At 41.8% G+C, this 144,179-nt stretch overlaps 4 protein-coding genes across 4 annotated transcripts; all 4 read right to left on the reverse strand.

Annotated features, from left to right (window-relative positions):
* Positions 1–6,037: 6,037 nt before the first annotated feature.
* Positions 6,038–70,320, reverse strand: LOC110502631 (mucin-2-like). Its single transcript, XM_036961005.1, has 46 exons — positions 70,251–70,320; positions 70,064–70,126; positions 69,736–69,938; positions 69,252–69,319; positions 68,585–68,699; positions 66,111–66,195; positions 65,792–65,895; positions 65,409–65,631; positions 64,941–65,066; positions 56,604–56,721; positions 56,180–56,318; positions 52,458–52,565; positions 52,141–52,210; positions 48,986–49,123; positions 48,556–48,720; positions 47,201–47,295; positions 46,813–46,939; positions 40,646–40,749; positions 40,223–40,374; positions 40,031–40,080; positions 39,839–39,939; positions 38,489–38,640; positions 38,256–38,394; positions 37,994–38,101; positions 33,420–33,599; positions 33,042–33,281; positions 26,899–27,055; positions 26,612–26,740; positions 25,587–25,737; positions 25,235–25,278; positions 22,391–24,469; positions 21,961–22,286; positions 21,616–21,787; positions 20,678–20,922; positions 19,878–20,061; positions 19,017–19,227; positions 18,503–18,681; positions 18,162–18,231; positions 17,534–17,676; positions 17,413–17,444; positions 12,229–12,397; positions 11,607–11,647; positions 11,166–11,294; positions 10,893–10,932; positions 6,699–6,819; positions 6,038–6,502 (listed from the first exon to the last, which is right to left on the reverse strand). The coding sequence occupies exons 1-46, from the start codon at positions 70,318–70,320 to the stop codon at positions 6,322–6,324; spliced, it is 8,046 nt and encodes a 2,681-aa protein (XP_036816900.1). The 3' UTR covers positions 6,038–6,321.
* A 15,669-nt stretch (positions 70,321–85,989) lies between these two features.
* Positions 85,990–86,708, reverse strand: LOC110502635 (intestinal mucin-like protein). Its single transcript, XM_036934551.1, has 2 exons — positions 86,557–86,708; positions 85,990–86,358 (listed from the first exon to the last, which is right to left on the reverse strand). The coding sequence occupies exons 1-2, from the start codon at positions 86,706–86,708 to the stop codon at positions 86,178–86,180; spliced, it is 333 nt and encodes a 110-aa protein (XP_036790446.1). The 3' UTR covers positions 85,990–86,177.
* Positions 86,709–92,467: 5,759 nt separating this feature from the next.
* On the reverse strand, positions 92,468–94,911 carry LOC110501204 (intestinal mucin-like protein). The gene is made up of 5 exons (XM_036961193.1): positions 94,756–94,911; positions 94,415–94,484; positions 93,289–93,431; positions 93,168–93,199; positions 92,468–92,736 (listed from the first exon to the last, which is right to left on the reverse strand). Exons 1-5 carry the CDS (start codon positions 94,859–94,861, stop codon positions 92,560–92,562), a joined length of 528 nt encoding a protein of 175 aa, XP_036817088.1. The 5' UTR covers positions 94,862–94,911; the 3' UTR covers positions 92,468–92,559.
* A 3,858-nt stretch (positions 94,912–98,769) lies between these two features.
* On the reverse strand, positions 98,770–136,976 carry LOC110502639 (mucin-5B-like). Its single transcript, XM_036934559.1, has 33 exons — positions 136,841–136,976; positions 136,654–136,716; positions 136,324–136,526; positions 135,842–135,909; positions 135,125–135,239; positions 124,652–124,736; positions 124,345–124,448; positions 123,081–123,300; positions 122,617–122,742; positions 120,708–120,825; positions 120,479–120,617; positions 117,978–118,085; positions 117,661–117,730; positions 117,260–117,397; positions 116,818–116,982; positions 115,788–115,882; positions 115,406–115,532; positions 114,728–114,831; positions 114,272–114,423; positions 114,043–114,092; positions 113,835–113,935; positions 113,128–113,279; positions 112,892–113,030; positions 112,627–112,734; positions 108,056–108,235; positions 107,684–107,923; positions 104,207–104,363; positions 103,920–104,048; positions 103,526–103,676; positions 102,447–102,490; positions 101,785–102,144; positions 100,432–101,118; positions 98,770–98,918 (listed from the first exon to the last, which is right to left on the reverse strand). Exons 1-33 carry the CDS (start codon positions 136,908–136,910, stop codon positions 98,770–98,772), a joined length of 4,917 nt encoding a protein of 1,638 aa, XP_036790454.1. The 5' UTR covers positions 136,911–136,976.
* Positions 136,977–144,179: the final 7,203 nt, after the last annotated feature.

The raw sequence follows: 144,179 nt of genomic DNA on the forward strand, positions 1-144,179 counted from the left end.
GTGAGGAACATATAGTTGAAATAACAAGAGCAACAGTGACCGAAGGGAGTAGCACCACGGTCATTAAGAATGATCCTGCACCTGAACAGGAAGAACCTGTGACAACTAGAACAACGACAACAACAACAATGGTGGCAGCTGCTGTGAAGGGTTCTTTACTGACTTTTGGAACTTTTTGACAAACTCTAAATGATATACCTCAAGACAAAAACATTGTAAAAGTGACAGATATCTCAGAATCAGAACCACTCAAGGACACCACACGAAAAGAAGTAGTGAAGAACGAGTTGTACGAATGGGCTAAGTATACAGCAAACAAACATAGGATGGACAATTGTATTTTGTGTAGAAAATCACCTTTGTCTGATCTTTTGACAGTACCTGAACTTGCATCATTTGAAGAATGTGTTAAATGTAAAATGTTCAATGTATTCAGAGAAAATACTATATTCCTTTGTGTAACATAGAATGCAGTTTGGCACTAGGTAACACTAAAGGCAGACGTGAATTAAATAAAAATATGTTGGGAGAACATGAATGTGCAACATAAGAACTGAATTGAATGATTCTCATGATGGTAGGTTTACTATTGTAAAAAAAAAAAAATATATATATAAAAAAAATGTTTCTACAGCTATGGAGATAATGGGATGGATGTGGGAAACACTATAGTTAATTGGAGATAATGGGATGGATGTGGGAAACACTATAGTTAATTGGAGATAATGGGATGGATGTGGGAAACACTATAGTTAATTGGAGATAATGGGATGGATGTGGGAAACACTATAGTTAATTGGAGATAATGGGATGGATGTGGGAAACACTATAGTTAATTGGAGATAATGGGATGGATGTGGGAAACACTATAGTTAATTGGAGATAATGGGATGGATGTGGGAAACACTATAGTTAATTGGAGATAATGGGATGGATGTGGGAAACACTATAGTTAATTGGAGATAATGGGATGGATGTGGGAAACACTATAGTTAATTGGAGATAATGGGATGGATGTGGGAAACACTATAGTTAATTGGAGATAATGGGATGGATGTGGGAAACACTATAGTTAATTGGAGATAATGGGATGGATGTGGGAAACACTATAGTTAATTGGAGATAATGGGATGGATGTGGGAAACACTATAGTTAATTGGAGATAATGGGATGGATGTGGGAAACACTATAGTTAATTGGAGATAATGGGATGGATGTGGGAAACACTATAGTTAATTGGAGATAATGGGATGGATGTGGGAAACACTATAGTTAATTGGAGATAATGGGATGGATGTGGGAAACACTATAGTTAATTGGAGATAATGGGATGGATGTGGGAAACACTATAGTTAATTGGAGATAATGGGATGGATGTGGGAAACACTATAGTTAATTGAATATACTATTTGGGAGTTAGAAACTGCAGGAGTTAGTAAATTTGATAAAGTTTGATTGTGAAACACAAAGGAAAATGTGGTAATATAACTCGGGTAACATTATATTATTATATTTATTATATTATTATTGAAATGTTAAAGAATCAGGATTAAGGAATAGTAGTTTCTGGATGCGTGGGCATACTACATGCTCATTGCTTCTTCACAATACAATGATTGATTATAAGTGTTTTATTTTTTACAGACTAGATATTTTACTTCTATGTTATTGTTTGGAGATGTTTGGTCTAGTTGGGTTGTGTAAGTGTTTTATGTTTCAAATTCCTATCTGTGTTTATGTATTGGAGATGTTTGGTCCAGGTGATTTGTAAGCTTTATTTTTGTTTTTGTCAACTGTTGGTATTGGCCTCCACCCTATATGTCCTTATGGTGTAGTTTTTGGGGCTAATTAGCACAGAGGAGGGATTTGTGGGAGCAAGCGGTACATATAGGGACAAACATAATACTGTTGTCACGCCCTGACCATAGTTTACTTTGTATTTTCTATGTTTTGATTGGTCAGGGTGTGATCTGAGTGGGCATTCTATGTTACATGTCTAGTTTGTCTAGTTCTATGTTCGGCCTGATATGGTTCTCAATCAGAGGCAGGTGTTCGTCATTGTCTCTGATTGGGAACCATATTTAGGTAGCCTGGGTTTCACTGTGTGTTTGTGGGTGATTGTTCCTGTCTATGTGTTTTTCACCAGATAGGCTGTTTAGGTTTTCGTTACGTTCATTCACGTTCTTTATTTTGTAGTGTTTGCATTGATTCGTGTTTTACGTTTGTTCATTAAAACATGGATCGCAATCTACACGCTGCATTTTGGTCCGACTCTCCTTCACATAAAGAAAACCGTTACAGAATCACCCACCACCAACGGACCAAGCAGCGTGTCAACAGGCAGCAACAGCAGCGTAAAGAGGAATGGACATGGGAGGACGTTTTAGATGGCAAGGGCTGTTACACTTGGGAGGAGATACTGGCTGGAAGAGATCGCCTCCCATGGGAACAGGTGGAGGCACTTAGGAGAGCAGAGGCAGCCGGAGAGAGGAGCCGGAGATATGAGGGAACACGGCTGGCAAGGAAGCCCGAGAGGCAGCCCCAAAAATTTCTTGGGGGGGGGCTAACAGGGAGTATGGCTACGCCAGGTAGGAGACCTGGGCAGACTCCCTGTGCTTACCGGGGGGCTAGAGAGACCGGACAGACACCGTGTTATGCAGTGGTGCGCACGGTGTCTCCAGTGCGGGTGCATAGCCCGGTGCGGTATATTCCAGCTCCGCGTGTCTGCCGGGCTAGATTGAGCGTCGAGCCTAATGCCATGAAGCCGGCTCTACGCAGCTGGTCCCCAGTGCGTCTCCTTGGGCCGGCTTACATGGCACCAGCCTTGCGCTCGGTGTCTCCGGTTCGCCTGCATAGCCCAGTGCGGGCTATTCCACCTCGCCGCACTGGCAGGGCGACCGTGAGCATTCAACCAGGTAAGGTTGGGCAGGCTCGGTGCTCAAGAGCTCCAGTGCGCCTGCACGGTCCGGTTTTTCCAGTACCACCTCCACACCCCAGCCCTCCGGTAGCAGCTCCCCGCACCAGGCTTCCTGTGCGTGTCCTCGGCCCAGTACCACCAGTGCCAGCACCACGCATCAGGCCTACAGTGCGCCTCGCCTGTCCAGCGCTGTCGGAGCCCTCCTCCTCTCCAGCGTTGTCGGAGTCTCCCGCCTGTTTAGCGCTGTTAGAGCCTTCCTTCTCTACAGCGCTGCCGGAGTCTCCCGCCTGTTCAGAACTGCCAGTTTGCAAAGAGCTGCCAGTTAGCATAGAGCTGCCAGTTAGCATAGAGCTGCCAGTTAGCATAGAGCTGCCAGTTAGCATAGAGCTGCCAGTCTGCAAGGAGCTGCCAGTCTGCAAGGAGCTGCCAGTCTGCAAGGAGCTGCCAGTCTGCATGGAGCTGCCAGTCTGCATAGAGCTGCCAGTCTGCAAGGAGCTGCCAGTCTGCAAGGAGCCGCCAGAGCTGCCTGTCTGCAGGATGCCGCCAAAGCTGCCAGTCTGCAAGGAGCCGCCAGAGCTGCCAGTCTGCAAGGAGCCGCCAGGGCCGCCAGTCAGTATGGAGCAGCCAGGGCCGCCAGTCAGCATGGAGCAGCCAGGGCCGCCAGTCAGCATGGAGCAGCCAGGGCCGCCAGTCAGCATGGAGCAGCCAGGGCCGCCAGTCAGCATGGAGCAGCCAGTCAGCATGGAGCAGCCAGAGCAGCCAGTCAGCATGGAGCAGCCAGAGCTGCCAGTCAGCATGGAGCAGCCAGTCAGCATGGAGCAGCCAGGGCCGCCAGTCAGCATGGAGCAGCCAGGGCCGCCAGTCAGCATGGAGCAGCCAGGGCCGCCAGTCAGCATGGAGCAGCCAGGGCCGCCAGTCAGCATGGAGCAGCCAGTCAGCATGGAGCAGCCAGTCAGCATGGAGCAGCCAGAGCAGCCAGTCAGCATGGAGCAGCCAGAGCTGCCAGTCAGCATGGAGCAGCCAGTCAGCATGGAGCAGCCAGAGCTGCCAGTCAGCATGGAGCAGCTAGTCAGCATGGAGCAGCCAGAGCTGCCAGTCATCATGGAGCAGCCAGTCAGCATGGAGCAGCCAGAGCTGCCAGTCGACCAGACTCTCCCAGATCTGCCAGTCGACCAGACTCTTCCAGATCTGCCAGTCGACCAGACTCTTCCAGATCTGCCAGTCGTCCAGACTCTTCCAGATCTGCCAGTCGTCCAGACTCTTCCAGATCTGCCAGTCGTCCAGACTCTTCCAGATCTGCCAGTCGTCCAGACTCTTCCAGATCTGCCAGTCGACCAGACTCTTCCAGATCTGCCAGTCGACCAGACTCTTCCAGATCTGCCAGTCGACCAGACTCTTCCAGATCTGCCAGTCGACCAGACTCTTCCAGATCTGCCAGTCGACCAGACTCTTCCAGATCTGCCAGTCGACCAGACTCTTCCAGATCTGCCAGTCGACCAGACTCTTCCAGATCTGCCAGTCGTCCAGATTCTCCCAGATCTGCCAGTCGTCCAGATTCTCCCAGATCTGCCAGTCGTCCAGATTCTCCCAGATCTGCCAGTCGTCCAGATTCTCCCAGATCTGCCAGTCGTCCAGATTCTCCCAGATCTGCCAGTCGTTCAGATTCTCCCAGATCCGCCAGTCGACCAGATTCTCCCAGATCCGCCAGTCGACCAGATTCTCCCAGATCCGCCAGTCGACCAGATTCTCCCAGATCCGCCAGTCGACCAGATTCTTCCAGATCTGCTAGTCGACCAGGATCTGCTGAAACCGCCAGTCAGCCAGGTTCTGGTAGTTTCTACTACCTGCCTGGGCTTCCTCTCAGTGCTGAGCTTCTTCTCAGTGCTGAGCTTCTTCTCAGTGCTGAGCTTCTTCTCAGTGCTGAGCTTCCTCTCAGTGCTGAGCTACCCATCTGTCCCGAGTTACCTCTGTCCCGAGCTGTCCCTCTGTCCCATGTTATCATTGTGGTGGGTAACCTATTTAGGGACGTTTAGGAGGGGGATTAAAACTGTCATGGAGTGGGGTCCACGTCCAGCGCCAGAGCCGCCACCGCGGACAGATGCCCACCCAGACCCTCCCCTATAGGTTCAGGTTTTGCGGCCGGAGTCCGCACCTTGGAGGGGGGGTACTGTCACGCCCTGACCATAGTTTACTTTGTATTTTCTATGTTTTGATTGGTCAGGGTGTGATCTGAGTGGGCATTCTATGTTACATGTCTAGTTTGTCTAGTTCTATGTTCGGCCTGATATGGTTCTCAATCAGAGGCAGGTGTTCGTCATTGTCTCTGATTGGGAACCATATTTAGGTAGCCTGGGTTTCACTGTGTGTTTGTGGGTGATTGTTCCTGTCTATGTGTTTTTCACCAGATAGGCTGTTTAGGTTTTCGTTACGTTCATTCACGTTCTTTATTTTGTAGTGTTTGCATTGATTCGTGTTTTACGTTTGTTCATTAAAACATGGATCGCAATCTACACGCTGCATTTTGGTCCGACTCTCCTTCACATAAAGAAAACCGTTACAACTGTAGAGCAAAGGGGTACATTAGACCACAGGCGGAAGAGGACACACTTAGAGTGCATTTGCCATTCTGGTAAAAACAGGAAACCAAGAAATAACAGACGTAATGGCCAAAGCCATAAAATGCATAAATGTTTAGGGTAAAATGCATTGTCTATTGTATAGGACAGGAAACCAAAGCAAGGCCATGAGTGCATAGGACAGCTGGACATACCAAGGTCAGAGGGACTCACAAAGGAGGGTGTCAGCCAAATGACCAACAGATGGACTATGGACATAGTACTTATATCATTCATAGGACACGAAAGAGTCCTGCCACCATTATAATCTAATCATAATCTAATCAAGAGCGGATATAGGCGTTTTTAGGCATGAACAAGCAGGACGCCTGAACTGAAAGATAATGGTGGCAGATGTCCTGAGGGAAGTAATTTCATTAAAATATGAAATGGACTCATAGGCTGTGTGTATAAATACAGAGCCAATGCTCTGGGAAAGTGTGTGTTCCGCGTACCATCTAGGCTTCTGATATGTTTGTATTAAAAGCCTATATTGAATTCACAAGTTCTTGTAAGTGTTATAGTTTGTAACGATTCTCCCCGACACTAGTCACACAATGACGCACTTGACAATATGAAATAAAACAAGAAAGATAATGACTTCATGCTTCTTCATCAGTTTAATATGTTTGCATAATGTCTATGATAGTGTAGAGAGAAAGAACATACAGTTCATGAAAGTAGCCTATATGATAATGAGACAGACCCTATTGGTTCCCTTTAGATAAAAATATTGAATATTCCATGCAGGTAAATAAGAACATTTTAAAAGACTTAATTCGTCAAGGCCTAATCTAAGTGGTTGTTCTTGTCACACTCAGAGTCATGGCAGCCACACTTATCAATGTAAATGTAGGACTGCATGATCTTCTTCCCATCAGGGCAGACCATCTCCACCTTCCTCTCACTGGTAGACATCTCTTGACAGCAGGAGCAGGAGTGCATCAGGGTGTTTTTCTCTGCAGAGTATCTAGCAAACAGGACACACAAACAACACTGTTAGAAACAGTACCACATTTATTCTGCCATAGGTCAACTTCCATTGAATTCTCACCCTTCAATTCAATTCCCCACTTACAAATTTCTGCAAGACCCAAATGCATGTTGCGTTTGTTTCTGTGTGCTTTTTCGGCGTGTGTGTGTTCTTATTTAGAATTTGTATTCACATAGAAGACGTTCCACAGGATCCCCCGCAGGCTGACATTTCCACCGGCACAGAGGACCTGCAGTTATTCACCTCTAGGTAGGTGGTGGTGTTCTTCACATCACAGTGACTGATTAAAGTGCCTGTGGAGGTAGACAGAGTTAAGGAGGACATTTAAAAGTGGTGAGTTTCCCCCTTACTATAACTTAACATTGATTTATTGAGTCATAAGTGGTTATGTTCATAAGAGGTTATGTTCAGAAGAGGTCAGGTTCATAAGAGGTTATGTTCATAATAGGTTATGTTCATAAGAGGTCATGTACATAAGAGGTCAGGTTCATAAGAGGTTATGTTCATAAGTGGTCAGGTTCATAAGAGGTCATGTTCATAAGAGGTCATGTTCATAAGAGGTCAGTTTCATAAGAGGTCAGGTTCATAAGAGGTCAAGTTCATAAGAGGTCAGGTTCATAAGAAGTTATGTTCATAAGAGGTTAAGATATGGAATGACCTTGGTCGTTACCCCCTTGACTTGTTTTCTTTTTTCATTCAACTTTTTCACTCCGGAAGCTTTATCTGGACATGGTTCGTCAGGACTTCCAACAGCCGAAGATAAGTAGTAACATTAACACGATGCCTTCTAATTGCAGTCGCTGTGCTCATAATGTACAGGAGAACGATCGCCTGGTGAGGATGTGCTGCAAGTTTGTGACACCAGTAAGTACAGATAGTGACGTAAGTATAAATCCCCTCGCACGGTCCCCGCAGCCAGGCTTTCTCATGGCTTCTGGAGGCAATTGCTGTAGGAATGCTCAACTGGTGTCGCTCCATCAGCCGACAGAAACTTTCAACCGGTTTTCCCCATTAACCTCTAGCGTCGAGCAATCCCGTATCCGGGAGCGTAATTATAGCCTCAAGCTCATTACCATAACGCAACGTTAACTATTCATGAAAATCGCAAATGAAATTAAATAAATATATTGGCTCACAAGCTTAGCCTTTTGTTAACAACCCTGTCATCCCAGATTTTCAAAATACGCTTTTCAATCATAGCTACACAAGCGTTTGTGTAAGAGTATTGATAGCTAGCATAGCATTAAGCCTAGCATTCAGCAGGCAACATTTTCACAAAAACAAGAAAAGCATTAAAAAAAAATAATTTACCTTTGAAGAACTTCGGATGTTTTCAATGAGGAGACTCTCAGTTTTTCCAAAAAGATTACTTGTGTAGGAGAAATCGCTCCGTTTTGTTCATCACGTTTGGCTAAGAAAAAAATCCAAAAATGCAGTCTCTACAACGCCAAACTTTTTACCAAATGAACTCCATAATATCGACAGAAACATGGCAAACTTTGTTTAGAATCAATCCTCAAGGTGTTTTTCACATATCTATTCGATGATCAATCATTCGTGGCAGCTGTGTTTCTCCTCGAAGCAAACGAAAAATACACGCAGCTGGAGATTACGCAATAATTGCAACGGAGGACACCAAGCGGCCACCTGGTAGATGTAGTCTCTTAAGGTCAATCTTCCAATGATTTGCCTACAAATACTGCTATAATAATGCTGTCGACACCTTGGGGAAACGGCAGAAAGTCTAAGCTCATTCGTGACCCATACACAGCCATATAAGGAGACATTGGAACACAGCGCATTCAAAATCTGGGGCATTTCCTGTATGAAATTTCATCTTGGTTTCGCCTGTAGCATTAGTTCTGTGGCACTCACAGACAATATCTTTGCAGTTTTGGAAACGTCAGAGTGTTTTCTTTCCAAAGCTGTCAATTATATGCATAGTCGAGCATCTTTTCATCACAAAATATCTTGTTTAAAACGGGAACGTTTTTTTATCTATAAATTAAAAGAGCGCCCCCTATATCCAATACGTTTTTTAAGCAAGGGGTCGGAGTCTGAGGCCGAGCATCTCTGGTCTCTACTCCTCCCGTTACGGGGTCTGAGACACCGAAGCCTCACACCAATATCTCTGACAAATTGAAAACCCTAGTCATTACAGACTCCATTATTAGACTTAAAACGAATCATCCAGCGATCATGCACTGTTTACCAGGGGCAGGGCTACCAACGTGAAGGCTAATCTGAAGATGGTGCTGGCTAAAGCTAAAACTGGCGAGTGTAGAGAATATAGAGATATTGTTATCCACCTCGGCACCAACGATGTTAGGATGAAACAGTCAGAGGTCACCAAGCGCAACATAGCTTCAGCGTGTAAATCAGCTAGAAAGATGTGTCGGCATCGAGTAATTGTCTCTGGCCCTCTCCGAGTTAGGGGGAGTGATGAGCTCTACAGCAGTCTCACAACTCAATCGCTGGTTGAAAACTGTTTTCTGCCCCTCCCAAAATATATAATTTGTAGATAATTGGCCCTCTTTCTGGGACTCACTCACAAACAGGACCAGGCCTGGCCTGCTGAGGAGTGACAGACTCCATCCTAGCTGGAGGGGTGCTCTCATCTTATCTTCCAACATAGACAGGGCTCTAACTCCTCTAGCTCCACAATGGAATAGGGTGTAGGCCAGGCAGCAGGCTGTTAGCCAGCCTGCCAGCATAGTGGAGTCTGCCACTAGCACAGTCAGTGTAGTCAGCTCAGCTATCGTGTCTGTGCCTCAATCTAGGACCGTGTCTGTGCCTCAATCTAGGTTGAGCAAAACTAAACATGGCGGTGTTCGCCTTAGCAATCTCATTAGACTAAAGACCTCTTCCATTCAAGACAGCAGCATACCACCCTGCATACCACTCCTGGCTTGCTTCTGAAGCTAAGCAGGGTTGGTCCTGGATGGGAGACCAGATGTTGCTGGAAGTGGTGTTGGAGGGCCAGTAGGAGGCACTCTTTCCTCTGGTTTAAAACTAATATAGTGATTGGGGACACAGTTAACCCTGGTGTCCTGGCTAAATTCCCAATCTGGCCCACAAATCATCATGGTCAAATAATAATCCCCAGTTTACAATTGGCTCATTCATCCCCCTCCTCTCCCCTGTAACTATTCCCCAGGTTGTTGATGCAAATGAGAACGTGTTCTCAGTCAATTTACCTGGTACAATAACGGATAAATAATTCCTGCAATTATTAAAAGAGATTGTGATAGCGCACATCTCAAAATAGGGCTACTTAATGTCAGATCCTTCACTTCAAAGGCAGTTCCAGTCAATGAACTTATCACTGATCATAACCTTGATGTGATTGGCCTGACTGAAACATGGCTTAAGCCTGATGAATTTACTGTGTTAAATGAGGCCTTTCCTTCTGGTTACACTAATGACCATATCCCACGCAAAGACTGAGGTGTTGCTAACATTTACGATAGCAAATTTCGATTTACAAAAAATTTAAATTATGTTTTCGTCTTTTGAGCTTCTAGTCATGAAATCTATGCAGCCTACTCAATCACTTTTATAGCTACTGTTTACAGACCTCCTTGGCCATATACAGCGTTCCTCACTAAGTTCCCTGAATTCCTATCGAACCTTGTAGTCATAGCAGATAATATTCAAATGTTTGGTGATTTTAATATTCAGATGGAAAAGTCCACAGACCCACTACAAAAAGGCTTTCGGAGCCCTATGACCATGCCTCAGGACTACCTGACATGATGACTCCTTGCTGTCCCCAGTCCACCTGGCCGTGCTGCTGCTCCAGTTTCAACTGTTCTGCCTGTGGCTATGGAACCCTGACCTGTTCACCGGACGTGCTACCTGTCCCCGACCTGCTGTTTTCAACTCTCTAGAGACAGCAGGAGTGGTAAAGATACTCTTCATGATTGGCTATGAAAAGCCAACTGACATTTACTCCTGAGGTGCTGACTTGTTGCACCCTCGACAACTACTGTGATTATTATTATTTGACCATGCTGGTCATTTATGAACATTATAATCTCCACCCGGCACAGCCAGAAGAGGACTGGCCAACCCTCATAGCCTGGTTCCTCTCTAGGTTTCTTCCTAGGTTTTGGCCTTTCTAGGCAATTTTTGCTTGCTGTTTGGGGTTTTAGGCTGGGTTTCTGTACAGCACTTTGAGATATCAGCTGATGTAAGAAGGGCTATATAAATTCATTTGATTTGATTTGATAAGAGGTTATGTTCATAAGAGGTCAGGTTCATAAGAGGTCATGTTTGACTAGTAGATCTGATGTTTAAACAATAAATACAACTTTGCACAAATCATTAAGATTTAGAAATGAATCATTATATTGTTTTAACTTACAGGTTGTGCAACATCCATTTGCATCAGTTTTCTCAGTTCCCTGTCAAAAAGAATAGTGTACAGCTCAATTTGGATATGACTAGTTACAGTCTAATGAGCTAGAGAACACAGTATAGATGTGATATTGGAAAACTATGATCATCTATGAATATGTTACTCGGGTGTAAATTCAATATAACCTACAAGTTACTATCAAATGAAGCAAGCAGTATATTTAGGTATAGTTACTTTACTTCAAACAAACACATTCAACCAGTTTCCTCATCTACTTACTGGGACACAGTCCTCTGGACGGAACACTGGGCATTTCAATTTGGATTCCACAACGATGAACTGGCTGTTTGTCTTCGTGCATTCATACTTCACACAGTGGTCACTAGGGGGCGACCAAAACTTCCCAAGCTGTCAAGTAGCAAAAAAATAAATGTTGGTAATTTAATACTGTACGTTATAAAAACTTCAATATATAAGCGTTGATAAATAATTTATAAACCTTTTAGAAATATGTACATCATTATTTGAAAATGTAAACAAACATTACAATTCTTAAGCATTTACACCTTTAACATTTATGATCATTTATGAACATTTGTAAGCATTTATATGTTCTCATTAGGACATCAATATTTAGGTTTATTTTATGCAAAATTTACAAATGATTTATTATAATACTGCTCTATTCTGCCAGAGTGTCAAAGAAGTGTCACTTCTCACCATGTATTCAGTATTGTTGTGGACACAAACAGGTTTGGCCACTGAAAGAACACACAATAAAAGGGTCAGACAATGGTTGAGGCATAACAGTTGTTGAACGCTTAAGTTAGTCACAGTTCCTGCACCATGTTACCATCATGAAACCTGCACCATGTTCATGACAATATTTACATTCATCCTGGGTTTAATAATTACCTCCAGGTTGAAGTTAAAGTCTAAGTACATGATATGTTTGAGTGAGCACTGTGCCTTTCGACGTTCTTGGAATAGAAATATGAAGTCACTGTTTTATCACTTTACACAGTTTTTAAATTATGGTGCATGATGGTTCAATGATAGGGTCCAGTGACAGGGTCCAGTGACAGGGTCCACTGACAGGGTCCACTGACAGGGTCCAGTGACGTGGTACAAAGGCTTCATAAACACTACAGAAATGTGTTACAAATAATCTATAACCATGTCAAATTAGACAAACCTGTGCTTTATGAAGTAGCTAGAATGAAGACCTGTTTGGTGCTAACATTACACTCCTTGTCATATGCCAAACATTTAGCACAAACAGACTTGTACCCAGGTTACCTGGTAGCACGTTAAGGTGCCTCTCTACCCTGTCTCTACTCACCACATGTATTTATCTGACAGCAGTCCACCGTCTCGTTGACCAACACCTCACCGTACTTCTTACAGGTAACAATTTCTTGGGCCGGACATTTCACTGGTTCACACTGGACACTCAGTGTGTCAGCATTACACGTGCACTTCTGGCAGTTACTGTTCCAAGTCTCACCAAACTGTGTTGGGACAAAACAAACACTGTTAACAGAGACTTCAAATTTGTTAAGACGAGGACTGGCCACGCCTCAGAACCTGGTTCCTCTCTTGGTTTATTCCTAGGTTTCTGCCTTCTAGGGAGTTTTTCCTAGCCACTGTCTTTCTGCCTCTGCATTGCTTGCTCTTTGAGGTTTTAGGTTGGGTATGTGTAAAGGCTTTGTTGCTGCTGCTGATGAAAAAAAGGGCTTTATCAAATATATTTGATTGATTGATAATAGCAATAGGGCTCCAGCCTCTTCAGGGCTGGACAATTTACAAGCCCCAATGGATTATTATTAAAATAATGGGGGTTCTATACAGAAACTTTTTGTGGGCCATAATTTATTTGATTTATTTCACCTTTATTTAACCAGGTAGGCTAGTTGAGAACAAGTTCTCATTTGTAACTGTGACTTAGCCAAGATAAAGTGTAGCAATTCGACATGCGAATGTGCAGGTAGAGATACTGAGGTGCAAAGGAGCAAAATTAATAAATAAATACCAGTATGGGGATGAGGTAGGTAGATAGATGGACTGTTTACAGATGGGCTATGTACAGGTGCAGTGATCTGTAAAATGCTCTAACAGCTGATACTTAAAGCTAGTGAGGGCGATGTGAGTCTCCAGCTTCAGAGATTTTTGCAATTCGTTCCAGTCATGGGCAGCAGAGAACTGGAAGGAAAGACGACCAAAGAAGGAATTGGCTTTGGGGGTGACCAGTGAGATATACCTGCTGGAGTGCGTGCTACGGGTGGGTGCTGCTATGGTGACCAGTGAGCTGAGATAAGGCGGGTGACATGGGTGATTTATGTGTCTTGTTTTGTCTAGGGGTTTTGTAGTCTATGGGGTTGTGTTCAGTTGAGTGTTCTAGGTAAGTCTATGGTTGCCTGGAGTGGTTCTCAATCAGAGGCAGGTGTTTATCGTTGTCTCTGATTGGGAACCATATTTAGGCAGCCATATTCTTTAGGTATCTTGTGGGTGATTGTTCCTGTCTCTGTGTTTTGCACCAGTTAGGATTGTGTCGGTTTTTCCATGTTTTCTTATTTTGTATAGTGTTCACGTTTTCATCTTTCATTAAAGATGTTTATAAATAACCACGCTGCGTTTTGGTCCGCCTCTCCTTCCCAGGAAGAAAACCGTTACAGGTTTGGAGACAAGTATTAAGCGAGGGCCAACCAATGAGAGCGAGCAGGTCTCAATGGTGGGTAGTGTATGGGGATTTTGGTGACAAAACGGATGGAACTGTGATAGACTGCATCCAGTTTGTTGAGTAGAGTGTTAGAGGCTATTTTATAGATCATAGACATCACCGGAGTCGAGGATCGGTAGGATGGTCAGTTTTACGAGGGTATGTTTGGCAGCATGAGTGAAGGATGCTTTGCTGCGATATAGGAAGCCGATTCTAGATTTAATTTTGGATTGGAGATGCTTAATGTGAGTCTGGAAGGAGAGTTTACAGTCTAACCAGACACCCAGGTATTTGTAGTTGTCCACGTATTCTAAGTCAGAGCCGTCCAGAGTAGTGAATCTGGACGGGCGGGCAGGTGCGGGCAGTGATCGATTGAATAGCATGCATTTAGTTTCATTTGTGTTTAAGAGCAGTTGGAGGCCAAGGAAGGAGAGTTGTATGGCATTGAAGCTCGTCTGGAGGTTAGTTAACACAGTGTCCAAGGAGGGGCCAGAAGTATGCAGAATGGTGTCGTCTGTGTAGAGGTGGATCAGAGAATCACCAGCAGCAAGAGCAACATCATTGATGTATACAGAAAAGAGAGTCTGCCCGAGAATTGAAGCCTGTGGCACACCCATAGAGACTGTCAGAGGTCCGGACAGCAGACCCTCCGATTTGACACACTGAACTCTATCAGAGAAGTAGTTGGTAAACAAGGCTGTCGAGTCTGCCAATAAGAATGTTGTGATTGACAGAGTCGAAAGCCTTGGCCAGGTCAATGAATACGGCTGCACAGTAATGTCTCTTATCGATGGCGGTTATGATGTCGTTTAGAACCTTGAGCGTGGCTGAGGTGCACCCATGACCAGCTCTGAAACCAGATTGCATGGCGGAGAAGGTATGGTGGGATTCGAAATGGTCGGTGATCTGTTTGTTAACTTGGCTTTCGAAGACCTTAGAAAGACAGGGTAGGATAGATATAGATCTGTAGCAGTTTGGGTCTAGAGTGTCACCCCCTTTGAAGACGGGGATGACCGCGGCAGCTTTCCAATCTTTGGGAATCTCAGAAAGAGAGGTTGAACAGGCTTGTAATAGGGGTTGCAACAATTTCGGCAGATAATTTTAGAAAGAGAGGGTCCAGATTGTCTAGCCCGGCTGATTTGTAGGGGTCCAGATTTTGCAGCTCTTTCAGAACATCAGCTATCTGGATTTGGGTAAAGGAGAAATGGTGAGGGCATTGGCGGGTTGGTGTGGAGGGTGCCGGGCAGTTGACCGGGGTAGGGGTAGCCATGTGGAAAGCATGGCCAGCCGTAGAGAAATTCTTATTGAAGTTCTCAATTATAGTGGATTTATCAGTGGTGACAGTGTTTCCTATCTTCAGTGCAGTGGGCAGCTGGGAGGAGGTGTTCTTATTCTCCATGGACTTTACAGTGTCCCAGAACTTTTTTGAGTTAGTACTACAGGATGCAAATTTCTGTTTGAAAAAGCTTCCCTTAGCTTTTCTAACTGCTTGTGTATATTTGTTCCTAACTTCCCTGAGAAGTTGCATATCACGAGGGCTATTTGATGCTCATGCAGAACACCACAGGATGTTTTTGTGCTGGTCAAGGGCAGACAGGTCTGGAGTGAACCAAGGACTATATCTATTCCTAGTTCTACATTTTTTGAGAGGGACATGCTTATTTAAGATGGTGAGGAAGGCACTTTTAAAGAATAGCCAGGCATCATCTACTGACGGGATGAGGTCAATGTCATTCCAGGATACCCCGGCCAGGTCGATTACAAAGGCGGAGCCCTCCTCCTCTCCAGCGCTGTCGGAGTCTCCCGCCTGTTTAGCGCTGTTAGAGCCTTCCTTCCCTACAGCGCTGCCGGAGTCTCCCGCCTGTTCAGAACTGCCAGTTAGCATAGAGCTGCCAGTTAGCATAGAGCTGCCAGTTAGCATGGAGCTGCCAGTTAGCATGGAGCTGCCAGTCTGCAAGGAGCTGCCAGTCTGCAAGGAGCCGCCAGAGCTGCCTGTCTGCAGGATGCCGCCAAAACTGCCAGTCTGCAAGGAGCCGCCAGAGCTGCCAGTCTGCAAGGAGCCGCCAGAGCTGCCAGTCTGCAAGGAGCAGCCAGGGCCGCCAGTTAGCATGGAGCAGCCAGGGCCGCCAGTCAGCATGGAGCAGCCAGGGCCGCCAGTCAGCATGGAGCAGCCAGGGCCGCCAGTCAGCATGGAGCAGCCAGGGCCGCCAGTCAGCATGGAGCAGCCAGGGCCGCCAGTCAGCATGGAGCAGCCAGAGCAGCATGGAGCAGCCAGAGCTGCCTTTCATCATGGAGCAGCCAGTCAGCATGGAGCAGCCAGAGCTGCCAGTCGACCAGACTCTCCCAGATCTGTCAGTCGACCAGACTCTCCCAGATCTACCAGTCGACCAGACTCTCCCAGATCTGCCAGTCGACCAGACTCTCCCAGATCTGCCAGTCGACCAGACTCTCCCAGATCTGCCAGTCGACCAGACTCTCCCAGATCTGCCAGTCGACCAGACTCTCCCAGATCTGCCAGTCGACCAGACTCTCCCAGATCTGCCAGTCGACCAGACTCTCCCAGATCTGCCAGTCGACCAGACTCTTCCAGATCTGCCAGTCGACCAGACTCTTCCAGATCTGCCAGTCGACCAGACTCTTCCAGATCTGCCAGTCGACCAGACTCTTCCAGATCTGCCAGTCGACCAGACTCTTCCAGATCTGCCAGTCGACCAGACTCTTCCAGATCTGCCAGTCGACCAGGATCTGGTAGATTCATCAACCTGCCTGAGCTTCCTCTCACTCCTGAGCTTCCTCTCACTCCTGAGCTTCCTCTCACTCCTGAGCTTCCTCTCACTCCTGAGCTTCCCCTCAGTCCCGAGCTGCCCCTCAGTCCCGATCTGCTCCTCAGTCCAGTGGGGTTCTGGGTGAGGACTACTAGGCCATGGTCGGCGGTGAGGGTGGACTATCCAGGGACGCGAGGAGAAGGGACTAAGACATTGATTGAGTGGGGTCCACGTCCCGCGCCGGAGCCGCCACCATGGACAGACGCCCACCCGGACCCTCCCTATTGTTTTGAGGTGCGTTCGGGAGTCCGCACCTTAGGGGGGGGGGGTTCTGTCACACCCTGGTCAAAGTATTTTGTGTTTATCTTTATTTATTTGGTCAGGCCAGGGTGTGGCATGGGTTTTTGTATGTGGTGTGTATGTATGGGGATTGTAGCTAGTGGGGTGTTCTGGCTAAGTCTATGGCTGTCTGAAGTGGTTCTCAATCAGAGGCAGGTGTTTATCGTTGTCTCTGATTGGGAACCATATTTAGGCAGCCATATTCTTTGAGTTTGTCGTGGGTGATTGTCCTTAGTGTCATGATGTCATTGTTCTTTGTTAGGTTACACAAGTATAGGCTGTTTCGGTTTTCGTTAAGTTTATTGTTTTGGTAGTGTTTGTGTTTAGTGTGTTACTTCATTAAACATGGATTGCAATAGACACGCCGCATTTTGGTCCGACTCTCCTTCTCACCAAGAAAACCGTTACAGTAGGTTCATTGATAATTTGTGTGAGATTGATGGCATCAAGCTTAGTTTGTACGATGGCCGGGGTGTTAAGCATGTCCCAGTTTAGGTGACCTTTGTAGCACGAGCTCAGAAGATAGATGGGGGGGGCAATCAATTCACAAATGGTATTGAGGGCACAGCTGGGGGCAGAGGGAGGTCTTGTTTCTGGAAAGGTAAATGGTTAGAAGTAGGAGCTCAAATTGAGCTTAATGTGAAGTGAGCTGTTGAACCATTTCTTCTGACAGATTAATTGTGGTATACATCCACATTATTACCTGTTTGGGTTTTCCATCAGGTCCTGTGCATCCTTGAAGGGAAAATAAGATCTTACGTCATACATGCTGGTACTTTGAGACACAATGAAACAATGTATTTCTCAAACTGACACATCCTTACCACAGTCATGAACACAGGTGTCAGAGAATGTGTTGAACAAGATGGTACCCTCAGGGCAGAAACAGCCCTCCATGAATGAGTCACATACAATGTCACGGGTCATTTGTGCTCCCTGACATGAATGCACATATTTTTCATTGTATCTATGATAAGAAAAATCTATTAATTACAGACTAGAAACTTTGGCATAGACTGGAAACCTTTAAGAATGCATGTCCATTAGGTAGTGGTGTAAAATAATGAGATGGGAATGAGATGCGATGGGAATGAGACGAGATGGGAATGATATGGGAATGAGATGAGATGAGATGAGAATGAGATGAGATGAGATGGGAATGAGAAGGGAATGAAATGGGAATGAGATGAGATGGGAATGACATGAGCTGGGAATGAGATGGGAATGAGATGGGGATGAGATGGGAATGAAATGGGAATGAGATGGGAATGAGATGAGAATGAGATGAGATGGGAATGAGATGAGATGGGAATGAGTTGAGATGGGAATGAGTTGAGATGGGAATGAGATGAGAATGAGATGAGATGGGAATGTGTTGAGATGGGAATGAGATGAGATGGGAATGAGTTGAGATGAGATGAGAATGAGATGAGATGGGAATGAGATGGATACCTTGAATTGCATGTTGGCTGGATAGTAGAGCCACATGCCTTATAAACTTTGGTCTTAGGGCATGTCAGTTCTGTAACATGGTCCAGATGGAATGAAAGACAAAACAGTAAGTACACAATTTGTAAATGCAGGTTGTCAAAAAACAAATAATTAATGTAAATCATAAAGTTATTAGAATTATTTAAAACCGTGTTAACATCTATCCTGCATCTGAAATTGGATCCTATTCCCTACTTAGATCACTACTTATGGCCGGAGCCTGGTCAAAAGCAGTGCACTATGTAGAGAATAGGATCCCATTGGGGACACAGTTCTTATTGAATATGAAAGTCCTGCCCTACCACATGTTCCATTAGTTGATTTCCTCCAGTCGATACAGACTCCAGCTGCTGCACACCTCACGGCGTAGGCTTCCAGGCTGGAGCAGCCGACTGAGATATTTGGCATGTGGCAGACATCAAACTTACAGGCCTCGAAGAAGGGTTGTTGTGGGATAACGTCATGGCATTGCTTAAAGACCCTTCCAAAATAAAGAACCCATTTAAGTTATTATATCGGCCTAACCCAAAAGGGGCATTTAATATGTCACAACAGATTTCTTACAAATATTGATTACTCTATGCCTTACACGCTAAATTATTTGTGAAGCATCTAGTTCTTATGAATATGACATATTTTATACGGCATAAACAGTCTGTAAGATACTTTTGGTTCTAAGTTATGGAACAACAACCCATGCTTTTACCGGAGAGTTTACAGACTTGTATGTATACAGTGTCATAGCAACCTCAATCAATTCCCTTGTCTTTGTAATATAGCTGTCTCTTTGTGTTATTACAACGTTACATGTCTTACGGGCTAAGTATGATGTCACAGATTGATGTCTTTCCTGGCGGGCAGGTTGGAGGCGTAGGGGTAGGTGTGGTAGGTGGGTTAGGGGGTTGCCATTCACAGTAGGGTTTTTTAACATCAGGAATCTTCCATTCATGAGCCATCCCAGGACATGATGGGTCAATCTGTCCATTTGGTAATCTGCAATCGTTTTTCCTGATATTGTCACAGGTACCTTTATAAAGGTACAACAAATATGGGAATGAGAAAAAACAAGTTATTTTATGTCAGAAACAGCTGCTCATAACTTTAAGGCTACCTACAGTATCTTTTAATTGGTTTTTCTATCATTGTAACTGTACAGTGAACTTTAATGCCATGGAAATGCAATAACACGCAACAAAATAACATTAAATCATTGCAACAAATGTTCAGTTTACTCACAGAGTACTTACTACAAGCTGTTCATCTGAATCATACTTGAAGTGTTTTTGGTCTACATAATGGATGCATCCCAAATGGGACCCTATTCTCCCTGGTTAAAAGGAGTGCACTACAATAGGACCCTATTCCTCCTGGTTAAAAGGAGTGCACTACAATGGGACCCTATTCCCCCTGGTTAAAAGGAGTGCACTACAATGGGACCCTATTCCTCCTGGTTAAAAGGAGTGCACTACAATGGGACCCTATTCCCCCTGGTTAAAATGAGTGCAAAACAATGGGACTCTATTCCTCCTAGTTAAAAGGAGTGCACTACATTGGGATCCTATCCCCCCTGGTTAAAAGGAGTGCACTACAATGGGACCCTATTCCCCCTGGTTAAAAGGAATGCACTACATTGGGAACAGTGTTCCATTTGGGATGCAGTAAAGCCTACATACTTACCACACTGCCCCTCTGTGTTGTTGTAGAATAGGGAGTTTGGCAGGGTTACACTGAACATAAGGGATTTAAACATCACTGTTGCTTTAATGGCAGGGATCTTCAACAGTAACTCCACCCCAGTGCTGGTGATCATGAGGTCTTCATTAGAAAAGGTTGGGAAGATCTGATTTCCATTGATGTAAACCTTGTGAATGATAAGGGAAAACATTACATTACGAATGAGAGTAGAGAACAGAATAACATTACAATAATGTAGATAAGATATGAACGGTTTCCAGAACTAAATGAAGTCACAAGGAGAGTTGGTAGTCTGTTAATAATTTGTCAATATAATGAAATTCTTTGAAATGTCATGGGAATGTTTCAGATACCTTGATGATGGTTTTGAGTTAATGTGATGGCATCATCAAAGTGGTTAACCAATATGTAACGTTGCTAAATAACTATGTGTAACTACTGTAGTGTAGTAGTGCAAATTACATTTGTTGTAGTCGGCAAGATCAGATATCCCTATTAATCAATACCCCCACATTACAAAAAGTAAATAAGTAAATAATAGATTTCAAAATATGAAGCTAGATTATTTTAAGTCTTAAAGTGGTATGAGAATGTCTATATCAAATAATGTCTGAATCAAAGAATGTCTGTATCAAAGAATGTCTATATCAAATAATGTCTGTTTCAAATAATCTCTGTATGAAAGAATGTCTATATCAAAAAATGTCTGTATCAAATAATGTCTATCTCAAAGTAAACTTTTTTAAGTGTAAAAATGTGAACAATAGCACAGTTATAATTACCATATTTGTTGTCACGTTTAATCTCTTTGGGGTGAGAACGATTTTATAGGACTTGTAATTGACAATCAGAGACTGAGGGCAGGTCGCATGTCCAGACGGATCGCAGTTATAGTTGTCGATGATGACACTGAAGTTCTGTCGAGGAACTATTTCTTTAATCAAAACGTAGGTGCAGTTTTCCTGGAAACTGTAATATTGGCCATCAAATGTGACGTAATGAGGGTCTCCCCATCCGTAGCATATACCTGAGAGATAGAACAGAAGAAGGTAACAAATAGATAGATCACTCATCAATACAAGAGTTTAAAGTCCTACTCCAACATTCCCCCCCACTTCTAAAGCCAAAGTTGCGCCACTGGATCAGACCTCCTTGAAGTTTGCAGTTGTGTCAAAAAAAAAAATGATTTTGTTCAAAACATTTTGTATTTCTTTACTTTATATTTTCTTTAGTATGTGAACTTTACTTTATTTATACTTGGGATATCACTTTCAACAGGAAAAGTTAAAAAATCACTGGAGGACGTCTTTAAAACAAGTAAACTTGGAGTAATACGTATTATTTGTAGATGGAGATAATAAATAATAATAAAAAACGTTAAAAAACGTTAAAAAAAAACCTTTTGAACAAATAGATAGATCACTCATCAATACAAGAGTTTAAAGTCCTACTCCAATATTCCCCCCCACTTCTAAAGCCAAAGTTGCGCCACTGGATCAGACCTCCTTGAAGTTTCCAGCTTTGTAAAAAAAAACAAATATTGTATTTCTTTACCCTTTAGTATGCGTACTTTACTGTATTTATACTTGGGATATCACTTTCAACAGGAAAAGTTAAAAAATCAATGACGGACGTCTTTAAAACAAGTCAATTGGGGGTAATGCGTATTTGTAGAAGGTGAGAAGAGATGATAATTAAAAACATTACGTTTTGAACTTACATTCACATTCGTAGTGATAGCAGCAACCTGATTTGTCATAGACTTTCACTGGTGGGTATCCATTTTCACACACAGGCTTTTCTACAGACTCACAGACCACAAACGTTGTGGTTATTACACCCCTGTGGCAAGTCTGAGTAGTGCAGTTGTCTGTCTTCCAAGTCTCACCATCCTAAAGTTGAAAATGTATGTTTTAGTCCTGAAAGTAAACACACTACGTACTACACAACACGATGAACAACACAACACTATAAACTACACAACACTATGAAGTACACAACACTATGAACTACACAGCACTATGAACTAAGAAACACAATAATTCTGTTTATTTTATTTCATTACCTTTCTTGGTGGAATGACATATTCACAGCCCTTGTAAGGTGTAGTCGGGGACAATGTAGATGTTGTAGTATGGGTAGCTTCTGTTGTTGTTGAGACAGTGCTGACTGTAGTTGAGTCAGTGCTGACTGTAGTTGAGACATTGCTGACTGTAGTTGAGACATTGCTGACTGTAGTTGAGACAGTGCTGACTGTAGCTGAGACAGTGCTGACTGTAGCTGGGGTCGTAGAGAGACATGGTCTGGCTTGTTTCTCAACACCACAACTTGAGTTACAGTAGGAGGTGAAACACCAGCCTGCCCCATCAGTCTCATTATATATCAAGGAACCTAAACATAAACATAATATTAGTAATGAATAGATATTAAATGAAGTGTATGAACGCAACACGTAATCACAATTTATCATTTTAATGAAAGAAGATATCACTTACCAGCAGGGAAATATTGTTTTTCATATGGGCAAAAACATAATGTGGTAGGATTTGTGGTTGGGGTGGTCGTTGGGGTTGTGGTAAAGGTTGTTGTTGGGGTAGTGGTAGGAGTTGTTGTTGGTGTAGTGGTAGGAGTTGTTGTTGGGGTAGAGGTAGCAGTTGTTGTTGGGGTAGAGGTAGCAGTTGTAGTTGGGGTAGAGTTAGGAGTTGATGTTGGTGTAGTGGTAGGAGATGTTGTTGGGGTAGAGGTAGGAGTTGTTGTTGGGGTAGAGGTAGCAGTTGTAGTTGGGGTAGAGTTAGGAGTTGTTGTTGGGGTAGAGGTAGGAGTGGTTGTTGAAGCAGCTGAAGTAGTTGTTAGGGTAGTGGTAGGAGTTGTTGTTGGGGTAGTGGTAGGAGATGTTGTTGGGGAAGTGGTAGTAGTTGTTGTTGGGGTAGTGGTAGGATTTGTTGTTGGGGTAGTGGTAGGAAATGTTATTGGGGTAGAGGTAGGAGTTGTTGTTGAAGTAGCTGTAGTAGTTGTTGGGGTAGTGGTAGGAGTTGTTGTTGGGGTAGTGGTAGGACTAGTTGTTGGGGTAGTGGTAGGAGATGTTGTTGGGGTAGAGGTAGGAGTTGTTGTTGGGGTAGTGGTAGGAATTGTTGTTGGGGTAGAGTTAGGAGTTGTTGTTGGGGTAGAGGTAGGAGTGGTTGTTGAAGCAGCTGAAGTAGTTGTTGGGGTAGAGGTAGGAGTTGTTGTTGAAGCAGCTGAAGTAGTTGTTGGGGTATTGGTAGGAGTTGTTGTTGGGGGAGTGGTAGGATTTGTTGTTGGGGTAGTGGTAGGAGTTGTTGTTGGGGTAGTGGTAAGATTTGTTGTTGGGGTAGTGGTAGGAGTGGTTGTTGAAGTAGCTGTAGTAGTTGTTGGGGTAGTGGTAGGAGTTGTTGTTGGGGTAGTGGTAGGACTAGTTGTTGGGGTAGTGGTAGGAGTTGTAGTTGTGGTAGTTGTTGGGGTAGTTGTAGTCATTGTTGTTGAAGTAGTTGTAGTAGATGTTGGGGTAGTGGTAGGAGCTGTTGTTGGGGTAGTGGTAGGAGTTGTTGTTGGGGTAGTGGTAGGAGTTGTTGTTGGGGTAGTGGAAGGTTTTGTTGTTGGGGTAGTGGTAGGTTTAGTTGTTGAAGTAGTTGTGGTTGTTGTTGGGGTAGTGGTTGGTTTTGATGTTGGGGTAGTGGTAGCAGTTGCTGTTGTAATGGTTGTTGTTGTTCTTGTTGTTGGGGTAGTTGTTGTTGTTGGACTTTCTGTTGTTGTTGTTGGGGTAGTTGATGATGTTGTAATGGTTGTTGTGGGCCTTTCTGAGGTGGTAGTTGTCCCATTGCTACAAACATCAACAACATCAACACAACATCTGACTCTGATCTCGTAGTTGTAGCACATTGGTGGGATGCCTTGATCCTTGTTGCGGCATATCAGTCCAACTGAGGGATTGCATTCAACATTTTGACCTAGTTCGGCCAAAGGAACATAGATGTTGTCTTTGGCTCTGCATTCTACATCCTTAGGTTGGCTACAAATATCAATACCAGATTTCCTTATATTTTCTATGGTTTCAAAATCTCCTCCTTCTGGTCCAACAGAGGGATAGTATTTGCTAATCCAGTCTGACCAATCACAGACAGTGTTGGTCAGGCAGTGTGGAGTAGTAGTGGGTGAAGTGGGTGTTGGTGAAGTAGGGGTTGTTGTGGGGGTAGTGGAAGGGGTTGTTGTCAATGTAATGGTTGTTGTGGGGGTAGTTGTAGGGGTTGTGAAGGTGGTAGGGGTTGTTGTGGGGGTAGCAGTAGGGGTTGTTGTTGGGGTAGTGGTAGGGGTTGTGGTTGTGGTTGGGGTAGTGGCAGGAGTTGAGAAAACAAATGTGGTCGGTGCTTGAGTGGATATCTGTGTTGTAACACTTGGTGTAGTTGTTGGAGTTGGGGTGCTGGGACAGGGGTTCATAATCCGGACAAAAGTTCCGTTCTCTTTGCAGGTGGCAGTAATACAGGTCCCATCACCGTCAGATGTGTGATATATGGTCGCTCCATACGGGTATGTTCTGCCGTCGTAGAAACAATAGCAAGCTGCAATAGGATTATCACAAGGAACACAAGTTAATATCAGGCTAATGTTTCAGTTATTATCATGTAATCATCTTGTCATGTTACCTTCTTGGTAATAATGTAGGCTAATGTTTCAGTTATTATTATGTAATCATCTTGTCATGTTACTTCTTGGTAATAATGTGGGCTGATGTTTCAGTTATTATCATGTAATCATCTTGTCATGTTACCTTCTTGGTAATAATGTAGGCTAATGTTTCAGTTATTATCATGTAATCATCTTGTCATGTTACCTTCTTGGTAATAATGTAGGCTAATGTTTCAGTTATTATCATGTAATCATCTTGTCATGTTACCTTCTTGGTAATAATGTAGGCTTATGTTTCAGTTATTATCATGTAATCATCTTGTCATGTTACTTCTTGGTAATAATGTGGGCTGATGTTTCAGTTATTATCATGTAATCATCTTGTCATGTTACCTTCTTGGTAATAATGTAGGCTAATGTTTCAGTTATTATCATGTAATCATCTTGTCATGTTACCTTCTTGGTAATAATGTAGGCTTATGTTTCAGTTATTATCATGTAATCATCTTGTCATGTTACCTTCTTGGTAATAATGTAGGCTTATGTTTCAGTTATTATCATGTAATCATCTTGTCATGTTACCTTCTTGGTAATAACGTAGGCTTATGTTTCATTTATTATCATGTAATCATCTTGTCATGTTACCTTCTTGGTAATAATGTAGGCTAATGTTTCAGTTAGGTAGTGGTTTTCCTTACCTTGGACATCATAGCTGCATCTGACCTCAGTCGATGAGCAACGACTTGAAAAATAAAGAAGGAGGTTACAGTACCTTTCAAAGTCGAATAAAATATTAAGAGCTATTTGTTATGAAGTACAAAACAATGTTACATGTTATATTCACAATAAGGTATTAACAGGTCAAATCACAATCTTTGAAAATCAAAATCAATTGAATGGTAGGTAAACCTCTTTGTAGGTGGACTATTGACATTGCCTTATCTGACTAGAGATACAGGCTACCTTAAGGCTTATACCAACCGTATTAAACCCTATGTAATGTAAATACAGTATCTATGTATTTATCAAAATGTTGATCTGAAAACATACCATGTCTGACAGTTCTCCTTAGAAGGTATAACCTCTCCATCATTGTAATGAGTTCCATCTCCATCGTAGCAACCACAGTCCTTCTTAGTGACACACTTCATGGTACTTTCTTCCAAATAAGGCTGGGCCGAAGAACATTTTGGATAGCAACCTTTAAGATAAAAACAGTCAATTTAATCCAGGACACCTGCACAGATTAGATCATCCTCATGGTATCTAGTTTTAACACCAAAGCTGTAATGGATATGATATTTCAATATTTGTATTTAGTTTTCAGTATAGATGAACAAGGGAGGGGGAGGCATTACATATTTTATACTGTACTTTTGTAACAACTTTGAACGTACATTTTCCAAATCAAACCGTGTTGGGGATGAATCAGAATTAGTTGGGTAACATAGATAAGATGTTTTATTTTCATTATATGCTTGTGAGTTACTTCTCATCAGAATGTATCTTGTTGTACTATAGTGGTGGCCATTTGTATTTCTCTGTCCTGGGTTCAGTTACTTGGGCTGCAGAGAGGGGAGAGGTCAAGCTTGTCTTCATATGTAAACATATATTTTAAACCATGTGAATGGATGATTGAGGGGGAACCAATTATCTCTTGGCTCCACAATGTCTATGTGCCAGTCACTGTGTCTCTGTGATCTTGTCCAGGAGGGGTGTATTTGATATATGTCAGTGGATGAGGTTTAGTTTTTGGTCCTGAGTGGTACCAAGAGCGAGATAAGAACATAGTTTAGGAGACAAAGCTGAACGATAATTTATAGCCAATGCTGTCTGGCTATGTGTGTCTTTGCTATAAAGGATCTCAGTTGCAATGTGTAAGGACTCTCAGAGAATTCATTTATAGAGACTGAATTGATAGAGACTGAGAGTCACAGGGTTGTGATGGAGCTCATAATAATAAAAGATGGACTTTATGATAACTCTGACTTGTGTGGTGGTTTGCTCTCATGATTTGGTAAATACAGGAAATTTACACTACAACGGCCAAGCTCTTATGAAGGGCTCTTAGTTACCTTCCAGTGCAGGGATCTGACTGGAGCATGTTCCTGAGGGATTCTTGCAGGTCTTCATACAGGGGTATCCACACGGATTATAATGCCACTCACACTCACCAATAGGGTTGTAGAAATCACAGAACAGAGCTGGTGAAATGAAAACATGTCACATTTTAACTGAACCAGGGTCCTAAAAGAGGATTAAACAGTTACACATTCAAATCATAAATTGGTATTCTGTCCCGATAGCAAAACAATCCCACCTATCCATCAGTCAATTGTCCCACTCAAAGCAAATGACTCACGGCAGATATCTGGTGTTCTCCACTTGATACAAGCCCCTGCCTCGTTACAGGCCTGGGCGTAGGCTGCTACAGCTGTACAGAAACACTCGCAGTCTCCCCCAGTGTCACAGGCACACGAGTCCCTCACACAGGCATCATGGAATGGCGTGGGGTCCACCTTTTAGGAAGATGCATTAAGCCATCATTTATTTATTCAATGCATTGCCCAGCTTGTTGAAGAGACTACAGATGAATTATTGACAATGATTATTATTGGGTTGGATGGCTGACTTTATGTTTTTGTTTTCTGTTTAGTACTACTTTTGTTGTCTTTTATGGTGACTGTAACGGTTTTCTTGGTGAGAAGGAGAGTCGGACCAAAATGCAGCGTGTCGATTGCGATTCATGTTTAATGAAAAAACACACTAAACACAAACACTACAAAAACAATAAACGTAACGAAAACCTAAACAGCCTATCTGGTGAAAACACATAGACAGGAACAATCACCCACAAACACACAGTGAAACCCAGGCTACCTAAATATGGTTCCCAATCAGAGACAATGACGAACACCTGCCTCTGACTGAGAACCATATCAGGCTGAACATAGAAATAGACAAACAAGACATGAAACATAGAATGCCCACTCAGATCACACCCTGACCAATCAAAACATAGAAAATACAAAGTAAACTATGGTCAGGGCGTGACAGTACCCCCCCCCCCAAGGTGCGGACTCCGGCCGCAAAACCTGAACCTATAGGGGAGGGTCTGGGTGGGCATCTGTCCGCGGTGGCGGCTCTGGCGCTGGACGTGGACCCCACTCCATGACAGTTTTAATCCCCCTCCTAAACGTCCCTAAATAGGTTACCCACCACAATGATAACATGGGACAGAGGGACAGCTCGGGACAGAGGTAACTCGGGACAGATGGGTAGCTCAGCCCTGAGAGGAAGCTCAGCACTGAGAAGAAGCTCAGCACTGAGAGGAAGCTCAGGCAGGTGGTTGGATCCGGCAGATCCTGGCTGGCTGGCGGTTCTGGAAGATCCTGGCTGACTGGCGGATCCGGAAGATCCTGGCTGACTGGCGGATCCGGAAGATCCTGGCTGACTGGCGGATCCGGAAGATCCTGGTCGACTGGCGGATCCGGAAGAGTCTGGTCGACTGGCGGATCCGGAAGAGTCTGGTCGACTGGCGGATCCGGAAGAGTCTGGTCGACTGGCGGATCTGGAAGAGTCTGGTCGACTGGCGGATCTGGAAGAGTCTGGTCGACTGGCGGATCTGGAAGAGTCTGGTCGACTGGCAGATCTGGAAGAGTCTGGTCGACTGGCAGATCTGGAAGAGTCTGGTCGACTGGCAGATCTGGAAGAGTCTGGTCGACTGGCAGATCTGGAAGAGTCTGGTCGACTGGCAGATCTGGAAGAGTCTGGTCGACTGGCAGATCTGGAAGAGTCTGGTCGACTGGCAGATCTGGAAGAGTCTGGTCGACTGGGTCGACTGGCAGATCTGGGAGAGTCTGGTCGACTGGCAGATCTAGAAGAGTCTGGTCGACTGGCAGATCTAGCTGCTCCATGCTGACTGGCAGCTCTGGCTGCTCCATGCTGACTGGCTGCTCCATGCTGACTGGCTGCTCCATGCTGACTGGCTGCTCCATGCTGACTGGCGGCCCTGGCTGCTCCATGCTGACTGGCGGCCCTGGCTGCTCCATGCTGACTGGCGGCCCTGGCTGCTCCATGCTGACTGGCGGCCCTGGCTGCTCCATGCTGACTGGCGGCCCTGGCTGCTCCATGCAGACTGGCAGCTCTGGCGGCTCCTTGCAGACTGGCAGCTCTGGCGGCTCCTTGCAGACTGGCAGCTCTGGCGGCTCCTTGCAGACTGGCAGCTTTGGCGGCATCCTGCAGACAGGCAGCTCTGGCGGCTCCTTGCAGACTGGCAGCTCCTTGCAGACTGGCAGCTCTATGCAGACTGGCAGCTCCTTACAGACTGGCAGCTCCTTGCAGACTGGCAGCTCCTTGCAAACTGGCAGCTCCTTGCAAACTGGCAGTTCCGAACAGGCGGGAGACTCCGGCAGCGCTGTAGAGAAGGAAGACTCTAACAGCGCTAAACAGGCGGGAGACTCCGACAGCGCTGGAGAGGAGGAGGGCTCCGACAGAGCTGGACAGGCGAGGCGCACTATAGGCCTGATGCGTGGTGCTGGCACTGGTGGTACTGGGCCGAGGACACGCACAGGAAGCCTGGTGCGGGGAGCTGCTACCGGAGGGCTGGGGTGTGGAGGTGGTACTGGAAAAACCGGACCGTGCAGGCGCACTGGAGCTCTTGAGCACCGAGCCTGCCCAACCTTACCTGGTTGAATGCTCACGGTCGCCCTGCCAGTGCGGCGAGGTGGAATAGCCCGCACTGGACTATGCAGGCGAACCGGAGACACCGAGCGCAAGGCTGGTGCCATGTAAGCCGGCCCAAGGAGACGCACTGGGGACCAGCTGCGTAGAGCCGGCTTCATGGCATTAGGCTCGACGCTCAATCTAGCCCGGCCGACACGCGGAGCTGGAATATACCGCACCGGGCTATGCACCCGCACTGGAGACACCGTGCGCACCACTGCATAACACGGTGCCTGTCCGGTCTCTCTAGCCCCCCGGTAAGCACAGGGAGTCTGCCCAGGTCTCCTACCTGGCATAGCCATACTCCCTGTTAGCCCCCCCCCAAGAAATTTTTGGGGCTGCCTCTCAGGCTTCCATCCACGTCGCCGTGCTGCCTTCTCATACCAGCGCCTCTCTGCTTTCACCGCCTCCATTCTACGGTAACCTTCCTCGCACTGCTCCAGCGAATCCCAGGCGGGCTCCGGCACTCTCCCTGGGTCGGCCGCCCACCTGTCGATCTCCTCCCAAGTAGTATACTCCATACTGTACTCCTCCTTGGGCTGTTCCTGTTGTTTCTTCTCCCGCTGCACCTTAGTGCGGCTACACTCCCCTGGTTTAGCCCAGGGTCCTCTCCCGTCGAGGATTTCCTCCCATGTCCAGAAATCCTTATTGCGCTTCTCCTCGCGCTGCTCCTGCCTGTTGACACGCTGCTTGGTCCTTTTGTGGTGGGTGATTCTGTAACGGTTTTCTTGGTGAGAAGGAGAGTTGGACCAAAATGCAGCGTGTCGATTGCGATTCATGTTTAATGAAAAAACACACTAAACACAAACACTACAAAAACAATAAACGTAACGAAAACCTAAACAGCCTATCTGGTGAAAACACATAGACAGGAACAATCACCCACAAACACACAGTGAAACCCAGGCTACCTAAATATGGTTCCCAATCAGAGACAATGACGAACACCTGCCTCTGACTGAGAACCATATCAGGCTGAACATAGAAATAGACAAACAAGACATGAAACATAGAATGCCCACTCAGATCACACCCTGACCAATCAAAACATAGAAAATACAAAGTAAACTATGGTCAGGGCGTGACAGTGACTGTGTGGACATTCACATGATTATTGACAAACCAATTTTATTGGAAAGATTGCAATTTTTCCATCATGCAACTCTGCTTGTCATTGTGTGACCTTATACGAAACCTGTTAGCCCAAGACTTGTGCTACAAAATGAATGTTCGTTATAAATTCCTCCATATGATTGTTATTATGACCCTGAAGCTGTGAGGTAAATGAACTCTTGTTGAAGCCTTAACCATACTCTTGTACTTATGCACTTCCACTTTGGCTGCGTTTACATGGGCAGTTCAATTCAGATCTTTTACCAATTATTTTCATATTTAATACCTATCTGATCTTGTCCTTAATGTGTAAACAGCAAACCAGAAACACATGGAATCTGATCTTTTGAGCTCTGATTTATACCACTTCCATATGTGGATCTCAATCCTGATTCAAACCCAATTCTCCATGCGGTCTCTGCCTGGACGCTCAGATCTGATGTTTTTGCTCTAAAGTGGGTTGTTTCATGCACATGACCTGCCAATACCATGACAACCTGCCATTACCATGACAACCACCCCAAAACCACCCCGACTAGCAGACAGTCAGAAAAAAAGACTGAGTTTACACAGGCAGTTCGATCTTTTACCAATTATTTTCATATTTAATATCTATCTGATCTTACTTTGTGTGGAGAGTCAGAAAAAAAGATTGACTATAAAAAGAAAATCAGATTTAGGTTGTTAGGAATTGTAAATACAGCCTTTAAGACCTAGATTCAATCCGTGTTACAGCGCGACTGAGCCAACAAATGCAGCGTTTACCATGAATGTGGTCTCCACGAACACGGAAATATAGCTTTTTAAAGGTGGATAGCCCGAAAAGGAAATCTAGCCCTTTTAGAGTTGAGCCCTCCCGACTCACAACTCAAGTCCATATTTATATTACAGATGAACTTTTCTACGACCTGTACTGCAGTAACGTGCAGAGAGGTCAGTGGCTGGGTAAGAACGGGTTATTTTCAAAGCCAGATTTACTCACAAATAAACCTTGATGAAGGCCAAGTTCCCCATTCAACAAATAGCTCCAACATCCAGAGCGATTTAGGCTATTAATCCTTAAGCGTTTATTGATGCACCTGTGCGTCGATATAAGTAACATCATAAATCCTTATCACAAGCTGTCAATTTAAGCTAGAGATATCAGGTTTTTTGCACGGACTGCTTCTCAATCCATCACATCCGCCATGTCGGCCTTCTGCATCTGCGGTGAACAGTGGCTGAGTTATAGACCACAAGACGTCCCGAAAATCTGTCTTTTCACAGAAACGTCTGTAGCGCCTGAATGGTTTGGCCTAGAAACTATTATGACCACTCTATAGAAAGGGGAGACCCCTGTGAACAAGATGGTGAAGGTAAGCCACGCAAACAAATGGAAGTATGGAGGTCGTTTTGTGGCAACAGAAATAAGGGGTTAAATATGTACCCCCCCCCCCTCCCCCCAAAAAGTCTTGAGCGTTCTTAAATCTAGACACTTCAAAATCTTATTCCTTATGATTTATTTTGAACAGTTTCTTTTGCCAGTTATGAATGTGTTGCGATGGCCTGTAGAGGTAAGGACCAAATTCAATATTTAATCTTTTTTATTTTTTAATATATATATTATATATATATTTGAAAACTAAAGGGGTCCTTAAATTCAAAAGGAAATATCTAAATAATCAATCGTATGACCATCTTAAAACAATTCCATATGTAACCCCACCCAACGGCTTAGACTTTGAACAGAAAATGTAAAAACCAATGTAGCCAAGATACAAAAGTCATAGCCTTTGTACAGACAGCTTGTTTGAACCTGCCAACTGCATGTATCTGCTGTACTGTCTATTGAATGTATCTGCTGTACTGTCTATTGAATGTATCTGCTGTACTGTCTATTGAATGTATCTGCTGTACTGTCTATTGAATGTATCTGCTGTACTGTCTATTGAATGTATCTGCTGTACTGTCTATTGAATGTATCTGCTGTACTGTCTATTGAATGTATCTGCTGTACTGTCTATTGAATGTATCTGCTGTACTGTCTATTGAATGTATCTGCTGTACTGTCTATTGACTGTATCTGCTGTACTGTCTATTGACTGTATCTGCTGTACTGTCTATTGAATGTATCTGCTGTACTGTCTATTGAATGTATCTGCTGTAGTCTCTATTGAATGTATCTGCTGTACTGTCTATTGAATGTATCTGCTGTACTGTCTATTGACTGTATCTGCTGTACTGTCTATTGAATGTATCTGCTGTACTGTCTATTGACTGTATCTGCTGTACTGTCTATTGAATGTATCTGCTGTAGTCTCTATTGAATGTATCTGCTGTACTGTCTATTGAATGTATCTGCTGTAGTCTCTATTGAATGTATCTGCTGTACTGTCTATTGAATGTATCTGCTGTAGTCTCTATTGAATGTATCTTCTGTAGTCTCTATTGAATGTATCTGCTGTACTGTCTATTGAATGTATCTGCTGTAGTCTCTATTGAATGTATCTGCTGTACTGTCTATTGAATCAATCTGCTGTAGTCTCTATTGAATGTATCTGCTGTCGTCTCTATTGAAGTATTTACTGTATATGTGTGTCTTTTTATCTTCGTTTATATAGACTACGTCGACTTCCTAACAACTTTGGTATTGAATCTACATTGAATAGTATCTGCTGTGTACTGTACCTGTGAGTGGCAGGCTGAGAAAACGTTACTGGTGATGATGCTGCAGCGTTTCAGAGACCAGGACTGCCTGTATGATCTTAAAGTGCATGGGTTTTTTATGACATCAGCGTTGGGGCAACTGGGTGACACTTTCCAGCTGTTCCCAAACTCCAGAGCTTCAACAACCACTTCCTGGTTTCTGGACGTGAAGTCGTTCTTTCCATTACCGTCGTAGTTTCCACACAGACCACACACTTGGCCCTGGAAGGAAATTCAACATTTAGAAATAATAACTTGAAGTAGATAATCAAACATCACATTGTTTTGTAAGCCAATGCAATTGCTAAACAAAGATACAGTGCCATCACTGGTTCAAAATGTCCTATTCTAGTCACTCACCTGGAAGGTAGAGCTGAGTTTGATGAACAGGCTATTCTTCTTGTCCCACATGAGGATCAGGCCATTTTCAGCCTCAACAACAACATAGAGACCGATAGAGTGGACCTGGTATGGCACGTCAACCCCGTTCTCTTGTTTGATCACTTTTACAGATTCATCTGCTAGTATGATCTCATTGCTCTGAAAGACAGAAACAGAAAGTGTTCATTGCTAATGTAATACTAGTAGACAGGTTTACACTGGGGTGGTGCTGGATTTAACACTATCCAGGGTAACACTGTGGTGGTGCTGGGTTTTACAATGTGGTGGTGCTGGGTTTTAAACTACCCAGGGTAACACTGTGGTGGTGCTGGGTTTTACACTGTGGTGGTGCTGGGTTTTACACTATCCAGGGTAACACTGTGGTGGTGCTGGGTTTTACACTGTGGTGGTGCTGGGTTTTACACTGTGGTGGTGCTGGGTTTTACACCATCCAGGGTTACACTGTGGTGGTCCTGGGTTTTACACTGTGGTGGAGCTGGGTTTTACACTGTGGTGGTGCTGGGTTTTACACTGTGGTGGTGCTGGGTTTTACACCATCCAGGTTAACACTGTGGTGGTGCTGGGATTATCCAGTTTGTACACAGATACAGCATGTCGATTTGAAATTCTACTCTCCAAATACATAGCTCTAACCCTAACCCAAATACATAGCTAACACTAACCCTAATACATAGCTAACCCTAACCCTAATACATAGCTAACACTAACCCTAATACATAGCTAACCCTAACCCTAATACATAGCTAACACTAACCCTAATACATAGCTAACCCTAACCCTAATACATAGCTAACACTAACCCTAATACATAGCTAACCCTAAACCCTAACCCAAATACATAGCTAACCCTAACCCAAATACATAGCTAATCCTAACCCTAATACATAGCTAACCCTAACCCTAATACATAGCTAACCCTAACCCTAAAACATAACTAAAACTAACCCTAATACATAGCTAACCCTAAACCGAACATATAGGTAACCCTAACCCTAATACATAGCTAACCCTAACCCTAATACATTGCTAACCCTAACCATAATACATAGCTAACCCTAACCCTAACCCTAACCAAAATACATAGCTAACCCTAACCCAAATACATAGCTAACCCTAACCCTAATACATAGCTAACCCTAACCCAAATACATAGCTAACCCTTACCCTAATACATAGCTAAGCCTAACCCTAATACATAGCTAACCCTAACAATAAACCTAATACATATGTAACTCTAACCCTAATACATAGCTAACCCTAACCCTAACCGAAATACATAGCTAACCCTAACCCTAATACATAGCTAACCCTAACCCAAATACATAGCTAACCCTTACCCTAATACATAGCTAAGCCTAACCCTAATACATAGCTAACCCTAACAATAAACCTAATACATATGTAACCCTAACCCTAATACATAGCTAACCCTAACCCTAACCGAAATACATAGCTAACCCTAACCCTAACCCAAATACATAGCTAACCGTAACCCTAACCCAAATACATAGCTAAACCTAACCCTAAACCTAATACATAGCTACTCCTAACCCTAATACATAGCTAATCCTAAACCTGATAGCTAACCCTAAACAAAATACATAGCTAACAATAAAACTAATATATAGCTAACCCTAACCCTAATACACAGCTAACCCTAACCCTAAATCAAAAACATAGCTAACCCTAACCCAAATTCATAGCTAACCCTAACCCTAATACATATCAAACCCTATCCCAAATACATAGCTAACCCTTACCCTAATACATAGCTAACCCTAACCCTAATACATAGCTAACCCTAACCCTAATACATAGCTAAACCTAACCGTAATACATATTTAACCCTAACCCAAATACATAGCTAACTCTAACCCTAGTACAAAGCTAATCCTAAACCTAATACATAGCTAACCCTAACCCTAAACCTAATATATAGCTAACCCTAAACCTAATACATAGCTAACCCTAACCCAAATAAATAGCTAACCCTAACCCTAATAAATAGCTAAACTTAACCCTAATACATAGCTAACCATAACCCAAATAAATAGCTAACCCTAACCCTAATAAATAGCTAAACTTAACCCTAATACATAGCTAACCCTAACTCATAGCTAACTCCAACCCAAATACATAGCTAACTCCAACCCAAATACATAGCTAACTCCAACCCAAATACATAGCTAACCCTAACTCATAGCTAACCCTAACCCTAATACATAGCTAACCCTAACCCTAATACATAGCTAACTCCAACCCAAATACATAGCTAACCCTAACCCAAATACATAGCTTACCCTAACCCTAATTCATAGCTAACCCTAACCCTAATTCATAGCTAATCCTAACCGAAATAAATAGCTAACCATAATCCAAATACATAGCTAACCCTAAACCCTAACCAAAATACATAGCTAATCCTAACCCAAATAAACAGCTAAACCTAACCCAAATACATAGCTAACCCTAACCCAAATACATAGCTTACCCTAACCCAAATACATAGCTTACCCTAACCCTAATTCATAGCTAACCCTAACCCTAATTCATAGCTAATCCTAACCGAAATAAATAGCTAACCATAATCCAAATACATAGCTAACCCTAAACCCTAACCAAAATACATAGCTAATCCTAACCCAAATAAACAGCTAAACCTAACCCTAATACATAGCTAACCCTAACCAAAATACATGGCTAACCCTAACCCTAATACATAGCTAACCCTAACCCTAACCGAAATACATAGCTAACCCTAACCCTAACCCAAATACATAGCTAAACCTAACCCTAAACCTAATACATAGCTACCCCTAACCCTAATACATAGCTAACCCTAAACCAAATACCTAGATAACCCTAAAACTAATATATAGCTAACCCTAACCCTAATACACAGCTAACCCTAATACATAGCTAACCCCAACCCTAACCCAAAAACATAGCTAACGATAACCCAAATACATAGCTAACCCTAACCCTAATACATATCAAACCCTATCCCAAATACATAGCTAACCCTTACCCTAATACATAGCTAACCCTAACCCTAATACATAGCTAACCCTAACCGTAATACATATTTAACCCTAACCCAAATACATAGCTAACTCTAACCCTAGTACATAGCTAATCCTAAACCTAATACATAGCTAACCCTAACCATAACCCTAATATATAGCTAACCCTAAACCTGATACATAGCTAACCCTAACCCAAATAAATAGCTAACCCTAACCCTAATACATAGCTAAACTTAACCCTAATACATAGCTAACTCCAACCCAAATACATAGCTAACCCTAACCCTAATAAATAGCTAAACTTAACCCTAATACATAGCTAACCCTAACCCTAATACATAGCTAACCCTAACCCTAATAAATAGCTAACTCCAACCCAAATACATAGCTAACCCTAACCCTAATAAATAGCTAACCCTAACCCAAATAAATAGCTAACCCTAACCCTAATACATAGCTAACTCCAACCCAAATACATAGCTAACCCTAACCCTAATAAATAGCTAACCCTAACCCAAATAAATAGCTAACCCTAACCCTAATACATAGCTAAACTTAACCCTAATACATAGCTAACTCCAACCCTAATTCATAGCTAACCCTAACCCTAATTCATAGCTAACCCTAACCCTAACCGAAATAAATAGCTAACTCCAACCCTAATAAAATAGCTAACCCCAACCCAAATACATAGCTAACCCTAACCCTAATACATAGCTAACCCTAACCCTAATTCATAGCTAACCCTAACCCTAATTCATAGCTAACCCTAACCCTAACCGAAATAAATAGCTAACCCTAACCCTAATACATAGCTAACCCTAACACTAACCCTAATACATAGCTAACCCAAACCCCAAATACATAGCTAACCCTAAACCCTAACCCAAATACATAGCTAACCCTAACCCAAATACATAGCTAATCCTAACCCAAATAAACAGCTAACCCTAACCCGAATACATAGCTAACCCTAAACCCTAACCCAAATACATAGCTAACCCTAACCCAAATACATAGCTAATCCTAACCCAAATAAACAGCTAACCCTAACCCGAATACATAGCTAACCCTAACCAAAATACATGGCTAACCCTAACCCTAATACATAGCTAACCCGAACCCTAATACATAGCTAACCCTAACCCTAATACATAGCTAACCTTAACACTAACCCTAATACATAGCTAACTCTAACCCTAATACATAGCTAACACTAACTCTTATACATAGCTAACCCTAATCCTAATACATAGCTAACCCTAACCCTTATACATAGCTAACCCTAACCCAAACACATAGGGGTGATTTTTGTGCTGCTATCAAATCTGCCCGAGAATTAATCTAAGCAGACACTCCGTCAGAGAGCCCTGTCAATCTAGTGTGCTAACAAAACGCATGCAATTACACTCACAGCCACCGGTGTCGACATTGAGTCAAATGTTCAGACTTGTCTATTGTACCTTTAATGCATGTATGAAGCCATTTATGAATAGTAGTTCCTACCCCCAAGAAGAGCTTGATGGCCTTGGAACAGGTGGTGCCGGTGGTTCCACAGGGAATGTTCTCTGTGATCACTCTAAAGGTACCGTTTGGATTGTTGCTGCAGTAGTCCTGCAGGATGTATTCAAATACACCATCAGAAAACCTCATAGTAATTATCATTACTTCAACTTAATCATAATTAGAAAATATGTGCATCATACATAAAGTAGGGGTTTTAATAAAATACAAAGAAAATCATAAATACAAATGATTATTGCCCTACCTGAGTAAGAATGTATTCACAATCTCCATTGAAAGTGAACCTTTCCTCATCAAAAGTGATGAAATGCCCATCTCCATATATGGCACACATCCCATCACACTGCTTATTGGTACACTGCCATTTTCTGCCTTCGCAAGTGCTACAATGATGCAAACATAATCACAAGGGGAGATTATAGAGGGAAGCATTTGACATATCCAAAGAAGAAGAAGAGGGATAGAAGTTGATTTTACCAGGTATTGCAGTCTACTTTGAGCACATGTCCAGGTTGGTAATAGACTCCATTGTGAGAACAGGGACATAGATCTTCCTTGATGCATCCTCCGTTTCCATCAGACAGCAGACCATCAGGACATACACAGCCTGACACACACTCTGCACTGATCTATAACACAATGAATCAGGGAAGGACTGACATGAATTTAAGTTGGACTTTATGTGCCTGAGTGTCCCTCCACCCTCCAGGGTATAAGATGTGGACATTATGTGCCTGTTTGTCCCTCCACCCTCCAGGGTATAAGATGTGGACATTATGTGCCTGAATGTCCCTCCAACCTCCAGGGTATAAGATGTGGACATTATGTGCCTGAATGTCCCTCCACCCTCCAGGGTATAAGATGTGGACATTATGTGCCTGAATGTCCCTCCACCCTCCAGGGTATAAGTTGTGGACATTATTTGTCAAATGGATCAATTGATCAAGTGTTTGAGAAGACACAAGGATGACTTTTAAAGATGATCTCCTTGATGTTCATGGAGATCAGGTTCTCTGTAAACGTTACAGTCTGCTCAAACAGAAACCCTTTTAAAAAGTCAATCTCATCGGAGGATATCGTTTGGGATCCTGGGCCTAGCTATGTCCAAGGTAAATAAATAATTTGATCAATCTGACACTGTGGCAACATAACATCGCTGACAACGCTGGTCCGACCAAACGGATTCCACAATTCAAGAATGCTTCGAACTGTGGACTGGGATATGTTCCGCATGGCGGCGAACAACATCATTGACGAATACGCTGATTCGGTATGCGAGTTTATTAACAAGTGCATCGGTGAAGTTGTACCCACAGCGTCTATTGAAACATTCCCCAACCAGAAATCGTGGATTGATGGCAGCATTCACGCAAAACTGAACCGTGAACAACTGCTTTTAACCAGGGCAAGGTGACCGGAAACATGACCGAATACAAACAGTGTAGCTATTCCCTCCGCAAGGCAATCAAACAAGCTAAGCATCAGTATAGAGACAAAGTGGAGTCGCAATTCAACGGCTCAAACACGAGAGGAATGTGACAGGATCTACAGTCAGTCTACAAAAGAAAAACCAGCCCCATCACGATGCCTTGCTCAAAGACAGACTAAACTACTTTATTGCTCGTTTTGAGGACCATACAGTGCCACTGACACATCCCGCTACCAAAACCTGCGGGCTCTCCTTTACTGCATGTGAGTAAAACATTTAAACGTATTAACCCTCGCAAGGCATGTTTTTATTAACGTGTTGTAAGGCATGTTTTTAGTAACGTGTTGTAAGGCATGTTTTATTAACATGTTGTAAGGCATGTCCCATTGTAGACTTACACAGTGACTGTCTAGTGTTTGACAGCTCTTCTGGCACTCTGAGCCCTTGGCTCCGGGCCCTGCACTAGAACAGTTGAAGAAACCCATTGGTTCTTCACAGGCTGTAGGGAACAAAAGTAGGCTTTATAGGTTAGTAGGGATTAAACTACAGTCTTGGATGTGAAGTGATTTGCTGTATTTCAGAGTGCTCACATAAATGGTGTGGTTCTCCAGTACAGCTTAATTTCCCTTGTCTGCAAGAGCTGGGTGGTTAAGAGGGGTATAAGAGGAGGGGGTTAAGCATGGTTTAGCATGTCTCTTGAGGTAAAACAAGACTTCAGAAGAAGACAGAGAAGACCATCAGATTTTCAGAGATTTTCTTTCACATGCCAACCAAGTCCTCACCAAGTAGCCCCATAGATCCTGGTGACCGCTCCAGGGGGTACTACTGTGCCTCCATTGTAGCAGGAGCAGTGTGAGGCAGGGACACACTCTCCCTGGTCGTTCAGGTAGGTTCCCTCGGCACAGCCACAGCCGTCCACAGACACATGGTCTAACTGTTCAATTCAATTAAAAATGTTTTATCCATGAGGGGAAATTACTTTGGGCATGTCTGCAACAACAACAACATCTACAACAACAAGAAGATACACAACAACATGACAACAACAACAACAAAGACAACAACAACATACACAACTACTACAACACAGCAACAACAAGACAACAACAACATACACAACAACAAGACATTAATAAAATGAATAATAATAATAAGAATATTAAATAAATAACATGAATAGAAATGAGATGTCCATGTAAATGTACCTGGCAGGTAAAGTCTGTCTGGCTCAGTGAACGACAGGTGCGGTCACAGCTGGTCATGGTGTAGTCATAGACCATCGTGTTAGGGCAGCTAGTGGAGTACTTCCCTGTGGAAAACAGTATGGTGATTCAACATTTAATCATATATTTTGGGGTATTTTGTTTTTAAATAAGATGGTAAATACGCCATCTTGATCCAAGATGAAGACATTTTTTGTTCGTGTCTCGTGTACTTTTGTATTTTTCGTATTTTTTGTATGTATATTTCAACTTTATTTTCAATCTCTTTTCGATTTTTAATTAGATTATACCTTCCGGTACCCTGCCTCACCCAATGTGACATGGTATCGCTATTATTAAAAAATATATATTATAATTTTAGAACACATTCAAGAACCTCCAGAAGCTAACCAGCTAATTAGCTAGAAGCTATTTATACTAGAAGCTATATATACTTTATGCCTCAAGCTTTATGCCTCACTGTATGTCTCTCTCAAATGTCAACATGCCTTGTATACTGTTGTTCAGGTTAGTCATCATTGTTTTAGTTTACAATGGAGACCCTAGTTTCACTCTTCATACCTCTGACACGCCTTTGTACCACCTGCCACACATGCGGTGACCTCACCCATTACAACCAGCATGTCCAGAGATACAACCTCTCTTATCATCACCCAGTGCCTGGGCTTACCTCCGCTGTACCTGCACCCCACCATACCCCTGTCTGCGCATTATGCCCTGAATATATTCTACCATGCCCAGAAATCTGCCCCTTTTATTCTTTGTCCCCAAAGCTCTAGGCGACCAGTTTTGATAGCCTTTAGCCACACCCTCATACTACTCCTCCTCTGGTCCGCGGGTGATGTGGAGGTAAACCCAGGCCCTGCATGTCCCCAGGCACCCTCATTCGTTGACTTCTGTGATCGAAAAAGCCTTTGTTTTATGCATGTCAACATCAGAAGCTTCCTCCCTAAGTTTGTTTTACGCACTGCTTTAGCACACTCCTTCAACCCTGATGTCCTTGCCGTGTCTGAATCCTGGATTAGGAAGGCCATCAAAAATTCGGAGATTTCCATAACTATAACATTTTCCGTCAAGATAGAACTGCCAAAGGGGGAGGAGTTGCAGTCTACTGCAGAGATAGCCTGCAAAGTAATGTCATACTTTCCAGGTCCATACCCAAACAGTTCGAACTACTAATTTTAAAAATGACTCTCTCCAGAAATAAGTCTCTCACTGTTGCCGCCTGCTACCGACCCCCCTCAGCTCCCAGCTGTGCCCTGGACACCATTTGTGAATTGATCGCCCCCCATCTAGCATCAGAGTTTTTTCTGTTAGCTGACCTAAACTGGGATATGCTTAACCTCTTGAAACTAGGGGGCACTATTTTGTCAGGACAAGATGCTAGAATATGCATATAAGCTGAGGATAGAAAACACTCTAACGTTTCCAAAACTGTAAAAATATTGTCTGTGAGTATAAAATAACTGATATTGCAGGCAAAAGCCTGAGAAAAATCCAATCAGGAAGGGATTCTTATTTAGAAACCTCTGCGTTCCTATGCGTCCCTATTGAGCAGTGAATGGGATATCAACCAGATTTCTTTTTCTATGGCTTCCCTAATGTGTCTAGTGTCACAAGACATAGTTTCAGGCTTTTATTTTGAAAAATGAGCGTGAACGACAACATTGCGTCAGTGGTCAGCTGGTGGCTCTCAGAGTGATTTGTGCCTCTCACTCCTACTGGGAAGCCAACTGTCCCGGTTGATATATTATCGAATAGATATTTGAAAAACACCTTGAGAATTGATTATAAAAAACGTTTGCCATGTTTCTATCGATATTATGGATCAAATTTGGAATATTTTTCGGCGTTGTCATGACCGCAGTTTCCGGTGGATTTCTCAACCAAACATGAAGAATAAAAGGAGGTATTTCGGCTATAAAAATTATCTTTATGGGACAAAATGAACATTTGCTGTCTAACTGGGAGTCTCTTGAGTGAGAACATCCGAAGCTCATCAAAGGTAAACGATTTAATTTGATTGCTTTTCTGATTTTCGTGACCAAGTTAACTACTGCTAGCTGGACATAATGCTATGCTAGGCTATCGATAAACTTACACAAATTCTTGTTTTGCTTTGGCTGTAAAGCATAATTTCAAAATCTGAGATGACAGGGTGATTAACAAAAGGCTAAGCTGTGTTTCACTATATTTCACTTGTGATTTCATGAATATGAATATTTTCTAGTAATGTTTTTTGTCCGTTGCGTTATGCTCACTGTTGCCGCCTACTACCGACCCCCCTCAGCTCTCAGCTGTGCCCTGGACACCATTTGTGAATTGATCGCCTCCCAACTAGCTTCAGAATTTGTTCTGTTAGGTGACATAAACTGGGATATGCTTAACACCCCGGCAGTCCTACAATCTAAGCTAGATGCCCTCAATCTCACACAAATCATCAAGGAACCCACCAGGCACAACTCTAAATCTGTAAACAAGGGCACCCTCATAGACGTTATCCTGACCAACTGGCCCTCCAAATACACCTCCGCTGACTTCAATTAGGATCTCAGCGATCACTGCCTCATTGAATGTATCCGCTACGGGTCCGCAGTCAAACGACCACCCCTCATCACTGTCAAACGCTCCCTAAAACACTTCTGCGAGCAGGCCTTTCTAATCGACCTCGCCCGGGTATCCTGGAAGGATATTGACCTCATCCCGTCAGTTGAGGATGCCTGGTCATTCTTTAAAAGTAACTTCCTCACCATCTTAGATAAGCATGCTCCGTTCAAAAAATGCAGAACTAAGAACAGATACAGCCCTTGGTTCACTCCAGACCTGACTGCCCTCGACCAGCACAAAAACATCCTGTGGCAGACTGCAATAGCATCGAATAGTCCCCGCAATATGCAACTGTTCAGGGAAGTCAGGAACCAATACACGTAGTCAGTCAAGAAAGTAAAGGCCAGCTTTTTCAAGCAGAAATTTGCATTCTGTAGCTCTAACTCCAAAAAGTTCTGGGACACTGTAAAGTCCATGGAGAACAAGAGCACCTCCTCCCAGCTGCCCACTGCACTGAGGCTAGGTAACACGGTCACCACTGATAATCCATGATAATCGAAAACTTCAACAAGCATTTCTCAACAGCTGGCCATGCCTTCCTCCTGGCTACTCCAACCTCGGCCAACAGCTCCGCCCCCCTCGCAGCTACGCTCCCAAGCCTCCCCAGTTTCTCCTTTACCCAAATCCAGATAGCAGATGTTCTGATAAAGCTGCAAAACCTGGACCCGTACAAATCAGCTGGTCTTGACAATCTGGACCCTCTATTTCTGAAACTATCCACCGCCATTGTCGCAACCCCTATTACCAGCCTGTTCAACCTCTCTTTCATATCGTCTGAGATCCCCAAAATGTTACAGATCTATACCCATCCTGCCCTGCCTATCTAAGGTATTCGAAAGTCAAGTAAAAAAACAGATCACTGATCATCTCAAATCCCACCGTACCTTCTCCGCTGTGCAATCTGGTTTCCGTGCCGGTCATGGATGCACCTCAGCCACACTCAAGGTACTAAACGATATCATAACAGCCATTGATAAAAGACAATACTGTGCAGCCATCTTCATCGACCTGGCCAAGACTTTCGACTCTGTCAATCACCATATTCTTATCGGCAGACTCAGTAGCCTCGGTTTTTCTAATGACTGCCTTGCCTGGTTCACCAACTACTTTGCAGACAGAGTTCAGTGTGTCAAATCGGAGGGCATGTTGTCCGGTCCTCTGGCAGTCTCTATGGGGGTGCCACAGGGTTAAATTCTCGGGCCGACTCTTTTCTTTGTATATATCAATGATGTTGCTCTTGCTGCGGGCGATTCCCTGATCCACCTCTACGCAGACGACACCATTCTGTATACTTCTGGCCCTTCCTTGGACACTGTGCTATCTAACCTCCAAACGAGCTTCAATGCCATACAACACTCCTTCCCTGGCATCCAACTGCTCTTAAATGCTAGTAAAACCAAATGCATGCTTTTCAACCGTTCGCTGCCTGCACCTGCACGCCCGACCAGCATCACCACTCTGGATGGTTACGACCTAGAATATGTGGACATCTATAAGTACCTAGGTGTCTGGCTAGACTGTAAACTCTCCTTCCAGACTCATATCAAACATCTCCAATCTAAAATCAAATCTAGAGTCGGCTTTCTAATCCGCAACAAAGCCTCCTTCTCTCACGCTGCCAAACTTACCCTAGTAAATCTGACTATCCTACCGATCATCGACTTCGGCGATGTCATCTACAAAATAGCTTCCAATACTCTACTCAGCAAACTGGATGCAGTTTATCACAGTGCCATCCGTTTTGTTACTAAAGCACCTTATACCACCCACCACTGAGACCTGTATGCTCTTGTTGGCTGGCCCTCGCAACATATTCGTCGCTAGACCCACCTGCTCCAGGTCATCTACAAGTCCATGCTAGTTAAAGCTCCGCCTTATCTCAGTTCACTGGTCACGTTGGCAATACCCACCCGTAGCACGCGCTCCAGCAGGTGTATCTCACTGATCATCCCTAAAGTCAACACCTCATTTGGCCGCCTTTCCTTCCAGTTCTCTGCTGCCTGTGACTGGAACGAATTGCAAAAATTGCTGAAGTTGGAGACTTTTATCTCCCTCACCAACTTTAAACATCTGCTATCTGAGCAGCTAACCGATCGCTGCAGCTGTACATAGTCAGCTGTACATAATCGGTAAATAGCCCACCCAATTTACCTACCTCATCCCCACACTGTTTTTATTTATTTACTTTTCTGCTCTTTTGCACACCAGTATCTCTACCTGCACATGACCATCTGATCATCTGATCACTCCAGTGTTAAGCTAAATTGTAATTATTCGCCTACCTCCTCATGCTTTTGCACACAATGTATATAGACTATTTTTTTCTACTGTGTTATTGACTTGTTTATTGTTTACTCCATGTGTAACTCTGTGTTGTTGTCTGTTCACACTGCTTTGCTTTATCTTGGTCAGGTCGCAGTTGTAAATGAGAACTTGTTCTCAACTAGCCTACCTGGTTAAATAAAGGTGAAATAAAACATTTAAAAAAGGAGGGTGAACCCTAGACACCGTGGGTTAATAGGAGGGTGAACCCTAGACACCGTGGGTTAATAGGAGGGTGAACCCTAGACACCGTAGGTTAATAGGAGGGTGAACCCTAGACACCGTGGGTTAATAGGAGGGTGAACCCTGGACACTGTGGGTTAATAGGAGGGTGAACCCTAGACACTGTGGGTAAATAGGAGGGTGAACCCTAGACACCGTGGGTTAATAGGAGGGTGAACCCTAGACACCGTAGGTTAATAGGAGGGTGAACCCTGGACACTGTGGGTTAATAGGAGGGTGAACCCTAGACACCGTGGGTTAATAGGAGGGTGAACCCTAGACACCGTAGGTTAATAGGAGGGTGAACCCTAGACACCGTAGGTTAATAGGAGGGTGAACCCTAGACACCGTAGGTTAATAGGAGGGTGAACCCTAGACACCGTGGGTTAATAGGAGGGTGAACCCTAGACACCGTAGGTTAATAGGAGGGTGAACCCTAGACACCGTGGGTTAATAGGAGGGTGAACCCTGGACACTGTGGGTTAATAGGAGGGTGAACCCTGGACACTGTGGGTTAATAGGAGGGTGAACCCTGGACACCGTGGGTTAATAGGAGGGTGAACCCTGGACACTGTGGGTTAATAGGAGGGTGAACCCTGGACACCGTGGGTTAATAGGAGGGTAAACACTGAATACCGTGGGTTAATAGGAGGGGAAACTCTGGACACCGTGGGTTAATAGGAGGGTAAACCCTGAACACTGTGGGTTAATAGGAGGGTAAACCCTGGACACCGTGGGTTAATAGGAGGATGAACCCTGGACACCGTGGGTTAATAGGAGGGTAAACCCTGGACACCGTGGGTTAATAGGAGGGTAAACCCTGGACACCGTGGGTTAATGGGAGGGTAAACCCTGGACACTGTGGGTTAATAGGAGGGTAAACCCTGGACACTGTGGGTTAATAGGAGGGTGAACCCTGGACACCGTGGGTAAATAGGAGGGGAACCCTTCATTAATTAATGAATAAATACATTCAGTATCTCTGATGTTTATCTTACCACAGGTGGTGTTTCTCCATCCACTGAGCAGGACGTCTACAGCAGCACATGCATGGACGTAGGAGGAGACCGCAGCACACATGCACTCCTCACTCCTCTCACAGTTACAACTGTCATATAGGCAGATCTTCAGGGAGAGAAGAAGAAACAGTAGAAGAAGAAGAAGTTATGAGATGTGATAATGAAAAAAACTACTGTTTTCTGAAATCACACACGAGCACAGGACAATAGTACTACAAAAATCTGATTAGATGTTTTGAGATAAATTAAATTAAAATTAGATCATTTTTATATTGAACTTCTTAAATTATTGTTTAAATATAAATATATTCTTAGAGCTTTGGGATAACTCTGTAATTAAAGAGCATTTTAACATCACCATACTTACTTCCTTGTAGTAATTTGGGTTGATCTCAGTGTGGCATTGGGAAAATATTCCTTCACGATCTGACAGCATCGAGCACCAGTACTTGGCATATCTCTCTGTAAAACATATGAGATATTAGCAACATGTAACAAAGTACAAATAGTTTTTATCTAGGCTTTACTGTGCATCTCAGTAGACATATGTAAATGTAATCTCCAAAAAGTATTCCAAGGCTCTGATAAAGGCTCTCTACGCCGAAACATAATGAAAGAGTTTAAATGGTTAGTTGGAAAATAAACTCAGATCTCACAGAGTGATCCTTTTTCTACTAATAGTAAGGAATAGTTTTGGTATTATCAAGTCCCTCAGTCGAACACTTGATTCCCTTTTTGTTCAAGCTGGCCTGAAGCGTGTTTGGGTATTGTTTCATTAGACATTGGTTCCCAAACCTTTTTGTCCCACGACCCCATTTAGAAAATACTCGCGACGGCAACCATGTGATTTTTTACATTTTTATTAACAGTTAGTGTTAACCTTTTTATTTGGGGCAGTCAATTGAAAAACATGAACAGTGCTTTCAAGACAAATGGAAAATACAATGTCAAATCATGACGTCAGTGATCTTCAGGTTGGAAGTTGGAGCTCTAGAAAGAAGCCAGAGGATCTCGCCATAGTATCTCTGTGCATTCAAATTGCCATTGATTAAATGCAAGAGTGTTCATTGTCAGTAGCTTATGCATGCCCATACCATAACCCCACCATCATAAATGTTGTCTGCGGTTGTGAGGCCTGATGGATACACTGCCAAATTCTTTAAAATGATGTTGAAGGTGGCTTATGGTAGAGAAATTAAAATTCAATTCTCTGGCAACAGCTCTGGTGGACTTTCCTGCAGTCAGTATGCCAGTTGCACGCTCCCTCAAAACTTGAGACATCTGTTGTGTTTTTTTGTGACATAACCTCACATTTTAGAGTGGCCTTTTTTTTTACCCTAGCAGATGGTGCACCTGTGTAATTGTCATGCTGTTCAATCAGCTTCTTGATCTGCCACACATGTCAGATGGATGAATTATCTTGGCAAAGGAGAAATGCTCACTAACAGGGATGTAAATAAATTTACACAACATTTGAGAGAAATAAGCTTTTTGTGCATCAGGAAAATGTCAGGGATATTTTATTTCAGCTCATGAAACATGGGACCAACACTTTCCATGTTGCGTTTATATTTTGTTCAGTGTATATATTTTTTTGTATTTTGGAAATTCTCCCGAGACCCCATTTTCATATAAAGTGACCCCACATGGGGTCGTGACCCCTAGTTTGAGAACCGCTGCATTAGACATATGTTAGTGTTTTTAAAGAGGTCGAAGGAGTACCGTTCTCTACACTCAGACTGCATGGCATCTCAAAGTTCTGTGCCGCATCAGGACAGCTTGCTTTGGTCTTCCACGTGTCGGCAAACGTCACAGCGGTTCCTTCCACGAGTCCATTGATGGTTCTGAAGTCGTCAGCTTGGACACCGTTAAAGTCTCCGCAAAGACCTGGATAAGAAGTACAAAACATTATAACAGGTGGTTTGAACTAACATTTACTGAAGATGTATCATTAGTTTATTAATAATTGTTTCAGGTGAGGTTTGACCAAACCCCTCAAACAAGCGGTATAGTGGCACACGTTACATTAACAGTAGTTTCATAACCGATCATCATTTATAATAACAATGCATGAGATTTATATAGTGCTTCTCAACAACCCAAAAACGCTTATCTTTCCACAAAGACTTTAAATGAGCAGAGAGAAACATACCCTGGGTTTTTTCTTTGTGTGAACTGCTAGCTACGATGTAGACCTGCATTATAGGTGTTAGCTGGACCTCTAGACGGAGCCCATAAGAGGTATGCACAATGATGTAGAACGTAGAGGGCTGAAAGATCCTTACATCAGCTGTGGAAAATATACACAAGTTCTAGTTACAATCTGGTTTACCATGAACTTTTAGCTCCCACTTCCCTATTGTGGGATGCTTATGGTGTTACATGCTGCTAGACAAGGAAAGAAAGACGAAAGAAAGAGACAACTTCTGGTACAGAATGTACTGCATGGGAAGGGTTTCAAACATACGTTTATACTGATCAATGACTACAAAAAATAGACAGATGTCACATCTGTCAGCGATTGGGTGCAGAGTTATAGCGGAGTCAGGCGCAGGACACAGGTATTGAGTAACATAACTGAGTTTACTTAAAACCTCTTAAAACCTGTTGAGGATATGGCTGACTTATGCCCCCTTTGGAGGAATTGGGTACCCCTAGTAAACTGAATAAAAAATCTGTCAAAAATTGCTAATATATGCATATAATAATTATTATTGGATAGAAAACACTCTAAAGCTTCTAAAACCGTTGGAATTATGTCTGTAAGTATAGCAGAACTCACAGGGCAGGCATTCTTCCAAACTAGTTTTTGTGGTCATGAAAGTTGGAGCAACTTTGACGTCATCGCCCCCACCCTTCCCAACCAGTTATGAATCTGGGAAGACTTTCTATGTCTTCCACTAGATGTCCTCATTCAGTAGAGCTTTTAATCGTTCAAATCCCGCAAGAATTGGCCCTATGGGAGTGAAATTAGTGTGTGCCATGAGAAAATATGTTGTGCGTTGGGGCGCGAATTGGTCCCGGTCATTCCTTTGTTCCAGCACTCCTGGGAAGAGCTAACGATGACCGGTTGAATTGAAATTTGTTTTGTGTGTTTAAAACATCATAAAGCTTGCTTCTGCACTTAGTTTGACCTGTTTAGTCGACATGTAATATGTAATTTTGAAGTTTTGATGCGCAACTTTTCCGGACCAGAGGACATTTTGGGTGCATTTCAGCTGATGTTATTAGCAGTAGCTAATACAAAGACGCAAGACTTGAAACCAAACAATGTATTGGGTAAGTATGAACCTTTCCAGAACATTCTGAACGAAGACAATCGAAGGTAAGGGAATATTTATGCTGAAATCTGTGTTTCTGTTGACTCCAACATTACGGAGAAATGTAGCTTATATCTGAGCGCCGTCTCAGAATATTGAATAGTGTGCGATTTCTGTAACGTTAAAAATAAATGTAACAAAGCGATTGCATAAAGAAGCAGTGTATCTTTCTAACTATATGTAGAACATGTATATTTAGTCAAAGTTTATGATGTCTATTTACGTTATCTTGTCGCGCTACCTAGATTTCCTGCGGACATTTTTGAGTATTTTCTGAACATGAATTCAATGTAAATGGACATTTATGGATATAAATGGCATATTATTGAAAAAAAAATGTACTGTGTAACATGTCCTATTACTGTCATCTGATGAAGATTTTCAAAAGGTTAGTGAATGATTTATTTTATAATCCTGCGTTTGTTGATTGCATGTTTTGGCTATTCAAATGAGCTGTGTCTGGTGGTGGTTTGACATATATATGTGCTATGTTTTTGCCGTAAAACATTTTAGAAATCTGACTTGCTGGCTAGATGAACAAGGTGTTTATCTTTCATTTGAGCTATTGGACTTGTTAATGTGTGGAGGTTAAATATTTCTAAGAATATTTTTGCGTTCCATGCGCCACCGTTCCAGCTGAACGTGGGAGGGTAGGTTCCCAACTGGGAACCAGTATCTCTAACAGGTTTTAAGGCCACCCCCTACTTTTTCGAACATTCTGTTAAAAATCGCGCAACATTTCAGCGTCCTGCTACTCATGCCAGGAATATAGTATATGCATATGATTAGTATGTGTGGATAGAAAACACTCTCACGTTTCTAAAACTGGTTAAATCACGGCTGTGACTTTAACAGAGCGTGTGTTTCATCGAAAAGCGCAAGAAAAACTGATGCATGTATTGTTTAAGGGACACCAAATTAAATGGTGCTGAGATTGCAAGTCCTACAGCTTCCACACGATGTCGCCAGTCTTGTCAATTGCCTGGGCTTTGTTTCTTGGTCAAACGAGTGAGAGGGAGCTCATTCCTTCCGGTCTCCGACAGGATGTTTTGGAGGAGAAATTTCCGACCATGATTTCAAGACGTGGAGCTATTGAATACACATCGCCCCGTGATCAATTTGATAGATTATTAACGTTTACTAATACCTAAAGTTGGATTACAAAAGTATTTCGAAGTGTTTTGTGAAAGTTTATCGTCAACTTTTTTAATTTTAAAAAATGATGCTGCATTTTGAAACAATGTTTTTTTCTGAATTACACAGTTTCCATAGATGGCTATTTTGGGTATATATGGACCGATTTAATCGAAAAAAAGACCCAATAGTGATGTTTATGGGGCATATAGGAGTGCCAAGAAAGAAGCTCGTCAAAGGTAATGAATGTTTTATATTTTATTTCTGCTATTTGTGTAGCGCCGGCTAGGCTAATTATTTTGTTTACGTCGCCTTCAGGCATTTTGGGGTGTTGCATGCTATCAGATAATAGCTTCTCATGCTTTCGCCAAAAAGCATTTTAAAACTGACTTGTTGGCTAGATTCACAACGAGTGTAGCTTTAATTCAATACCCTGCATGTGTGTTTTAATGAACGTTTGAGTTTTAACGAGTGCTATTAGCATTTAGCGTAGAGCATGTGCATTTCCAGGTGGCTAGATGAGACGTCTGCGTGTCGGGTGCGCTTAACTGGTTAAAAAGGAACATACAAAAAACACTAGCACAAAACACAACCACTAACGACATAAACAATCACGGACAGAACAGGAATGTATGCCAGAGGGTTAAATAAGGAACGTGATATGTAATAGAAACCAGGTGTGTGTGATACAGACAAAACAAAACGAAACTGAAACATGGATCGATGGTGACTAGAAAGCCGGTGACATCGACCGCCGAACACCACCCGAACAAGGAGAAGGGCCGACTTCGGCGGAAGTCGTGACAACATCTCTGTATCCCTTTTCTCAAGCAGCCATCAATCAGTCACTCACCCATGAAAAGCGGCATCTGAGAAAACATCTTGTTGACAAAGACCCTTCCACTGGCCTCGATGACGATCATCTGCAAGTGACAAATTACAACTTGAGTTAAAGCGACTCCCTTGGTGATAAGGAGTGTGGAACAGGGTTGGAGTCAATTCCAGTCAATTCAGAAAGAAAACCTAATTCCAATTCCAAATGTTCCTCACTGAAAAAAAATGAAGAGCATTGGAATTGGAATTCAGTGGACTGCCTGATTTGACTGGAAATGAAATGTAATTTACTCCAACCCTGAAGTGGTGATACGAGTCACTGACTGGCTAACTTACCGTGGACTCTGGAGTCACCAGGGTTACAGATCTTAGGCAGGTCTCAATGTCCGTCTTCCCACATTTCACTATGTCACCCAGGACTGTGAAAGCAGTCTCGTTGGTTTGCTGCGGACAATTGGTATAAGGTATGACAGTAAAGTAAAGGTATGACAGTAAAGTTAAGGTATGACAGTAAAGTTAAGGTATGACAGTAAAGTTAAGGTATGACAGTAAAGTTAAGGTATGACAGTAACGTTAAGGTATGACAGTAACGTTATGGTATGACAGTAATGTCAAGGTATGACAGTAAAGTCAACGTATGACAGTGTCAGGACGTTGGCCTCTGAGTATAGCAACCCCATCCCCCTCTCCAACTGCCTCCCCCCTTTCCTCCTTCAACTTGGCTGCTGTGGTCAGAGGTTGTAAATTCCTGAGTGTACCTCATGGACACACAGTTATAGAGAGTAGTTTTTCATAGAGAACAAAGGAATTTCTTCCACCTCACAGAACTTGAGGTACGAACAAGTTTCATGTTCCGGAGAAAGTGTAAAAGATCGGTGAAGAATCCAGCTACGAACTGGTCCGTTTGTCACAACTTGGGAAGCTCAAGAGAGATGGTGTGGCCACATTACCATAACGCTGTTTATATAATAGCCTCAGATATGAGGTTTACATCTAATTGTTGTATAAGATGAATGAGTGAGTATGATACTGTTTGTATAATTGTGTAATATGATTGTGGATTGTTCAATGAAGAAAAATACAATTCCCTTTTGATTTGAACTAAATCAGAGGACAGCCCCTGAGCCCGGAAAGGGTCAGACATCCTGGGACAGCCCTCTTCGGCCCTTCCGAATAAAACCCCCACTCGGGTTTTTGATCAGCAGACCAAGCTTACCTCAATTACGAGATGGCTAAAGGTTGTAGAATCTTTTAACCATATCACGTGGTTAAAATCTTAGACTATCGATACCGACAGAAGAAGAACAAGTCTTTGACATTGATTACTAGTCTGCAGCTAGGAATTCGGCATCATTGAACGCGAAGAACGACAACCGCCGAAACATTCATTCTATAACGAATGTCACTTTGAACTATCCCCTCTAACCAAGACAAAGAGAGAGAGGGAGAGAGACGGACAATTCTACGAAAGACAAACTTTTCACCAGCGATCAAGACGACACACTGAGCGTAAATATATATATTGATTGCAGTTGTTCCCGAATGAGTGAGCGTTCATGGGTAAAGGATTAGCATTTTAATTGTTATAATTAACTCTGTAGTGACTTCTTAGTCGACCCCCCATGCCGGTTCAGCCACTAGGGCTGATTCTCCTTTCATTTCATGTAACCACATTTACCAAGTTTGTTTGTTTGTTTATGCATTTCTGTGAATGACTTAGTTAGTAATAAATCAATGATTTAAGACAATTGATGTATGGATGACTCATAGTGAAGACTGGGTTCGTGCAGATAACCAACAATTTACAACGTTTGGAATGAGACTAACGTGAGGTAAAATAAATAAACCATTAACCAGAAGAGTATTGATCAGATATGAAAATATCTGAAAGGTTTTATTTGGGAAATTATAACTTTGTAATCTGAATGCTTTCCTTGGTGCCCCAACTTCCTAGTAAATTAGTTACATGATTATTCAGTTTAATTGAGTAACTAATTACAGAGAAGCTTCGATAAAAACGAAGTCTTCAGTTTAATGATAGTAAAGACACGACAACAGTAAAGTTAATTTTTTAAAAAGGGAACACCTTTTTTTTAACACACTACTTACTTCTTGCCTAATTTTGGTCCTAGGGAATTACATTTCCTTCAGGAAGTATTCACTCCCCTTGACTTATTCCACATGTTGTTGTGTTACAGCCTGAATTTAAAATGGATTAAATATAGTTTTTTTCACACAATACCCAATAATGACAAAGTGAAAACGTGTTTTTAGAAACGTTTGCTAATTCATTGAAAATGAAATACAGAAATATCTTATTTACATTAGTATTCACACCCAGTGATTACAGCTGTGAGTGTTTCTGGGTAAGTTGCTAAGAGATTTGCACACCTGGATTGTACAATATTTGCAATTCTTTTTTTATTTTTTTAATTCTTCAAGTTCTATCAAGTTGGATGTTGATCACTGATAGACAGCCATTTTCAAGTCTTGCCATATATTTTAAAACTGATTTAAGTCAAAACTGTAACTAGGCCACTCAGGAACATTCAATGTCATCTTGGTAAGCAACTCCAGGGTAAAATTGGCCTTGTGTTTTATCATACAGCTGAATGGTGAATTTGTCTCCCAGTGTCTGGTGGAAAGCAGACTGAACCAGGTTTTCCTCTAAGATTGTTCCTGTGCTCAGCTCCATTCTGTTTACCTTTTATCCTGAAAAACTCCCCAGTCCTTAACGATTACAAGCATACCCATAACATGAGGCAGCCATAACATGATGCAGTCCCCACTATGCTTGAAAATATGGAGAGTGGTACTCTGTTATGTGTTGTATTGAATTTGCCCCAAACATAACACTTTGTATTCAGAACAAAAAGTTAATTTCTTTGCCACATGTTTTGCAGTATGACTTTAGTACCTCGTTGCAAACAGGATGCATGTTTTGTAATGTTTTTCTTCTGTACAGGATTCCGTCTTTTCACTTGTCAATTAGGTTAGTATTGTGGAGTAACTACAATGTTGTTGATCCATCCTCAGTTTTCTCCCATCACAGCCATTAAACTCTGTAACTGTTTCAACGTAACCTTTGGCTTCATGGTGAAATCCCTGAGTGGTTTCCTTCCTCTCCGGCAACTGAGTTAGAAAGAACGCCTGTATCTTTGTAGTGACTTGATACACCATCTAAAGTGTAATTAATAACTTCACCGTGCTTAAAGGGATATTCAATGTCTGCTTTTTAATTTTTACTTATCTACCAATAGGTGCCCTTCTTTGCGAGGCATTGGAAAACCTCCCTGGTCTTTGTGGTTGAATCTGTGTTTGACTTACAGATAATTGTATGTGTGGGGTACAGAGATGAGTCATTCAAAAATCAAGTTAAACACTATTATTTGACATGCAGTGAGTCAATGCAACGTATTATGTGACTTGTTAAGCCAATGTTTACTCCTGAACGTATTTAGGCTTGCCTTAACAAAGGGGTTGAATACTTATTGATATACTTATAATACTTATTGATTCAACATTTGAGATTTTTCTTTTAAATAAATGTGAACCTGTTATGGCTGCGGTCCCTGTGCAGGGACCAAAATCAGCGGAAATTTCAGAGCGCCAACTGTAGTACTCGATAAAACTCAAACTTTCATTAAAACACACATGCAGGGTACTCAATTTATTAAATTTTTAAAAAAATGATTTGACTTTGACATTATGGGATATTGTAGCTCAGTGACCCCAATCCCCCCCTCCCCCCAAAAATCACTATTTAACACACTTTAAATTCAGGCTGTTACACAACAAAATGTGGAATCTGAATTGAATCACTTTGAATTTGTATGAACAAAAAAAAACATTTTTATTCAATATTTTCTGTTGGCACTAATATCACTCCATACAGTAGGTTAGATCCCTACCTTGGACAGGACATATGAGCAGTCTCCATACAGTAGGTTAGATCCCTACCTTGGACAGGACATATGAGCAGTCTCCATACAGTAGGTTAGATCCCTACCTTGGACAGGACATATGAGCAGTCTCCATACAGTAGGTTAGATCCCTACCTTGGACAGGACATATGAGCAGTCTCCATGGAAGGTGTAGGCTTTCCCATCGTAGGTGGTGATGTGGGAACCTCCCACTATGGAGCAGGTAGCAGGGCAATCTAGATCCATACAACTCCACTGGCCTTGGATACAGGTACTAACGGAGAGAGACAGTCAGTTTAGCCTCAACACATCTGGCTCCACTGGCCTTGGATACAGGTACTAACGGAGAGAGACAGTCAGTTTAGCCACAACACATCTGGCTCCACTGGCCTTGGATACAGGTACTAACGGAGAGAGACAGTCAGTTTAGCCTCAACACATCTGGCTCCACTGGCCTTGGATACAGGTACTAACGGAGAGAGACAGTCAGTTTAGCCTCAACACACCCGGATCAACACACACAACAATTCAGTGTATATAAACGCAATGCAGCTCTTACCATTCATGGCATGTTCTTGAGAATGATTGTCCAGGCTGGTAAGTTTGTCCGTTGTGGAGACAAGAGCACTGGTTCACAGCTACACAGCCAGTCTGAGTGATGTCATCAAACACGGTTCCTATGAGAAAGACATTCAATACATTCAGTTAGCTGATCCCATGACTTACATTCAATACATTACGTCAGCTGATCCCATGACTTAGATTCAATACATTACATTTAGCCAGCTGATCCCATGACTTAGATTCAATACATTTAGCCAGCTGATCCCATGACTTACATTCAATACATTTAGTTAGCTGATCCCATGACTTACATTCAATACATTTAGCCAGCTGATCCCATGACTTACATTCAATACATTACGTCAGCTGATCCCATGACTTACATTCAATACATTACATTTAGCCAGCTGATCCCATGACTTACATTCAATACATTTAGTCAGCTGATCCCATGACTTACATTCAATACATTACATTTAGCCAGCTGATCCCATGACTTACATTCAATACATTTAGTCAGCTGATCCCATGACTTACATTCAATACATTACATTTAGCCAGCTGATCCCATGACTTACATTCAATACATTTAGCCAGCTGATCCCATGACTTACATTCAATACATTACGTCAGCTGATCCCATGACTTAGATTCAATACATTACATTTAGCCAGCTGATCCCATGACTTAGATTCAATACATTTAGCCAGCTGATCCCATGACTTACATTCAATACATTACATTTAGCCAGCTGATCCCATGACTTACATTCAATACATTTAGTTAGCTGATCCCATGACTTACATTCAATACATTTAGCCAGCTGATCCCATGACTTACATTCAATACATTACATTTAGCCAGCTGATCCCGTGACTTACATTCAATACATTTAGTCAGCTGATCCCATGACTTACATTCAATACATTACATTTAGCCAGCTGATCCCATGATTTACATTCAATACATTTAGCCAGCTGATCCCATGACTTACATTCAATACATTTAGCCAGCTGATCCCATGACTTACATTCAATACATTTAGCCAGCTGATCCCATGACTTACATTCAATACATTTAGCCAGCTGATCCCATGACTTACATTCAATACATTACGTCAGCTGATCCCATGACTTACATTCAATACATTTAGCCAGCTGATCCCATGACTTACATTCAATACATTTAGCCAGCTGATCCCATGACTTACATTCAATACATTTAGCCAGCTGATCCCATGACTTACATTCAATACATTTAGCCAGCTGATCCCATGACTTACATTCAATACATTACATTTAGACACCTGGTTCCATAAAGACATTCAATACATTTAGCCAGCTGATCCCATGACTTACATTCAATACATTTAGCCAGCTGATCCCATGACTTACATTCAATACATTACATTTAGCCAGCTGATCCCATGACTTACATTCAATACATTTAGCCAGCTGATCCCATGACTTACATTCAATACATTACATTTAGACACCTGGTTCCATAAAGACATTCAATACATTTAGCCAGCTGATCCCATGACTTACATTCAATACATTACATTTAGCCAGCTGATCCCATGACTTACATTCAATACATTACATTTAGCCAGCTGATCCCATGACTTACATTCAATACATTTAGTCAGCTGATCCCATGACTTACATTCAATACATTACATTTAGCCAGCTGATCCCATGACTTACATTCAATACATTTAGTCAGCTGATCCCATGACTTACATTCAATACATTTAGCCAGCTGATCCCATGACTTACATTCAATACATTACATTTAGCCAGCTGATCCCATGACTTACATTCAATACATTTAGCCACCTGATCCCATGACTTACATTCAATACATTTAGTTAGCTGATCCCATGACTTACATTCAATACATTACATTTAGCCAGCTGATCCCATGACTTACATTCAATACATTTAGCCAGCTGATCCCATGACTTACATTCAATACATTTAGTCAGCTGATCCCATGACTTACATTCAATACATTACATTTAGCCAGCTGATCCCATGACTTACATTCAATACATTTATCCAGCTGATCCCATGACTCACGTTCAATACATTACATTTAACCAGCTGATCCCATAAATGACATTAAATATATTTCGTCCTTCCTTATCTCATAAAATACATTGATCCATGTAGATCAGTATCTTAATTACTACGGTACATCTGTTGCAGAACTTTGATCAAATAATGAAATCTCCAGTCCCACAATAAGGCTACTCTTCCAATCTATGTAACCTTTAACCTTTTCCTGGTTTAAATAGCCACCTAACTGTTATCACGGTTATATACAGCCTTCCTGGTTTAAATAGCCACATAACTGATATGAGTTTTAATACAGTCTTCCTGGTTTAAATAGCCACATAACCAATATGAGTTTTAATACAGCCTTCCTGGTTTAAATAGCCACATAACTGTTATCAAGGGTTTATACACCATTCCTGGTTTAAATAGCCACATAACTAATATGAGTTTTAATATAGTCTTCCTGGTCTATACAGTTAATACAGTCTTCACAAGTTGCGCGCGCGGGCTGGGGCGCAAATCACATAATCTAGCAAAACGCCTCTGCTCCACTTTCCTTTCAGGGATGACTTCAGTCATGTTCCAGTCATGTTGCAACTTCCCACTAGACTTCGACTTGAGCATCTATGACTCGTGATTTAACTTGGATTTGGGCTGTATATCTCGAGGGGTGGCCTAGTGGTTAGAGTGTAGAGGAGGCAGGGTAACCTAGTGGTTAGAGTGTAGAGGAGGCAGGGTAACCTAGTGGTTAGAGTGTAGAGGAGGCAGGGTAGCCTAGTGGTTAGAGTGTAGAGGAGGCAGGGTAACCTAGTGGTTAGAGTGTAGAGGAGGCAGGGTAACCTAGTGGTTAGAGTGTAGAGGAGGCAGGGTAACCTAGTGGTTAGAGTGTAGAGGAGGTAGGGTAACCTAGTGGTTAGAGTGTAGAGGAGGCAGGGTAGCCTAGTGGTTAGAGTGTAGAGGAGGCAGGGTAGCCTAGTGGTTAGAGTGTAGAGGAGGTAGGGTGGCCTAGTGGTTAGAGTGTAGAGGAGGCAGGGTAGCCTAGTGGTTAGAGTGTAGAGGAGGCAGGGTAGCCTAGTGGTTAGAGTGTAGAGGCGGAGTGGTAACCTAGTGGTTAGAGTGTAGAGGAGGCAGGGTAGCCTAGTGGTTAGAGTGTAGAGGAGGCAGGTAGCCTAGTGGTTAGAGTGTAGAGGAGGCAGGGTAGCCTAGTGGTTAGAGTGTAGAGGAGGCAGGGTAGCCTAGTGGTTAGAGTGTAGAGGAGGAGTGGTAACCTAGTGGTTAGAGTGTAGAGGAGGCAGGGTAGCCTAGTGGTTAGAGTGTAGAGGAGGCAGGTAGCCTAGTGGTTAGAGTGTAGAGGTGGCAGGGTAACCTAGTGGTTAGAGTGTAGAGGAGGCAGGGTAGCCTAGTGGTTAGAGTGTAGAGGAGGCAGGGTAACCTAGTGGTTAGAGTGTAGAGGAGGCAGGGTGGCCTAGTGGTTAGAGTGTAGAGGAGGCAGGGTAGCCTAGTGGTTAGAGTGTAGAGGAGGCAGGGTAGCCTAGTGGTTAGAGTGTAGAGGAGGCAGGGTAGCCTAGTGGTTAGAGTGTAGAGGAGGCAGGGTAGCCTAGTGGTTAGAGTGTAGAGGCGGCAGGGTAGTCTAGTGGTTAGAGTGTAGAGGAGGCAGGGTAACCTAGTGGTTAGAGTGTAGAGGAGGCAGGGTAACCTAGTGGTTAGAGTGTAGAGGCGGAGTGGTAACCTAGTGGTTAGAGTGTAGAGGAGGCAGGGTAGCCTAGTGGTTAGAGTGTAGAGGAGGCAGGGTAACCTAGTGGTTAGAGTGTAGAGGAGGCAGGGTAGCCTAGTGGTTAGAGTGTAGAGGAGGCAGGGTAGCCTAGTGGTTAGAGTGTAGAGGCGGCAGGGTAGTCTAGTGGTTAGAGTGTAGAGGAGGCAGGGTAACCTAGTGGTTAGAGTGTAGAGGAGGCAGGGTAACCTAGTGGTTAGAGTGTAGAGGAGGCAGGGTGGCCTAGTGGTTAGAGTGTAGAGGAGGCAGGGTAGCCTAGTGGTTAGAGTGTAGAGGAGGCAGGGTAGCCTAGTGGTTAGAGTGTAGAGGAGGCAGGGTAACCTAGTGGTTAGAGTGTAGAGGAGGCAGGGTAGCCTAGTGGTTAGAGTGTAGAGGAGGCAGGGTAACCTAGTGGTTAGAGTGTAGAGGAGGCAGGGTAACCTAGTGGTTAGAGTGTAGAGGAGGCAGGGTAACCTAGTGGTTAGAGTGTAGAGGAGGCAGGGTAACCTAGTGGTTAGAGTGTAGAGGAGGCAGGGTAGCCTAGTGGTTAGAGTGTAGAGGAGGCAGGGTAACCTAGTGGTTAGAGTGTAGAGGAGGCAGGGTAACCTAGTGGTTAGAGTGTAGAGGAGGCAGGGTAGCCTAGTGGTTAGAGTGTAGAGGAGGCAGGGTAACCTAGTGGTTAGAGTGTAGAGGAGGCAGGGTAACCTAGTGGTTAGAGTGTAGAGGAGGTAGGTAGTCTAGTGGTTAGAGTGTAGAGGAGGCAGGGTAACCTAGTGGTTAGAGTGTAGAGGAGGCAGGGTAACCTAGTGGTTAGAGTGTAGAGGAGGCAGGGTAACCTAGTGGTTAGAGTGTAGAGGAGGCAGGGTGGCCTAGTGGTTAGAGTGTAGAGGAGGCAGGGTAGCCTAGTGGTTAGAGTGTAGAGGAGGCAGGGTAACCTAGTGGTTAGAGTGTAGAGGAGGCAGGGTAACCTAGTGGTTAGAGTGTAGAGGAGGTAGGTAGTCTAGTGGTTAGAGTGTAGAGGAGGCAGGGTAACCTAGTGGTTAGAGTGTAGAGGAGGCAGGGTAACCTAGTGGTTAGAGTGTAGAGGAGGTAGGTAGTCTAGTGGTTAGAGTGTAGAGGAGGCAGGGTAACCTAGTGGTTAGAGTGTAGAGGAGGCAGGGTAACCTAGTGGTTAGAGTGTAGAGGAGGCAGGGTAACCTAGTGGTTAGAGTGTAGAGGAGGCAGGGTAACCTAGTGGTTAGAGTGTAGAGGAGGCAGGGTAACCTAGTGGTTAGAGTGTAGAGGAGGCAGGGTAACCTAGTGGTTAGAGTGTAGAGGAGGCAGGTAGCCTAGTGGTTAGAGTGTAGAGGAGGCAGGGTAACCTAGTGGTTAGAGTGTAGAGGAGGCAGGGTAACCTAGTGGTTAGAGTGTAGAGGAGGCAGGGTAACCTAGTGGTTAGAGTGTAGAGGTGGCAGGGTAACCTAGTGGTTAGAGTGTAGAGGAGGCAGGGTAACCTAGTGGTTAGAGTGTAGAGGAGGCAGGGTAACCTAGTGGTTAGAGTGTAGAGGAGGCAGGGTAACCTAGTGGTTAGAGTGTAGAGGAGGCAGGGTAACCTAGTGGTTAGAGTGTAGAGGAGGCAGGGTAACCTAGTGGTTAGAGTGTAGAGGAGGCAGGGTAACCTAGTGGTTAGAGTGTAGAGGAGGCAGGTAGCCTAGTGGTTAGAGTGTAGAGGAGGCAGGGTAACCTAGTGGTTAGAGTGTAGAGGAGGCAGGGTAACCTAGTGGTTAGAGTGTAGAGGAGGCAGGGTAACCTAGTGGTTAGAGTGTAGAGGTGGCAGGGTAACCTAGTGGTTAGAGTGTAGAGGAGGCAGGGTAACCTAGTGGTTAGAGTGTAGAGGAGGCAGGGTAACCTAGTGGTTAGAGTGTAGAGGAGGCAGGGTAACCTAGTGGTTAGAGTGTAGAGGAGGCAGGGTAACCTAGTGGTTAGAGTGTAGAGGAGGCAGGGTAACCTAGTGGTTAGAGTGTAGAGGAGGCAGGGTAGCCTAGTGGTTAGAGTGTAGAGGAGGCAGGGTAGCCTAGTGGTTAGAGTGTAGAGGAGGCAGGGTAGCCTAGTGGTTAGAGTGTAGAGGAGGCAGGGTAACCTAGTGGTTAGAGTGTAGAGGAGGCAGGGTAGCCTAGTGGTTAGAGTGTAGAGGTGGCAGGGTAACCTAGTGGTTAGAGTGTAGAGGAGGCAGGGTAGCCTAGTGGTTAGAGTGTAGAGGTGGCAGGGTAACCTAGTGGTTAGAGTGTAGAGGAGGCAGGGTAGCCTAGTGGTTAGAGTGTAGAGGTGGCAGGGTAACCTAGTGGTTAGAGTGTAGAGGAGGCAGGGTAGCCTAGTGGTTAGAGTGTAGAGGAGGCAGGGTAACCTAGTGGTTAGAGTGTAGAGGTGGCAGGGTAACCTAGTGGTTAGAGTGTAGAGGAGGCAGGGTAGCCTAGTGGTTAGAGTGTAGAGGAGGCAGGGTAACCTAGTGGTTAGAGTGTAGAGGTGGCAGGGTAACCTAGTGGTTAGAGTGTAGAGGAGGCAGGGTAGCCTAGTGGTTAGAGTGTAGAGGAGGCAGGGTAACCTAGTGGTTAGAGTGTAGAGGCGGAGTGGTAACCTAGTGGTTAGAGTGTAGAGGAGGCAGGGTAACCTAGTGGTTAGAGTGTAGAGGTGGCAGGGTAGCCTAGTGGTTAGAGTGTAGAGGAGGCAGGGTAACCTAGTGGTTAGAGTGTAGAGGAGGCAGGGTAGCCTAGTGGTTAGAGTGTAGAGGAGGCAGGGTAACCTAGTGGTTAGAGTGTAGAGGAGGCAGGGTAACCTAGTGGTTAGAGTGGAGGGGCGGCAGGGTAGCCTAGTGGTTAGAGTGTAGAGGAGGCAGGGTAACCTAGTGGTTAGAGTGTAGAGGAGGCAGGGTAACCTAGTGGTTAGAGTGTAGAGGAGGCAGGGTAACCTAGTGGTTAGAGTGTAGAGGAGGCAGGGTAGCCTAGTGGTTAGAGTGTAGAGGAGGCAGGGTAACCTAGTGGTTAGAGTGTAGAGGTGGCAGGGTAACCTAGTGGTTAGAGTGTTGGACTAGTAACCAAAAGGTTACTAGTCCAACTGAGCTGACAAGGTACAAATATGTCCTGAACAGGCAGTTAACCCGCTATTCCTAGGCCGTCATTAAAATTAAGAATTTGTTCTTAACTGACTTGCCTAGTTAAAAAAAATATAAAAAAAATATCTGGTATTTGAGCTGTGTGACTCGATTTGTCATCTTGTGCCTATCTGGTATTTAAATCGCAGGCCAGGTGCAAATCACATAATCTAGCAAAACGCCCTCTGCTCCACTTTCCTCCGGTATGTATTTAGCAAACATGATAACACATCACTCCTGACATACCCAAGCAAGAACTCTTCACGGAAATGTTTCAGCAGCCTACACTTAAACTATCTGGGAAGAAAACGAGAGGATTTCTCAGTCTGAATACCTTACTGATAACAATGCAATTGGCATAAAACACTTACCATTAACTTGAGGACTCAACCCAAAATAAGGGACTTGTGACTTGACTCGAACTGAGCTGTCGAACTTTACTTGGGACTCACCCATTATGACTTGGGACATGCAAAGAAACTCAAAAAATTAAGACTTCAGACTTGCTTAGGACTTGCAAAATTGAGACTTGGTCCCATCTCTGTTATAATCAGTGAGTGTGCAGTAGGCAGGGCAGAATCTCTGTCGGTGAGATTGCATTGTATATTTTAAATGCTACAATAAATAGTTACATAGCTGACATATGATGTTGTATTCAGCTACTTTAAAATAGTTACATAGCTGACATATAATGTTGTATTCAGCTACTTTAAAATAGTTACATAGCTGACATATGATGTTGTATTCAGCTACTTTAAAATGGTTACATAGCTGACATATGATGTTGTATTCAGCTACTTTAAAATAGTTACATAGCTGACATATGATGTTGTATTCAGCTACTTTAAAATAGTTACATAGCTGACATATAATGTTGTATTCAGCTACTTTAAAATAGTTACATAGCTGACATATAATGTTGTATTCAGCTACTTTAAAATGGCTACATAGCTGACATATAATGTTGTATTCAGCTACTTTAAAATAGTTACATAGCTGACATATAATGTTGTATTCAGCTACTTTAAAATAGTTACATAGCTGACATATGATGTTGTAGTCAGCTACTTTAAAATAGTTACATAGCTGACATATGATGTTGTATTCAGCTACTTTAAAATGGTTACATAGCTGACATATGATGTTGTAGTCAGCTACTTTAAAATAGTTACATAGCTGACATATAATGTTGTATTCAGCTACTTTAAAATAGTTACATAGCTGACATATAATGTTGTATTCAGCTACTTTAAAATAGTTACATAGCTGACATATGATGTTGTAGTCAGCTACTTTAAAATAGTTACATAGCTGACATATGATGTTGTATTCAGCTACTTTAAAATGGTTACATAGCTGACATATGATGTTGTATTCAGTAATGAGTGCATGTACCAGCAGGGCAGAAGCATCCGTCGGTGCAGTGTTCCTCACAATGCTGGTTCCTCTTTGGGTTGGAGCAGGTATCAGTGCAGGGACTACCACACTCCTGGTACTGCATGCTTAAAGGACACGTCTCCACTGCTCGACACAAATAACCAGAGTCACAAATCTGTTTCTGACTCGTCATTACTTCACATTTTCACGTATTCTTCTATTGACATCATTGGAAGTGAAAATTGGGATTTGCTCCTCAGTTTTCAGTCACATAAATGTAAATACTAGCATGTCAAAGAAGAAGACACTATAGATTACCTAAGGCAAAGCATTATTGCATGTCAAAAGTGTTTACTTTGAGTTACAGTATAACTGTGGCTGAGGTTGTTTTTTTTTACCCACAACCAAACTACCAACAGAGCAATACAAACAAACAATCCAGAATAAAAACAAAAAGGATGTGTAATGCAAATAATGTTCCCTTACAGCAGAACTGGTCGGTCTTCCACTCCTGGGGTTTCCCCCCTGCGTGAGCACACTGGCGGGAGTACTCTGACAGGGTGGGACAGGCGCAGGTGACGCCGCTGCTGCTGCTGTTGCCACAGTGACACATGTCTTCTGCACAGGCCTTGATGAAGGAGTCTGTGGCGATCAGGTCCTTACAGCTACTGAAGGCAAGACTGGTGAGAAGCTGCTCACAAAGTTTGGTCTGAAAGGATGAAGAAGAAGAAGAAGAAGAATTACTAGAGGCAACATAGAGGGATTATGTACTGATCAAATGTCAGCCATGATGATATTTTAAACAAACAGTCATGTTTAAATGAAATGAATAAGAAATCTTAAATGTTCAGCTCTAGACTTGTAAATACCTGGTCTTCACACTGCTCAGTGTGAACAGGGATTTCTGTACAGGTTTCTGTTGGGCCATTCATCTTCCAAATATCAGCGTAGTCGATTGTCTTCAGATAATCATCTGTAGGAAAAGAAACAGTTTTATCTAACCTGTTTATTTCCCCTTACAAACAGTCTCTGTCATCATGTTTTTTGTGTTTTTGATAACCCTTTCTTAAAATGGTACCTAGAAAAATACTTTATAACCCCTTCCTAACCCATAGATTGAACCCACACATTCATAAACAGAACAGGAGTGTAATCCGCCCCTCTAAGACATTTGGTGATTTTGTTTACCATTCCTATTGAACTCGTTCTGGACTCCGTTGAAGTCTCCACACAGCCCACATGTCTGATTCTGGAACTTTGAGTCCAGCTCCACCTATAAAACCAATGGAAGATGACTGAGTGTTAATGCATTGCAAGCTAGCTGTTGAGGCGCCTCCAGCAATTCATATATAAGTACATTTCACATACAGCTAGCTAGCCATGCACCTACAGCAGTTCATATATGTACATTTCACATACAGCTAGCTAGCCATGCACCTACAGCAGTTCATATATATGTACATTTCACATACAGCTAGCTGGCCATGCACCTACAGCAGTTCATATGTGCTGACATTTCAAATCCTTATGCTAATATTCCACTCCTTGTTCTAGCCTGGGTACCAGTCTGTTTATGCTAACATTCCACTCCTTGTTCTAGCCTGGGTACCAGTCTGTTTATGATAACATTCCACTCCTTGTTCTAGCCTTGGTACCAGTTTGTTTATGCTAATATTCAACTCTTTGTTCCTGCCTGGGTACGAGTCTGTTTATGCTAACATTCCACTCCTTGTTCTAGCCGGGATACCAGTCTGTTTATGCTAACATTCCACTCCTTGTACCTGTGCTACAAGCACTTCGTTACTTCCTCAATAACATCTGCTAAATATGTGTATGCGACCAATAGAATTTGATTTGATATCCCTATGTTTGGCATATGACGCTGAGTACAAGGAGTGGGAGGTTAACACAAAACAGGTGCTGTACTTCAGGTTGGGTACATACAGATAGGATCAATACAGAGCATTAGGCCTCCTACAAAAATACAAAAGTGTGCGCAGGACCTTGCTAATATTATTCAATGTTTTCTCTACTGTATTCCCAAGTGGTTATTCATTAAAGTGAATTATGCGGATTAGGGGTCATGTCTACAATATATCTACAATAGTAAACCTGTTTCACTGTAGTTTTATTCTGGTCTGATGTGAAATGGATTGGATCTGAACAACAAAAACAAATACATTCACTGTATGAATCCTCCCAACTAATTGTTTCTCTGTTTTAATCATCAGGATTCTATTTTTTGTTGGTTTGTGTTTTATAAACATCTGACTGGGGGGGGGGGGGGGGGGGGGGGTGTTTTACAATCCCCTCTGTTTTTTACCTCTCCTGCACATGCACTCTTCCCTTTAAAACCTTTTAATCTCTCATCCTGTTGATAAAACCTTTTAAACTCTCATCCTGTTGATAAAACCTTTTAATCTCTCATCATGTTGATAAAACCTTTTAATCTCTCATCATGTTGTTAAAACCTTTTTTGTCACGTGTGCTCCCTCTCCAGCCTCTAGGTCACCAGGCTGCTCGTTTAAGGCACACACCTGTCACCATAGTTAAGCGCACCTGCGCGTCATCAGACTCACCTGGACTCCATCACCTGATTACATTCCCTTCTTTACCTTGTCACTCCCTTTGGTCTCTTCGCTATTGTTTCTGTTCCAGTGTCTGTGCGTTTTTCGTGGTTCTTGGTTTGTATTATGTTGCGTTTATTTTCCTGAGACACTCACTCCCTGAACTTGCTTCCCGACTCTCAGTGCACATCGTTACAGAATAACGCCTCACCATCAGGGAGTTTCTACATTATTATCTCGTGTCTCAGTCGTATAGTAAGGCTCTCATGCCTATGCCGGATTGCCAGGCTCCCCTGCTTCCACCAACTCGTCAGGCTCTTATGCCTCAGCCGGATCCCAACAGTTCCCCTAACACTGATGTTCCCACTCTTATCCCAACAGTTCCCCAAACACTGATGTTCCCACTCTTATCTCAACAGTTCCCCTAACACCGATGTTCCCACTCTTATCTCAACAGTTCCCCTAACACTGATGTTCCCACTCTTATCCCATCAGAGGTTAACACTGGTGTTCCCACTCTTATCTCAACAGTTCCCCAAACACTGATGTTCCCACTCTTATCCCATCAGAGGTTAACACTGATGTTACCACTCTTATCCCAACAGTTCCCCTAACACTGATGTTCCCACTCTTATCTCAACAGTTCCCCTAACACTGATGTTCCCACTCTTATCTCAACAGTTCCCCTAACACTGATGTTCCCACTCTTATCTCAACAGTTCCCCAAACACTGATGTTCCCACTCTCATCCCATCAGAGGTTAACACTGATGTTACCACTCTTATCCCAACAGTTCCCCTAACACTGATGTTCCCACTCTTATCCCAACAGTTCCCCTAACACTGATGTTCCCACTCTTATCCCAACAGTTCCCCTAACACTGATGTTCCCTATAGTCATTAGCCAACTACAGACCATTTTCATCAGGACCAGAATATTGCAGAAAAGCATCACATTTACATTTGACATTTAGCAGAGACTCTCATCCAGAGTGATTTACAATCAGTGTATTGAACCAAAGCAGGTGAAACAACCACATATCACTGTAGTGTAACAGAAGACGTATGGAAATGCGTAAGCATACTGAACACATACCCAGAGGGAATCATCTTCATTCCACATGACGACTAACCCCAGCTTGGCTGTGATCTTCACATAGGAAACGGTCCTCTCAATGAAGAAATTAAACTGACCAAACGGTATGGTGACCCTAGAGGGACAAAACAATAGTGTTCATCAGAGTCTGTATTCCAACAAGGGTCAAAATGGTCCTTTACAGTATTTTATTTGTATTTTTCTTCCTCCCCTGTTGAGACTGTACCAGGTAATAATGTCTGTATAGGATTTGATCAAATGGAATTTCAGCTTGGTAACTTTCATCTGTAAATGCACATCAACTGAACTTCAGAAGAAGAGTTTGACCTCTGAATGCTTTTAGATCACAGTTCACAGTTAAATGATGATGCAGCACTGCATCCATTTGTTTTTACTTCAAGTCTTTGCACAAAAGTAGCAACTGAATGCAAGTCAAGTGAAAAATAAAATACTTTCCATTCTTTTTTCCCCATTACATTTTATAAATTAAATTAAACTAAACTAAAAAAAGATTGATCCCATTGGATGTAGATAAGATACATCCCATTGGATAAGTTATAACAAACCCCAGTATCGATTACTTCCTGTATTACTATGTATTTTACACATCTAAGAGCCAATGGTTTTCCACATCTGAGATCCATTGTTGACTAGACTGGGAACTCACTGTAATCCGTTGACACTGACGTTACCGTTGGCCAGCTCCACGAAGGTTCCATCCAGCTTCAAAGAAACCTTAATAATAATAATAGTAGGACATTTTATTTGACAGACGCCTTTCAGGACCCTCAAGGTCACCTTACAATAAGATCATAGAGCAATAAAACCTATTAATCAATACTGCAATTTAAAAACAATTAATCAATAGTGAAATTTAAAACAATTAATCAATAGTGCAATATAAAACAATTAATCAATAGTGAAATTTAAAAGCAATTAGTCAATAGTGAAATTTAAAAGCAATTAATCAATAGTGAAATTTAAAAGCAATTAATCAATAGTGAAATTTAAAAGCAATTAATCAATAGTGAAATTTAAAAGCAATTAATCAATAGTGAAATTTAAAAGCAATTAATCAATAGTGAAATTTAAAAGCAATTAATCAATAGTGAAATTTAAAAACAATCAAAGGACTGATCACAAAGGAATACCTTGGTGATGGTTGGCAGCCCATCTACCTCCCCGCGCTGCAGCTGAATGTTAAAGGCCTCGTAGCCACTGCTGCTCTTACACAACGACGACAGCACGTAGTTACAGGTGTAGGGCAGCTGGAAGAGGTCTCCATCGTAGGTTTTGTAGTGGTAGTTACCCCATGTGCTGCAGACCTGCCCGTTATGAGTGGGACTTGCTCCTGCTGCATGATGGGAAATGTACAGTATAGTTGCACCATTAATGTCTGAATATAAGATGTATAATATAACAGTAGAGTAGAATATAGATATTTGAGTATTTGGTGACATATTCAACAACACAAATTACCTGATACGATTTGCAGTTTGGAATCATATAGACTCCCAATGGAAGTCATGTCTGGAATCATAACTGGAAATAGACAGGGAACAAGTCTTATTTTGCTTCTAACCCAGCTCCTCTTTAGTTCCTCAACTATGCTACATGACTTATCCTAAAGTGATATTAAAATGTATTTCATCATATCTTGTCTTACCAGTCTCAGAATGTGCAGCAGATAGTACGAAGACCAGAGCGATCCACGGCTTCACCCATTGGAGTGCCATAATGGTTCTTCTAACGAGTCGTCCTGGTCCACCTGAACAGGTACTCTTCCTGTTCCTACTGATACCGTGAGGCACCAGGTGCCTGCCTTTAAACTGCTACACTCAAGGAAGTACCTATACTCAAGGAAGTACCTTGATGATTCTGTTATACTTGATTCTGTATCTGAGGGTAATATTTAACGTTTTTATCATAATAATCCTTTGATCACTATCAATATTCCTGAGAAGTAGGGAAAGTCCCAAATGTGTTCCCTATACAATGAGTGTACATAACATTAAGAATCCAGGTGAAGCCTATGATCCCTTGTTGATGTCACCTGTTAAATCCACTTCAATCAGTGTAGATGAAGGGAAGGAAGCAGGTTAAAGAAGGATCTTTAAGCATTGAGGCAATTCAAATCAAATGTTATTTATCACAACACCTTCCAGTGAAATGTTTACTTACAAGCCCTTAGCCGACAACGCAGTTTTAAGAAAAATATCTTCTTTTAAAAATAAAATAAAAGTAACAAATAAGCAGTAAAATAACAATAGTGAGGCTATAGTCAAGGGGTACTGGTACAGAGTCAATGTGCGGGGCATCGGTGAGTTGAGGTAATTTGTAGAGTTATTGAACTGACTGTGCATAGATAATAACAGAGAGTAGCAGCAGGGAAAAGGTGTTGCCCTCTTCACGACTGTCTTGGTGTATTTGGATAATTTTAGTTTGTTGTTGATGTGGACACCAAGGAACATGAAACTCTCGACCCGCTCCTCTACAGCCCCATCGATGTCAATAGGGGCCTGTTCGGCCCGCCTTTTCCTGTGGTCCACGATCACCTCCTTTGTCTTGCTCATATTAAGGGAGAGGTTGTTGTCCTGGCCCACACTGCCAGGTCTCTGACTTCCCTATAGGCTGTCTCATCGTATTCAGTAATAAGGCCTACCACTGTTGTGTCGTCAGCAAACTTAATGACGGTGTTGGAGTCATTTGGCCACCCAGTCGTGGATGAACAGGGAGTACAGGAGGGGATGAAGTGCACAACCCTGAGGGGCCCCAGTGTTGAGGATCAGCGGGTCAGACGTGGTGTTGCCTACCCTTACCACCTGGGGGAGGCCCATCAGGAAGTCCAGGATCCAGTTGCAGAGGGAGGTGTTTAATCCCAGGATCCTTAACTTAGTGATGAGCTTTGAGGGCACTATGGTGTTGAACACTGAGCTGTAGTCAATGAATAGCATTCTCCCAGGTGTTTTTATTTGGCCCCCAAGTTATCTGAGCAATACATAAATAAAGATTACAGCATTTTCATTGTTGGACATAAAAAAAACAAAAATCCACATTTTGTAAGGTTGCTATTTATTTATTTATTTATTTATTTATTCTAAAATGTAAATAAATGTTTTACCTCAACAATCTACATCCCATAATGACAAAGCAAAAAACACATTTATTAAAAATAAAAAACAGAAATGTTATGCCATATAAGAATTTGAGTGGTTACATTTCTCCTGCCCTTTATAGCAAACCAAGTGACGGGGCTGCCGTTGAGTTCTTTTTCAAATGAAGGAGTGGGCTTTTTAATGACTAATGGATGATGCGCTGGTTTTACCTGGTTTTTAATATATTGTATGACATCACATTTTATGTATGTTCTGCATATGTACAAAGATGTTCAAATAAACCTTTAAAACCTGATGGGATTAACTTGTTTGAACTTCAGTGTTATATAACTTCAGTTGTGGTTTACTACTTGTCATGTTTCATGGCCTGTTATTGGAGAAGAGGGATGAAAGTTTGTGTTAGTCTTATTATGGACACAGTCTGCTTCACAGCCAGGACTCACCACCAGACCACAAAGTTGTAGGATCAATCCCAAATAAAACCCTACCTCCCAGCCCCCATAGGGCTCTGGTCAGAAGTAGTGCACTACATAGGGTTCTATTTGGGATGCAAGCGTAGATGTCCTACAGCTATTCAAGGTGGTTTTAGGTTGTAGGACATTCTTAAACGTCGACCCATCCACCCAGGCATTGCTAAGTACTCAGATCTCTAATGAAGCATTAAATCATACAGGATACGACCAAATATTAACTTAATAACTTATTTACAAATCCTTATCAGCTTTTGGTGAACACACTACACAGTCAAGGAGCAGACTATGAGGTGTCAAGCTCAGCTCAATTACAATTCACTGAAATATTTCAGGACTATACTTGTACTAACAGGATTGCTGTTGTGTTAGAACACAGTAGTGATATTTCAGATAGAACAGAGTAGTAATACTACAGATAGAACAGAGTAGTGGTACTTCAGATAGAACAGAGTAGTGGTACTTCAGATAGAACAGAGTAGTGATACTTCAGATAGAACAGAGTAGTGATACTTCAGATAGAACAGAGTAGTGATACTTCAGATAGAACAGAGTAGAGATACTTCAGACAGAACAGAGTAGTGATACTCCAGATAGAACAGAGAAGTGATACTTCAGATAGAACAGAGTAGTGACACTTCAGATAGAGTAGTGATACTTCAGCTAGAGTAGTGATACTTCAGCTAGAACAGAGTAGTGATACTTCAGATAGAGAAGTGATACTTCAGATAGAACAGAGTAGTGATATTTCAGATAGAACAGAGTAGTGATACTTCAGCTAGAACAGAGTAGTGATACTTCAGATAGAACAGAGTAGTGATACTTCAGATAGAACAGAGTAGTGATACTTCAGATAGAACAGAGTAGTGATAATTCAGATAGAGTAGTGAAACTTCAGATAGAACAGAGTAGTAATACTTCAGATAGAAAAGAGTAGTGATACTTCAGAAATAACAGAGTAGTGATACTTCAGATAGAGTAGTGATACTTCAGATAGAAAAGAGTAGTGATACTTCAGATAGAGTAGTGGTACTTCAGATAGAACAGAGTAGTAATACTTCAGATATAATAGAGTAGTGATACTTCATAAATAACAGAGTAGTGATACTTCAGATAGAACAGAGTAGTGATACTTCAGATAGAGTAGTGGAACTTCAGATAGAACAGAGTAGTAATACTTCAGATAGAGTAGTGGAACTTCAGATAGAACAGAGTAGTAATACTTCAGATAGAATAGAGTAGTGATACTTCAGAAATAACAGAGTAGTGATACTTCAGATAGAGTAGTGATACTTCAGATAGAAAAGAGTAGTGATACTTCAGATAGAGTAGTGGTACTTCAGATAGAACAGAGTAGTGATACTTCAGATAGAACAGAGTAGTAATACTTCAGATAGAATAGAGTAGTGATACTTCAGAAATAACAGAGTAGTGATACTTCAGATAGAACAGAGTAGTGATACTTCAGATAGAATAGAGTAGTGATACTTCAGAAATAACAGAGTAGTGATACTTCAGATAGAACAGAGTAGTGATACTTCAGATAGAACAGAGTAGTGATACTTCAGATTGAACAGAGTAGTGATACTTCAGATAGAACAGAGTAGTGATACTTCAGATAGAACAGAGTAGTGATACTTCAGATAGAGTAGTGATACTTCAGATAGAACAGAGTAGTGATACTTCAGAAATAACAGAGTAGTGATACTTCAGATAGAGTAGTGATACTTCAGATAGAACAGAGTAGTGATACTTCAGATAGAGTAGTGATACTTCAGATAGAACAGAGTAGTGATACTTCAGAAATAACAGAGTAGTGATACTTCAGATAGAACAGAGTAGTGATACTTCAGATAGAACAGAGTAGTGATACTTCAGATAGAACAGAGTAGTGATACTTCAGATAGAACAGAGTAGTGATACTTCAGATAGAGTAGTGATACTTCAGCTAGAACAGAGTAGTGATACTTCAGATAGAACAGAGTAGTGATACTTCTGATAGAACAGAGTAGTGATACTTCAGATAGAACAGAGTAGTGATACTTCAGATAGAACAGAGTAGTGGTACTTCATATAGAACAGAGTAGTGATACTTCAGATAGAACAGAGTAGTGATACTTCAGATAGAACAGAGTAGTGATACTTCAGATAGAACAGAGTAGTGATACTTCAGATAGAACAGAGTAGTGATACTTCAGATAGAACAGAGTAGTGATACTTCAGACAGAGTAGTGATACTTCAGATAGAACAGAGTAGTGATACTTCAGATGGAACAGAGTAGTGATACTTCGAACAGAGTAGTGATACTTCAGACAGAGTAGTGATACTTCAGATAGAGTAGTGATACTTCAGATAGAACAAAGTAGTGATACTTCAGAACAGAGTAGTGATACTTCAGATAGAACAAAGTAGTGATACTTCAGAACAAAGTAGTGATACTTCAGAACAGAGTAGTGATACTTCAGATTGAACAGAGTAGTGATAATTCAGATAGAACAGAGTAGTGATACTTCAGATAGAGTAGTGATACTTCAGATAGAACAGAGTATTGATACTTCAGAAATAACAGAGTAGTGATACTTCAGATAGAACAGAGTAGTGATACTTCAGATAGAACAGAGTAGTGATACTTCAGATAGAACAGAGTAGTGATACTTCTGATAGAACAGAGTAGTGATACTTCAGATAGAACAGAGTAGTGATACTTCAGATAGAACAGAGTAGTGATACTTCATATAGAACAGAGTAGTGATACTTCAGATAGAACAGAGTAGTGATACTTCAGATAGAACAGAGTAGTGATACTTCAGATAGAACAGAGTAGTGATACTTCAGATAGAACAGAGTAGTGATACTTCAGATAGAACAGAGTAGTGATACTTCAGACAGATTAGTGATACTTCAGATAGAACAGAGTAGTGATACTTCAGATGGAACAGAGTAGTGATACTTCGAACAGAGTAGTGATACTTCAGACAGAGTAGTGATACTTCAGATAGAGTAGTGATACTTCAGATAGAACAAAGTAGTGATACTTCAGAACAGAGTAGTGATACTTCAGATTGAACAGAGTAGTGATAATTCAGATAGAACAAAGTAGTGATACTTCAGATAGAAAAAAGTAGTGATACTTCAGAACAGAGTAGTGAAACTTCAGATGGAGTAGAGATACTTCAGATAGAACAGAGTAGTGATACTTCAGATAGAGTAGTGATACTTCAGATAGAGTAGTGATACTTCAGCTAGAACAGAGTAGTGATACTTCAGATAGAACAGAGTAGTGATACTTCTGATAGAACAGAGTAGTGATACTTCAGATAGAACAGAGTAGTGATACTTCAGATAGAACAGAGTAGTGATACTTCATATAGAACAGAGTAGTGATACTTCAGATAGAACAGAGTAGTGATACTTCAGATAGAACAGAGTAGTGATACTTCAGATAGAACAGAGTAGTGATACTTCAGATAGAACAGAGTAGTGATACTTCAGATAGAACAGAGTAGTGATACTTCAGACAGATTAGTGATACTTCAGATAGAACAGAGTAGTGATACTTCAGATGGAACAGAGTAGTGATACTTCGAACAGAGTAGTGATACTTCAGACAGAGTAGTGATACTTCAGATAGAGTAGTGATACTTCAGATAGAACAAAGTAGTGATACTTCAGAACAGAGTAGTGATACTTCAGATTGAACAGAGTAGTGATAATTCAGATAGAACAAAGTAGTGATACTTCAGATAGAAAAAAGTAGTGATACTTCAGAACAGAGTAGTGAAACTTCAGATGGAGTAGAGATACTTCAGATAGAACAGAGTAGTGATACTTCAGATAGAGTAGTGATAATTCAGATAGAACAGAGTAGTGATACTTCAGATAGAACAAATCAAATCAAATCAAATGTATTTATATAGCCCTTTGTACATCAGCTGATATCTCAAAGTGCTGTACAGAAACCCAGCCTAAAACCCCAAACAGCAAGCAATGCAGGTGTAGAAGCACAGTGGCTAGGAAAAACTCCCTAGAAAGGCCAAAACCTAGGAAGAAACCTAGAGAGGAACCAGGCTATGTGGGGTGGCCAGTCCTCTTCTGGCTGTGCCGGGTGGAGATTATAACAGAACATGGCCAAGATGTTCAAATGTTCATAAATGACCAGGCCAGGCAGAGACAGCAAGGGCGGTTCGTTGCTCCAGAGCCTTTCCGTTCACCTTTACACTCCTGGGCCAGACTACACTCATATGACCTACTGAAGAGATGAGTCTTCAGTAAAGACTTAAAGGTTAAGACCAAGTCTGCGTCTCTCACATGGGAAGGCAGACCATTCCATAAAAATGGAGCTCTATAGGAGAAAGCCCTGCCTCCAGCTGTTTGCTTAGAAATTCTAGGGACAAGTAGGAGGCCTGCTTCTTGTGACCGTAGCGTACGTGTAGGTATGTACGGCAGAACCAAATCGGAAAGATAGGTAGGAGCAAGCCCATGTAATGTTTTGTAGGTTAGCAGTAAAACCTTGAAATCAGCCCTTGCCATAACAGGGAGCCAGTGTAGGGAGGCTAGCACTGGAGTAATATGATCACACTTTTTGGTTCTAGTCAGGATTCTACCAGCCATTTTTAGCGCTAACTGAAGTTTATTTAGTGCTTTTTCCAGGTAACCGGAAAGTAGAGCATTGCAGTAATCTAATCTTGAAGTAACAAAAGCATGGATTCATTTTTCTGCATATTTCTTGGACAGAAAGTTTCTGATTTTTGCAATATTACGTAGATGGAAAAAGCTGTCCTTGAAAAAGTCTTGTTATGTTCGTCAAAAGAGAGATCAGGGTCCAGAGTAACGCCGAGGTCCTTCACAGTTTTATTTGAGACGACTGTACAACCATCAAGATTAATTGTCAGATTCAACAGAGGATCTCTTTGGTTCTTGGGACCTAGAACAAGCATCTCTGTTATGTCCGAGTTTAAAAGTAGAACGTTTGCAGCCATCCACTTCCTTATGTCTGAAAAACAGGCTTCTAACGAGGACAATTTTGGGGCTTCACCATGGTTTATTGAAATGTACAGCTGAAAGTTTCATCTGCATAGCAGTGAAAGTTAACATTATGTTTTCGATTGACATCCCCAAGAGGTAAAATGTATAGTGAAAACAATAGTGGTCCTAAAACGGAACCTTGAGGAACACCGAAATGTACAGTTGATTTGTCAGAGGACAAACCATTCACAGAGACAAACTGATATCTTTCCGACAGATAAGATCTAAACCAGGCCAGAACTTGTCCGTGTAGACCAATTTGGGTTTCCAATCACTCCAAAAGAATGTGGTGATCGATGGTATCAAAAGCAGTACTAAGGTCTAGGAGCACGAGGACAGATGCAGAGCCTCCGTCTGACGCCATTAAAAGGTAATTTAACACCTTCACAAGTGCAGTCTCAGTGCTATGATGGGGTCTAAAACCAGACTGAAGCATTTTGTATACATTGTTTGTCTTTAGGAAGGCAGTGAGTCGCTGCGCAACAGCATTTTCATTTTTTTTGAGGGGAATGGAAGATTAAATGTAGGCCGATAGTTTTTAATATTTTCTGGGTCAAGGTTTGGCTTTTTCAAGAGAGGCTTTATTACTGCCACTTTTAGTGAGTTTAGTACACATCCGGTGGATAGACAGCCGTTTATTATGTTCAACATTGGAGGGCCAAGCACAGGCAGCAGCTCTTTCAGGATTTTAGTTGGAATAGTGTCCAGTATGCAGCTTGAAGTTTTAGAGGCCATGATTATTTTCATCATTGTGTCAAGAGATATAGTACTAAAACTCTTAAGTGTCTGTCCTGATCCTAGGTCCTGGCAGAGTTGTGCTCAGGACAACTGAGCTTTGGAGGAATACGCAGATTTAGAAAGGAGTCCGTAATTTGCTTTCTAATGATCATGATCTTTTCCTCAAAGAAATTCATGAATTTATCACTGCTGAAGTGAAAGCCATCCGCTTTTTGGGAATGCTGCTTTTTAGTTAGCTTTGCGACAGTATCAAAAATGCATTTTGGATTGTTCTTATTTTCCTGAATTAAGTTGGAAAAATAGGATGATCGAGCAGCAGTGAGGGCTCTTCGATACTGCACGGTACTGTCTTTCCAAGCTAGTCGGAAGACTTCCAGTTTGGTGTGACGCCATTTCCGTTCCAATTTTCTGGAAGCTTGTTTCAGAGCTCGGGTATTTTCTGTATACCAGGGAGCTATTTTCTTATGACAAATGTATTTATCTTTTAGGGGTGCAACTGCATCTAGGGTATTGCTGTTAACTTCTTGATGCACACATCCCATTAGCGGGATCGTTTACATCAACATCTGCTGGATTGCAGCGAGCCAAATTCAAATAAAATTACTAAAGATATTTAATTTTCAGGAAATAACAAGTGCAATTTAGCAAAGCACAGCTTAGTTGTTGTTAATCCACCTGACAGATTTCAATAAAGCTTTTCGGCGAAAGCGTACCAAGGGTTTATGTAAGCATATCTCTCTCAGTAGACAAAATATTACAAACAGCTAGCCGCCAAGTAGATTGGTCACGAAGTCAGAAAAGCAATAAATTAAATTGCTTACCTTTGATGATCTTCGAATGTTTGCACTCACGAGACACCCAGTTACACAATAAATGTTCCTTTTGTTCCATAACGATTATTTTTATATCCAAAATGCCTCCATTTGTTTGGCGCATTATGTTCAGAAATCCACAGGCGCTAGCGGTCACGACATCGCAGATGAAAATTCCAAATAGTATCCGTAATGTCCACAGAAACATGTCAAATGTTTTTTATAATCAATCGATAATATTTCAACCGGGACTTTAGCTTCGTCAATAGGAGAGAGAGAGACACAATGGCTGCTCCAAAATGTTGCGCAAGCAAAATTCTTGGGGACACCCACCTATACACTGACGCGATGTGATCTTTCTCGCTCATTTTTCAAAATAAAAGCCTGAAACTATGTCTAAAGACTGTTCACAACATGGGGAAGCCATGGGAAAAGGAATCTGGTTCATATCCCTTTAAATGGAGGGAAGGCATTCAATGGAACATGGAGCTTTCAAAATAGAGGCCACTTCCTGGTTGAATTTTCCCCAGGTTTTCGCCTGCAATATCAGACAATAAATATTTCGACATTTTTGGAAACTTTAGAGTGTTTTCTATCCTTATCTGACAATTATATGCATATTCTAGATTCTGGGCCTGAGAAATAGGCATTCAATTTGGGTACGTTTTCCATCCAAGAATCAAAATACTGCCCCCTACACTCAACAGGTTTAAGAGAATGTTGTTCTCAATGTTCATAAACCACTTCATTTAAACTACTCAGTCTGCAACCCAGAATTTGTAAGATTGATTGGTTGAATGAAACAGATGGAGGCCCAGCTACAATTAGTCAAAATGTTTATTCACGAGAGCGCTAGTCCGTTGTACAAAACCATTCCTTTTATACTGGCTCCTTACGCACTTACATTCACACACAAACAGTAGGTATCCTACGCACATACTGTATCACTACCCAGCCGACAAAGATTAGGGAGACCGTGAGAAGTACTCCCTGTCCTCCCTCAAGATTAGAGAGACAAAGATTAGGGAGACCGTGAGAAGTACTCCCTGCCCTCTCCCAAATCTCTCAGAGGCCCCTAGGTCGGCACTGAATTTTGCTCAGACAGTCTGTGTTTAAGATACTATACTACTATACTAATTCTGACTAAAACTACACACATCATTTATTATAATTTTACTGACTAAAACTACACACATCATTAATAATAATTGTATGATTCTAATCAATTTCATACATTATATGGTTTCAGGGTGGAATATTCTAGTCATTAATTTAAACATATACAGTGCCTTGCGAAAGTATTCGGCCCCCTTGAACTTTGCGACCTTTTGCCACATTTCAGGCTTCAAACATAAAGATATAAAACTGTATTTTTTTGTGAAGAATCAACAACAAGTGGGACACAATCATGAAGTGGAACGACATTTATTGGGTATTTCAAACTTTTTTAACAAATCAAAACCTGAAAAATTGGGCGTGCAAAATTAACTATCAACAGTGTAACGTTGTTCCAGGATGTGCCTCATCTTCGTTTCACCAATGATTAACTTCAACCCAATTCCAAAGACTGGTGACATCCTCTGGAAGTCGTAGAAACTGTAAAATAATTCCTCTATGTTCTGTTATAGTCACAGACATGACTGAACCAGTTTTAGAAACTTCAGAGTGTTTTCTATCCACACCTACTAATCATATGCATATACTATATTCCTGGCATGAGTAGCAGCAAGTTGAAATTGTGCACGCTATTTATCCAAAAGTGGAAATGCTGCCCCCTATCCTTTAAGAGGTTAATGACTAAATAATACACACTGATACATCAAACCCTATATGGAAATATAAATTGTATACAAGAATAATTCAAACCAATACATGTATGTACATTCGATATTCATCTATGACTGTTATAGGTCTTTATCCAATTATAACGCTTCCAGTTAGGATTTTTACTACAATCTTCATAAAAAAAGAGTCTAAATATAAAAAATAGTCTCATCCAACATTGGCTCCTTGTAGTTAAAAGAAACGGAGCCATCTCCTAGGCCTGGAGGCCTGTATTCGTCATTCCACTGGCCGGAGCTCGGAATCGGTCCGTACCTCACCATCTGTTGCGTCATTGACCTCTCCAAAGTCCTAGTGATCAAACCTCTCATACACGGAATCGAACAACATCCACACAGAACCAACACACTCATAAAGGTGAGAGTTGCCCACAACACAGTGATGATGACATTTTCCCATTTCCCAAACATACTGTCAAATCAATTTGTTAGAGAATTATCCACCTCAGAGTACTCTGCTAATTCGTGAGTTGATGTGGTTAAACCAGCCAGGGCCTTGGTCACTGATCCATCTGGAGCTGTGTTATCAAAAAATAAATGCACAGCAATGAACCCCAATCACTCTATATACCCCGCCCTTTTCTGCCAATTAACATATCGAGAGTCTGTCTTTTTCTTCCCAGGTCATGCGGGAGGTGGCGGATAATTGGTCAGAGAACCCCTTTACTGCATCTCCAGTGTCATTCACAGATCTCTGTTGATTATAATAGATGTCATTAATCCAATTCACATTTTTATTTATTGCCAACCACCAAAAGAACGTAGTGGTAAAGTCTTCACCTATTTGATTCATAGCTTTGTAATCTGTAACTTCCCTGAGGATGCCAATAGCATACAGCTAGACAAAGCTACTCCTGGTCAAAACTCCTCCGGTGCCTACTTTAGCCTCCTATAATTGGCCTCTGAGGACTAACACGATCTGGTTGGACCAATAACCCCGGGGCGCAAGTTCCTAACCACCCTTTTAGGTAGTTTCTGTCGTACGCGTCCTTTGCTGGTACGAGCCCACCCTACATCAGATATAGGTGCTGTGAGGTTAAGAATTGTCTCCTGTACTTCCAAACCTAAGTCAGTCACATTAACAAGTACCTTTCAGCCATTAAAATCATCTAAGTTCTCGTGCCATTTTTGTATCGATAACACTGGTACTCAACAGAAGTTAAAGTGAACCAAGGTGGGTTGGCCGAGTACTTCAATCTGGCCAACCCAATCCCTGTAAAGTTATTTGCTTTCCTAGGGAATTGTTTAATGTTTACCTTAAATCCTACATACCTTAAGGGAACATTGTGACATTTGCTGTATGGTTAGTGAGAAAGTCCATATTGCAAATGTACGGTCCCTTACTAGACGTCCGAAAACGTTTCTAAAATGCGCGGATCGGCATCGGGCCGTGAGGTAGGGCCGGACCTACCGGGAAGTCATCAAATGAACTTTCTCTGACATTCGGTTTCCGTTTTATAAAATAATAAAATTTTGCTCATTTTTCCGCTGTCCCGGAAAATCCCACAGGAGGGCAAAAGCAATCATATTGCAATTGTACAAAACATCACGAATCACGACGGGGCCTTATCTCCAAAACTGAAAATATTTTGAAGCCGAAACTTCGTGAGCGTAGGTTTGGCATAATGGGCAGTTGGACCCGAACAAGATTCACGTCAAAGTCAAGGAGCCTCCGGTGTCAATAAAAAAATACCATACATTTATCTATCGTCATTAAAGAGAAATCGTACAATGACAAATTGGTGATGTTCAAAGATAGCTGTTTTTTTTTCAACAGTTACAGATCCAGTTGCAGGGTGTTCATACAAATATTTTTAAAGTGTGCTGCGGAGCTCTGTGAGATTCCTGTGATTTTCTATGATTTTCTGAAATAACACACACTCACTAAACCCTCCGTAAATAACTCAGTTCTTAACGTAAAGACTTAAAACTCAGGATTCTGTAAAGGCATACCCCAATCAGGATATGAGTTTATTTATAGCTTCCTGTGCCAACCGGAAGTGCCTTAAATGGTGTCATAGTGGCAGTTTCCAAGGGTTAAAAAAGTCAGATATTTTCAAAACTTCATATGTGTGATTAGGCAACCCCCATAACCTGTAAGTCAGTCATTTCTCCCAACAGATGTCAAAGAAAAGCTCTCACACACACACACAGCAAGGATGGAGTGACAAAGTGCGGTGCTTAAAGACACAGAGAGCAGGCAATGGCATTACCATAATCCCTAGGCCGTGCCGAGTTCAACGAGATATCCCGCTTGACCATAGCTCGCTCGGTCTAAGCGCAGCGACCATTAGAAAAGTAGGCCCAAAATGAAGCCTGCCCCACAATGTCATTTGCTTTTGGGTGACAGTGAGAGAACCGTTAGGGTGAGAAGCACAATTCGACCTCAGGTACGTTCCTAAGGTCCTCCCGATCCGTGCAAGCCTAACCTTGACCGTGTGGCATTAACCCTTAACAGTTAAAAGAAGGTGTTTACTTCTGTCAGGTGCGTGAATGAGGACCCAAAAGCGAATTAACAAAACAGAGTTTCTTTAATGACGAAACACACGTAGGCTCAGATGGACAGGCAGATTCCGACAGGACAGGACAAGGTTGCAGCAAACACGACGATAGTCTGGTTCAGGCATGAGTAATACAAACGAGAATCTGACAAAGACAGAAACAGGAACAGAGAGAGATATAGAGACCTAATCAGAGGGAAAAAGGGAACAGGTGGGAAAAGGGGTGAACGAGGTAGTTAGAGAAGATGAGGAGCAGCTGGGGGAAGGAGAGGGAGAGAAGGTAACCTAATACGACCAGCAGAGGGAGACGGAGTGAAGAGAAAGGACAGAAACAAGACACAACATGACAATACATGACAACTTCAAACAGTTTGCATTGACTTCTCTCCCCATAGGAATACATTGCCTGCACCCCTAAATTTAACCTGAAGCCTATATGGGTTATGAATGCCGTAAGTATCTGTCTTCAGTAACAGTCCATCAGGCCACTATGAGGTCTATCTGTGTTGATTCTAAGCTTCCTGGACCAACCGGAAGTGGTTAAAATTACCCTAAAATTGTATATCCATACCCTGACTGCGGTTTGATAGAAATAGTGCATTCAACCCTGTGTAAATCAGTCAGTTCTTAACGTAAAGCCTTAAAATTCAGGATTCTGTAAAAGCATACCCCAATGAGGATGTGTGTTGACTTATAGCTTCCTGTGCTAACCAGAAGTGCCATAATTGGTGTCTCAGGGGCTGTTTCGAAGGGTTAAAAAAGTCAGATCTTTCCAAAACTTCATATGTGTGATTAGGCAACCCCCATGACCTGTAAATCAGTCTTTTTCTTTTTTTACACAACATGAAAAAATATATATAATAAAGAAATGCTAAATTATGGAATTCAAATACAATTTCTGTTGGCACTGAAACTGTTCCAAACTCTTAACCTTAATCTCCCTTGATCCTGTATCTCTCTGGTCCTGGACCATTCTCACTGTCTTTTCTACCTTGATCCTGTCTCTCCCTGGAGCTGGAACATTCTCACTGTCTTCTCTACCTTGATCTGGGTCCTGGACCATTCTCACTGTCTACTGTGAGAGCAACATTGCAAGATTATGTTATAATACTGTAATTGCATCAAATGGTTGTTTTATGCAACAGAATAAAGGGTTCTTGCAACTCTATTGTGTCTGTGTGAACTGAAAGTGGGCCTCTGGGAGATTTAACGTTGACAGGAGATTTAAGATGTCTTTGGGTGATACCGCATTCCATAGCATGAGTTAATGTTTCTGTACTGGGGAACCAGGGGAGATGGCTCCAGTATGGAGTTGGGGGACCAGACCCTGGTTTCTACACAATGAGGAAAGTATATACAGCAGATACTGTTTGCTGTGAATAATTAGTAACCCTGTGACACATTCCATACATCTGTTGTTTGTCATGAACATCCAGGAGGATGGACATTGCTATAAAATGCTGTAGCAGTGATCACCTCCAGTGGTGATATAAAATGCTGTGGCCAAAACAGCTGGTTGAGTTCTCAGTGATCACCTCCAGGGGTGATTACCGACCAGCTCTGTTACTGCAGTCAGAAATAAAAGTGTGATTGTTTTGAAGAAATCTAAAAGTCTATTCTTTTGATTACAATAATTCCACCACATTTCTCTACCTTGATCTTGTATATCCTTAGTCCCGGACCATTCTCACTGTCTTCTCCACCTTGTCCAGTCTCTCCCTGGTCCCGGACCATTCTCACTATCTTCTCCACCTTGATCCTGTATCTCTCTGCTCCATGTCCTTACAGAACACCAACAAGCTCTCATCTCTCTGCTCCATTTCCTTATAGAACACCAACAAGCTCCCATCTCTCTGCTACATATCCTTACAGAACACCAACAAGCTCCCATCTCTTAACACTTTAGCATCAACCACTGCCCAATATATTTTTTTTTAATCAGACGTTAACCTAATTGGATTCGTACTTTCTCTCCGGCTACAAAGTGCCATCTAAATGTCATTAAAGAAACAAATATCTAGGTGAATATTAGCTACATCTTGTAATGACAGACACATTCATTGAGATAGAATTGGCTAAACAAAAGACAGATTTATGTTATTTCTGTCAGTGAGAGGATCTCTGGAAATGACAGATAGGTAGCCAGTTTGTTACATTCAATAACATTGGTTTAGAAAACAGCTCTTGCTAAGTTTTCAGTGAAATATTGTAATAAATATACCCTTAATGTTTTTCTAATACTACCCACTGGGTAGTAATACATATCCTGGTTAATTCAACACAGTTTCACGGTATTTCAATGAAAGTACCCTGAACCAATGTTGAATAGATGTTGAATTAACTTATGTGCCCAGTGGGTGTGGTTCTTGTGACATTTTGACATCAAAGTATAGCTAATCAAGGTTAAAGATTTCAGTGACTAATCTGTGATCGCTACATATATTTCTGGACTTGATAATACCTATTGATTCTTGAAGAATATCACTTATAAATGCCTAATGAGCTGAGTTCAACTGTCGTAGCCCATCACAACCCAGAATATAAGATTGTTTTACTCCATTGTTGGTAAACAACATAATTGTTAACAAAAACTGTATAGCCTCAAAACATGATTAAAACTATAATTTTGTTATCATTTTGTTATCATGGACGGTCAGTTCTTACATCCATGGCCTTGTCTATGAACTTGAGAGTGGTTACATTTCTCCAGCCCCATTCTTCAGCTTTTTGCCAAAACACTGGCAGGGTGTCCACTTTGTTATTGTTTGAATTGCAGATTGCCCCTTTTAATAGTAACCGTTATGTAATGAATATGTTCTTTATTAAATACTATGTGTACTGTTTCCCTAGTCACACAATGACGCACTTGATAATATGAAATAAAACAAGAAAGATAATGACTTCATGCTTCTTCATCAGTTTAATAGGTTTGCATAATGTCTATGATAGTGTAGAGAGAAAGAACATACAGTTCATGAAAGTAGCCTATATGATAATGAGACAGACCCTATTGGTTCCCTTTAGATAAAACTATTGAATATTCCATGCAGGTAAATAAGAACATTTTAAAAGACTTAATTCGTCAAGGCCTAATCTAAGTGGTTGTTCTTGTCACACTCAGAGTCATGGCAGCCACACTTATCAATGTAAATGTAGGACTGCATGATCTTCTTCCCATCAGGGCAGACCATCTCCACCTTCCTCTCACTGGTAGACATCTCTTGACAGCAGGAGCAGGAGTGCATCAGGGTGTTTTTCTCTGCAGAGTACCTAGCAAACAGGACACACAAACACTGTTAGAAACAGTACCACATTTATTCTGCTATAGGTCAACGTCCATTGAATTCTCACCCTTCAATCCAATTCCCCACTTACAAATTTCTAAAAAAAAACAAATGCATGTTGCGTTTGTTTCTGTGTGCTTTTTCGGCATGTGTGTGTGTGGTCTTATTTAGAGTTTGTACTCACATAGAAGATGTTCCACAGGATCCCCCACAGGCTGAGATTTCCACCGGCACAGAGGACCTGCAGTTATTCACCTCTAGGTAGGTGGTGGTGTTCTTCACATCACAGTGACTGATTAAAGTGCCTGTGGAGGTAGACAGAGTTAAGGAGGACATTTTAAAGTGGTGAGTTTCCCCCTTACTATAACTCAACATTGATTTATTGTGTCATAAGAGGTTATGTTCATAAGAAGTTATGTTCATAAGAGGTTATGTTCATAAGAGGTTATGTTCATAAGAGGTCAGGTTCCTAAGAGGTCAGGTTCATAAGAGGTCAGGTTTTGTCCAACATGTCTCTGGACCTACCCACTGTCTCTGGACCTAGTTTTGGATCTTATTGTTGTTGTTATCGTTATTGTTTTTCCTCATAATCCTGGACTATCGGACCACCATTTTATTACGTTTGCAATCACAACAAATAATCTGCTCAGACCCCAACCAAGGAGCATCAAAAGTCGTGCTATAAATTCTCAGACAACCCAAAGATTCCTTGATGCCCTTCCAGACTCCCTCTGCCTACCCAAGGACGTCAAAGGACAAAAATCAGTTATCCCCCTAACTGAGGAACTCAATTTAACCTTGAGCAATACCCTAGATGCAGTTGCACCTCTAAAAACTAAAAACATTTGTCATAAGAAACTAGCTCCCTGCTATACAAAAAATACCTGAGCTCTGAAGCAAGCTTCCAGAAAACTGGAACGGAAATGGCGCCACACCAAACTGGAAGTCTTCCGACTAGCTTGGAAAGACGGTACCGTGCGGTATCGAAGAGCCCTCACTGCTGCTCGATCATCCTATTTTTCCAACTTAATTAAAGAAAATAAGACCAATCAGAAATTTATTTTGGATACTGTCGCAAAGCTAACTAAAAAGCAGCATTCCCCAAAAGAGGATGGTTATCACTTCAGCAGTAATAAATTCATGACCTTCTTTGAGGAAAAGATCATGATCCTTAGAAAGCAAATTACGGACTCCTTTTTAAATCTGCGTATTCCTCCAAAGCTCAGTTGTCCTGAGTCTGCACAACTCTGCCAGGACCTAGGATCAAGGGAGACACTTAAGTGTTTTAGTACTATATCACATTACACAATTATGAAAATAATCATGGCCTCTAAACCTTCAAGCTGCATACTGGACCCTATTCCAACTAAAATCCTGAAAGAGCTGCTTCCTGTGCTTGGCCCTCCTATGTTGAACATAATAAATGGCTCTCTATCCAACGGATGTGTACTATACTTACTATAAGTGGCAGTAATAAAGCCTCTCTTGAAAAAGCCAAACCTTGACCCAGAAAATACAAAACACTATCGGCCTATATTTAATCTTCCATTCTTCTCAAACATTTTAGAAAAGGCTGTTGCGCAGGAACTCACTTCCTTCCAGAAGACAAACAATGTATATGAAATGCTTCAGTCTGGTTTTAGACCCCATCATAGCACCGAGACTGCACTTGTGAAGGTGGTAAATTACCTTTTAATGGCGTCAGACTGAGGCTCTGCATCTGTCCTCGTGCTCATAGACCTTAGTGCTGCTTTTGATACCATCGATCAACACATTCTTTTGGAGAGATTGGAAACCCAAATTAGTCTACACGGACACGTTCTGGCCTGTTTTAGTTCTTATCTGTCGGAAAGCTATCAGTTTGTCTCTGTGAATGGTTTGTCCTCTGACAAATCAACTGTAAATGTTGGTGGTCCTCAAGATTCTGTTTTAGGACCACTATTGTTTTCACTATATATTTTACCTCTTGGAGACGTCATTCAAAAACATAATGTTAACTTTCACTGCTATGCGGATGACACACAGCTGTACATTTCAATGAACCATGGAGAAACCCCAAAATTGCCCTCGCTAGAAGCTTGTGTTTCAGACATAAGGAAGTGGATGGCTGCAAACGTTCTACTTTAAACTCGGACATAACAGAGATGCTTGTTCTAGGTCCCAAGAACCAAAGAGATCCTCTGTTGAATCTGACAATTAATCTTGATGGTTGTACAGTCGTCTCAAATAAAACTGTGAAGGACCTCGGCGTTACTCTGGACCCTGATCTCTCTTTTGAGGAACATATCAAGACTGTTTCAGTTAAAGCACTAAATAAACTTCAGCTAGTGCTAAATACGGCTGCTAGAATCCTGACTAGAACCAAAAAAATTGATCATATTACTCCAGTGCTAGCCTCCCTACACTGGCTTCCTGTTAAGGCAAGGGCTGATTTCAAGGTTTTACTGCTAACCGACAAAGCATTACATGGGCTTGCTCCAATCTATCTTTCTGGTTTGGTAGTGCTGTACATACCTACACGTAGACGCAGGCCTCCTAATTGTCCCTAGAATTTCTAAGCAAACAGCTGGAGGCAGGGCTTTCTCCTACAGAGCTCCATTTCTATAGAATGGTCTGCCTACCCATGTGAGAGACGCAGACTCGGTCTCAACCTTTAAGTCTTTACTGAAGACTCATCTCTTCAGTAGGTCATATAATTAATTGAGTGTAGTCTGGCCCAGGAGTGTGAAGGTGAACGGAAAGGCTCTGGAGCAACGAACCGCCCTTGCTGTCTCTGCCTGGCCTGTTCCCCTCTCTCCACTGCGAATCTCTGCCCATAACCCTATTACAGGGGTTGAGTCGCTGTCTTACTGGTGCTCTCCATGCCATCCCTAGGAGGGGTGCGTTATTTGAGTGGGTTGGGTCACTGACGTGATCTTCCTGTCTGGGTTGGTGCCCTCCCCTTGGGTTGTGCCGTGGCGGAGATCTTGGTGGGCTATACACGGCCTTGTCTCAGGATGGTAAGTTGGTGGTTGAAGATATCCCTCTAGTGGTGTGGGGGCTGTGCTTTGGCAAAGTGGGTCGGGTTATATCCTGCCTGTTTGGCCACGTCCGGGGGTATCATCGGATGGGGCCACAGTGTCTCCTGACCCCTCCTGTCTCAGCCTTCAGTAATTATGTTGCAGTAGTTTATGTGTCGGGGGGCAAGGGTCAGTCTGTTATATCTTGAGTACTTCTCCTGTCTTATCCGGTGTCCTGTGTGAATTTAAGTATGCTCTCTCTAATTCTCTCTCTCTTTCTCTCTTTCTTTCTCTCTCCCGGAGGACCTGAGCCCTATGACCATGCCTCAGGATTACTCCTTGCTGTCCCCAGTCCACCTGGCCGTGCTGACTTGCTGCACCCTCAACAACTACTTGATTATTATTATTTGAACATGCTGGTCATTTATGAACATTTGAACATCTTGGCCATTTTCTGTTATAATCTCCACCCGGCACAGCCAGAAGCGGACTATGAGGGCCACCCCTCATAGCCTGGTTCCTCTCTAGGTTTCTTCCTAGGTTTTGGCCTTTCTAGGGAGTTTTTCCTAGCCTCCGTGCTTCTACACCTGCAATGCTTGCTGTTTGGGGTTTTAGGCTGGGTTTCTGTACTTTGAGATATCAGCTGATGTAAGAAGGACTATATAAATGACTGAGCTGCCAGAGTCTCCCGTCTGCCCTGAGCTGCCAGTCTCCCGTTTGTCCTGAGCTGCCAGAGTCTCCCGTCTGTCCTGAGCTGCCAGAGTCTCCCGTCTGTCCTGAGCTGCCAGAGTCTCCCGTCTGTCCTGAGCTGCCAGAGTCTCCCGTCTGTCCTGAGCTGCCAGAGTCTCCCGTCTGTCCTGAGCTGCCAGAGTCTCCCATCTGTCCTGAGCTGCTAAAGCCGCCAGTCTGTCCTGAGCCGTCAGTCAGCCAGGAGCAACCAGAGCCATCAGTCAGCCAGGACCTGCCAGAGCTGTCAATCAGCCAGGCCCTGCCAGAGCCGTCAGTCAGTCCGAAGCTGCCCTTTAGTCCGGAGCTGCCCCTCAGTCTGGAGCTGCCCCTCAGTCCGGAGCTGCCCCTCAGTCTGGAGCTGCCCCTCAGTCTGGAGCTGCCCCTCAGTCTGGAGCTGCCCCTCAGTCTGGAGCTGCCCCTCAGTCCGGAGCTGCCCTTCAGTCCGGAGCTGCCCTTCAGTCCGGCGCTGCCCCTCAGTCCGGCGCTGCCCCTCAGTCTGGAGCTGCCCCTCAGTCTGGAGCTGCCCCTCAGTCCGGAGCTGCCCCTCAGTCCGGAGCTGCCCTTCAGTCCGGAGCTGCCCTTCAGTCTGGAGCTGCCCCTCAGTCTGGAGCTGCCCCTCAGTCTGGAGCTGCCCCTCAGTCTGGAGCTGCCCCTCAGTCTGGAGCTGCCCCTCAGTCTGGAGCTGCCCTTCAGTCCTGAGCTGCCCTTCAGTCCGGAGCTGCCCCTCAGTCTGGAGCTACCCCTCAGTCCTGAGCTACCCCTCAGTCCGGAGCTGCCCTTCAGTCCGGAGCTGCCCTTCAGTCCGGAGCTGCCCTTCAGTCCGGAGCTGCCCCTCAGTCCGGAGCTGCCCTTCAGTCCGGAGCTGCCCTTCAGTCCGGAGCTATCCCTCAGTCCAGTGGGGCCCTTTAGTAGGGTTGCCAGTCCTAGGTTGGCGGCGAGGGTTGCCGTTCCTAGGAGGCCACAAAAGCGGACTAAGACTATGGTGGAGTGGGGTCCACATCCTTTGTGGGGGGTACTGTCACGCCCTGACCTTAGTATTCTTTGTTTTCTTTATTATTTTGGTTAGGTCAGGGTGTGACATGGGTGATATGTGTGTTTTTGTCTTATTCTAGGGTGTTTGTACTGTCTAGGAGTTTTTGTAGATTTATGGGGTTGATTTCATCAAGGTGTTTATGTTGGTCTATGGTTGCCTAGATTGGTTCTCAATTAGAGGCAGGTGTTTATCGTTGTCTCTGATTGGGAACCATATTTAGGCAGCCATCTTCTTTGGGTATTTAATGGGTTATTGTCTATGTTATATTGCACGTTAGCACATTGTTTATATAGCGGTCACGTTCGTCTTATTCGTTTTGTTGTTTTTGTTTAAATGTTCTTCGTGTTCTTCATTAAATAAAGAAGAATGTATTCTAACCACGCTGTACTTTGGTATACTCCATACGACGATCGTGTCACGCCCTGGTCTTAGTATTTTGTGTTTTCTTTATTATTTTGGTCAGGCTAGGGTGTGACATGGGTTTATTATGTGGTGTGTTTTGTCTTGTTTTTTTTGTAGGTATTGGGATTGTGGTATAGTGGGGTTATCTAGAAAAGTCTATGGTTGCCTGAAGTGGTTCTCAATCAGAGGCAGGTGTTTATCGTTGTCTCTGATTGGGAACCATATTTAGGCAGCCATATTCTTTGAGTGTTTCGTGGGTGATTGTTCCTGTCTTTGTGTTTGTTTTCACCAGATAGGCTGTTTAGGTTTTCACACGTTTATTGTTTTGTTAGTTTATTCATGTTTAGTTTTCTTTATTAAAAAACCATGAATAACAACCACGCTGCATTTTGGTCCGCCTCTCCTTCACCTAAAGAAAACCGTTACAATTGTAGCTATCTTAATTGTTATTTCAAATAATTAGCACATCCTTTCAACACTGTATATAGACACAATATGACATTTGAAATGTCTTTATTCTTTTGGAATTGAGTGTAATGTTTACTGTTAATTTGTATTGTTCATTTCACTTTTGTTTATTATCTACTTCACTTGCATTGGCAATGTTAACATATGTTTCCCATGCCAATAAAGACCTCAAATTTAATTGAATTGGTGTGACAAATGCATTTCCTAAAACACCTGCTAAATGTCTTTGTTACTTTTAAGGTTGGAATCAACATGCAGAACCTCCAGCAGAAAGACAGGTAAGAAAACATTGGTCCACCAGCTCAGGGACAAGCTACACTATTCAGTCAGGTGATTATGTCAAAGAGTTATGGCACATTTATAAACCTTTATAAAGCACGTTATAGATGCTTTGTAACACATTTATGTAGTGCTTATGAAGGCTTTATGAAGTAGCTAGAATGAAGACCTGTTTGGTGCTAACATTCCACTCCTTGTCATATGCCAAACATTTAGCACAAACAGACTTGTACCCAGGTTACCTGGTAGCACGTTAAGGTGCCTCTCTATCCTGTCTCTACTCACCACATGTATTTATCTGACAGCAGTGCACCGTCTCGTTGACCAACACCTCACCGTACTTCTTACAGGTAACAATTTCTTGGGGCGGACATTTCACTGGTTCACACTGGACACTCAGTGTGTCAGCATTACACGTGCACTTCTGGCAGTTACTGTACCAAGTCTCACCAAACTGTGTTGGGACAAAACAAACACTGTTAACAGAGACTTCAAATTTGTTAAGACGAGGACTGGCCACCACTCAGAACCTGGTTCCTCTCTTGGTTTATTCCAAGGTTTCTGCCTTCTAGGGAGTTTTTCCTAGCCACTGTCTTTCTGCCTCTGCATTGCTTGCTCTTTGAGGTTTTAGGCCGGGTATGTGTAAAGGCTTTGTTGCTGCTGCTGATGAAACAAGGGCTTTATCAAATACATCCGATTGATTGATAATAACATTAGGGCTCCAGCCTCTTCAGGGCTGGATAACTTACAAGCCCCATAGAAACTAGTAAACTGATTAAAATAATGGGGGTTCTATACAGAACCTTTTTGTGGGCCATAATGTGAAGTGAGCTGTTGAACCATTTCTTCTGACAGATTCGTTGTGTTTCACATCCACATTATTACCTGTTTGGGTTTTCCATCAGGTCCTGTAGATCCTTGAAAGGAAAATAAGATCTTAGGTCATACATGCTGGTACTTTGAGACACAATTAAATAATGTATTCCTCAAACTGACACATCCTTACCACAGTCACGAACACAGGTGTCAGAGAATGTGTTGAACAAGATGGTACCCTCAGGGCAGAAACAGCCCTCCATGAATGAGTCACATACAAAGTCACGGGTCATTTGTGCTCCTTGACATGAATGCACATATTTGTCATTGTATCTAAGACAAGAAAAATCAATTTATTACAGACTAGCAACCTTGGAATAGAATGGAAACCTTTAAGAATGCATGTCCATTAGGAAGTGGTATAAAATAATGAGATGGGAAGAGATGCGATGGGAATGAGATGAGATGGGAATGATATGGGAATGAGATGAGATGAGAATGAGATGAGATGGGAATGAGACGAGATGGGAATGATATGGGAATGAGATGAGATGAGAATGAGATGAGATGGGAATGAGACGAGATGGGAATGAGACGAGATGGGAATGATATGGGAATGAGATGAGATGAGAATGAGATGAGATGGGAATGAGATGAGATGAGAATGAGTTGAGATGGGAATGAGATGAGAATGAAATGGGAATGAGATGGGAATGAGAATGTAATGAGATGGGAATGAGATGGGAATGAGATGAGATGGGAATGAGATGAGAATGAGATGGGAATGATATGAGAATGAGATGAGAATGAAATGAGAATGAGATGAGAATGAAATGAGATGAGAGTGAGATGGGAATGGGATGAGATGAGAACTAGATGAGAATAAGATGAGAATGACATGGGAATGAGATGAGATGGGAATGAGATGAGAACGATATGGGAATGAGATGAGAATGAAATGGGAATGAGATAAGATGGGAATGAGTTAAGTTGGGAATGAGTTAAGTTCGGAATGAGATGAAATGAGATGGGAATGAGATGAGATGGGATGAGATGAGATGAGATGGGAATGAGATGAGAATGAGATGAGATGGGAATTAGATGAGATGGGAATGAGAAGGAAATGAGATGAGATGGGAATGAGATGAGAATGGGAATGAGATGGGAATGAAATGTGTTGGGAATGACATGAGATGGGAATGAGAATAAAATGAGTATCAGATTAGATGGGAATGAGATGGGAATGAGATGAGAATGAGATGAGCTGGGAATGAGATGAGAATGAGAATGAGATGAGATGGGAATGAGATGGATACCTTGAATTGCATGTTGGCTGGATAGTAGAGCCACATGCCTTAAACACTTTGGTCTTAGGGCATGTCAGATCTATATTATGGTCAATATGGAATGAAAGACAAAACAGTATGTACACAATTTGTAAATGCAGGTTGTCAAAATACAAATAATTAATGTAAATCGTAAAGTTATTAGAATTATTTAAAATCGTATTAACATCTATCCTGCATCCGTAATTGGATCCTGTTCCCTACTTAGATCACTACTTATGGCCGGAGCCTGGTCAAAAGCAGTGCACTATGTAGGGAATAGGATCCCATTGGGGACACAGTTCTTATTGGATATGAATGTCCTTCCCTACCACATGTTCCATTAGTTGATTTCCTCCAGTCGATACAGACTCCAGCTGCTGCACACCTCACGGCGTAGGCTTCCAGGCTGGAGCAGCCGATTGAGATATTTGGCATGTGGCAGACATCAAACTTACAGGCCTCGAAGAAGGCAACTACAATGGGACCCTATTCCTCCTAGTTAAAAGGAGTGCACTACAATGGGACTATTCCCCCTGGTTAAAAGGAGTTCACTACAATGGGACTCTATTCCCCCTGGTTAAAAGGAGTGCACTACAATGGGACCCTATACCACCTGGTTGAAAGGAGTGCACTACAATGTGACCCTATTCCCCCTGGTTAAAAGGAGTGCACTACAATGGGACCATATTCCCCCTGGTTAAAAGGAGAATAATTCTGTTTATTTTATTTCATTACCTTTCTTGGTGGAATGACATTCACAGCCCGTGTAAGGTGTAGTCGAGGACAATCTAGATGTTGTAGTATGTGTAGCTTCTGTTGTTGTTGAGACAGTGCTGACTGTAGTTGAGACAGTGCTGACTGTAGTTGAGACAGTGCTGACTGTAGCTGAGACAGTGCTGACTAGCTGAGACAGTGCTGACTATAGCTGAGACAGTGCTGACTGTGGCTGAGACAGTGCTGACTGTAGCTGAGACAGTGCTGACTGTAGCTGAGACAGTGCTGACTAGCTGAGACAGTGCTGACTGTAGTTGAGACAGTGCTGACTAGCTGAGACAGTGCTGACTAGCTGAGACAGTGCTGACTGTAGTTGAGACAGTGCTGATTGTAGTTGAGACAGTGCTGACTGTAGTTGAGACAGTGCTGACTGTAGTTGAGACAGTGCTGACTGTAGTTGAGACAGTGCTGACTAGCTGAGACAGTGCTGACTTTAGTTGAGACAGTGCTGACTAGCTGAGACAGTGCTGACTGTAGTTGAGACAGTGCTGACTATAGCTGAGACAGTGCTGACTGTAGTTGAGACAGTGCTGACTGTAGTTGAGACAGTGCTGACTGTAGCTGAGACAGTGCTGACTGTAGTTGAGACAGTGCTGACTATAGCTGAGACAGTGCTGACTAGCTGAGACAGTGCTGACTGTAGTTGAGACAGTGCTGACTGTAGTTGAGACAGTGCTGACTAGCTTAGACAGTGCTGACTGTAGCTGAGACAGTGCTGACTGTAGCTGAGACAGTGCTGACTAGCTGAGACAGTGCTGACTGTAGTTGAGACAGTGCTGATTAGCTGAGACAGTGCTGACTAGCTGAGACAGTGCTGACTGTAGTTGAGACAGTGCTGACTGTAGTTGAGACAGTGCTGACTGTAGTTGAGACAGTGCTGACTGTAGTTGAGACAGTGCTGACTAGCTGAGACAGTGCTGACTGTAGTTGAGACAGTGCTGACTAGCTGAGACAGTGCTGACTGTAGTTGAGACAGTGCTGACTATAGCTGAGACAGTGCTGACTGTAGTTGAGACAGTGCTGACTGTAGTTGAGACAGTGCTGACTGTAGCTGAGACAGTGCTGACTGTAGTTGAGACAGTGCTGACTGTAGTTGAGACAGTGCTGACTGTAGTTGAGACAGTGCTGACTAGCTGAGACAGTGCTGACTGTAGTTAAGACAGTGCTGACTAGCTGAGACAGTGCTGACTGTAGTTGAGACAGTGCTGACTAGCTGAGACAGTGCTGACTGTAGTTAAGACAGTGCTGACTAGCTGAGACAGTGCTGACTGTAGCTGAGACAGTGCTGACTGTAGGCTCAGAGGTAGTCCTCATCTGAGTTGTTGTTGTGGTAGTAGTTGGGGTAGTAGTGGGGGTTGTTGTTGGTGGAGTTGACTCAGGACCAGTTGTAATTTCCTCTGTTGTTTCTCTTGTTGTGGAATAGGTTGTTGTCTTAGATGTTGTTGTGGTTGTTGGACTTTCTGTGGTGGTTGTTGTTGTTGTTGTTGTTGTTGTGGTGGTAGGTGTTGTTGATTCTGGACCAGTTGTAATTTCCTCTGTTGTTTCTCTTGTTGTGGAATATGTTGTTGTCTTAGATGTTGTTGTGGTTGTTGTACTTTCTGTGGTGGTTGTTGTTGTTGTTGTTGATGGTGTAGTGGTTGTTGTGGGTGTTGTTGATTCTGGACCAGTTGTAATTTCCTCTGTTGATTCACTTGTTATGGAATATGTTGTTGTCTTAGATGTTGTTGTGGTTGATGGACTTTCTGTGGTGGTTGTTGTTGTTGTTGTGGTAGTGGTAGTAGGTGCAGTTGATTCTGGACCAGTTGTAACTTCCTCTGTTACTTTTATTTTTGTGGATGGAGTTGTTGACGTAGTTGTGGTTGATGGAAGTTCTGTTGTTGGTGTTGTTGGACTTTCTGTTGTTGTTCATGTTGTTGGGGTAGTTGTTGTTGTTGGACTTTCTGTTGTTGTTGTTGTTGTTGTTGGGGTAGTTGTTGTTGTTGGACTTTCAGTTGTTGTTGTTGTTGGGGTAGTTGTTGCTGTTGTAATGTTTGTTGTGTGCCTTTCTGAGGTGGGAGGTGTCTCATTGCTACAAACATCAACACAACATCTGACTCTGATCTCGTAGTTGTAGCATATTGGTGGGATGCCTTGATCCTTGTTGCGGCATATCAGTCCAACTGAGGGGTTGCATTCAACATTTTGACCTAGTTCGGCCAAAGGAACATAGATGTTGTCCTTGGCTCTGCATTCTACATCCTTAGGTTGGCGACAAATATCAATTCCAGATTTCCTTATATTTTCTATGGTTTCATAACCTCCTCCTTCTGGTCCAACAGAGGGATAATTTTTTATTTATTTAACTAGGAAGGGCTCATTGAGATTTAAAATCTATTTTTCAAGAGCGCCCTGGCCAAGATAGGCAGCACCAAGTCATTACAAATATTACAGACAGACATGAAAAACTACAAGTAATCTAGTAAAAACCATTGAATTCACAAGAGTATAACAAAATCAAAAACAGCAAATTAAAAACATTGACAGGTCAGGAAATCAGCCTCAAAATCCTTCATCAGTGATTTAAAAACACCAATCGGGACAAGTTCTTCCAGTTTAAAAGTATTTTGTAAGGCGTTCCAAGACGATGGCGCAGAGTACATAAAATCCCTTTTACCAAATTCAGTTCGGACATTTGGAACAGTTAGCAGGATAAAGTCCAGCGAACGAAGAGAGTACCCACCACATTTCGGAACAATAAAAATGCCCAAATAAAAAGGTAGTAAACCCAAAATGGCTTTGTAAATAAAAGTATACCAGTGACTGAGCCTACGAGAGACTAGAGAAGGCCAGCCAACCCTGCTATACAAAGTGCAGTGGTGCGTAAGGGTTTTGCAGTTTAAAATAAATGTCAAAGTGCCATGGAAAAGAGTGTCAATTGATCTCAAACACTGAGCGGAAGCATTCATATATAAAATATCCCCATAGTCTAGTAAAGGCATAAATGTAGCTGATACTAGCCTCTTTCTGGCTTCAAAAGAAAAACAGGCCTTATTCCTAAAATAAAATCCCAATTTCAGCTTCAATTTTTTTGTAAGTTGTTGAATATGCAATTTAATAGAGGGGCCGTCATCAATTTAATTCCAAGATATTTATATGAGGTTACAACCTCAATCTCTTTGCCCTGACGGGTAGTAATAGGTGAAAGGTTCAGGGGTCTATTTCTTGCTTTAGAAAACACCATTAGTTTAGTTTTGTCAGTATTGAGGATAAGTTTCAATTTACACAAGGTATGTTGAACAGTATAAAAAGCATTTTGCAAGATCTGGAAAGCTTGCGTAAGAGACGAGGCACAACAGTAAATAACAGTATCGTCAGCATAAAAATGAAGTTGAGCATTTTGGACATTTTTGTCTAAATCATTTATATAAAAAATGAATAAGAGAGGACAAAGTACAGAGCCTTGGGGCACACCATTACATACAGACAATTTAACAGACATAAGCCCATCAAATTGAGTGCACTGAGTTCTATCAGACAGATAGTTAGCAAACCATGCAACTGCATAGTATTTGCTAATCCAGTCTGACCAATCACAGACAGTCTTGGTCAGGCAGTGTGGAGTAATAGTGGGTGAAGTGCTTGATGGTGAAGTGGTGGTTGTTATGGGGGTAGTGATAGGGGTTGTTGAAGGTGTAATGTTTGTTGTCGATGTTGTTGGTTTTGTTCCAGTTGTAATTTCCTCAGATGTTTCACTTGTAGAATATGTTGTTGTCTTAGTTGTTGTTGTGGTTGATGGGAAATCTGTGGTGGTTGTTGTTGTTGTTGTGGGGGTAGTGGTGGTAGGTGTTGTTGAGGACCAGTTGTAACTTCCTCTTATACTATTGTCATTCTGGATGGGGTGGTTGACTTCGTTGTGGTTGTTGGACTTTCTGTGGTGGTTGTTGTTGTTGTTGTTGTTGTTGTTGTAGTGGTGGTAGGTGTTGTTGATTCTGGACCAGTTGTAAATTCCTCTGTTTCTTTTGTCATTCTGGATGAGGTGGTTGACTTCGTTGTGGTTGTTGGACTTTCTGTGGTGGATGTTGTTGTTGTTGTTGTGGATGGAGTTGTTGACTTCGTTGTGGTTGTTGGACATTTTGTTGTTGGGATTGTTGTTGGGGTAGTTGTTGTTGGACTTTCTGTTACTGTTGTTTTTGTTGTTGGGGATTTACTTGATGTTGCTTGACTTTCTGTTGTTGTTCTTGTTGTTGGGGTAGTTGTTGTTGTTGGACTTTCTGTTGTTGTTGTTGTTGTTGGACTTTCTGTTGTTGTTGTTGTTGTTGGACTTTCTGTTGTTGTTGTTGTTGGGATAGTTGTTGTTGTTTGACTTTCTGTTGTTGTTGTTGTTGCTGGGGTAGTTGATGATGTTGTAATGGTTGTTGTGTGCCTTTCTGAGGTGGTAGGTGTCTCATTGCTACAAACATCAACAACATCAACACAACATCTGACTCTGATCTCGTAGTTGTAGCATATTGGTGGGATGCCTTGATCCTTGTTGCGGCATATCAGTCCAACTGAGGGATTGCATTCAACATTTTGACCTAGTTCGGCCAAAGGAACATGGATGTTGTCTTTGGCTCTGCATTCTACATCCTTAGGTGAGCTACAAATATCAATACCAGATTTCCTTATATTTTCTATGGTTTCAAAATCTCCTCCTTCTGGTCCAACAGAGGGATAGTATTTGCTAATCCAGTCTGACCATTCACAGACAGTCTTGGTCAGGCAGTGTGGAGTAGTAGTGGGTGAAGTGGGTGTTGGTGAAGTAGGGGTTGTTGTGGGGGTAGTGGAAGGGGTTGTTGTCAGAGTTATGGTTGTTGTGGTTGTTGTTGGTTCTGGACCAGTTGTAATTTCCTCTGTTGTTTTACTTGATGTGGAATATTTTGTTGTCTAAGACGTTACCATGGTTGATGGACTTTCTGTGGTGGTTGTTGAGGTTGTTGTGGTAGAGGTGGTAGGTGTTGTTGATTCTGGACCAGTTCTAACTTCCTCTGTTACTTTTGTCATTCTGGATGGGGTTGTTGACTTAGTTGTGGTTGTTGGACTTTCTGTTGTTGTTGTTGTTGGATGTTCTGTTGTTGTGGTTGTTGTTGTTAGGGTAGTTGTTGTTGGAATTTCTGTTGTTGTTCTTGTTGTTGGTGTTGGACTTTCTGTTGTTGTTGTTGTTGGATGTTCTGTTGTTGTGGTTGTTGTTGTTGCAGTAGTTGGTGTTGGACTTTCTATTGTTGTTCTTGTTGTTGGGGTAGTTGTTGATGTTGTCATGGTTGTTGTGTGCCTTTCTGAGGTGGTTGTAGTCTCATTGCTACAAACATCAACACAACATCTGACTCTGATCTCGTAGTTGTAGCATATTGGTGGGATGCCTTGATCCTTGTTGCGGCATATCAGTCCAACTGAGGGATTGCATTCAACATTTTGACCTAGTTCGGCCAAAGGAACATAGATGTTGTCTTTGGCTCTGCATTCTACTTCCTTCGGTTGGCTACAAATATCAATACCAGATTTCCTTATATTTTCTATGGTTTCAAAATCTCCTCCTTCTGGTCCAACAGAGGGATAGTATTTGCTAATCCAGTCTGACCATTCACAGACAGTGTTGGTCAGGCAGTGTGGAGTAGTAGTGGGTGAAGTGGGTGTTGGTGAAGTAGGGGTTGTTGTGGGGGTAGTGGAAGGGGGTGTTGTCAGAGTAATGGTTGTTGTGGTTGTTGTTGGTTCTGGACCAGTTGTAATTTCCTCTGTTGTTTTACTTGGTGTGGAATATGTTGTTGTCTTAGATGTTGTTGTGGTTGATGGACTTTCTGTGGTGGTTGTTGTTGTTGTTGTTGTTGTTGTTGTTGTTGTTGTTGTTGTGGTAGAGGTAGTAGGTGTTGTTGATTCTGGACCAGTTGAAACTTCCTCTGTTACTTTTGTTGTGGATGGAGTTGTTGACTTCATTGTGGTTGTTGGACTTTCTGTTGTTGTTGTTGGACGTTCTGTTGTTGTGGTTGTTGGGGATGTACTTGATGTTGTTTGACTTTCTGTTCTTGTTTGACTTTCTGTTGTTGGGGTAGTTGTTGTTGGACTTTCTGTTGTTGTTGGGTTAGTTGTTGGTGTTGGACTTTCTGTTGTTGTTGTTGTTGGGGAAGTTGATGATGTTATAATGGTTGTTGTGTTTCTTTCTGAGGTGGTAGGTGTCTCATTGCTACAAACATCAACACAACATCTGACTCTGATCTCGTAGTTGTAGCATATTGGTGGGATGCCTTGATCCTTGTTGCGGCATATCAGTCCAACTGAGGGATTGCATTCAACATTTTGACCTAGTTCGGCCAAAGGAACAAAGATGTTGTCTTTGGCTCTGCATTCTACTTCCTTAGGTTGGCGACAAATATCAATACCAGATTTCCTTATATTTTCTATGGTTTCAAAATCTCCTCCTTCTGGTCCAACAGAGGGATAGTATTTGCTAATCCAGTCTGACCATTCACAGACAGTCTTGGTCAGGCAGTGTGGAGTAGTAGTGGGTGAAGTGGGTGTTGGTGAAGTAGGGGTTGTTGTGGGGGTAGTGGAAGGGGTTGTTGTCGGTGTACTGGTTGTTGTGGGGGTAGTGGTAGGGGTTGTGGAGGTGGTAGGGGTTGCTGTAGGGGTAGTGGTAGGGGTTGTTGTGGGGGTAGTGGTAAGGGTTGTTGTGGGGGTAGCGGTAGGGGTTGTTGCTGGGGTAGTGGCAGGAGTTGAGAAAACAAATGTGGTCGGTGCTTGATTGGATATCTGTGTTGTTGTAACACTTGGTGTAGTTGTTGGAGTTGTGATGCCGATACAGGGGTTCATAATCTGGACAATAGTTCCATTCTCTTTGCAGGTGGCAGTAATACAGGTCCCATCACCGTCAGATGTGTGATATACGGTCGCTCCATAAAGGTATGTTCTGCCGTCGTATAAACAATAGCAAGCTGCAATAGTGTTTTCACAAGGAACACCAGTTATTATTATGTAATCATCTTGTCATGTTTCCTTCTTGGTAATAATGTAGGCAAATGTTTCAGTTATTATCATGTAATCATCTTGTCATGTTACCTTCTTGGTAATAATGTAGGCAAATGTTTCAGTTATTATCATGTAATCATCTTGTCATGTTTCCTTCTTGGTAATAATGTAGGCAAATGTTTCAGTTATTATCATGTAATCATCTTGTCATGTTACCTTCTTGGTAATAATGTAGGCTAATGTTTCAGTTTGTAGTGGTTTTCCTTACCTTGGACATCATAGCTGCATCTGACCTCAGTCGATGAGCAACGACTTGAAAAAGAAAGAAGGAGGTTACAGTTCCTTTCAAAGTCGAATAAGATATTAAGAGCTATTTTTTATGAAGTACATAACAATGTTATATGTTATATTCACAATAAGGTATTAACAGGTCAAATCCCAATGAGGTATTAACAGGTCAAATCCCAATAAGGTATTAACAGGTCAAATCCCAATGAGGTATTAACAGGTCAAATCACAATAAGGTATTAACAGGTCAAATCACAATAAGGTATTAACAGGTCAAATCACAATAAGGTATTAACAGGTCAAATCACAATAAGGTATTAACAGGTCAAATCCCAATAAGGTATTAACAGGTCAAATCCCAATAAGGTATTAACAGGTCAAATCCCAATGAGGTATTAACAGGTCAAATCACAATAAGGTATTAACAGGTCAAATCACAATAAGGTATTAACAGGTCAAATCCCAATGAGGTATTAACAGGTCAAATCCCAATGAGGTATTAACAGGTCAAATCCCAATAAGGTATTAACAGGTCAAATCCCAATAAGGTATTAACAGGTCAAATCCCAATGAGGTATTAACAGGTCAAATCACAATAAGGTATTAACAGGTCAAATCACAATAAGGTATTAACAGGTCAAATCCCAATGAGGTATTAACAGGTCAAATCACAATGAGGTATTAACAGGTCAAATCCCAATGAGGTATTAACAGGTCAAATCCCAATAAGGTATTAACAGGTCAAATCACAATAAGGTATTAACAGGTCAAATCACAATGAGGTATTAACAGGTCAAATCACAATGAGGTATTAACAGGTCAAATCCCAATAAGGTATTAACAGGTCAAATCACAATTAGGTATTAACAGTTCAAATCCCAATAAGGTATTAACAGGTCAAATCCCAATCTCTTTGTAGGTGGACTATTGACATTGCCTTATCTGACCAGAAATACAGGCTACCTTAAGGCTTATACCAACCGTATTAAACCCTATGTAATGTAAATACAGTATCTATGTATTTATCAAAATGTGATCTGAAATGATCTGAAAACATACCATGGCTGACAGTTCTCCTTGGAAGGTATAACCTCTCCATCATTGTAATGAGTTCCATCTCCATCGTAGCAACCACAGTCCTTCTTAGTGACACACTTCATGGTACTTTCTTCCAAATAAGGCTGGGCCGAAGAACATTTTGGATAGCAACCTTTAAGATAAAAACAGTCAATTTAATCCAGGACACCTGCACAGATTAGATCATCCTCATGGTATCTAGTTTTAACACCAAAGCTGTGATGGATATGATATTTCAATATTTGTTTTTAGTTTTCAGTATAGATGAACAAGGGAGGGGGAGGCATTACATATGTTATACTGTACATTTGTTTAACAACTTGGATTGTAAATTGTAAATCAAACGGCCAAGCTGTTATGAAGGGCTCTTAGTTACCTTCCAGTGCAGGGATCTGACTGGAGCATGTTCCTGAGGGATTCTTGCAGGTCTTCATACAGGGGTATCCACACGGATTATAATGCCACTCACACTCACCAATAGGGTTGTAGAAATCACAGAACAGAGCTGGTGAAATGAAAACATGTCACATTTTAACTGAACCAGGGTCCTAAAAGAGGATTAAACAGTTACACATTCAAATCATAAATTGGTATTTTGTCCCGATAGCAAAACAATCCCACCTATCCATCAATCAATTGTCCCACTCAAAGCAAATGACTCACGGCAGATATCTGGTGTTCTCCACTTGATACAAGCCCCTGCCTCGTTACAGGCCTGGGCGTAGGCTGCTACAGCTGTACAGAAACACTCGCAGTCTCCCCCAGTGTCACAGGCACACGAGTCCCTCACACAGGCATCATGGAATGGCGTGGGGTCCACCTTTTAGGAAGATGCATTAAGCCATCATTTATTTATTCAATGCATTGCCCAGCTTGTTGAAGAGACTACAGATGAATTATTGACAATGATTATTATTGAGTTGGATGGTTGACTTTATGTTTTTGTTATCTGTTTAGTACTACTTTTGTTGTTGTCTATTATGGTGACTGTGTGGACATTCACATGATTGTTGACAAACCAATTTTATTAAAAGGATTGCCATGTACCATCATGCAACTCTGCTTGTCATTGTTTGACCTTATACGAAACCTGTTAGCCCAAGACTTGTGCTACAAAATTATCGTTTGTTATAAATTCCTCCATATGATTGTTATTATGACCCAGAAGCTGTGAGGTAAATTAACTATTGTTGAAGCCTTAACCTTATTGACCCTGAGGCTGTGAGGTAAATGAACTCTTGTTGAAGCCTTAACCTTATTGACCCTGAGGCTGTGAGGTAAATTAACTCTTGTTGAAGCCTTAACCTTATTGACCCTGAGGCTGTGAGGTAAATGAACTCTTGTTGAAGCCTTAACCTTATTGACCCTGAGGCTGTGAGGTAAATGAACTCTTGTTTAAGCCTTAACCTTATTGACCCTGAGGCTGTGAGGTAAATGAACTCTTGTTGAAGCCTTAACCTTATTGACCCTGGGTCTGTGAGTTACTGTATATTAAAACTTCTTCAGGCTGGGGTCTATTTTTCTCCACTTCCTGTCTGACTGACGTGCCCAAAGTAAACTGCCTCTTACTCAGGCCCCGAAGCCTGGATATGCATATAATTGGTATCATTGGATATGAAACACTTGGAAGTTTGTAGAAATGTTAAAAGAATGTATGAGACTATAACACAATTGATATGGTAGAAGAAAATCCAAAGAAAAACCAACCGGAATTTAAAAAATTTGAGAGCCCGTGCTCTTGCAATGGAACGTATAGGGTCATATCCAAATCTAGCTCCCAGATTGCAATTCCTATACCACTAGATGTCAACAGTCTTTGTTCAAGGTTTCAGGCTTGTTTCTTCCCAAACGAGGAAGAATTTTGAGTTTTTAGAACTGGGAGTCAGAGTCAGGAAATCAGTCTGTGCGGCCGCGACGAAGACGAAGCACCGGCCGTGACGAAGCACCTGCTAATTTTCTTTTCTTTTGAACATACTTCTTTCAGAAATATTATAGTTTTTTTTACATTTTAGGGTACCTGAGGATTAAATAGAAATGTATTTTGACTTGTTTTAAAAAAGTTTAGCGGTAGCTTTTTGGATTCCTTTCTCTGCATGTACTCAAATCGATGGCACCAACTAAACTGACTTTTGGGGATATAAAGCAGGATTTTATGTAACAAAACTACCGTGCATGATGTAGCGGGGACCCTTCGGATTGTAAATCAGAGGAAGATTTTCCAAAAGTAAGTGAATATTTAATCGCTATTTGTGATTTTATGAAGCCTGTGCTGGTTGAAAAATATTTTGTTGTGGGACACCGTCCCCAAACAATCACATGGCATGCTTTCGCTGTAAAGCATATTGTAAATCAGACAATGCAGTAAGATGAACAAGATGTTAAGCTTTTAACTGATATAAAACACTTGTATGTACGTAAATGTTTAATATCCATAAATGTATGATTATTTATTTGGATAGCGCGAACTCCAATTTCACCGGAAGTTGTCGACAGGTGTCCCGCTGGCGTAGCCCCTTAACTCTTGTTGAAGCCTTATTGACCCTGAGGCTGTGAGTTACTGTGTATTAACTATTGTTGAAGCCAACCATATTATTATACTTACGCAGTGGCACTTTGGCTGCGTTTACACAGGCAGTCCAATTCAGATCATTCACCAATGCATATCTGATACCAATTGATCTTGTGTAAACAAAAAAAAAAAAAAAAAATGGAATCTGATCTTTTGAGCTCTGATTTATACCACTTCCATATGTGGATCTCAATCCTGATTCAAACCCAATTCTCCATGTGATCTCTGTCTGGATGCTCAGATCTGATGTTTTTGCTCTAAAATGGTTGTTTTGCACATGACCTGCCATTACCATGACAACTACCCAAAAAAGTAAAGGACAGGAAATGAGCATTGCATCTTCAGAGCCTACATCAGTGGTTAATGCGCCAATCTGATATGGGCTACATGTAAAACTTCAGTCAGGTCCATAAATATTTGGACATTGACCAAGTTATTATTTTAGCACATTGGAGTTGACATTAAATAATAAATATGAGCTGAAAGTGCAGACTTCAGCATTATTTTGAGGGTATTTACCTCCAAATCGGGTGAACAGTGTAGGAATCACAGCACTTTTTATATGTGGTCCCTCCCTTTTTAAGGGACCAAAAGTAATTGGACAATTGGCTGCTCAGCTGTTCCATGGCCAGGTGTGTCTTATTCCCTCATTAGTTAATTTACAAGTAAACAGATAAAAGATCTAGAGTTGATTTCAAGTGTGGCATTTACATTTGTAATCTGTTGCTGTTAATATGACAATAAATAATAATAAATAAAATAATAAAGAGCCAGTGAAGCAACCCGTCATCATCTTTCTTAAATCTCCTAGACGACAGACACTTCAACATCTTATTCCTTATGATTTATTTTGGACTGTCTGTTTTGCCATTCATGAATGTGTTGTTATGGCCTGTAGTAGTAAAGGCCAAATTCAGTATTTCATATTATTTATTTTTACATATGTATGTTTGAAACCTAAACGGTCCTAAAATTCCAAATGAAACATCTAAATGATCAATGGTATGACCATCTTAAAACAATTCCATATGTAATCCCCACCCCCCCACCCCCAACGGCTTAGACTTTTAACAGAAAATTAAAATTTTCACCATATGTAAATAGCAATGTAGCCAAGATACACAAGTCATAGCCTTTTTACAGACAGCTTGTTTTAACCTGCCAACTGCATGTATCTGCTGTACTGTCTATTGAATGTATCTGCTGTACTGTCTATTGAATGTATCTGCTGTACTGTCTATTGAATGTATCTGCTGTACTGTCTATTGAATGTATAGGTTATTCCAAATGGCTGTATTTACTGTATACAGTGTATGTGTGTCTTTTTATCTTCGTTTATATCAGCTGCACTACGTCGACTTCCTAACAACTTCGGTTGGTATGGCAATAAAGTATTGAATCTATATTGAATAGTATCTGCTGTCGTCTCTATTGAATGTATCTGCTGTCGTCTCTATTGAAGTATTTACTGTATATGTGTGTCTTTTTATCTTCGTTTATATAGACTACGTCGACTTCCTAACAACTTTGGTATTGAATCTACATTGAATAGTATCTGCTGTGTACTGTACCTGTGAGTGGCAGGCTGAGAAAACGTTACTGGTGATGATGCTGCAGCGTTTCAGAGACCAGGACTGCCTGTATGATCTTAAAGTGCATGGGTTTTTTATGACATCAGCGTTGGGGCAACTGGGTGACACTTTCCAGCTGTTCCCAAACTCCAGAGCTTCAACAACCACTTCCTGGTTTCTGGACGTGAAGTCGTTCTTTCCATTACCGTCGTAGTTTCCACACAGACCACACACTTGGCCCTGGAAGGAAATTCAACATTTAGAAATAATAAGTAGATATTCAAACATCACATTGTTTTGTAAGCCAATGCAATTGCTAAACAAAGATACAGTGCAATCACTGGTTCAAAATGTCCTATTCTAGTCACTCACCTGGAAGGTAGAGCTGAGTTTGATGAACAGGCTATTCTTCTTGTCCCACATGAGGATCAGGCCATTTTCAGCCTCAACAACAACATAGAGACCGATAGAGTGGACCTGGTATGGCACGTCAACCCCGTTCTCTTGTTTGATCACTTTTGCAGATTCATCTGCTAGTATGATCTCATTGCTCTGAAAGACAGAAACAGAAAGTGTTCATTGCTAATGTAATACTAGTAGACAGGTTTACACTGTGGTGGTGCTGGATTTAACACTATCCAGGGTTTTACACTGTGGTGGTGCTGGGTTTTACACCATCCAGGGTAACACTGTGGTGGTGCTGGGTTTTACACCATCCAGGGTAACAGTGTGGTGATGCTGGGTTTTACACCATCCAGGGTAACAGTGTGGTGATGCTGGGCTTTATACTATCCAGGGTTACACTGTGGTGGTGCTGGGTTTTACACCATCCAGGGTAACAGTGTGGTGATGCTGGGTTTTACACCATCCAGGGTAACAGTGTGGTGATGCTGGGCTTTATACTATCCAGGGTAACACTGTGGTGGTGCTGGGTTTTACACCATCCAGGGTAACACTGTGGTGGTGCTGGGTTTTACACCATCCAGGGTAACACTGTGGTGGTGCTGGGCTTTACACCATCCAGGGTTACACTGTGGTGGTGCTGGGTTTTTCACAATCCAGGTTGTACACAGATGCAACATGATTTGAAATTCTACTGCCCAAATACATAGCTAACACTAACCCTAATACATAGCTGACCCTAACCCTAATACATAGCTAACCCTAACCCTAATACATAGCTAACCCTAACCCTGATACATAGCTAACCCTAACCCTAATACATAGCTAACACTAACCCTAATACATAGCTAACCCTAACCCTAATACATAGCTAACCCTAACCCAAATACATAGCTAACCCTAACCCAAATACATAGCTAACCATAACCCTAATACATAGCTAACCCTAACCCAAATACATAGCTAACCCTAAACCTAATACATAGCTAACCCTAACCCTAATACATAGCTAACACTAACCCAAAAACCACTAACCCAAATACATAGCTAACCCTAATACATAGCTAACCCTAAACCAAATACATAGCTATCCCTAACCCTAATACATAGCTAACCCTATCCCAAATACATAGCTAACCCTAAACCTAATACATAGCTAACCCTAACCCTAATACATAGCTAACACTAACCCAAATACATAGCTAACCCTATCCCAAATACATAGCTAACCCTATCCCAAATACATAGCTAACCCTATGCCAAATACATAGCTAACCCTATCCCAAATACATAGCTAACCCTAACCCTAATACATAGCTAAACCTAACCCAAATACATAGCTAACCCTAACCCACATACATAGCTAACCCTAAACCAAATACATAGCTAACACTAACCCTAATACATAGCTAACCCTAACCCAAATACATAGCTAACCCTAACCCTAATACATAGCTAACCCTAACCCTAATACATAGCTAACCCTAACCCAAATACATAGCTAACAATAAACCTACAGATTCATCTGCTAGTATGATCTCATTGCTCTGAAAGACAGAAACAGAAAGTGTTAATTGCTAATGTAATACTAGTAGACAGGTTTACACTGGGGTGGTGCTGGATTTAACACTATCCAGGGTAACACTGTGGTGGTGCTGGGTTTTACAATGTGGTGGTGCTGGGTTTTAAACTACCCAGGGTAACACTGTGGTGGTGCTGGGTTTTACACTGTGGTGGTGCTGGGTTTTACACTATCCAGGGTAACACTGTGGTGGTGCTGGGTTTTACACCGTCCAGGGTAACACTGTGGTGGTGCTGGGTTTTACACCGTCCAGGGTTACACTGTGTTGGTGCTGGGTTTTACACTGTGGTGGTGCTGGGTTTTACACTATCCAGGGTTACACTGTGGTGGTGCTGGGTTTTACACTATCCAGGGTAACACTGTGGTGGTGCTGGGTTTTACAATGTTTTTGGTGCTGGGTTTTAAACTACCCAGGGTAACACTGTGGTGGTGCTGGGTTTTAAACTACCCAGGGTAACACTGTGGTGGTGCTGGCTTTTACACTGTGGTGGTGCTGGGTTTTACACTGTGGTTGTGCTGGGTTTTACACTATCCAGGGTAACACTGTGGTGGTGCTGGGTTTTAAACTACCCAGGGTAACACTGTGGTGGTGCTGGCTTTTACACTGTGGTGGTGCTGGGTTTTACAATGTGGTGGTGCTGGGTTTTACACTGTGGTGGTGCTGGGTTTTAAACTACCCAGGGTAACACTGTGGTGGTGCTGGCTTTTACACTGTGGTGGTGCTGGGTTTTACACTGTGGTGGTGCTGGGTTTTACACGACCCAGGGTAACACTGTGGTGGTGCTGGATTTTACACGACCCAGGGTAACACTGTGGTGGTGCTGGATTTTACACCACCCAGGGTAACACTGTGGTGGTGCTGGGTTTTACACTATCCAGGGTAACACTGTGGTGGTGCTGGATTTTACACTATCCAGGGTAACACTGTGTTGGTGCTGGGTTTTACACTATCCAGGGTAACACTGTGGTGGTGCTGGGTTTTACACTGTGGTGGTGCTGGGTTTTACACTATCCAGGGTAACACAGTGGTGGTGCTGGGTTTTACACTATCCAGGGTAACATTGTGGTGGTGCTGGGTTTTACACTGTGGTGGTGCTGGGTTTTACACTGTGGTGGTGCTGGGTTTTACACTATCCAGGGTAACACTGTGGTGGTGCTGGGTTTTACACTATCCAGGGTAACACTGTGCTGGTGCTGGGTTTTACACTTTGGTGGTGCTAGGCTTTACACTGTGGTTGTGCTGGGATTATCCTGTTTGTACACAGATACAAGATGTCATTTTGAAATTCTACTGTTCAAATACATAGCTAACCATAACCCAAATACATAGCTGACCATAGTCCTAATAAATAGCTAACCCTAAAACAAATACATAGCCAAACCTAACCCAAATACATAGCTAACTCTAACCCTAATACACAGCTAACCCTAACCCGAAAACATAGCTAACCCTGACCCTAAAACATAGCTAACCCTAATACATAGCTAACACTTACCCTATCCCAAATACATAGCTAACCCTAACCCAAATACATAACTATCCCTAACCCAAATAGATAGCTAACCCAAATACATAGCTAACCATAACCCTAACCCAAATACATAGTTAACCCTAACCCTAATACATAGCTAACCCTAACCCTAATACATAGCTAACCCTAACCCTAATACATAGCTAACCCTAAACCTAATACATAGCTAACCCTAACCCAAATACATAGCTAACCCTAACCCTAATACATAGCTAACCCTAAACCTAATACATAGTTAACCCTAACCCAAATACATAGTTAACCCTAACCCTAATACATAGCTAACCCTAACCCTAATACATAGCTAACCCTAATACATAGCTAACCCTAACCCATCCCTAATACATAGCTAACCCTAACCCTAATACATAGCTAACCCCAACCCTAATACATAGCTAACCCTAACCTTAACCCTAATACATAGCTAACCCTAACCCAAATACATAGTTAACCCTAACCCTAATACATAGCTAACCATAACCCTAAAACATAGCTAACCCTAACCCAAATACATAGTTAACCCTAACCCTAATACATAGCTAACCCTAACCCTAATACATAGCTAACCCTAACCCAAATACATAGCTAACCCTAACCCAAATACATAGCTAACCCTAACCCAAACACATAGCTAACCCGAACCCTAATACATAGCTAACCCTAACCCAAATACATAGCTAACCATAACCCTAACCCAAATACATAGTTAACCCTAACCCTAATACATAGCTAACCCTAACCCTAATACATAGCTAACCCTAACCCAAATACATAGCTAACCCTAACCCAAATACATAGCTAACCCTAACCCTAATACATAGCTAACCCTAACCCAAATACATAGCTAACCCTAACCCAAATACATAGCTAACCCTAACCCAAATACATAGCTAACCCTAACCCTAATACATAGCTAACCCTAACCCTAATACATAGCTAACCCTAAACCTAATACATAGTTAACCCTAACCCTAATACATAGCTAACACTAACCCTAATACATAGCTAATCCTTACCCAAACACATAGCTAACCCTAACCCTAATACATAGCTAACCCTAACCCAAATACATAGCTAACCCTAACCCAAATACATAGCTAACCCTAACCATAACCCAAATACATAGCTAACCCTACCCTAATACATAGCTAACACTAATCTGAACACATAGCTAACCCTAATACATAGCTAACCCTAACCCAAACACATAGGGGTTATTTTTGTGCTGCTATCAAATCTGCCCGACAATAATTCTAAGCAGACACTCCGTGCTAGCAAAACACATGGAGGGGACGAGATAAGTGCATCCAGAGTTCAGCATGCAATTACACTCACAGTCACCGGTGTCGACATTGAGTCAAATGTCCAGACTTGTCTATCGTACCTTTAATGCATGTATGAAGCCGTTTATGAACAGTAGTTCCTACCCCCAAGAAGAGCTTGATGGCCTTGGAACAGGTGGTGCCGGTGGTTCCACAGGGAATGTTCTCTGTGATCACTCTAAAGGTACCGTTTGGATTGTTGCTGCAGTAGTCCTGCAGGATGTATTCAAATACACAATCAGAAAACATCTTAGTTATTATTATTATTACCTCATCTTAATCATAATTAGAAAATATGTGCATCATACATAAAGTAGGGGTTTTAATAAAATACAAAGAAAATCATAAATACAAATGATTATTGCCCTACCTGAGTAAGAATGTATTCACAATCTCCATTGAAAGTGAACCTTTCCTCATCAAAAGTGATGAAATGCCCATCTCCATATATGGCACACATCCCATCACACTGCTTATTGGTACACTGCCATTTTCTGCCTTCGCAAGTGCTACAATGATGCAAACATAATCACAAGGGGAGATTATAGAGGGAAGCATTTGACATATCCAAAGAAGAAGAAGAAGAAGGATAGAAGTTGATTTTACCAGGTATTGCAGTCTACTTTGAGCACATGTCCAGGTTGGTAATAGACTCCATTGTGAGAACAGGGACATAGGTCTTCCTTGATGCATCCTCCGTTTCCATCAGACAGCAGACCATCAGGACATACACAGCCTGACACACACTCTGCACTGATCTATAACACAATGAATCAGGGAAGGACTGACATGAATTTAAGTTGGACATCATGTGCCTGAATGTCCCTCCACCCTCCAGGGTGTAAGATGTGGACATTATGTGCCTGAATGTCCCTCCACCCTCCAGGGTATAAGATGTGGACATTATGTGCCTGAATGTCCCTCCACCCTCCAGGGAATAAGATGTGGACATTTGAAAAGACACAAGGATGACTTTTAAAGATGATCTCTTTGATGTTCATGGAGATCAGGTTCTCTATAAACGTTACAGTCTGCTCAAACAGAAACCTTCTAAAAAGTCAATCTCATCGGAGGATATCGTTTGGGATCCTGGGCCTAGCTTTGTCCAAGGTAATAAATAATTTGATCAATCTGTCACTGTGTTAACATAACATTGTCCTTGTATGTTTTTATTAAAATGTGTTGCAATATATGTTTTTATTAACTTGTTGTAAGGCATGTTTTATTAATGTGTTGTAAGACATGTTTTTATTAACGTGTTGTAAGGCATGTTTTATTAACGTGTTGTAAGGCATGTCCCATTGTAGACTTACACAGTGACTGTCTAGTGTTTGACAGCTCTTCTGGCACTCTGAGCCCTTGGCTCCGGGCCCTGCACTAGAACAGTTGAAGAAACCCATTGGTTCTTCACAGGCTGTAGGGAACAAAAGTAGGCTTTATAGGTTAGTAGGGATTAAACTACAGAGTCTTGGATGTGAAGTGATTTGCTAAATTTGGTGTTCTGAATTTCAGAGTACTCACATAAATGTTGTTGTTCTCCAGTACAGCTTAATTTCCCTTGTCTGCAAGAGCTGGGTGGTGAAGAGGGGTACAAGAGGAGGGGGTTAATAAGCATGGTTTAGCATGCCTCTTGAAGCAAACCAAGACTTTATCAGAAGACAGTTGATTTCTAAATATTTTAATAGAGCCACAACAGAGAAGACCATCAGATTTTCAGAGATTTTCTTTCACATGCCAACCAAGTCCTTACCATGTAGCCCCATAGATCCTGGTGACCTCTCCAGGGGGTACTACTGTGCCTCCATTGTAGCAGGAGCAGCGTGAGGCAGGGACACACTCTCCCTGGTCGTTCAGGTAGGTTCCCTCGGCACAGCCACAGCCGTCCACAGTCACATGGTCTAACTGTTCAATTCAATTAAAAGTGTTTTATCCATGAGGGGAAATTACTTTGGGCATGTCTGCAGTAACAACAACATCCACAACAACAAGAAGATACACAACAACATGACAACAACAATAAAGACAACAACAACATACACAGCAACAAGAAGATACACAACCACAACAAAACAGCAACAACAAGACAACAACAAAACAGCAACAACAGCACAACAACAACATACAAAACAACAAGACATTAATAAAATGAAGAATAATGATAATAGCAAACACATGCAATAGAAATGAGATGTCCATGTAAATGTACCTGGCAGGTAAAGTCTGTCTGGCTCAGTGAACGACAGGTGCGGTCACAGCTGGTCATGGTGTAGTCATAGACCATCGTGTCAGGGCAGCTAGAGGAGTACTTCCCTGTGGAAAACAGTATGGTGATTCAACATTTAATTATATGTTTTGCGGTATTTTGTTTTTAAATAAGAAGGTAAATCCTGGACACTGTGGGTTAATAGGAGGGTAAACCCTGGACACCGGGGGTTAATAGGAGGGTAAACCATGGACACCGTGGGTAAATAGGAGGGTAAACCCTGGACACTGTGGGTTAATAGGAGGGTAAACCCTGAACACCATGGGTTAATAGGAGGGTAAACCCTGGACACCGTGGGTTAATAGGAGGGTAAACCCTGGACACTGTGGGTTAATAGGAGGGTAAACCCTGAACACCATGGGTTAATAGGAGGGTAAACCCTGGACACCGTGGGTTAATAGGAGGGTAAACCCTGGACACCGTGGGTTAATAGGAGGGTAAACCCTGGACACCGTGGGTTAATGGAGGGGAAACACTGGACACTGTGGGTTAATAGGAGGGGAAACACTGGACACCGTGGGTTAATAGGAGGGTGAACCCTGGACACCGTGGATTAATAGGAGGGGAACCCTTCATTAATTAATAAATAAATACATTCAGTATCTCTGATGTTTATCTTACCACAGGTGGTGTTTCTCCATCCACTGAGCAGGACGCCTGCAGCAGCACATGCATGGACGTAGGAGGAGACCGCAGCACACATGCACTCCTCACTCCTCTCACAGTTACAACTGTCATATAGGCAGATCTACAGGGAGAGAAGAAGAAACAGAAGAAGAAGAAGAAGTTATGAGATGTGATAATGAAGAAAAATTTTAAAAAAAACACAAGCACAGGACAATAGTATTACAAAATTCTGATTAGATGTTTTGAGATAAATTAAATTAATATTATATAATTATTTGATATAGAACGTCTTAAATTATCGTTTAAATAAATATATATTCTTAGAGCTTTGGGATAACTCTGTAATTAAAGAGCATTTTAACATCAACATACTTACTTCCTTGTAGTAATTTGGGTTGATCTCAGTGTGGCATTGGGAAAATATTCCTTCACGATCTGACAGCATCAAGCACCAGTACTTGGCATATCTCTCTGTAAAACATATGAGATATTAGCAACATGTAACAAAGTACAAATAGTTTTTATCTAGGCTTTACTGTGCATCTCAGTAGACATTTGTGAGTGTAATCCCCAAAAAGTATTCCAAGGCTCTGATAAAGGCTCTCTACGCCGAAACATAATGAAAAAATACAAATGGTTAGTTAGATAATAAACTCAGATCTGTACACAGAGTGATCCTTTTTCTACTACTAGTAGAAAAAGCTGATTCTCTTTTTGCTCAACCTGGGCTGAAGCGTGTTTTGGTTTGTTTCATTAGACCAGGGGTTCCCAAACTTTTTTGTCCCACGACACCATTTAGAAAATTTTCACGACGGCAACAATGTGAAATGTGAAGAAAAATATGTCTGTAGCTTATGCCTACCATACCATAACCCCACCGCAACCATGGGGCACTCTATTCACAACGTTGACCTCAACAAACTGCTCGCCCACACATCGCCATAAACGGATGGACGTACTGCCAAATTCTCTAAAATTATGTTGGAGGCGGCTTATGGTAGAGAAATAAACATTCAATTCTCTGACAACAACTCTGATGGACATTCCTGTAGTTATCATGCCAATTGTACGCTCCCTCAAAACCTCACATTTTAGAGTGACATTCTTTCTGACCCCCAGCACAAGGTGCACCTGTATAATTGTCATGTTGTTCAATCAGCTTCTTGATCTTAAAATGTTTGTGCTAATGGAAAATGTGGATCTGTTATTTAAGCTCATGAAACATAGGGACCAACACTTTCCTGTTACGTACATTTTTTGTTCAGTGTGTATATTTTTTTGTATTTTGGAAATTCTCCCGAGACCCCATTTTCATATAAGGTGATCCCACATGTGGTCGTGACCCCTAGTTTGAGAACCGCTGCATAAGAGACACGTTAGTGTTTTAAAAGAGGTCGAAGGAGTACCGTTCTCTACACTCAGACTGCATGGGATCTCAAAGTTCTGTGCCACATCAGGACAGCTTGCTTTGTTCTTCCACATGTTGACGAACGTCACAGCGGTTCCTTCCACCAGTCCATTGATGGTTCTGAAGTCGTCAGCGCGGACGCCGTTAAAGTCTCCGCAAAGACCTGGATAAGAGGTACAAAACATTATAACAGGTGGTTTGAACTAACATTGACAGAAGATGCAATGCATCAAGTATCATTAGTTTATTAATAATTGTTTCAGGTAAGGTTTGACCGAACCCCTCAAACAAGTGGTATAGTGGCACACGTTACATTAACAGTAGTTTGATAACCAATCATCTTTTATAATAACAATGCATGAGATTTATATAGCGCTTCTCAACAACCCAAAAACTATTATCTTTCCACCAAGACTTTAAATGAGCAGAGAGAAACATACCCTGGGTTTTTTCTTTGTGTGAACTGCTAGCTACGATGTAGACCTGCATTATAGGTGTTAGCTGGACCTCTAGACGGAGCCCATAAGAGGTATGCACAACGATGTAGAACGTAGAGGGCTGAAAGATCCTTACATCAGCTGTGGAAAATATACACAAGTTCTAGTTACAATCTGGTTTACCATGAACTTTTAGCTCCCACTTCCCTATTGTGGGATGCTTATGGTGTTACATGCTGCTAGACAAGGAAAGAAAGACGAAAGAAAGAGACAACTTCTGGTACAGTACGTACTGCATGGGAAGGGTTTCAAACATACATTTATACTGTTCAATGACTACAAAAATAGACAGATATCACATCTTTGTATCCCTTTTCTCAAGCAGCCATCAATCAGTCACTCACCCATGAAAAGCGGCATCTGAGAAAACATCTTGTTGACAAAGACCCTTCCACTGGCCTCGATGACGATTATCTGCAAGTGACAAATTACAACTTGAGTTAAAACGACTCCCTTGGTGATAAGGAGTGTGGAACAGGGTTGGAGTCAATTCCAGTCAATTCAGAAAGAAAACCTAATTCCAATTCCAAATGTTCCTCACTGAAAAACAATGAAGAGCATTGGAATTGGAATTCAGTGGACTGCCTGTATTGACTGGAAATGAAATGTAATTTACTCCAACCCTGAAGTGGTGATACGAGTCACGGACTGGCTAACTTACCGTGGACTCTGGAGTCACCAGGGTTACAGATCTTAGGCAGGTCTCAATGTCCGTCTTCCCACATTTCACTATGTCACCCAGGACTGTGAAAGCAGTCTCGTTGGTTTGCTGGGAACAATCGGCAACAGGTATGACAGTAACGTTAAGGTAGGACAGTAAAGTTAAGGTATGACAGTAAAGTTATGGGTTGATAGTTGTTGCGTCAAAAAACAGAACACTCAAAACATGAGCACAATGGCAGCTCTTCCTTTAAAGAACTCCAGGCCTCAAGAGGGCAGATAACCCAAAAACATGGTTGGAACTAAAAAAATTGAGCCAGGATTTCTGGAGGGACTACTTTTACATGCGCACCTGGCAGATAAGCATGGGTATAAAATGTTTGGGCTTAGCTTTGCTTGGGTCCTCAACATACAAACAGCTCATTGTTCAACCCTGTTGACGGAACTGGTATGTAATGTTTGGAATTATTTATTATGTTGCATCCAGTGCTTAGCACAATTTACATGTTTAACTCTGTTAAGAGTGGTGACTTCTTTTTTGTGGATATTTTCTGACTGCAGAAGTAATTGCTTGAAGTGCTAGATTAAATTGTTTCAACGTTTACTTTATTCAAAGCCATGCTTTGTTGCTGTGTAAAATAATGCAGGTTTATTCTCTGTTTAAGGTTATCAACCTATTCCCTATTCCTCTGTCATTCAACTACTATATTCAACAAATCAACTGTTTCAACATATTCAACAAATGGCATAAAAAAATATATATATATATAATAAAACACTAAAAAGTAATTGTCCCTTTGCATCCTTCACGTGTTGGGCAAGACGTTTTCAAGTTTGGGCAGAGCTGAAATAATTATAACACCTAAACAACTTCCAAATAGTAACGTCTAGGTATGACGGTAACGTCTAGGTATGACGGTAACGTCTAGGTATGACGGTAACGTAGGTATGACGGTAACGTCTAGGTATGACGGTAACGTCTAGGTAACACATACATGCATTTCCTTCAGGATGTATTCACTCCCCTTGACTTACTCCACATGTTGTGTTACAGCCTGAATTTAAAATGGATTAAATATTGTTTTTTTTCACAATGCCCATTAATGACAGTGAAAACATGTTTTTAGAAACGTTTGCTAATTTATTGAAAATGAAATGCAGAAATATCTTATTTATTTTAGTATTCACACCCCTGAGTCAATACATGTTAGAATCACCTTTGGCAGTGATTACAGCTGTGAGTGTTTCTGGGTAAGTTGCTAAGAGCTTTGCACACCTGGATTGTACAATATTTGCAATTATTTATTGTTGTACATTCTTCAAGCTCTGTCAAGTTGGATGTTGATCATTGATAGACAGCCATTTTCAAGTCTTGCCATAGATTTTAAAACTGATTTTTAAGTCAAAACTGTAACCAGGCCACTCAGGAACATTCAATGTCATCTTGGTAAGCAACTCCAGTGTATACTTGGCCTTGTGTTTTAGGTCATCATCCAGCTGAATGGTGAATTTGTCTCCCAGTGTCTGATGGAAAGCAGAATGAACCCGGTTTTCCTCTAGGATTGTTCCTGTGCTTAACTCCCATGTATCTTTTATACTGAAACTCCCCAGTCCTCAACGATTACAAGCATACCCATAACATGATGCAGCCATAACATGGTGCAGTCACCACTATGCTTGAAAATATGAAGTGGTACTCTGTAATGTGTTGTATTGTATTGTATTTGCCCCAAACATAACACTTTCTATTGATGACAAAAAGTGAATTGCTTTGCCACATGTTTTGCAGTATGACTTTAGTACCTTGTTGCAAACAGGATGCATGTTTTGTAATGTTTTTCTTCTGTACAGGATTCCTTCTTTTCACTTGACAATTAGGTTAGTATTGTGGAGTAACTACAATGTTGTTGATCCATCCTCAGTTTCCTCCTATCACAGCCATTATTGGGTGTGAATACCTTCTGAAGGCACTGTATATTATGGTTCAACTTGATTAAAAAGTATTTGAGATTAATATGGATAGTGATGGCAATGGTATGTATAAGCACCTCCAATGCAAGTGGCTGCCAGCTGTCGTCCGCAATCTATGCCGGATGTGGCCGCTTCGTGGGCCAGTACATGTTCGCTAGCGAGTTAGGAGTTAAATCTACTAAACATACAGTATGTGTCAGCATGGAGTCATATTAGTGCCAAATGACATGGAATCTGAATTGAATCACTTTGCATTTGTATGAAGAAATCTAATTTTTATTCAATATTTCTGTTGCCACTGATATCACTCCATACAGTAGGTTAGATCCCTCCCTTGGACAGGACATATGAGCAGTCTCCATGCAGTAGGTTAGATCCCTCCCTTGGACAGGACATATTAGCAGTCTCCAATACAGTAGGGTAGATTCCTACCTTGGACAGGACATATTAGCAGTCTCCAATACAGTAGGGTAGATTCCTACCTTGGACAGGACATATGAGCAGTCTCCATACAGTAGGGTAGATTCCTACCTTGGACAGGACATATGAGCAGTCTCCATGGAAGGTGTAGGCTTTCCCATCGTAGGTGGTGATGTGGGAACCTCCCACTATGGAGCAGGTAGCAGGGCAATCTAGATCCATACAACTCCACTGGCCTTGGATACAGGTACTAACGGAGAGAGACAGTCAGTTTAGCCTCATCACACCCGGATCAACACACACAACAATTCAGTGTATATAAACGCAATGCAGCTCTTGCCATTTGTGGCATGTCCTTGAGAATGATTGTCCAGGAAGGTAAGAATGTCCGTTGTGGAGACAAGAGCACTGGTTCACAGCTACACAGCCAGTCTGAGTGATGTCATCAAACACGGTTCCTATGAGAAAGACATTCAATACATTTAGCCAGCTGATCCCATGACTTACATTCAATACATTTAGCCAGCTGATCCCATGACTTACATTCAATACATTTAGCCAGCTGATCCCATGACTTACATTCAATACATTACATTTAGCCAGCTGATCCCATGACTTACATTCAATACATTTAGCCAGCTGATCCCATGACTTACATTCAATACATTTAGCCAGCTGATCCCATGACTTACATTCAATACATTACATGTAGTCACCTGGTTCCATAAAGACATTAAATACATTTAGTCAGCTGATCCCATAAATGACATTAAATATATTTAGTCCTTCCTTATCTCATAAAATACATTGATCCATGTAGATCAGTATCTTAATTACTACGGTACATCTGTTGCAGAACTTTGATCAAATAACGAAATCTCCAGTCCCACAATAAGGCTACTCTTCCAATCTATGTAACCTTTAACCTTTTCCTGGTTTAAATAGCCACCTAACTGTTATCACGGTTATATACAGCCTTCCTGGTTTGAATATCCACATAACCAATATGAGTTTTAATACAGTCTTCCTGGTTTAAATAGCCACATCACTGATGTGAGTTTTAATACAGTCTTCCTGGTTGATACAGTTAATACAGTCTTCACAATGGTTGTCAATGGTTTGAATCCCTGACCTGACTAGGTGAAAATTATGTCAGTGTGCCTTTGAGCAAGGCACTTACCCTAACTGTTCCTGTAAGTCGCTCTGGATAAGAGCACCTGCTAAAAATGTAAATCTGGTCCCACTCCCATCATTGCCCATAAAAATACCTTTTCACAACTACTAATTAATCACTGTCAGATCTTATAGGGAGGGTCCTGATGTATACCTGGGTTAGGTTACCAGATTAGGAAAAGCTCTGGGCCCCAGGAAAAAATGATTTGCCCCACCACTCTGGGACCTGTGGTGCACCTCTGCATCAGGGCATTATCAGTCCCAAAAACCATTTGGTTTCAAAGACTATGTGGTAGTAGGGAGGGGGGGGGGGGGGTTGTAAAACATGTGGGGCCAAAAATCACTGATGTATTGCAGTTGCAATGAAATTGGCATAAAACACTTAACCATTAACTTGAGGACTCAACCCAAAATAAGGGACTTGTGACTTGACTCGAACTGGGACTTACCCATTATGACTTAGGACATGCAATGAAACTCAAAAATTAAGACTTCAGACTTGCTTAGGACTTGCAAAATTGAGACTTGGTCCCATCTCTGTTATAATCAGTGAGTGTGCAGTAGGCAGGGCAGAATCTCTGTCGGTGAGATTGCATTGAATATTTTAAATGCTACTTTAAATAGTTACATAGCTGACATATAATGTTGTATTCAGCTACTTTAAAATAGTTACATAGCTGACATATAATGTTGTACTCAGCTACTTTAAAATAGTTACATAGCTGACATATGATGTTGTATTCAGCTACTTTAAAATAGTTACATAGCTGATATATAATGTTGTATTCAGCTACTTTAAAATAGTTACATAGCTGACATGTAATGTTGTATTCAGCTACTTTAAAATAGTTACATAGCTGACATATGATGTTGTATTCAGCTACTTTAAAATAGTTACATAGCTGACATATGATGTTGTATTCAGCTACTTTAAAATAGTTACATAGCTGACATATAATGTTGTATTCAGCTACTTTAAAATGGCTACATAGCTGACATATGATGTTGTATTCAGCTACTTTAAAATGGTTACATAGCTGACATATGATGTTGTATTCAGTAATGAGTGCATGTACCAGCAGGGCAGAAGCATCCGTCGGTGCAGTGTTCCTCACAATGCTGGTTCCTCTTTGGGTTGGAGCAGGTATCAGTGCAGGGACTACCACACTCCTGGTACTGCATGCTTAAAGGACACGTCTCCACTGCTCGACACAAATAACCAGAGTCACAAATCTGTTTCTGACTCGTCATTACTTCACATTTTCACGTATTCTTCTATTGACATCATTGGAAGTGAAAATTGGGATTTGCTCCTCAGTTTTCAGTCACATAAATGTAAATACAAGCATGTCAAAGAAGAAGACACTATAGATTACCTAAGGCAAAGCATTATTGCATATCAAAAGTGTTTACTTTGAGTTACAGTATAACTGTGGCTGAGTTTTTTTTTCCCCACATCCAAACTACCAACAGAGCAATACAAACAAACAATCTAGAATAAAAACAAAAAGGATGTGTAATGCAAATAATGTTCCCTTACAGCAGAACTGGTCGGTCTTCCACTCCTGGGGTTTCCCCCCTGCGTGAGCACACTGGCGGGAGTACTCTGACAGGGTGGGACAGGCGCAGGTGACACTGCTGCTGCTGTTGCCACAGTGACACATGTCTTCTGCACAGGCCTTGATGAAGGAGTCTGTGGCAATCAGGTCCTTACAGCTACTGAAGGCAAGACTGGTGAGAAGCTGCTCACAAAGTTTGGTCTGAAAGGATGAAGAAGAATTACTAGAGGCAACAGACGGTTTGATTCTCTGATCCATCTCTACGCAGACGACACCATTCTGTAAACTTCTGGCCCTTCTTTGGACACTGTGTTAACTACCCTCCAGATGAGCTTCAATGCCATACAACTCTCCTTCCGTGGCCTCCAACTGCTATTAAATGCAAGTAAAAATAAATATATGCTCTTCAACCGATCGCTGCCCGCACCTGCCCGCCCGTCCAGCATCACTACTCTGGACGGTTCTGACTTAGAATATGTGGACGACTACAAATACCTCGGTGTCTCGCTAGACTGTAAACTCTCCTTCCAGACTCACATTAAGCATCTCCAATTCAAAATTAAATCTAGAATCGGCTTCGCATTTCGCAACAAAGCATAATTTACTCATCCTGCCAAACATACCTTGGTAAAACTGACTATCCTACCAATCCTTGACTTCGGCGATGTCATTTACAAAATAGCCTCCAACACTCAGCAAATTGGATGCAGTCTATCACAGTGCCATCCATTTTGTCACCAAAGCCCCATATACTACCCACCACTGTGACCTGTACATAGCCCATCTGTAAATAGCCCAATCCAACTACCTCATCCCCATACTGTTATTTATTGTTTTGCTCCTTTGCAACCCAGTATCTCTACTTTCATCTTCTGCACATCTATCACTCCATTGTTTAATTGCTAAATTGTAATTATTTCACTACTATGGCCTATATATTGCCTGTATATAAACTTTTTTCTCTATTGTGTTATTGACTGTATGTTTGTTTATTCCCTGTGTAACTCTGTGGTTGTTTGTGTCACACTGCTTTGCTTTATCTTGGTCAGGTCGCATTTGTAAATGAGAACTTGTCCTCAACTAGCCTACCTGGTTAAATAAAGGGGAAATACATAAATAAAATAAAATGATGTACTGATCAAATGTCAGCCATGATGATGATGATATTGGTATTTTAAACTAACAGTCATGTTTCAATGTAATGAATAAGAAATCTTAAACGTTCAGCTCTAGACTTGTAAATACCTGGTCTTCACACTGCTCAGTGTGAACAGGGATTTCTGTACAGGTTTCTGTTGGGCCATTCATCTTCCAAATATCAGCATAGTCGATTGTCTTCAGATAATCATCTGTAGGAAAAGAAACACGGTTTTATCTTACCTGTTTATTTCCCCTTACAAACAGTGTTTTGTGTTTTTGGTAACCCTTTCTTAAAATGGTACCTAGAAAAATACTTTATAACCCCTTCCTAACTCATAGATTGAACCCACACATTCATAAACAGAACAGGAGCGTAATCCGCCCCTCTAAGACATTTGGTGATTTTGTTTACCATTCCTATTGAACTCGTTCTGGACTCCGTTGAAGTCACCACACAGCCCACATGTCTGATTCTGGAACTTTGAGTCCAGCTCCACCTATAAAACCAATGGAAGATGACTGAGGGTTAATGCATTGCAAGCTAGCTGTTGAGGCGCCTACAGCAGTTCATATATATGTACATTTCACATACAGCTAGCTGGCCATGCACCTACAGCAGTTCATATATATGTACATTTCACATACAGCTAGCTGGCCATGCACCTACAGCAGTTCATATATATGTACATTTCACATACAGCTAGCTGACCATGCACCTACAGCAGTTCATATATATGCACATTTCACATACAGCTAGCTGACCATGCAACTACAGCAGTTCATATATATGTACATTTCACATACAGCTAGCTGGCCATGCAACTACAGCAGTTCATATATTTATCCGGAGGCTGCATTCATTGTAGCTGGGGATTTTAACAAGGCTAATCTGAAAACAAGACTCCCTAAATGTTATCAGCATATCGATTGCGCAACCAGGGGTGGAAAGACCTTGGATCATTGTTACTCTAACTTCCGCGACGCATATAAGGCCCTGCCCCGCCCCCCTTTCGGAAAAGCTGACCACGACTCCATTTTGTTGATCCCTGCCTACAGACAGAAACTAAAACAAGAGGCTCCCACGCTGAGGTCTGTCCAACGCTGGTCCGACCAAGCTGACTCCACACTCCAAGACTGCTTCCACCACGTGGACTGGGACATGTTTCGTATTGCGTCAGACAACAACATTGACGAATACGCTGATTCGGTGTGCGAGTTCATTAGAACGTGCGTTGAAGATGTCGTTCCCATAGCAACGATTAAAACATTCCCTAACCAGAAACCGTGGATTGATGGCAGCATTCGCGTGAAACTGAAAGCGCGAACCACTGCTTTTAATCAGGGCAAGGTGTCTGGTAACATGACCGAATACAAACAGTGCAGCTATTCCCTCAGCAAGGCTATCAAACAAGCTAAGCGTCAGTACAGAGACAAAGTAGAATCTCAATTCAACGGCTCAGACACAAGAGGCATGTGGCAGGGTCTACAGTCAATCACGGACTACAGGAAGAAATCCAGCCCAGTCACGGACCAGGATGTCCTGCTCCCAGGCAGACTAAATAACTTTTTTGCCCGCTTTGAGGACAATACAGTGCCACTGACACGGCCTGCAACGAAAACATGCAGTCTCTCCTTCACTGCAGCCAAGGTGAGTAAGACATTTAAACGTGTTAACCCTCGCAAGGCTGCAGGCCCAGACGGCATCCCCAGCCGCGCCCTCAGAGCATGCGCAGACCAGCTGGCCGGTGTGTTTACAGACATATTCAATCAATACCAGTCTGCTGTTCCCACATGCTTCAAGAGGGCCACCATTGTTCCTGTTCCCAAGAAAGCTAAGGTAACTGAGCTAAACGACTACCGCCCCGTAGCACTCACTTCCGTCATCATGAAGTGCTTTGAGAGACTAGTAAAGGACCATATCACCTCCACCCTACCTGACACCCTAGACCCACTCCAATTTGCTTACCGCCCAAATATAATAATAATATATAATATTATAAAATTGCTTACCGCCCAAATATAATAATACCCTCCAAGCTCGTCATCAAGCTCGAGACCCTGGGTCTCGACCCCGCCCTGTGCAACTGGGTACTGGACTTCCTGACGGGCCGCCCCCAGGTGGTGAGGGTAGGCAACAACATCTCCCCCCCGCTGATCCTCAACACTGGGGCCCCACAAGGGTGCGTTCTGAGCCCTCTCCTGTACTCCCTGTTCACCCACGACTGCGTGGCCACGCACGCCTCCAACTCAATCATCAAGTTTGCGGACGACACAACAGTGTTAGGCTTGATTACCAACAACGACGAGACGGCCTACAGGGAGGAGGTGAGGGCCCTCGGAGTGTGGTGTCAGGAAAATAACCTCACACTCAACGTCAACAAAACTAAGGAGATGATTGTGGACTTCAGGAAACAGCAGAGGGAACACCCCCCTCCCACATCGATGGAACAGTAGTGGAGAGGGTAGCAAGTTTTAAGTTCCTCGGCATACACATCACAGACAAACTGAATTGGTCCACTCACACAGACAGCATTGTGAAGAAGGCGCAGCAGCGCCTCTTCAACCTCAGGAGGCTGAAGAAATTCGGCTTGTCACCAAAAGCACTCACAAACTTCTACAGATGCACAATCGAGAGCATCCTGGCGGGCTGTATCACCGCCTGGTACGGAAACTGCTCCGCCCTCAACCGTAAGGCTCTCCAGAGGGTAGTGAGGTCTGCACAACGCATCACCGGGGGCAAACTACCTGACCTCCAGGACACCTACACCACCCGATGTCACAGGAAGGCCATAAAGATCATCAAGGACATCAACCACCCGAGCCATTGCCTGTTCACCCCGCTATCATACAGAAGGCGAGGTCAGTACAGGTGCATCAAAGCTGGGACCGAGAGACTGAAAAACAGCTTCTATCTCAAGGCCATCAGACTGTTAAACAGCCACCACTAACATTGAGTGGCTGCTGCCAACACACTGACACTGACTCAACTCCAGCCACTTTAATAATGGGAATTGATGGGAAATGATGTAAATATATCACTAGCCACTTTAAACAATGCTACCTTATATAATGTTACTTACCCTACATTATTCATCTCATATGCATACGTATATACTGTACTCTATCATCGACTGTATCCTTATGTAATACATGTATCACTAGCCACTTTAACTATGCCACTTTGTTTACATACTCATCTCATATGTATATACTGTACTCGATACCATCTACTGTATCTTGCCTATGCTGCTCTGTACCATCACTCACTCATATATCCTTATGTACATATTCTTTATCCCCTTACACTGTGTACAAGACAGTAGTTTTGGAATTGTTAGTTAGATTACTTGTTGGTTATTACTGCATTGTCGGAACTAGAAGCACAAGCATTTCGCTACACTCGCATTAACATCTGCTAACCATGTGTATGTGACAAATAAAATTTGATTTGATATATATGTACATTTCACATACAGCTAGCTGGCCATGCAACTACAGCAGTTCATATATATGTACATTTCACATACAGCTAGCTGGCCATGCAACTACAGCAGTTCATATACATGTACATTTCACATACAGCTAGCTGGCCATGCACCTACAGCAATTCATATACAGTGCCTTGCGAAAGTATTCGGCCCCCTTGAACTTTGCAACCTTTTGCCACATTTCAGGCTTCAAACATAAAGATATAAAACTGTATTTTTTTGTGAAGAATCAACAACAAGTGGGACACAATCATGAAGTGGAATGACATTTATTGGATATTTCAAACTTTTTTAACAAATCAAAAACTGAAAAATTGGGCGTGCAAAATTATTCAGACCCTTTACTTTCAGTGCAGCAAACTCTCTCCAGAAGTTCAGTGAGGATCTCTGAATGATCCAATGTTGACCTAAATGACTAATGATGATAAATACAATCCACCTGTGTGTAATCAAGTCTCCGTATGAATGCACCTGCACTGTGATAGTCTCAGAGGTCCGTTAAAAGCGCAGAGAGCATCATGAAGAACAAGGAACACACCAGGCAGGTCCGAGATACTGTTGTGAAGAAGTTTAAAGCCGGATTTGGATACAAAAATATTTCCCAAGCTTTAAACATCCCAAGGAGCACTGTGCAAGCGATAATATTGAAATGGAAGGAGTATCAGACCACTGCAAATCTACCAAGACCTGGTCGTCCCTCTAAACTTTCAGCTCATACAAGGAGAAGACTGATCAGAGATGCAGCCAAGAGGCCCATGATCACTCTGGATGAACTGCAGAGATCTACAGCTGAGGTGGGAGACTCTGTCCATAGGACAACAATCAGTCGTATATTGCACAAATCTGGCCTTTATGGAAGAGTGGCAAGAAGAAAGCCATTTCTTAAAGATATCCATAAAAAGTGTCGTTTAAAGTTTGCCACAAGCCACCTGGGAGACACACCAAACATGTGGAAGAAGGTGCTCTGGTCAGATGAAACCAAAATGTAACTTTTTGACAACAATGCAAAACGTTATGTTTGGCGTAAAAGCAACACAGCTGAACACACCATCCCCACTGTCAAACATGGTGGTGGCAGCATCATGGTTTGGGCCTGATTTTCTTCAGCAGGGACAGGGAAGATGGTTAAAATTGATGGGAAGATGGATGGAGCCAAATACAGGACCATTCTGGAAGAAAACCTGATGGAGTCTGCAAAAGACCTGAGACTGGGACGGAGATTTGTCTTCCAACAAGACAATGATCCAAAACATAAAGCAAAATCTACAATGGAATGGTTCAAAAATAAACATATCCAGGTGTTAGAATGGCCAAGTCAAAGTCCAGACCTGAATCCAATCGAGAATCTGTGGAAAGAACTGAAAACTGCTGTTCACAAATGCTCTCCATCCAACCTCACTGAGCTCGAGCTGTGCAAAACTGATAGAGACATACCCCAAGCGACTTACAGCTGTAATCGCAGCAAATGGTGGCGCTACAAAGTATTAACTTAAGGGGGCTGAATAATTTTACACACCCAATTTTTCAGTTTTTGATTTGTTAAAAAAGTTTGAAATATCCAATAAATGTCGTTCCACTTCATGATTGTGTCCCACTTGTTGTTGATTCTTCACAAAAAAATACAGTTTTATATCTTTATGTTTGAAGCCTGAAATGTGGCAAAAGGTTGCAAAGTTCAAGGGGGCCGAATACTTTCACAAGGCACTGTATGTGTACATTTCACATACAGCTAGCTGGCCATGCACCTACAGCAGTTCATATATATGTACATTACAAATGCTTCATCTGTTCTAGCCTGGGTACCAGTGTGTTTATGCTAACATTCCACTCCTAGTTCTAGCCTGGGTACCAGTGTGTTTATGCTAACATTACACTCCTTGTTCTAGCCTGGGTACCAGTTTGTTTAAGCTAACATTCAACTCTTTGTTCTAGCCTGGGTACCAGTGTGTTTATGCTAACATTCAACTCTTTGTTCCTGCCTGGGTACCAGTCTGTTTATGCTAACATTCCACTCCTTGTACCTGTGCTACAAGTATTTCGCTACTTCCTCAATAACATCTGCTAAATATGTGTATGCGACCAATAGAATTTGATTTGATATCCCTATGTTTGGCATATGACACTGAGTACAAGGAGTGGGATGTTAACACAAAACAGGTGCTGTACTTCAGGTTGGGTACATACAGATAGGGTCAATACAGAGCATTAGGCCTCCTAAAAAAATACAAAAGTGTGCGCAGGACTTTGCTAATATTATTCAATGTTTTCTCTACTGTATTCCCAAGTGGTTATTCATTAAAGTGAATTATGTGGATTAGGGGTCATGTCTACAATATATCTACAATAGGAAACCTGTTTCACTGTAGTTTTATTCTGGTCTGATATGAAATGGACTGGATCTGAACAACAATACCAAATACATTCACTGTATGAATCCTCTCAACTAATTGTTTCTCTGTTTTAATCATCAGGATTCTATTTTTTTGTTGGTTTGTGTTTTATAAACATCTGACAGGGGAGGTGTCTTACAATCCGCTCTGTTTTTTTTACCTCTCCTGCACATGCACTCTTCCCTTTAAAACCTTTTAAAACCTGTTAAATCTACCCCCACCTTTTTTGAAAATTCTGTTAAAAATCGCGCAACTTTTCAGCGTCCTGCTACTCATGCCAGGAATATAGTATATGCATATGATTAGTATGTGTGGATAGAAAACACTCTGAAGTTTATAAAACTGGTTAAATCACGGCTGTGACTATAACAGAGCGTGTGTTTCATTGAAAAACGCAAGAAAAACTGCTCTCTGAAAGCAAAAAATAATTTCCATAAGTCACTTCCACCAGTTGTTAAAGGAGAACAGAATTTAATGGAAATTTGCCTGCACTTCATACAAATTCCGCACGATGGCGCCATTGTACTAATTTTCAATCGAATTAATTGTTGGAAAATCCATCTGTCTGACCCCAAGTTTTCCACTCTTCACCCGGATGCAGTTCAAGGAGAGATCAGATTGCATTGTTTTTGAAGTGAGGACCTATTGAAGAGACATCGCCCTGTAATCGTTTTGATAGATTATAAACGTTTACTAATACCTAAAGTTGGATTACAAAAGGATTTCGAAGTGTTTTGTGAAAGTTTATCGTCGACTTTTTTAATTTTAAAAAATTACGCAGCGTTTAAAAACGATGAATTTTTCTGAATGACACTACTTCAATACAAAGCTATTTTGGGTATATATGGACCGATTTAAACGAAAAAAAGACCCAATAGTGATGTTTATGGGGCATATAGGAGTGCCAAGAAAGAAGCTCGTCTAAGGTAATGAATGTTTTATATTTTATTTCTGCGTTTTGGGTAGCGCCGTCTATCGCAAAATCTGTTGTTTACGTGTCGAGCTGGCATTTTGGGGGGTGCATGCTATCAGATAATAGCTTCTGATGCTTTCGCCGAAAAGCATTTTAAAAATCTGACTTGCTGGCTAGGTTCACAACGAGTGTAGCTTTAATTTAATACCCTGCTTGTGAATTTTGATCAAGGTTTGAGTTTTAACGAGTACATTTAGCATTTAGCGTAGCGCATTTGCATTTCCAGGTGCCTACTTGGGACATGTGCGTCTCAAGTAGATTCAAGAAGTTAAACTCTCATCCTGTTGATAAAACCTTTTAAACTCTCATCCTGTTGATAAAACCTTTTAATCTCTCATCATGTTGTTAAAACCTTTCAAACTCTCATCCTGTTGATAAAACCTTTTAAACTCTCATCCTGTTGATAAAACCTTTTAAACTCTCATCGTGTTGTTAACCTTTCAAACTCTCATCCTGTTGATAAAACCTTTTAAACTCTCATCCTGTTGATAAAACCTTGTAATCTCTCATCGTGTTGTTAAAACGTTTTAAACTCTCATCATGTTGTTAAAACCTTTTAATCTCTCATCATGTTGTTAAAACCTTTTAAACTCTCATCATGTTGTTAAAACCTTTCAAACTCTCATCCTGTTGATAAAACCTTGTAATCTCTCATCGTGTTGTTAAAACGTTTTAAACTCTCATCATGTTGTTAAAACCTTTTAAACTGTCATCCTGTTGATAAAACCTTGTAATCTCTCATCGTGTTGTTAAAACGTTTTAAACTCTCATCATGTTGTTAAAACGTTTTAAACTCTCATCATGTTGTTAAAACCTTTTAATCTCTCATCATGTTGATAAAACCTTTAATTCTTTCATCCTGTTGATAAAACCTTTTAAACTCTCATCATGTTGTTAAAACCTTTTAAACCCTCATCCTGTTGTTATAACCTTTTAAACTCTCATCCTGTTGATAAAACCTTTTAATCTCTCATCCTGTTGATAAAACCTTTTAAACTCTCATCCTGTTGATAAAACCTTTTAATCTCTCATCCTGTTGTTAAAACCTTTTAATCTCTCATCCTGTTGATAAAACCTTTTAATCTCTCATCCTGTTGATAAAACCTTTTAAACTCTCATCATGTTGTTAAAACCTTTTAATCTCTCATCAAGTTGTTAAAACCTTTTAATCTCTCATCATGTTGTTATAGCCTTTTCAACTCTCATCATGTTGTTTTGTATTTCCTTCCGTGCATTTTTAAAAATAATAAAATAAAGCATCATATTCATGATGTTTTCGTCATTAAATTGAATGGGAGTTGTCTGAAAACTGTCTGTCTGCTTTGCAAATTAGTTTAAGTCTGAGGTTATGTCTGAGTACACTGGGATTATTTATGTACACACGAAGGGGAACGATGATACAAACAGTATTTACTCTCTACAATGTCAATAGATATTGAGACAACATTGTGTCTTCTGATCTAACCACACTCTGGAATTTGAGTCCAGCTCCACCTATAAAACCAATGGAAGATAACTGAGTGTTAATGCATTGCAAGCTAGCTGCCTACAGCAGTTCATATATATGTACATTTCACATACAGCTAGCTGGCCATGCAACTACAGCAGTTCATATATATGTACATTTCACATACAGCTAGCTGGCCATGCACCTACAGCAGTTCATATATATGTACATTTCACACACTAATTTGATTTGATATCCCTATGTTTGGCATAAGACGCTGAGTACAAGGAGTGGGAGGTTAACACAAAACAGGTGCTGTACTTCAGGTTGGGTACATACAGATAGGATCAATACAGAGCATTAGGCTACCTACAAAAATTCAAAAGTGTGCACAGGACTTTGCTAATATTATTTATTGTTAATTTACTGTATACCCAAGTGGTTATTCAATAAAGTGAATTATGCGGATTAGGGGTCATGTCTACAATATATCTACAATATGAAACCTGTTTCACTGTAGTTTTATTCTGGTCTGATATGAAATGGATTGGATCTGAACAACAAAAACAAATACATTCAGTGTATGAATCTTCCCAACTAATTGTTTCTCTGTTTTAATCATCAGGATTCTATTTTTTGTTGGTTTGTGTTTTATAAACATCTGACAGGGGAGGTGTCTTACAATCCCCTCTGTTTTTTACCTCTCCTGCACATGTACTCTTCCCTTTAAAACCTTTTAAATACTCATCCTGTTGTTAAAACCTTTTAAACTCTCATCATGTTGTTAAAACCTTTTAAACTCTCATCATGTTGTTAAAACCTTTTAAACTCTCATCATGTTGTTAAAACCTTTTAAACTCTCATCATGTTGATAAAACCTTTTAAACTCTCATCATGTTGTTAAAACCTTTAAACTCTCATCATGTTGTTAAAACCTTTAAACTCTTATGATGTTTTTCTTTCCTGCATTTTAAATTAATAATAAAATGAAGCATCATATTCATGTTTTTTTCGTCATTAAATTGAATGTGAGTTGTCTGAAAACTGGTCTTTCTGCTTTGCAAATTAGTTTCAGTCTGAGGTTATGATATATGAGTACACTGAGATTTTTTACGAGATTATTATTATTGAGACAATTTTGTGACTTCTGATCTAATCACACTCTGTGAACTGATTAACATGTTATGGATAGGGGGCAGCAATTTTATGTTTGGATGAAAAGTTGGATAGAAAACACTCTGAAGTTTCTAAAACTGTTTGAAGGATGTCTGTGAGTATAACAGAACTCATATGGCAGCTGAAAACCTGAGAAAAATCCAACCAGGAAGTGGGAAATCTGAGGTTTGTAGTTTTTCAACGCTTGGCCAATCGAATACACAGTGTCTATGGGGTCATACTGCACTTCCTAAGGCTTCCACTAGATGTCAACAGTCTTTAGAACCTTGTTTGATGCATCTACTGTGAAGTGGGGGCGAATGAGAGGGGATTGAGTAAGGTCTCTCCCAGAGCGCCATGAGCTGACCATGCGCGTTAATTATTTGACTTTTCGTCTGCTCCTTGTGATCGCGCATCATGAATTTGGAAGACTCGGCTAAAAGCGCTAACAAAAAGGAGGTGTTTGGACATAAATTATGAACTTTATCGAACAAATAAAAAATGTATTGTGGAACTGGGATTCCTGGGAGTGCATTCTGATGAAGATCATCAAAGGTAAGTGAACATTTATAATGCTATTTCTGACTTCTGTTGACCCCAACATGGCGGATATCCGTTTAGGTTGTGTTGGTCTCTGAGCGCCGTACTCAGATTATTATTAAAATCTGACACAGCGGTTGCATTAAGGAGAAGTATATCTTTAATTCTCTGAATAACACTTGTATCTTCTATCAATGATTATTATGAATATTTCTGTAAATTGATGTGGCTCTGTGCAAATTCACGGGATGTTTTGGAGGCAAAGCCAAAGGTAAACTGAGGTTTTTGGAAATAAATATGAACTTGATCAAACAAAACATACATGTATTGTGTAACATGTTGTCCCGGGAGTGTCATCTGATGAAGAATATCAAAGGTTAGTGATTCATTTTATCTCTATTTCTGCTTTTTGTGACTCCTCTCTTTGGTTGGAAAATCGCTGTATGCTTTCTGTGACTATTTGCTCACTCTTATCACCCACCCTTATCACCCACTCTTATCCCATCAGAGGTTAACACTGATGTTCCCACTCTTATCCCAACAGTTCCCCTAAAACTGATGTTCCCACTCTTATCCCAACAGTTCCCCTAAAACTGATGTTCCCACTCTTATCCCAACAGTTCCCTAAACACTGATGTTCCCACTCTTATCCCAACCATTCCCCTAACACTGATGTTCCCACTCTTATCCCATCAGAGGTTAACACTGATGTTCCCACTCTTATCCCAACAGTTCCCCTAACACTGATGTTCCCACTCTTATCTCAACAGTTCCCCTTTTCCCCCAGAGTGATTTACAATCAGTGTATTGAACCAAAGTTGGTGAAACAACCACATATCACTGTAGTGTAACAGAAGACGTATGGAAATGAGTAAGCATTCTGAACACATACCCAGAGGGAATCATCTTCATTCCACATGACGACTAACCCCAGCTTGGCTGTGATCTTCACATAGGAAACGGTCCTCTCAATGAAGACGTTAAACTGACCAAACGGTATGGTGACCCTAGAGGGACAAAACAATAGTGTTCATCAGAGAGGAGAGTCTGTATTCCAACAAGGGTCAAAATGGTCCTTTACAGTATTTTCTTTGTGTTTCTCTTCCTCCCCTGTTGAGACTGTACCAGGTAATAATGTCTGTATAGGATTTCATCAAATGGAATTTCAGCTTGGTAACTTTCATCTGTAAATGCACATCAACTGAACTTCAGAAGAAGAGTTTGACCTCTGAGTGCTTTTAGATCACGGATTAACTCACTGTTGCCGGTTGAAACTGACATTATGTAGATTATGTTAAAACAGCAAAAGATTGATCTCAAGATGAGATTAATGATGATGCATTTTTTTAAACTTATGTATTTTACCTCAAGTCTTTGCACAAAAGTAGCAACTGAATGCAGGTGAAGTGAAAATAAATTCATTCCAATCTCGTTTTTAAACTAAACTAAAAAAAGAGTGATCTCTGAATTAAATGAATCCCATTGGATGTAGATAAGTTATAACAAACCCCAGTATCAATTACTTCCTGTATTACTATGTATTTTACACATCTAAGAGCCAATGGTTTTACACATCTGAGATCCATTGTTGACTAGACTGGGAACTCACTGTAATCCGTTGACGCTGACGTTACCGTTGGCCAGCTCCACGAAGGTTCCATCCAGCTTCAACGAAACCTTAATAATAATAATAGTAGGACATTTTATTTGATAGATGCCTTTCAGGACCCTCAAGGTCACCTTACATTAAGATCATAGAGCAATAAAAACTATTAATCAATACTGCAATTAAAAAACAATTAATCAATAGTGAAATTTAAAACAATTAATCAATAGTGCAATTTAAAAACAATTAATCAATAGTGCAATTTAAAAACAATTAATCAATAGTGCAATTTAAAAACAATTAATCAATAGTGCAATGTAAAACAATTAATCAATAGTGAAATTTAAAACAATTAATCAATAGTGAAATTTAAAAACAATTGATCAATAGTGAAATTTAAAAACAATTAATCAATAGTGAAATTTAAAAACAATTGATCAATAGTGAAAGGTAAAACAATCAAAGGACTGATCACAAAGGAATACCTTGGTGATGGTTGGCAGCCCATCTACCTCCCCGCGCTGCAGCTTTATGTTAAAGACCTCGTAGCCGCTGCTTCTCTTACACAACGACGACAGCACGTAGTTACAGGTGTAGGGCAGCTGGAAGAGGTCTCCATCATAGGTTTTGTAGTGGTAGTTACCCCATGTGCTGCAGACCTGCCCGTTATGAGTGGGACTTGCTCCTGCTGCATGGGGGGAAATGTACAGTATAGTTGCACCATTAATGTCTGAATATAAGATGTATAATATAACAGTAGAGTAGAATATAGATATTTGAGTATTTGGTGACATATATTCAACAACACAAATTACCTGATACGATTTGCAGTTTGGAATCATATAGACTCCCAATGGAAGTCATGTCTGGAATCATAACTGGAAATAGACAGGGAACAAGTCTTATTTTGCTTCTAACCCAGCTCCTCTTTAGTTCCTAAACTATGCTACATGACTTATCCTAAAGTGATATTAAAATGTATTTCATCATATCTTGTCTTACCAGTCTCAGAATGTGCAGCAGATAGTCCGAAGACCAGAGCGATCCACGGCTTCACCCATTGGAGTGCCATGATGGTTCTTCTAACGAGTCGTCCTGGTCCACCTGAACAGGTACTCTTCCTGTTCCTACTGATACCGTGAGGCACCAGGTGCCTGCTTTTAAACTACTACACTCAAGGAAGTACCTTGATGATGCTGGGATAGTTGATTCTGTATCTAAGGAGGGGACTGATCAAACTTTAGGTGTTACCATTTTTCTGTTTGTCTGTCTGTCAGAGGTAGGATTACCTTTACTGTAATTGACATTGTGTAATGTATTAATTATAATAATCCCTAGGTAACTATCGATATTCCTGATATGTAGGGTACGTCCCAAAAGTTTCCATATTCCCTATACAATGAGTGTACAGAACATTAAGACTCCAGGTGAAAGCTGTGATCCCTGATTGATGTCACCTGTTAAATCCACTTCAATCAGTGTAGATGAAGGGGAGGAGACGGTTTAAAGAAGGATTTTTAAGTCTTGAGACAGTTGAGTCATGGATTGTGTGTGTGTGCCATTCAGAGGGTGAATGGGCAAGACAACATATTGAAGTGTCTTTGAACGAGGTATGGTAGTAGGTGCCAGGGCACCGGCTTGTGTCAAGAACTGCAACGCTGCTGGGTTTTTCACACAACAGTTTCCCTTGTGTGTATCAAGAATGGTCCACCACCCAAAGGACATCCAGCCAACTTGACAAAACTGTGAGAAGCACAACAGTTTCCCTTGTGTTTCTCACAACTGTTGGAAGCATTGGGATCAACATGGGCCAGCATCACTGTGGAACGCTTTCGACGCCTTGTAGAGTCCATGGCCTGACGAATTGAGGCTGTTCTGAAAGCGAAAAGGTGACGTGCAACTCAATATTAGGAATGTTTTGCACATTCAGTGTATAGTGAACAGAGTCCTCGTGTAGGGTATAGGGTGCCATTTGGGCACATATTGATTACAGTAAACCCTTATCTAAACTGTGATGAATGGACAGACTCATCAACATTCTACAGAATCTTAGATTGTTTCATTAATCTTTAAAAGGCCAGTCTGTGATATTTACAGCCATTTATGCCACAGACGTGTTTGAGTGGTTACGTTTCTCCAGCCCTATCCCTCAGCTTTTATAGCAAACCAAGTGACGGGGCTGCCGTTTAGTTATTTTTCAAATGAAGGAGTGGGCCTTTTAATGACTAATGGTTTTTAATATATTGTATGACATCAAACTGTATGTATGTTCTGCATATGTTCAAATAAACCTTTCAAACCTGATGACATTAACTTGTTGGAACTTCAGTGTGAAAAACTTCAATTGTCATGTTTCATGGCCTGTTATTGGAGAAGAGGGATGAAAGTTTGTGTTAGTCTTATTATGGACACAGTCTGCTTCACAGCCAGGACTCACCACCAGACCACAAAGTTGTAGGATCAATCCCAAATAAAACCCTACCTCCCAGCCCCCATAGGGCTCTGGTCAGAAGTAGTGCACTATATAGGGAAAAGGGTGCCATTTGGGACGCATTCATAGATGTCCTACAGTTGTTCAAGCTCTGGGGTGTGTCTACAGATAATTTGTTTTTGGTTGGAGGAAACGTATCATCACCAACTCCACCTCTCAATCATTTCTAAGTTCTCAGATCGCTAATGAAGCATTAATAGGACGTGACCAAATATTGACTTAGCAACATATTTACAAATCATCAGCAGCTTTTGGTGAACACACTACAGAGTCACGGAGCAGAAGATGTCAAGCTCAGCTCAATTACAATTCACTGAAATATTTCAGGACTATACTTGTACTAACAGGATGTCTGTTGTGTTAGAACACAGTAGTGATATTTCAGATAGAACAGAGTAGTGATACTACAGATAGAACAGAGTAGTGATACTACAGATAGAACAGAGTAGTGATACTTCAGCTAGAACAGAGTAGTGATACTACAGATAGAACAGAGTAGTGGTACTTCAGATAGAACAGAGTAGTGATATTTCAGATAGAACAGAGTAGTGATACTTCAGCTAGAACAGAGTAGTGATACTACAGATAGAACAGAGTAGTGGTACTTCAGATAGAACAGAGTAGTGATATTTCAGATAGAACAGAGTAGTGGTACTTCAGATAGAATAGAGTAGTGATACTTCAGATAGAACAGAGTAGTGATACTTCAGCTAGAACAGAGTAGTGATACTACAGCTAGAACAGAGTAGTGATACTTCAGGTAGAACAGAGTAGTGATACTTCAGATAGAACAGAGTAGTGATACTTCAGACAGATTAGTGATACTTCAGATAGAACAGAGTAGTGATACTTCAGATAGAACAGAGTAGTGATACTTCAGGTAGAACAGAGTAGTGATACTTCAGCTAGAACAGAGTAGTGATACTACAGATAGAACAGAGTAGTGATACTTCAGGTAGAATAGAGTAGTGATACTTCAGATAGAACAGAGTAGTGATACTTCAGCTAGAACAGAGTAGTGATACTACAGCTAGAACAGAGTAGTGATACTTCAGGTAGAACAGAGTAGTGATACTTCAGATAGAACAGAGTAGTGATACTTCAGACAGATTAGTGATACTTCAGATAGAACAGAGTAGTGATACTTCAGATAGAACAGAGTAGTGATACTTCAGGTAGAACAGAGTAGTGATACTTCAGCTAGAACAGAGTAGTGATACTACAGATAGAACAGAGTAGAGATACTTCAGATAGAACAGAGTAGTGATACTTCAGCTAGAACAGAGTAGTGATACTTCAGGTAGAACAGAGTAGTGATACTCCAGATAGAACAGAGTAGTGATACTCCAGATAGAGTAGTGATACTCCAGATAGAGTAGTGATGCTTCAGATAGAGTAGTGATACTTCAGATAGAACAGAGTAGTGATACTTCAGATAGAACAGAGTAGTGATACTTCAGATAGAACAGAGTAGTGATACTTCAGATAGAGTAGTGATACTTCAGATAGAGTAGTGATACTTCAGATAGAACACAGTAGTGATACTTCAGATAGAACAGAGTAGTGATACTTCAGATAGAACAGAGTAGTGATACTTCAGATAGAACAGAGTAGTGATACTTCAGATAGAACAGAGTAGTGATACTTCAGATAGAACAGAGTAGTGATACTTCAGATAGAACAGAGTAGTGATACTTCAGATAGAACAGAGTAGTGATATTTCAGATAGAACAGAGTAGTGATACTTCAGATAGAACAGAGTAGTGATACTTCAGATAGAACAGAGTAGTGATACTTCAGATAGAACAGAGTAGTGATACTTCAGATAGAACAGAGTAGTGATACTTCAGATAGAACAGAGTAGTGATACTTCAGATAGAACAGAGTTGTGATACTTCAGATAGAACAGAGTTGTGATACTTTAGATAGAAGAGAGTAATGGGCAGCTGTTGATAATGTTTTGTGTGTATCATAATGTAATGCATCACTGACTGACGGCCAACTTCAAAGCTCATAGAGGGTACATCTTATTAAAACTAAACGTTGCCAGACGAAGTACAAGCACTTCTATAATAAGCCAAACAAGGGGCATAGGTTTTTGAAAGTTGCATTTTAATAAGATAATCAAGCATAAGTTTCTACATTTCTACATTTTATATATCAGTCATTTAATCTGTTAGCTAAATAACAGCTATTCGATGCAGGGTACCAAAAACAATTTATCCGCGGATGTCGATTAAGGCCACCACCTCTTTGATTCCGCAAAACATGCAGAAGACACTTTTTGGTTGAATCCATTCAGTTTTGCAACTGACTAGGTATCCCCTTCCCTTGCCTTTGTCCTTCACCACACCTTCTCCACACCATTATACACGATCCATCTAAAAATACCATGAAAAATACCTGGTATTGGAGGGAGACACACCATTACACATCATCCATCTCAAAATACCATAAAAATACCTTCTATTGGAGGGAAACACAGGGTACCTGTGGTGTAAAGTACTTATTAAGTAAAAATACTTTAAAGTACTAAAGTATTTTTGGGGGGGGGTATCTGTTCTTTACTTTATTCTTTATATTTTTAGCAACTTTTGCTTTTACTTCACTGCATTACGAAATAAAATAATGTACTTTTTACTCCATACATTTTCCCTGACACCCAAAAGTACTCGATACATTTTGAAAGAAAAATTGTCCAATTAGCGCACATCAACAGAACATACATGGTCATCCCTACTGCATCTGATCTGGCAGACTCACTATCCACAAATGCTTCACTTGTAAATTTGTGTTGGAGTGTTGGAGTGTTGGAGTGTTGGAGTGTGCCCCTGAATATCTGTAAATAAATAAAAAAGACAATTGTGCTGTCTGGTTTGCTTAATAAAGGAATTTGATAAGATATTTTCTTTTACTTGAACTTTTTTACACTTAATTTTAGCAATTCCATTTACTTTTGATACTTAAGTATTTTTAAAGTATTTAAAGTATTTTAAACCCAAATACTTTTAGTCTTTTACTCAAGCAGTATTTTACTGAGTGACTTTTACTTGAGTCATTTTCTATTAAGGTATCTTTACTTTTACTCAAGTATGACAATTTAGTACTTTTTCTACCACCGCAGAAATCCTACCAGGGTAAACCACCAGAGGGGGACCGCAACGATGATCCACAACCGGGACATCCCGTAGTCACTTTTATTGTGGGTTGCAACTTGCAGAATCTTTCCAAGGTTGAACCTACCAGAGGGGCATGACTCTCCTGGGCGACAACTACCAGACCCTCTTAACTACAGAAGAGGAGAAGGGGGGGGGGGGGGGGGGGGGGGGGGGGTGGGCCGGTTTTGACACCTTAACACGGTTGAAAATTAGGCAGGAGGGGAACCTCTCCCATTTGCTCCTCAGTATTGGGAAATAACTATACCTTTGTTACAAAAGGTTTTTCTGCCCAAAAACGTCAACATCCAACAATGAACACTGGGACAATATATTTCAACATTCGAATGGGGGGGGGGGGGGGGGATGATGAGAGATGGAATATGGAAAAATGATGTCAATTTTGTGATAAAGACGTTACAACGGAAACATTGTCACCTGAAGAGCTTTCACACTGTGTATCTCAGATTATATCAGATCTAGCGCCTCCTTGTGGTGGGCCAGGCGCATCCACGGTGACTTCAGTCGCCAGTTGTACAGTGTTTCCTCCGACACACTGGTGCCGCTGGCTTCCGGGTTTAACGAGCAAGTGTGTCTTGAAGTGCGGCTTGGTAGGGTTGTGTTTTGGAGGACGCATGGTTCTTGACCTTCACATCTCCCAAGTCAATACAGGAGTTACAGCGATGGGACAAGACTGTAACTACCAAGTGGATATCAGGAAATGGGGGAGAAAAGGAGGTTAAAAGTACACACATTAAAAATATATATAATAAAGAAATGCTAAATTATGGAATTCAAATACAATTTCTGTTGGCACTGTAACTGCTCCAAACTCTTAACCTTAATCTCCCTTGATCCTGTCTCTCCCTGGAGCTGGACCACCCTCACTGTCTTCTCCACCTTGATCCTGTCTCTCCCTGGAGCTGGACCACCCTCACTGTCTTCTTCACCTTGATCCTGTCTCTCCCTGGAGCTGGACCACCCTCACTGTCTTCTCTACCTTGATCCTGTCTCTTCCTGGAGCTGGACCACCCTCACTGTCTTCTCTACCTTGATCCTGTCTCTCCCTGGAGCTGGACCATTCTCACTGTCTTCTCCACCTTGATCCTGTCTCTTCCTGGAGCTGGACCATTCTCACTGTTTTCTCCACCTTGATCCTGTCTCTTCCTGGAGCTGGACCATTCTCACTGTCTTCTCTACCTTGATCCTGTCTCTCCCTGGAGCTGGACCATTCTCACTGTCTTCTCCACCGTGATCCTGTCTCTTCCTGGAGCTGGACCATTCTCACTGTCTTCTCCACCTTGATCCTGTCTCTCCCTGGAGCTGGACCATTCTCACTGTCTTCTCCACCTTGATCCTGTCTCTTCCTGGAGCTGGACCATTCTCACTGTCTTCTCCACCTTGATCCTGTCTCTTCCTGGAGCTGGACCATTCTCACTGTCTTCTCTACCTTGATCCTGTCTCTCCCTGGAGCTGGACCACCCTCACTGTCTTCTCCACCTTGATCCTGTCTCTCCCTGGAGCTGGACCACCCTCACTGTCTTCTCTACCTTGATCCTGTCTCTCCCTGGAGCTGGACCATTCTCACTGTCTTCTCTACCTTGATCCTGTCTCTCCCTGGAGCTGGACCACCCTCACTGTCTTCTCCACCTTGATCCTAGATCTGGACCATTCTCACTGATTTATTAAATAAACCTTTTTGAATTAAGATGGAATCACGACGTAACTTATGACATCGTAAATCTAGGGTTTCCATCAAACTAATGATGAAGCTATTGTGATGTAGTAAAATAATTTAAATATGCCGCTTGAGAAAATATAATTTGCTTTTATTACAAGGCGCAAGATCTGGTTTTAAGTCAATGAATGTCTATTTAACTTGTTGGCTACTAATCTATTCCTTTTGCTCATGTGAGAATCTCTGCGGAGACACATGTGAGAATCTCTGTGGACTTATAGGGCTCTTTTCTGGGAATTGGGTCGTTATTATGTGCCAGATCTTAAGACTATAAACCATTCTAATTGGGTGTTTTGCAGGATTTCTTCATCATTTTAATAGCATTTGGCCTATGATATTTACTAAAATATGGGTTTCTGATTGTAATTCAAGTATTGGTATGCTTTGCCTGGACAGATAGTGTTCAAAATGAAAAGTGAATTCATTCAAAATAAATAGTGAGGCGATTTCAATGTAATACGTTGTCTCTTGCCTCAATTGCCTACTGGAATAATGTATTGAGAATGGAGTCATATTTAAATAACTGAATCAAATATTGGACAGTTACCTACATCTAATTCATTCTAATAATAGCGGATAGGTAATTGCGATAGAGCTCTGACCATGATCATAATTGATATCAAAACATGGGTATTACTTAATGCAGGATACAACTGCAATGAACTGAAGTTTTGGGTAGTAAATGGCTGTAGTATTGTGCTGATAAGGCAATTTATATGCTTAAAGGTAATGATTAAAGAATTCCACCCTGAAACGTAACTATTATTGATTATTAGTTTATGTAGCATGTATAATGAACGTAAAGTACTAAACGTAAGTCCAATAAGGTTCGGTAGAGACATGTGAGGGAGAGAAATGTGTGTGATTAAGAAGATACCGAGAACAATTCAACTGTGTATGAACTAGAACTCTGAGAAACTTACGATAGGACAGGGAGTCCTTTCAAGGTTCCTCTAA

This window comes from Oncorhynchus mykiss, chromosome 2, assembly GCF_013265735.2.
Source record: "Oncorhynchus mykiss isolate Arlee chromosome 2, USDA_OmykA_1.1, whole genome shotgun sequence".
In the NCBI taxonomy this organism is placed as follows: domain Eukaryota; kingdom Metazoa; phylum Chordata; class Actinopteri; order Salmoniformes; family Salmonidae; genus Oncorhynchus; species Oncorhynchus mykiss.

What these genes read in the sequence shown, in the direction of transcription:
- LOC110502635 (XM_036934551.1), bottom strand. Translation starts at nt 86,708, where the DNA reads ATGTCCTCCTTAACTCTGTCTACCTCCACAGGCACTTTAATCAGTCAC. An exon ending in TCCTGTGGAACATCTTCTAT is followed by an intron (nt 86,359 to 86,556) that starts GTGAGTACAAAC and finishes CCTGTTTGCTAG; the next exon opens with GTACTCTGCAGAGAAAAACA.
- LOC110502639 (XM_036934559.1), bottom strand. Translation starts at nt 136,910, where the DNA reads ATGGCACTCCAATGGGTGAAGCCGTGGATCGCTCTGGTCTTCGGACTA. An exon ending in ACCCAAATTACTACAAGGAA is followed by an intron (nt 115,533 to 115,787) that starts GTAAGTATGTTG and finishes CTCTCCCTGTAG; the next exon opens with ATCTGCCTATATGACAGTTG. An exon ending in TCTCAGCCTGCCACTCACAG is followed by an intron (nt 104,364 to 107,683) that starts GTACAGTACACA and finishes TCTTCCTAAAAG; the next exon opens with GTGGACCCCACGCCATTCCA.
- LOC110501204 (XM_036961193.1), bottom strand. Translation starts at nt 94,861, where the DNA reads ATGCCAAATATCTCAATCGGCTGCTCCAGCCTGGAAGCCTACGCCGTG. An exon ending in ATCAACTAATGGAACATGTG is followed by an intron (nt 94,485 to 94,755) that starts GTAGGGAAGGAC and finishes ACCATAATATAG; the next exon opens with ATCTGACATGCCCTAAGACC. An exon ending in CTGATGGAAAACCCAAACAG is followed by an intron (nt 92,737 to 93,167) that starts GTAATAATGTGG and finishes GTCCCAACACAG; the next exon opens with TTTGGTGAGACTTGGTACAG.
- LOC110502631 (XM_036961005.1), bottom strand. Translation starts at nt 70,320, where the DNA reads ATGGCACTCCAATGGGTGAAGCCGTGGATCGCTCTGGTCTTCGTACTA. An exon ending in ATGTCATTCCACCAAGAAAG is followed by an intron (nt 21,788 to 21,960) that starts GTAATGAAATAA and finishes TTTCAACTTTAG; the next exon opens with GATGGTGAGACTTGGAAGAC. An exon ending in ACAACAATACTGAATACATG is followed by an intron (nt 11,295 to 11,606) that starts GTGAGAAGTGAC and finishes GCTACTTGACAG; the next exon opens with CTTGGGAAGTTTTGGTCGCC.